Below are 113,181 nucleotides of genomic sequence, written 5' to 3'. Positions count from 1 at the left end.
GGTCTGAAGGCATCTGGGCTACAGAGGGGGCAGCGTTGTGGGCTTGCGTAGTCAGGGTGGTCTCCTGGAGACCATGCTTTTTGTGCCTTTTTAAAAGAAAATAGTTTTATTGGGATACAATTTGCATACCATACAATTTACCCACTTAGAGCATATAATTCAATGGTTTTTAGTGTAGCCACAGAGTTGTGCAACCAACACCACAATCAATTTCAGGACATTTTCATCACCTCCCCCCAAACAACCCTGTAACCATGAACAGTCATTCCTCACTTTCTCTTCTGCTCCCAGTTTCTTTGCAACCACCAGCGACTGTCTCTGTGAATCTGTCTGTTCTGAGTATTTGCTTAGTCAGTTTTCAAGGGTCATCCATGTTGTAGCATGTTATCAGTGCTTCTTTCCTTAGGGATGGCCAAATAATATCCCCTGACATAACGGCACCACCCTGTGCTCACTGCTCATCAACCAAGGGACACTGTCACTTCCAGGCTTTGACTGCTGGGAACAATGCTGATATAAACACTCATGGGCAAGTTTCTGTGTAGACGAGTTGTCATTTCTCTTGGGTATGGACCTGGAAGGGATTCACTGATCACAGGACAACTCTGTTTTGCCTTCTGAGGAACTACCAGAATGTCCCCAAACCTCAAGGGCTGCACCATGTCACACTGCCACCAGAAGGCTCCATTTAACAGAGGGGTGGTGTGTTGCTGGCATCTAGTGGGTAGAGGTGAAGGGCACTGCTAAGCATCCCACCACAGTGCATCAAGTGGCCCAACAGCAAAACATTACCCGGCCCCTGCTGTCCATAGTGCTCAGATGGAGAGAAACCCTGCTTTAGAGGGACTGATTCCCTAAGGTCTGGTGCTACCCCATCACTGGGCAAAATGCTCTGGGGGCACAGCAGGCTCAAAAGGGGGCATATTTGAGTGCTAGACACTTAAAGGGAGGTCTCTGGGGGCCACCTGGGTTGCTGACGATGTCACCTCCTGCTGGCATCTAGGTGCCCCATGGCACAGATGAGTCATTGCCAGCCTTGTTAGATAAGGAGCTCATAGAGGAGGAGGGATCCAAGACAAGACAGAGGCCACCTGTCAGAGATGCCAAGGAGGCGCCCTGCCTCCGGTCTGAGGCTGTCCTTGAATGATTTCCAAACCCTTCAGACGGGAGGCAAAGCCCGGGCTTCCCGTGGGACCAGGAACTCCCGCTCCAGGCCTCCCCACCTGCCGGCAGAGGTCGGGGCGGGTCGGAGGGGAGAGGCCTCCTTTCCCAGCCCAGTTGGGTTCATTTAGGTTTCCCTCTGGGAGCCCGCAGGCCGCCCGGGCTGCAGCCCCAGCGGGCGGAGGCGGCACCCCGAGACTGGGCGCCCGCGCTGGGCGCCTCTGCCCGGGCACCGCCCGCTGCCAGGCCCGGCCCCGGGGGCGCGGCCGCCCGGCTTCCGTGTGCCCCAGGGGGCTCCGGGCCGCGAGCCGCCGCCGAATGGCTTTTGACAAAAAACCCTTGACCACCAAGGCCAGCCTCTTCCTGAAAGCCCCGCTCGCTGCGATACAGGAAGTGGAAGGGAGCGAAAGCCCCAGAGCGCGGCGGCGGCGGCGGCTTCCCCACTCGGCGCGGGGCTGGCGGCGGCGGCGGCGGCCGGGGCCCATCCCGAGGGCCAGCGCCAGGGACATGTGGGCGCCGGGGGCACCGCGTTCCGCGCCTCGCGGCGCCTGAGCCCTTCCCAGCACCGTGCCCGAGCTGCCGGCGGCATGATCCGACGGGCCGGGGCGCCCGCGCGCGGGGACCCCCAGGGGTAAGTCGGGGCGGGCGCCGCTCTCCCGGCGGGCTGCTCGGCCTCCCCACTCCACTTCTCGGTCCCCGGGAGTCCTCGGGCTCCGAGGGACCCTGCACCGCGGCACCTCGGGCCGTGTGGGAACCCAGCCGCGGCCGAGGCCAGCCCGCGGTTCTTCGGGGAAGGGTGACTCTGCAGCAACCGACGACTTGGCCACACTTTTCAGCCCGGACACCGGGAGACCAGCACACGCTCCGCGGCCGGGCGCCGGGCTTTCTAGGGTTGAGCCTCTACCTGCCAGAGCCGCGGCGCGGGTGTAGACGCGGCTGTCCGCTCTGGCTCCTGCCTGGTCTGAACTTTGCGTGCGAGTGTGCGCGGCCAGGGCCCCGCCAGCCTGCAGCACCGCAGCTCCGCCTGAGCCCCGGGGCGCGCCCTCGATCCTGGGGTCCCTCCGAGCGCGGGATGAGGGGCCCAAGGCCCCCGCAATTTCAAGCGATCCGCAATTTCAGCTGATCCGCTTGCGGGAACAGAGGGCCCACCAGGATCCCCTCCCCCGCTGAACTGGCCGGGCCTGGGGCAGTGACCTTTGGACGGGACTTTGCCGAGCCTAGTGGCTGGGGAGGGTCCAGGGTGCACCCGGTGGGTATGATCTTGCAGGGCCCTGGAGCGGGGGACACAGTTTTGAGCGCATAAAGCTGAAAGGTTTGGGAACCGACTTCCCAGAGGGCTCCCTAGCGTCTGACTTCACCTCCCCCTCGCCTGCCCCCACCTTGCAATCTCATGCTTTAGGATTGCGCTCCACAGAGAAACCTGTCGCCCGATCCATCCCAGAGGACGCCCAGGAAGCTTCAAGTTTGTTGAGGCAGATTCCTTGGAAAGCCTTTTGGAATCTTTTTGGGTGCCATGGCCCATGAGCGCGGCTCGGGGATCCATTCCCTGCTTTGCGGTTTGAAAGTCCCGGGTCTGTTTCATGATGGACGCCTTGCCGCTGCCTCCTCTAGCCTTGTGACCTCATCTCCCAGGGCCTCAGTTCTAAGCCCAGCAGAAGAGTTGGGCGGATCTTGTGCAGGCAGAGATTGGGGGACAGCTGCAGGTGAGGACCCCTTGGGTGGGAGGGACTGGGAGTGCCTTGGAGGGGTCCTTAATCTCTTCTAAAAGCCTCCCTTCTTCTAAACTCCTTCCCTTCCTCCACCCATAGCCCATAAATTCTGGACCCTGAATGCTTGCTTTTCCTTGGAAGCCAGCCCGCAAAGACAAATACCATCTTGTGGGAAGGACTGGGGATTCCAATGGGGAAGGGGCCCCAGAGGCAAGTGTCTGCCACACCCCAGGTTGCAGGGTGGAATTGGCCAGGATCTGGGAGGAGGGAGGACAAGTGGCTGGGGCCTGACCTTACCTACTTCCCATTTTTCCCAGGGATGACCTAGCCTGACCCATTTCCTCTTACCTTTCATTGTTCTTTACCTATTCAGTTATTTAGCCTGTCTGTGCCTCAGTTTACTTCATGAGACTATGCAGTATAACTCCTCTTTGCTGTTGTTTTAAGTATTAAATCCATAGAAATGGTGTAGCACATTGGCCTATTGGGAAAACCCTCAATAGTTATTGTAATAAAAAGGTGTGATCCTCCTTTTGCTCACTTGGCCTAGAGAGCTTGCCTTTCCCTCTCTGTAAATCCAACACCACCTGCTGCGTAGGATTGTTTCCTGGACTGGATGAGTTGTATTTAAGCAGCTGCCCACAGGCAGCATGAGGTTATCGTGCCATTTCAGAATGCACCTGCTCAGAGCTCTGCCTGGTCCATCCTAAGCACTCTGAGAGTTTTGATTTGCTGCTAACCATGCAGCTCTATTGCAGAGGACCTTTTGGGTTGGAAGGGTTCATAGGTAGCATCTTCTTTAACCTTGCCCCAGGCAAAGGAATGCCCTTGACAACCTTCTTGAAATATACTTGCTTAGCTTTAGTGACAGAGGACTTGCTACCACTGGGGACAGCCTTTCCAACTGACAGAAGTCTAGGAAACTTGAGCAGTGCAATCTGTCTCGTCTGATTTCTACCCTGTTCTTCCGATAGGAGCCTGATGCTTCTTGACTATCAAGTACTACAGTGCAGTTTGGGGGTATGACTCCCACATTCATTGCTCCTTATTGGCACACCCCAGACGTTACAGTACTCAAAGATCAGGAGGCGAAGACTCAAAGGCCCTTCCCCCCCAAGCCACTCAGGGTGGTGTCCTGAGTCCTTGGTGGCATGTGTCCTTCCACCCTGCTGTTCCAGAGCCCCTCCTTCCTTCTGGGGGGAGGATGCTCGGATAACTAGGGAATGCATCCTGCCTCACCTCCACAGGGCTAGGAAGCTGCCACTTGAGTGTTGGTCCCTGGAGGATCTTTGCAAGTAAACCCTTCCTACTTCTTTTTGAAAACATTGGCTAGGCAGAGAGAAAATGCAGACAGGTTGCCTAGTGCCCTGGGTGCAGGGGCTTCCTCTCACCTTTCAGACTCTGCCATTCATTCAATATTCATTCAGCAGTCTGCACTGGGCAGGGCTGGGCCCAGGCTTCAACCATGCTGCTGCCCCTGCAAGGCTGGTGTTCTACCAAGAAGAGAGACAAAGTCAGCCTAGGAGTTGTGGGGAGCCCAGGGGGACATTCTGGACACGTGGGCACGAGCAGCCACAGCGTGGACAGGACATTTAGCACAGGCCTTAAAGCAAGAGCAATCCTGGGGGGATGTGGCTGGCTGGGGAGCAGAGAGTCAGGACAGAGGGAGGTGGGGCCCCAAAGGGCCGGAAAGGCTTTGGTGGGTTCTCTGAGTAAGCCAGGGCCACAGGACAGTTTGCACAGAGGGTGACAGACTGTAGGTGGAACGGAAGCAGAAGTGGAGAGACCTGTGACAGACCTTGAAGGTCCAGGAGAGGCCAGGACGAGGTGGGCAGTGGTGACACAAGACAACAGAGCCTCTGGATTTGCTGATGGATTCCAGGTGACATGGAGGGAAAGAAGAGCCGGGAATGACAGGCTGAGATGGCTAAGGGACCGGGGCTTCAGGGCTCAGATGCCCAGTGGAGTGGGGAAGTCACCTGAGACGGTCTTCTCTTAGAGGGCATTAGGGCCAGTGGTTTGGGGCTCAGGGGAGACCTGGCTGTCACCCCACGCTGCCCCACCATGGCAGGCACCAGGTGCGTTTCCACAGGTTTGCTGTTTGAGTGTCTGTGTGAAGTTTCATCTGCAAAAGAACCCACCTTGGGAAGAAATGTGCCTGTCACAGCCCTAATCCAAGCCCCCAGTGTAACAACCAGGGAATGGAGACCCCGCAGAGAAGAGTGGAACTCAGGTCCAGGCCTGAGATGATAGAGGGGTCCTGCCGAAGCCCTCAGGAGCCCTGACATCACTCCAGGCGCCCAGATGGGGCTCTCCCCGGGCAGGGCCAGGGATGATTCAGTCTGAGCCATTGGCTCAGCTTTGCGCCCTGACCTGGGCCTCCTTGCTTTTAAGGTCTGGTGTTCCCACGTGTCCTTCCAGACCCTGAAGGAGACTCTGGCCACAGCAGCGAAGGCTTCTCACCAGCCCTGGCCCCGAGAAGCCCCAGTACATCCCCCAAGAAGCAGCTGAGAGGACGGGCAGGTCTGCTTGTGATGAGGGGACCCAGCACCTCCCCCTGAGGCCCTCCTCCCCTGGACCCTGTCCTGGGTCTGGGCCCTATGCAGTGATCTTCACTGAAGCAACAAGTGTTAAAAGCTTAAATCCCCCCACCCCCCGCAGCCCCAGGATACCTTCCTGTTAATCCAGGAGATCCCCAAATCCATAGCGGAGGCCCCAGGACCTGGTCTCCAGGAAGCAGAAGGAGGCACCAGGAGCCCTCAACCTCCTCCCCTGGAGCTCCATGTGGCAGACAGGGTCCCAGCCCCGCTGCAGGGCCTCCCAGCCACAGGCCGGAGCAGAGAGGAGTAAGAAATGAGTGACAAATGACCATAGATTCTTCCCTCTGACACTGTCGTGGCTAGTGAGTCATCCCTCTGCGCCTGCCATCTAGACAATGACAACTGAGGTGGGCAGCCGGCAAGGAGGGAGGGGGAGGGCAGGAGAGAAAGTCCCAGCAAAGGCCCGGAGGTGGGGCAGTGGGGGACAGGGCCGGGCAGGGACTGGGTCGTGGACCCAGAGCTGGGTGACAGGTTGCTTCCCAGAGAGCCTGACACCAGTCAGCTGGGAAGGAAATGCTGGCCGGGGGAGATGGGTGGAGCGCAGCAGGGCATGTGGGGGCCGCCCACAGTGGGGTCCTGGGCACTCTAGGGATGGGGGCTATGTGCCAGACAGATCCCCAGGGAGGGAAGTGACCCAGACAACCCCTTGCCCTCTGGTTTGCCTCCTCTGCCAGCCCCCTGCCCCCTGTTGGGAGGGTCATCTTTAGAAGGGAGGGGCCACAAATCGTCTTGTTCTTGGGGAGCCACTCCGTGCTGATCTGGTGGCCAATTCTAGAATGTTTGGTGACGTCCTGTTACCCCGAGCCTGCCATTTGATCTGAGAACCAGGAAGTGGCACTGCTCCTGTCCCCAGGGGCATCTGAAACGTGGAGGGTCCCCAAGAGTGCCACTGAAGGCAAGAGGGGTAACTTCCACGCATGCGCCAAACTGCTGGTCCCCACCCGCTCCCTGCAATGAGCCCTTTTGGTGGCACGGTTCTCGCTGGTGGAGACAGAAGGTGCTCATGCCAGGCAGTGGGGGAAAGCCTGTCCCCCGAGGTCCCCTGGTCACCCTGAGGTCTTGCTGTCTTATTGAAAGGCCTTTGGGGAGCCCAGTCTAGCTCGAAGCCACACACAGCTCACCTCCTCTGTCCTCCCCAGTGTGTCACCTCACGCCTTTGCCCATGAAGGTCCTGCAGGCCAGGGTGACCTCTGCACTCCTTCTGCCCCTTTTAAAGGGCCCACCTCCTCCGGGAAGCCCTCCACCTGGGCAGGCTCATGGGATTCCTCTTTTGGAAACCTGCGTAACTTCTTTGTCATGAACCCCTTTTTTCCTAGCAAATTTAAAGAAGCCAAAACCCATTCAATATCACGTCTTCCTACTCAGATTGTAAAATTCTACACACGAGTCAGATCTCCTGTGTCCATATCCTGTGTCCTGCACACAGTCGGCACTCAGTAAGTGCCTGTGGGCTGTGGTATCCTGAGTGGAGTCTGAAAATCTCCGAGCCAGTTTCTCTTTTGTGTCCCAAGGCCCCTGAACCCTGGAGGGATTTGTAAAACTGCCCAGACCTGGGGTGGGGAGGGTCAGGCCTGGGGGTGGGGAGCCCAGCAGCTCTCCTCTCCAGAAGGTGGTGACCCTCCAAGGCCACCACACACACCCTCCCCCAACCCAGAAGGAGGAGGATGGCTGGTCACCCAGGGAATTGAGTGGGGACCTTGCTTAGCCCCTTCTCCCTCTCCCAAATGCAGGTCTCTGGGCCATTGAGAAACCAGCAATCTAAGGGCGTGTGTGTGTGTGTGTGTGTGTGTGTGTATACACATGGTGCCCACACTGTCCTTTCCTGGAACTGTCCTTTGCTGATTTGGAAGATGCTTGGGGAGCTGGGTGCTAGAGGACTGTCAGTAGGGACCGGAGGATATTCCAGGGTCCTGTGTCCTGTGGTGTTGGGGATTCTTTTTCTAGGAAGTCAGTCCCTATTCTCTCTGGCCTCAGTTTCCCATGTGAGGACTGAGCCCATGTGATCCCATGTGATCTCCGAGGTCCCTGCTCCGTCTGAAGTTCAGCAATTCCCTGCAGTACCAGCCCCCAGGCAGGCGAAGGGTTCAGGGGTTGAAGTGCCGCTGCAGATGGGCAGCCTCTTCCCACGCATGCTGGAAGGGCAGCCTGTGGAACAGTCCAGAACACCTAGGTACACTTTTCTCAGAAACAGAGACCCAGGAAGGAGACTTCTGGGTCATCTCCCTGACCAAGGACCTGGAAGGACACATCTTTTCACTGCTGTGGGTTTATTTTGAAAACTCTTTTTGGAAAGCCTGTTTGGTTTGGTTGCCCTACCTTGGGACAAGGCCCATGGCTTCCTGGGACAACCTGCTGACGGGCCGTGGGTCGGGGTGTCTCCCGGGAGGGGAGCCTTGGTCCAGCTTTGAGATGGCCTGGAGCAGTGAGTGGAGCCCCTTGGGGACATGGAGATGGGGGACATGGTGGTCGCCTGGGGGCCTCCTAAAGTCCCCCTGGAGGCTGCGCAGAGGCGAGGTACTTCCAGGCTGAGGGAATGGGCTCCCTGCAGCTGTAGCCTCCCCTCCAGCTGCCCCTGTGCAGGTGGGGCTGGTGACACTGACCTCTCCACAGTATCACCAGGTGAAACCAAGGGTGGCCCCTGAGGAGGGGAGCCTGCCCCCAGCGCAGGAATGAGGCTAGTGTTTGGTAGAGCCCCGCGTCCCACCTTGTCAGAGACTCCTGGGGGCTCACGAACCCCACTCAGCAGAATTTGAAAGAATGAACGAATCTCCTGCAGAATGTCAGCTCCTTCTAGACTAAACGGCCTGGGGAGCAGCTGTGGTGGAAGCCTGGGTACATTTGAAGCGGTGGCACACACCCTCAGGCCACATCCTATGGGGTGCCGGCCCCAGCCTCCCGTCCAGGGGCCAGGCCAGACCAGAGGTCCCCAGCGAAGGCTCCATCCACAAGCCTGGAGCCCATCAGCAAGGATTCGAGGAGAGGGTGGCAGGAGTGGGGACCCTGAACCCACCAGGAGGGGACACACCAGAGGGGCTCTTCTGCAGCACCTGCTCCCCGTCCTACCACTGATTCTGAGCAAAGCCAAGAACTTTTGATTCTGTAGTTAAGAGAGAAGACTTTAAACGCCCAGCTCCTGACCGTCGTGGACAGGCGGTGTCTGGACGGATGGAGGAGCCTGTTCCAAAAGACCAGCTGAGGAGGGGAGCCCAGGGGAAGGAGGCCGGAAACAGTGACAGAGAAGCCCTGCCCTCCTCCACAGGATTCCCAGGGCTCCATGACTGGGTCACCAAAGGTCTTCCCCATTGTTCCAAGGGACCTTGTGTCTTAATTTACAACCTGATGGCCTCTGGCTAAAGGTCAGGCTGCCAAGAAAGAATTCACTGAGGACCTCTTTCCCCAACCTCCAGGTCCCCGGTTTCCTTCCTCAGTCAGTGTCACAGGTGGATCTTGTAGATGTCTCTAGGATGTTGCAGTTCAAAGCTGGTGGCATCTGAGGGCCACATTGATTATGTTTGTATCTTTCTGATCTTGACATTTTGGACAGACCATCAATCTGAAATGTATGCAGGCATTTTTTTTCCTTGGTGAATATCTTCCTCACCTAACCTCCTACCCATCCATCCATCCATCCATCCATCCACCAATCTACCAACCCTCCACCCATCCATTCACCCATCCATCCACCCCTTTCCTGAACACTTGGACTTTCAGGAGTTGGCACTTTACAGGGAGGTAGGAGAGAGGTGCACATAATTAAAGGTGAGGGCCCCCTGCCGAGGTGCAGAGCTCTATCACACGTGGCTGTGGTGATCGGGGAGGACTCCCTGGCAGAGGTGGCATTCACAGAGACATCGGGCAGGTGCAGAGGAGGGAATTCGGGGAGGAGGAGGGCACTGAGTGGGAAAGTGGGTGGGGCCCTGCTGAGTGTGATGGGCCTGGCCACACGGGGAAGAGTGACCTACTTACCTTGGTGACGGAGCCCATAGGCCCGCTCCTCACTTGGAAGCTCAGTGACCCTGGGCAAGATGCTGCACTTGAACCTGCCGTGAACCCTTGTCCTCTGCAAGGCAGGAAGTGGCCACTGCCTCCCCAGGTGTTGTCAGGGCACCTGAGATGGTTGCTCTTAGCTCTTTAGGCTCTGAGACTGCTGAGGCCTGTGGTAATTGTGTGTGTGTGTGTGGACACTATTGATTTTTAAAATGAGGCGTCTGTTCTACACTTGAAAAGAGTTCAAACACAGAGACACAAAGTGGAATTGAAAGCACTGAGCACGTTTTATCTCTTGGGATCTGTGCCTGGTCCAGGGTGCTCTGTTCCCCTGGGCAGGCATGCTCATGGTGGTTCTCTGCAACCTTGCCCCGTGTGTGCTGTGGACATGCACTGCCCACCCCCATCGCCACGGCCATTGTGAGTGATCCCGTCAGTGGGTGGAGCTGCCTAGTCCTGTGCCTGCGTGGACTTCTTGGTTTCCTTCCAAGTCTCCTGTCTTAAATGAAGATCCTGAATACCTCTGTGGGTCTAGGGTTTGGGGACCACTTCCTTGAGATGGGTCACCATCCTGGAGTCTTTGAGCTGGAGGGTGGTGCAGAGCCTGTGCATTGGCCCCTGAATCTTAGCTAGGTGTAAGTTTTAGCCAAACATTTCCTGATTTTCTTAAAGCGAGATGTGGCCTTGTGAGCTATCAGTGGGGAGTGCAGTTTGCTTGAAGATGCCTTAAAGTGGAAGGGAATGTCCTTCTCTTTCCTGTTGACTTGAATGCAGAGATAATGGTGGGAGCTAAAGCAGCCATATTAGACTCTGAGGTAAACTTAAGAGTAGGATCTGTGCAGAGTGGGATAACAGTACAGTAAAGGTCCCAAACACGTTGGAGCATCATTTTACCAAGAATATTATATAGGAGAGGAATACATATGGATCTTGCTTAAGTCACTGTTATTTTAGATTTTCTGTCACTTCCAGACAAACTTAATTCTAACTAACAGAATGTCCTGTCTCTTGTCCAGAGCACCAGACACGGCTATCCATACGTTCTATTTCCTAGCAGAGGTGGGAAGGAGGAAGAGAACAGAGAGGTAGTTTTGCACTGACAGGCTCACGTTTCAGGGATTAGATTGCAAATCTTTTTTTCGTGTTGCATGTTTCTGAGTTTTAGATTTCACTAGAAACTTCCGCCCGTTCATTCCGTGTGTGTTTGTGACTCCCGGATCCTGTGCTTTGATGATCAAAGTAGCCCTGCTCTCGCCCAGCCTCGGCTTCCCGTTGGTGCTCTGGGTCCAGAGCTCTCCTTGTCAGACCGTCCCTGCGCGGATGTTCTGCGGCTCCTGGGAGCAGGTCTCGGACACACCCGGGGTCTGCGCTGTGGCTGTGTCCTTGCTGGCTGCCCCCTTGTGCTCAGCACCCTCTCTTCACTGAGTATTACTGGGGGCCAGGCCAGGTTTAAGCTGACCTTCAGTGGCCACCTCCCTTTTTGGCCCGGACTTGGGAGAGGCTTGTCCTGACCTGGCTGGGCCTTGATCCCCCTTTCCGGGTAGAGCATTCTCATTCTGAGCCTGGGAGAGCCGCTGAGGTCCGGGCAGGGCCGGGGCTGTGTGTGAGAGGCCCAGTGTGGCCTGGGATGAGGCAGGGTGGGCTGTCTCCGCAGGCTGGGCCAGGGCCTTCGACAGGGCTTGAAGGGCAGGTGGGGGTCTTGTTTCCGCTGGCTGAAGCAATGCCCGCCCTGGCTTGCCTCGACCAGCAAGGGTTGATGGGAAATTGAGAAAAGACAAACGGACACACAGAGAGGAAAAGCTGGGGCCAGGTGGGACCTCGTCCCCTGATGGAGGAGCAGGACCAGAGCTGGCTCAGCACGTTATTATATAGGTCTTGCCATCGAAGCTTATTTGTGACCAAATTTCAGTAAAGCAGAATTCTCTGTCTCTGGGACCTGGTGTCTGGGCTCAAGGTCCCTACTGGTACAGCTCCACACCAGGCGTCACCCTAGCAGCTGGGCCATCTTGACCTGCACCTTTGCACAGGAAGTTCCCGGCACAAACGCAGCCACGTCATGAGAAAGCACGGCTCAAGTCACGGCCCTCCACTCCTGCTCCAGCAAGAGTTCATTGTCCCAGAGACCCCCGGACCCCGGGACCCCGGGACCCCTGCTACAGATGAGTCTGTGGCTGAGAGATAGGAAGTGGTTTCCCCCAGGCAGGCCTGGGTAGGCCAGTCCTTTATGAGGCCCCAGGGATGAGAGCCTTCACTGGCTGCCACTCTCCAGCCTGTGGAAGGGGCTGAGCTCTTTCCTTTCTCAGGCCCCACCTCCGCCTCCTGCAAGAAGCCTCCCAGGCTATATGTCAGGCCTCTGGGCTGTCGTATACCATGGTTCAGGTTGCTCACTGCTCAAATGTACCTGGCTGAGAAAAAGGCAGGTGGGGGCAAAATTCCATGCTCCTCTGACATGACAGCCGTTGGGAGATGGGCAGGGGCTGACCTACACCACGGTGGAGTAAAGAGCATGTTTCTCTAATTTATGCAGAGGTGCCATTGGGTGGTCAGGGACGCTGGCCCTCGGGAGACCCACCAGCACACTCCGCCTGGCCGCTGGTCCTGCAGCAGCCAGCTCGCCCGCTGTGGCTGGTGAGACCGTGAGCCCCTTGGCAGGGCAGTGACTCCTGGTGGAGAGTGGGGTGTGGCTGCCGGATCTGCACTCTGCAGGGGCAGATGCTGACCGCGAGGACACTGTGCTGAGTGGCAGTCGCTAGGGCCAGTAAGGAACACCCAGAGCAGGGGGGCAGGTGCTCGTGGGTGAGCATGTGGCAGGTTGGCGCCCAGGAGAGGGCTGAGGAGGGGCTGCCTCAGGCCAGAGAGACCCAGGAGAAGGGCAGGGACCCACGGGTGGCCTGAGAAGCAGGGTGGGCCCCAGAGGCCTGTGAGCAGGGGCTGTGGCTGGAGAGGCCGAGGTGCACCTGGCCAGGCCCTCTGCAGGGCCAGGGTGGAGCCAAGACCACGAGGCGTGGCCGAGCCGTTCCTCCAGCCCTCGGCACCATGTCCCAGAGAGAGGCGCCCCTCTGCCTGCTGGGTGCTGCCAACGATGACCGGGGACCCTCAGTCCCCTGGATTCTCGACATTCAGAGTGGGCCTGACGAGGCACCGACTGTCTGAGGTCACTTCACTAGGAGCTCTTAGTTCACCATCCCAGGTCCCTGGGGGTGGGTGGCAGTGCCCAGCTGACAGGCAAGGAAACCGAGGTCAGCAAGTGGCTGGACGGAAGAGCTCAGGCGGAGTGGCAGAGCCAGGCCCTGAATCCAGGTCTGTCCGAGGCCAGAGCCTCTGCTTAGCCCCCTGTGGGCATCTCAGCGCTGCTCCCTGAGGCTCTGGGGCTGCTGCAGAGCCCTGAGATTTAGGGGTGCCTGGACCCTGAAAGGCCACTGCTGGGACCTCCCCAGCCTCCCCAAACTTCCCAGCCTCCCCAGCCTCCCCAAGCCTCCCCAGCCTCCCCAGCCCCCCCAGCCCCCCCCAGCCTCCCCAGCCTCCCCAGCCTCCCCAGCCTCCCCAAGCCTCCCCAGCCTCCCCAGCCTCCCCAGCCTCCCCAGCCTCCCCAGCCTCCCCAAGCCAAGCTGATGCAAACAGACACCAGGAAGAACCTGGGAGGTGCAGAAAGGTGAGGCAGGCCCGACCTTGACCTCTGCTGGCAGCCCTGCCCTTGGAGTCCCTGGAGGACATTGTAGCTGGGTGGTGTGCAGTGTGCCCTGCAGGCCCCAGGACTCCTCCTCATAGCTGGGCAGCTTTACCACCATGGACATGCCCTTCTCCCAGCCCCAGGGCAGGAAGTCCAAGATCAAGGTGAAGGTGGGTTCAGTGTCTGGAGAGGCCACTTCCTGGTTCAGGGACAGCCGTCTTCCTGCACAAGGGATGCTCTGGGCCTCTGTCCTAAGGGCACCACCCTCATGACCTGGCCCCCCGAGGGCCCCACCTCCTAACTCCGTCACGCTGGGGGACATACATGCACATTAGGGGACACAGACCTTCAGTCTGTAGCAGCCAGGGTCTTTAGTTTCTCCCGCCTCCCAAAACCCCACCGAGGTTGACGCCAGGCCTCACCATGGAGGGCCAAGCCCACTGATGGGGGCAGTGGGCCACAGGTTGATGGGGAACGGGAGCCCAACGGTGGGTTTCAGGCCAGGGGAGGCGGCAGGCCGAGGGCCTGGGCCAGGAGGCCCCCGCCGTCGGCCTGAGGCACACTGATCCCCCAGGAGAGGAAATGTGGTCACAGCAGCAGTTAGGTGGGCCGCGGGTGGCTCAGCATCACGGGGTTGGGGGGGTATCACACCTACAGGGTCAGGTCAGGGCTGTGTCCCTGCTCCTACCTCCTGACACTGGCAGTATCCCCTGGGAGGGCGGCTTTGCAGAGCCAGGCTTGCGTTCTGACTCCCCTCACCTCCTGCCCTACGCGGTCATTTTCACCCTCCTGGCAGCCCGTGAAGCAGGTGGGGCCAAGTAACCTTTCTCTTATTTTACTGCTGAGAAGATGAGGCCCAGAGAGAGAGGGAGACTTGCCCAAAGTCACACAGCAAGCCTGTGCTGTGCGTGTTCCTGGTGGGGACTGAGGACCCCCACCCAGATGTCTGAGCCCCAGAGCTTCTTGCTCCTATTTTCCCAGCCTGGTTCATCCCCGGGGAGGAGGCCACCGAAGCAAGATTGGCCTAGGATCTGGGTCTCTAGAAGCCAGGGGACTGTAGGGGACAAGCCTAGGAAGGACAGGGTCTGTGCAAAGCCAGACTGTGACATGCAGCTTGCCTGGTGGAGCCACTCCCAAGAGCAGGGGCCATCAGACACCAGGACAAATGACCCAGGGCTGGAATTTCCTTTCCAAAGAATGTTCCGAATATAGCAACGGTGATGGCAATAACACCCGGCACGCATGCAGCCTTAAAGTTATTTCTTTTCTTTCTAGTTGAAGACAAACCTTGCAAGTCACACACACACACACACACACACACACACACACACACACACACACACTGAAGAGATTGGAACAATCCAAAAGTCTAGACTTGCCACGTCCAGTGTGGAAGCCAGCAGCCAGGGGTAGCTATTTTACACATCGAATGACATCGATTACAGCAAGATAACTTTGCCGTGTTTCGAGGGCTCAGGGGCCACACGTGACCGCAGGTGACTGTTGGAGGGTGCACATACAGCACGTTTCCATCGTCGCTCAGATTCTGTTAGACGCACTGGCTAGAGTGTGAACTAGGGAAACCCACCACCCCCAGAAATGAAGTTTGGAGTCAGTCTAATTCCTTCAGTCTGCGTGGTGACCACCCGAGAGATGGCCTTCCTCTGCTTATACATCCTGTCCATGTAGAGGATCTGTCTGATCTGCGCTGCTTCTTGAGCCTGTGATCACGAGAATATTTCAGGAAACTGAGGCACAGGGAAAGCCAACAGGCCCCAGTTGGGGCGGGCGGCCGGTTTGCTCCCTGGGTGAGGCCTGCTTGTCCAGGGGGGCTGGGGTGCAGCCAGGCAGCGGGGCTCCCTCCCCATCCCTGCTCATCCCTCCGTATCGTGGGGGAGGCCCCGGCAGAGCCATGAGTCTCGCTCCTGGGTCACTGGTCTTCCATTTTTATGGTGTCCCTGAAGTTCTCACCTGTTATTTTCTGATAACAGTGATTAATGATCATAAGAACGCAGGCTGGTTGTTCAAGTTCCGTGTGTTGCGAAAAGTGTAAAAGAGGAAGGAATCTCACTCTTGGCCCTCGGAGCTGCCATCGTGCCGGCCTCTGCTGCCACGCAGAGCCACGGTGGGCACCGCGGTTCCTGCAGGTCCTCACGGTCCACGGGGTCTTCCTTCCCGTGACCCCTCTCCCGGGCTCTCACGGGAGTGTTGAGATCCCCCGATTCCCCAAGCTGCTGAGAGTCTTTCGGGGGTTTGGTGGCCTTTGGACACCCTCTGGGTGACGGGCCAGGCCACGCCGCTTGCCCACTTTCCTATTGCGGTGCTGCCTTCCCCTTAGCAATGGGCACGAGTCGCGCATGTGACCAGGTGCGGGACTGGGCTCCTGCATGGCCAGACGGCGCTCCACTGCACACCCTCCCAGGGGTCCTGCTTGACCCACTCAGGCCTTGGGTCAAGGTCGGGATATGTGGGTGTGTGAGTGTGTGCATGTATGTGAGTGTGTGCATGTGTGTGAATGAGTGTGTGCATGTGTGTGAGTGTGCGTGTGAGTGTGCATGTGTGTGCATCTGAGTGTGCATGTGTGTGCGTGTGTGTGAGTGTGCATGTGTGTGAGTGTGCATGTGTGTGTGCACTGTTACAAGTCTCTCCATCATCGGGTGGTGTTGGTGTCCCTGTGTATCTTCTGGAAGCTTCTTTGTTTGGTCTCCACCTTTCTCTGCACAGGCTGCTAGAGATGCTGTGGGTCTCGTGTTCCCCACGGGCACCCCCTGTCACCCTGGTTCACACCCAGCCCGGCCGCCTGCTACCTCTGCAGACTCAGTGCTCATGTCCCTGACTCGGTTTCCCCCTCTGTGGAATGGGGCTGATACCAGGGTTGCTCTCTGGGTTCCTCCTACAGGGTTAACTTATTCCTGTGTGCAAAGCAGTTAGAGTGATGTGTGGCCGCAGAACACAGTAAGCTATGGGAACATTACCAAGTTCTTTTTGAGTAGGTAATATGTTCATAGGATTCAGAATAAAAATATATAAAGAAAAAGAATACAGGAAAAATGTATTCCCACCTTTGCCGCCTCCCCTGCCTCACTAATGGTTTCCTGTGTCTTCATCCAGTTGTTGTTGTTTTTTTCTCAATGCAGATGCAAACAATTCTTCTTTTTATTTTTTTCCAAAAAGGGAGCATGGACTGCATACAGATCTGCACTTTGCTTTTGCCACTTACACACACATCCTGGAAGTCTTTCCATATCCATGCACAGAGCTTCCTCATTTTTTGCAGTTGCGTAATCTTCCATTTGTTTACCTGGTCCCCAGCTGATGGATATTTAGGTTGTTTCCAATCACTTCTCCTTTACGGACAATGCTCCAGTGAATCCAATGAGCACCACGTGTCGTCCTGCACACGCAGGGTTCTGTCTGTAAAGACAAGTCTCCACAATTGCAGGGTCAAAGGGCTTGTGTGTTTGCCATCCTGGTTAGAAGTTACTGATTAGCCCTCCATGAAGGCTGTGCCCTGAGCATGTGTGAGAGTGACATTATTTCCGTACTTTTTAGTCAGTTGAATATCTAAAGTTGCTTCCTCCGTAGATCAGAAGTGGATGCACATTGCAACCTCCAGTGGTACTAATATTTCCTAACCACTCAGTGGTTAAACGTCTTTCTCTTGAACTCCCGTCCTGCACCGGGCGGAGCACACGATTGCAGAGGAGCCAGGCGCTAGAACACAGAGCGCGGGGAGGCGGGCCAGCACTGGGGCGGGTTCTAGTTTTTCACAGTGTAAGTGCACTGCAGGGGACATCTCTGCCCATTAAGCTTTATTTGCATTTTTGCAATATCTCCTTGAGGCAGGGTCTAGGAGGAAATTGGCCTTCCTCATGGAGTCCTCACTGAAAGGGGCCCAGAGTCCTCTGAATCGTTCCCCACGGAGCCGGCTCAGCGGCACACTGAGATCCTGCTACGGAGAACTTTTCTTTTTCAGAGTTTTAAGTCATTTTAATTATTCTTTGCACAGGCAGCATAATTACAAGGTTCAAATTCCTACAAACAGGTATGAGGGAGGATTCTCTGTCCCACCCGTTGCCCCGTCTCCCTGCCCCCCTGGGACACCCATGGTCCTTGCCCGTCCCAACAGGCCTATGTGACAGACGTGCACAGGGCCTCTCGTTGCCCTTGGTGGTTCCTGGGCCCTGAGCCTCCAGCATCAGTTCTGGCCATGTTTGTCCCCCACATTCTGTCTTCTCTAGTAACTTCTTCATGTTCAGTGACATTTGGGGGGTCTTGGGGGAGCGTGGGGACAGGATGTGAACGGATCCCTCTCTGTGGGGCTGTTACTGTAACCGTTAGGATGATGAGTTCAACAGGCATCTGCCCCGTGGTGGGTGCCCTAATTGCACTCAAGTCGTTGAACATCGTCCAGTGTCCGAGCCCTTTACAGCAGCCACATAAGGTGGTCACGCTGATGTTCCCCACTGAAGATATATGCAAATTGAGGCTGAGAGGTAAGATCTGACACTCTCATTCAGGCTTCCTGGTTTTCAAGCCCTCACCGAAACCATTAGGCCACACAGCTGTTGTCATACTGAAGTCCTCACTGCACACAGCACTGGGGACAGAACTGATACCATCATCTGTGAGCTGGGCCCCAACATGAGTGGACTGTCTGACGGAAGCCTTGCAGGGTGGGTAGTCAGCAGGCCTGGCTGAATTAGCCAGGTGTGGGCATTTAGAGGCTGGGACCTGTGAGCCAGAGGAGGCTCCAGAGGGAGGTAGAAGGACTCAGCTCAGGTCCCCAGGATGCTACGGGTGCCCAGGCTGTCCAGCAGAGACCCAGGTGAAGACAGAGCAGCCAGGTCAGAGGCCACAAAGAGCCTGAGGCTATGCGCCCTTAGGGCATCTGAGAAACAGGTCCAGGGACAGGTGTGGCACAGTGGAGCAGCTGCCAGAGGGTTCCACGCTGAACCAGCTCTGCAGGCAGGACTCAGGGAGGAGCAGAGCACCTGGCTGGGTCAGGAAGGCCAGGCCGGGGTGGGCAGTGCCCAGCAGCCACTCCGAGCAGCAGAAGGCCTGTGGCACACAGATGTGGAAAATTTGGAAGCCTTTGACCTGCTAGGCCCCTTGATGTGGGCTGTGACGTGTGAACCCAGAGAGCCTGACCTGGCCTCAGCACTTCCGGGCCCAGAAGACCTGTTCAAAGTGATTTCCGCTGAGAGGCTGTGGGCAGGGCGCAGAGCGTCCAGGTTCCTGGGCTAACCCACCAAGGACCAGGCCTCCAGGTGCACCTGGGCCCACCTCGTCACGGAAGGCATTTTGGTTTTCTGCGTAAGGAGAAACCCCGGGAACCAATCTCAGAACAGGGTTTTCCGAGCACTGTACAAAGAGCCCAAGCGCCTGTGGAGCGGCCGAGGCCTCGTGCCGTCATTCAGCTCCTGAAACCAGGCTGCAGGCATTTGTCAGGCGTTTGTGAGGAGGTTTCTCAAGTGGCTACTTTTCCTTCACCCCCATGGACCTCTGTGGTCAGCCTGTAGCCGTGGTGTGGATCCTGTATGTACCCAAGCCTGGCCAGGGGTGGGAGGGGACAGCAGCCAGGGCTCAGCGTCACACTCGTTCAGGAAAAAGGATCTGGCAGAGAGGAAGCCACAGAGGCTGGCCTGGCCGCCCGCCCTCTCCGGCTCTGCCCTGGGGCAGGGCCAGCCTGGCTTGGAACAGGAGCCTCGGGTGGCCCCTGGCCAAGGGTCTGCTGAGTCAGAAAGTCACGGAATTTTTAGTGCTGGGGGGGCCTCAGCCCGACCCTGACGCTGCCCTCCCTGCAGAGCCCTGCGGCCATCTCTGGCAGGTCCCCACATCCTCTGTCTCCAGGGCCACCGTCTCAGCAATACCACCAAGAAACTGGGAGTTCACACGGAAATTCACCCTCCTCGCATCCTGGATCCGGTTCAACCCTCTCATCTTACAGACTAGGCTGCAGAGAGTTGCCCAGGGGCACGTGGAGAGCAAGACTGGCCTGTGGTCTCCTGACTGCAGACACAGCGCCCCTTCCTCGCAGCGCCCCTTCCTCTGCGCCACCCCTTCCTCACAGTGCCCCTTCCTCTGCGCCACCCCTTCCTCACAGCGCCCCTTCCTCTGTGCCACCCCTTCCTCACAGCGCCCCTTCCTCTGTGCCACCCCTTCCTCACAGCGCCCCTTCCTCTGTGCCACCCCTTCCTCACAGCGCCCCTGCTCTCCCAAGGCGCTCAGTGTTGGCTCTGCTCATCTCAGACACTCGCCTTACCTCCCTTTGTCTCCACAGTGTGATCCCATCCTCCAATCCAAAGCATTGTGTAGCTCGGGCTGAGGGTGTAGCTCAGTAGTAGGGGGGTGGCTTAGCATGTGAAGACCCTGGGTTCAAACCCCAACAGTGCCAAAAAAAGAAAAAGAAAAATGCCCCAAGTATTGTAGCTGTAGAAAACCCAACACTGTCGTAGCGGATGAGCGTCCAGAAGAGATGGCTACAAGCCTTTCAGTGTGACAGGTCATCGCCCTGCCGAACTTCAGAGACTCAGAGTCAGAAGGATGCTCAGCATGGTCAGAAGCACAGCACCAATCTGATAAGAGGACCCAAAACTACTCCGTAACTTGAAGTCAGTTGATATTTAAAAATCTGACAAGAAAATTCGATAGAGAAAGAATTGTCTTTTCCACACATGGAGCTGGAACTACTTGATATCCATATGCAAAAGAATGGAGTTGGACCCCTACCTCACACCACACAGAGATTAACTCAAAATGGAACACAGACCCAGATGCAAGAGCTAAAGCCGAAAAACTCTTAGTAAATTTTCATGGCCTTGGAGTAGGTGATGGATTCTTACGCGTGCACCCAAACTATAAGCAACCGAAGGAAAAAGACACAAATGGGACTTGACCAAGATTTAAAACTTCTGTGTTTCAAAGGACACTCCCAGGAAAATGAAAGGACAAACCACCACGGTGGCCCACGCCTGTAATACCAGTGACTCTGGAGGCCAAGACAGGAGGATCAGAAGATCAAGGCTAGGCTCAGTAAGTTAGTGAGACCCTGAGCAACTTTAGGAGATGGAATCTCAAAATAAAAAAATACCACTGGGGATGTGGCTCAGTGGTTCCATACTGGGTTCAATCCTCAGTACCCCCCCCCCTCAAAAATAAGAATGGAACACATATTTGTAAATTAAAGGCACTCAACATTGATAGCCATCAGGGAATTGCAAATCAAAGCTGCAAGGAGATGCTGCTTCACACCCACTGGAGTGCCTACCATAAAAAAGACAGATATAACCAGGGTTGGAACGGTATGGGGGTGTTAGAACCCTTATCTGTGGCTGGTGGCAGTGTCAGGTGGCACAGCTGCTGTGGAAAACAGGAAGTCAGTTACCATATGTCCTGGCAACTCCTTGCTGGATATATTCCCAAGGGCACTGAAGACATCTTCCATGCAGAAACTTGCACATGAATGTCACCAGCATTATTCATAAAGTCCCCAAAGTGGAAACAACCCACGCGTCCATCAACGGCTGAATGGATGACTTAAATGTAGTATGATTTGTCAACTAAACATTGATACGGAAGCCCTGATCAATTCTGCTGGCCCCTCCAACACGGATGGACCTCGAAAACACTCTGCCGAGTGAAAGAAACCACACATGAAAGACCACATATGTATGGTCCCGTGTAGAGGAAATACCCAGAGCAGGCGGATCTGTAAAGACAGACCGTAGATTCCAGGCCTGGGGTGGGATGGGGGAGTGGCCAGCAGGAGGAAATGGGGGGGCACTGCCCGAGAGTAAGGAGTTTCTTTCTGAAGTGACGAGATTGTCCTAAATTCCCTGTGGTCATGGCTGCACAACTCCACAGCTGTATTAAACATCACCGAAGAAGACATTTGCAGATTGCTGGGGACCGTGTGTCCACATCCAGTCCAGTGTCCCTCAGGAAGGCGGTTGGTGAACCTCACCTGTGTGGGAGAAGGGGCTGTTCCACCTGGATGGCCCGAGATCCCAGGGTGGGAGGTGCCCATGCCCTCTCTACCTGGGCGAGGAGCTTTGTGGGGACAGCAGATTGTCCTCAGTAACCAATAAAGTGTAGAAAAGCACCATGAAGCAAGATTTCAGGGACACTGGCTTCATCTCAGAATCAATTCTGAGAATCACTTCTCCGAGTGGTCGCCCTGGAGGCCGCAGGCTTGTGTCCCTAGAGGCCTTCAGTCATATGACGGGGCGTTTCCACCATGGGACCCGGCGAGCCTCAGCCACAGGGCTTTGGCTTTCACTCGAGGGTCCAAATGATCGGTTTTCCCGACAGGTGCCTTCGCACACCCTCATCCAAGCCAGATGCTCCATGGGTCTCTGGGAGCGTCCCCTCCACCTCCATCCCCAGGGAATTCCTGCCCTGCTCTGCCCCATGTCCCTTCAGCCTTGCCCTCCTCCTAGAGCTGTCCCCAGGCCTGCCATCCCCCTTGGCATTTGTCCCTGTGGTGAGCCAAGTTCTTCATTTGCTTTATCCCGTTTGACCCCCACACGACCCTTGAAGCAGGTGGCATGTTCCCTCCATTTCCCAGAGGACACTGAGGCTCATGGGAGAGCATAGCTCCCTGGGACCCTGGGTCCCCCAACCCAGAACTCGATGCATCATTCATTCATCACTGCGCGGCTTTGGAAGGGGGGGGGGCTGGCCCTCCCTGCGTGCTGGCAGCCCACGGGTGCCCTCCTCTGGCATCTTTGGCTGGAACCCAGAACTTCAGGGTACAGTGGCCCCTGGCATAGCTGCTGCTCTTTGGCCTGAGTGCCGCGGCTGCCACAGAGCAGAAGCCGTCCCCAGGGACCTCCCCTGGCTTCTGTCCTGAGAGCACTGTGGCAGCATCAAGATTTCCCTAAAAGTCTCTTGGAGACCAAGTGACCGGGCGGGTCTGTCACGGGGCAGGAGGTCCCAACGCAGGCCTCTGGGCTTCTGAGCTGTGAAGCTCCGGTGTGCTGGAGATGGCCCAGGAGCCTGGCATTGCCAGTGCAGGTGACGCACTCCGGGCCTTGGGAGGGTGTGCGACTGGGGCCTTCTGTTTTATTCTTTGGTTGAATATTTCCAGCGGAGAGAAGTCTAGAGGAAATGGGAGCAACGCCCTGGTCAGCTTGGTCCAGCCAATCTTGCAGAGCTGGGTGGGGCGTCCCATCCTGTGCTCCCCTCCACCCCAGGAAAGAACTGAGTGTTTTTACACATTATATAAATGCTTTCATTCCTTCTTGAACTTGCTTGTTGCACTGCACATTATGGTTTTTTTGTTTGTTTGATTTTAGGACTTTTTAACTTTCTCTTTTGACATGTTTTCAAACTCCTAAGAAAGTCACAGGAGCAGAACAAGGAATCCTCTGTGCATTTCTCACCGGCTCACACGGGGTAACATTATGTCCAGTTTGCTCCTGCCCTCGCTCTCCCTCTTCCTCTCTCTAGTTTTTTTCTGAACCGTTGGAGAGTAAGTTGCAGACATCGTGCCAGTTTGCCTGCCCCCGCCCACCCGCGCTTCTCAACCCCAAGGCCATTCTCACCTCAGCGCAATGGAAATCAGAATCCACACCATCATCAGGATTTTGAGATTTAGTCGGATAGGTTTGGTCCCCTGTCACAGCTGTGTGATGTGACCGTCCAGGGCTGACTGGTCACAACTTCCTTGTGCACTCCCTCACTGATGCACGCCGGCTCTCCCCCATCGTCTCCTTATGCACATGTGTGTCCAGCAGGAGTATCACTGGGATGTGACCCTGGCATCTCCCTCCTTTTAGATTTTTTTTTTGGTACCCCAGGGATGGAACCCAGGGGCACTTAACCGATGAGCCACATCCCCAGCCCTGTTTCTACACGTCTTTGTATAAGTTTGCATCGATTCCCAAATAGGATTTAAAAAACAAACAACAACAAAAAGTTATTGAACTTTATTTGCTGGGTACTACTAGGAAACTTTTTTTTAAAACAACTTTCTGATCTTAAAATCTTAAACCTTTTGAAACTTTTCTAGAGCCGTGGTTAGGAGCAGATTCTAGAGACAGCTTACCCAGATTTGAATCCCAGCTCTGCCCCTTACTGACTGTGTGATTTTGGATGAATTTATTCACCTCTCTGTGCCTTGCTGACCTTGACTTTACATGGGACTATGAGGTGTACTCGTTTTGTAGGGCTGCAGTAGCAAGCTACCGCCCACTTTGCAACCTAAAACACTAGGCACTTATTTTCTCACAGTTCTAAATGCCAGAAGTCCAAAATCAAGGTGTCAGCAGTGGGTTCCCCCAGAGGCTCTGGGGAGGATCCATACCATGCCTCTTTCCTGGCTCCGGGCGTCAACCCTTGGCACTCATTGGCCTAGGGGCATTCTGACTCGGCCTCCCCTGCTTCCCATGGACATGGTCTGTTTTGGTCTCTCTCCCCTCTGGAAGGACACCTCACATTGGCTTCACAGTCCACCCTAACCCCAGGATGACCTCATCTGGACATCCTTGACTTCATTACATCTGCAAAGATCCTTTTCCAAGTCGTATTCCAGGGGTAAAGATTAGTCTGCATCGTTGGGGGGACACAGTCCGACCTACTACAGATGTGGGGATGGCCAAGCTCCCAGAGTAGACCTGGGACAGACACAGGCCTCCCTCCCAGGAGCCCAGCTGGTCTCCCCACCTCAGACCTGGGGAGAAAACCCCCTAAGCTAGACACCGAGTACCAGGGGACGTGCCTCCTAGGCAGTTGTGGACCGGGAAGTCTCTGGGGATGGATCCGCTCGTGGTTCTGGGTCCCGTGTGTGGAATGGGAACCTGGTGGGAGAGTTTCTGTGTGCAGCAGTTTGCTCTGGATCTCGGGGGTTCCCAGTTTGGCACTGACAGTGCTGTTGTTGACCCAGCCTCCCTGTCACCCTTTGCCTGGGCTGGGCTGGAGCTCGGCCAGGGAGAGGAGGCCGAGGATGTCGGAGTTCCTGCTCAGCCAGTGGACTACGGACCTGATGCCTTGTGGGCTCCGTGACAGTCCCTGGCAGTTGGAGCTGATGTGACTTGGCCCGTTGACAGCAGGAATCTCAGCCACAGAGCAAAGCCTGGTGCAGGGCCTGCTCAGTGGTTCTGTCCAGCTCCCGCCTTGGTGTGTCCTCAGGCGGCTGCCCGCCTCTACCCGATTCCTGCAGCCTGCGCAGAGCACGTGTCCACCGGCTTGGTCACCGAAGGCTCTTGGAGAGCCAGGTCCTGCCCTCCCAGCCTCAGGGGCTCCTGCTCTGACTTCTGGACCTTGCTCAAGGGCAAGGGGCTGCAGCCTTTGGCCTCTTTCAGATTCCCATTGGGTGGAGATTTTTGCTCTGCAGACCCCTCCCCCAGGGGGCTCCAGCCAGCCTCCCAGAGGGCCTCCCGCACTTTGCCTGCCTGGCCTCCTGGAGGGAGAGGGGGCCCTGGCAGGGCTGGGGTGTTCCTGGAAAGTAGCATTTTAGAAGCTTCTGCAGCCGAGGTGGCCCTTTGGTGCTCATCACTGCCAGGCGTGTGGGAAGGGCCGGCTCCTATTCGTCTTTTCACCGCCACTCGCTGGGCTTGGGCATGAGGGATCCTCCCCGTGGTTTGTCACTCTGCCAAGAAAATTGGGTGTTTTTTTTTTTTGCAATCATGCCTGTGTTCATGTCAAGCCATGTGTTTCCCAAGCACTTGAACTTGTGGGTTGCTGCTGGGGACAGATGGTATCTTGGGCGCAGACCTAGACTCCAGCCACTCCATCCAGTGTGCTGGGTCCTGAGTGCACGGCTGCAGAGGGGGAGGAAGGGAAGACCGCAAGCTGGTGAGTCAGAGGGTTGGGAAAACAACAGCCAAGCTTTATTGAATTACATGCCAGGCACCAGGCTAAGCACCCCACAGGCATCTCATTGAGTTGTCACAGTAACTTACTAAATAGATTTCCCGCTATCACCGACTGTTATTTTATTGCACAGGTAACGATTTCCTGTTATCACTGACTGTTAATTTATTGCTCAGGGGTACTGCGGTCTCCCTGTCCCTGTCCCTTTGATGGACACCTGTACTGACTCTGAGCTCTTATTATAAGTAAAGCTTCTATGGTCATTTACGCACAAGTCTCTTGTGGACACCTACTTTGATTTCTCTTGGGGACACATCTAGGAGTGGGATGGCTGGGCCATACAGTAGGCACGTGTTCAGGTTTATATAGAGATTGTTTTAAATGCCATATCTTTTCCCAAAGTGATCGTAGGGTATACATTTTCCCCAGGATCAGCAAGGCTCCCAGTGGGCTCCCACCCGCTCCGACACGTGGTGGTGTCTGTCTTGGATTCTTCCTGCTCTAGTGGTCCAGCCCAGGCGTCCCCTGTCGCCTGTGGTTTTCATTTGCATGTCCCTGCTGACTGAGGGTGTGGGCACTCTGTCACCTGCTTACTGGGCCATCTGTCTTTTTCTTTGAGGAATCTGTTCGCAACCTTTGCAAACCCCTCCCCGTCTTTTTAGACCTATTTGCTGGTTCTCTGATGAGTGTCTTGCAAATATTTCCTCCCACTTTCACGGGAAGAAGCCGTGAGCGTCAGTGCAGCCTCTCACCTACTTTCCCTTCTGTGGTCATTGCTGTCTCGTGCATCCCTTTGCCTACCTGGTGGACAGGATCTAGAGGCCCTGCCGGCCCTGCACGTGGACAGAGGAGTTGGAGGAGGGGCAGGTGGGGAAGCGCAGGCTTCCTTGGGGGGATGGAGAGCAGCCCCTGGAGAAGGAGGGGTCTTAGAAAAAGAAAGCCTTAAATATTAGGGGCCTGGCCTGGATTCTTGGCAGTGGAAGCTCTTTGTGCAGGGAATGTGAAGGCCTAGCCCCCATGACTCACTTTGGAACCTGGGACAGGATTTCCATTTGGTCACCCTGAGAGCAGTGGCCTCCGGATGCAGATGGGGATCGCGGGGAGAGTGAGCAATTTCATCTCTGTGGGTCCTCCAAGACTCGCCAGGTCCCTGCACATTTCATTTCTTCTTCCCCAGGAAGCCCGAAGGCAGCCGTGACCCCAGCCCTTCCTTCCTTTGGCCCTGGGAAAATGGCTCCTGTGTGTGGACTCAGAGCCAGTGCTCCCGGTGGCCCCAGAGTCCCCATGGGCCTGGCTCTGACTCACTCCAGCCTCTAGAAGAGAAGACTTCAGCGGGAGGGTTGGGAAAATAATAGCTAAATAAAATCACACCTGCTCCTCCGGGAGCAGCTCACGGCAGGAGTAAAGAGAGGCCACCCTCATTTCTCCAGAGCCCATTTGATGGCAATGGGGCCAGGACCCACCAAAGGCGCCCAACAAATGGGGGGACCATCCAGCCCACCTACCCAGATGAGGAAACTGAGGCCGTGAGAGGGCAGGACTGGGTCAGGGGCAGAGGGAATGGGAGCAGCTCGGGCTGACTCCCAACCGCCTGGAGGGTCCTCCCTGGCCCTGGCCCCACCTGGATGTTCCAGGAGGATTGTCAAGTCTTCTGGTGCCGGAAGACATTGTCATGTTTCCAAGTGGGTTTGGAGGAACGTGTCAGCCCTGGATACTTCTTTATTGAGTAATTTTGACCCCACCATCCCAGCTTCCTTCCCAGAGAGGATGCTGGGACTGGAAAGTAACACCTCATTGTAAGTCAGCCACCCTGGCTTGAGCTCCAGATGACACAGCTGGTCCCCAATGCCACAGGCTGAGTCGTCCACAGGGCTGCCCTCCCCACCCGCTCCTGGTCCCACTTCCTGCCACTTCCCAGGACATGCGTGCCTTCCTGCAGCCTGGCCCAGCTCTGCCCGGGCTGTAGGCAGTGAGCAGAAGGTGACCCACACACGGTGGCTGCACAGCAGCCCCTCAGGTCCTGGGAGGGGAGGCCGAGGAGGGAACCTCATCACACTCTGCCGAGGCTGCTCCAGGACCTTTGCCCTGAACCTCACACGTCTCTCCTCTAGACACACCAGTCAGGTCCCGGCAAGACCTGGGTCCACAACAGAACCCAGCTCCCCGCCTCCCCCCTGTGGGCACCTCCTCCCTCATCAGCCCTTCACCCTAACCCTGCCTCCTCTGCCCCCCAGGAGGGCTTCCACCTTCCTGTGTCCTTTAAAGGGTCCATCCTGGCCTCACCCTCTCCCCCTGCCAAATGGCTCCTCCCAGCAAATGCCCTGGATGCTTCCAGAAGGAATGTCCACGCTGCTCACCGCTACCCCTGAGCAACACGTCAGAGACACGGGGCAAACTGGGAGGCACCGTCCCCTCTTCCCAACCTCCTGAATGCCCTCCTCTGTCCGAGTGGGCTTTCCATCCCGGCCAGTGCCCGAGAGACTCGGGTCCCTAGGTACAGTGTGCAGGAGCTCCCGGCCACCCGCCTTGGGGTTTGAGGCACCGATTTTTGGCTCGTCCCTCCCTGGAGTCAAAACTAGCTGCACACATTGGGTAGCGTGGGAGTGGGGTGCTGGGGCGGGTCCAGGGTCTCCTAAACCAGGCAGGATGACGGGCGTGGGCAGGGCCTGTTCCCCAGCAGGCCCTCTGTGTGGCTGGGCCATTTTAGGGTCTGTGATCCTCTTCCTTTCCTTACCCTGTGTTAACACATCCTCATCCTGGAGAGGAGGACATGCTGACTGGGAGGGGCACAAAGGAACCTTCTAGAAATGTTCTGTATTGACACTGTTCAATAGAAATATAATGCAAACCACATAATAATCTAAAATTTTCTTGTACAAAAGAAGCTGGTAAAATGAATAATGCTTTATTTAGCCTAGCATACCTAAAACATCATTTCAAGATGCAATAATATAAAATATTGTTAATGAGCTACTCTTTTCTGCACATTAAGTCTTTGAATTTGTGTGTATTTCACACTCACAGCCTGTCCCCATATGGACCAGCCACTTTCAAGAGCTCCATAACTACCTGTGGCTAGTGGCTGTGTCATTGGACAGCACGGGTCTCTCCCTGGTCTGCGGGAAGGACAGAGGTGGGGCGTGTGCCCAAAGCAGGCCAGCCATGTGCTGGAGACCTATGCATTTTACTGCCCAGAAAGTTGTTCTTGGTCACAAGCATTTGAATGGGCTGGGCTGTCGCTCAGTGGCCGAGCCTGGCACCCCAGCTCTGGGTTCTCAGACGCCCCCTGTGCTTTCCAGAGCCCACCTGGGTACAGGAGCTCCTGTCATGTTCCCCCTCCTTGTGCCGGGGCCGGCTGTCACAGGGCTGTATGTCTCACCCACTTTGACACAGCTCCTGAGGTAGAGACCATGGTCTGCTCCTTTGGTAACTCCCCAGAGGTCCCTGGCCACGGCGATGCTGAACAAGCCCGTTTGCTGTCCACCGTGTGGCTGGGCTGTGGGACCTTGACCCTTTGCTTCTCTTTCTCAGTCCTGCTGCAGAGGCTGGCAAAGGAGAGGACGAGGAGAAGGAGGACCGCGTGGGGCTCGGTCTGCCAGCCGCCCCCAAGAACTGCCTTCCGCGCCGGGGCATCAGCGTCCTGGAGAAGCTGGTCAAGACGTGCCCCGTGTGGCTGCAGCTGGGGCTGGCCAGGTCAGAGGCAGCCAGGATCCTGCACCGGGAGGTGGCGGGGGTGAGTCTGGTCCCACCTCGTGGGCTGGTGGGGGGGACACCGGTGCCAGGGCCCCGGAGGCTCCGCCTGGAAGCAGCTGGGCGAGTGGCTGCCCTCTGCTGCCCTTCAAGCTGCTGCGCCCAGACTCAGGTAGGGACTTGATTCTGCTTTGGGGAGCAGGGCCTGGTGCCCGGCCTGGCCTCTGGGCATTCAGAACCTGGGAGGCAGGGCCGGTGGGCACAGGCGGACCCCATCTGAGAGCTCACCCGGTGGCCAGGGCCCAGAACAGAGCCAGCTGCTGTAGACCCCTTTAATTTACAGGAGAAAATAAGAGGCTGTGTGTGTGTGTGGGGGGGGGGTCTGTGATTGAGCAAATGGCTAAGTGATTTTTTTTTCCCTATTCTTTTTGGATACACATGACAGTAGAGCATTTTGACACATCATACATACTCCATGTATGTATGACATCATACACATATGGAGTAGGACTTCCCATTCTTGTGGTTGTACATGATGTGGACTTCCACGGGTCGTGTTTTCATATATGATCACAGGAAAGTTTCCAGTTCGTTCTACTGTCCTCCCTGTGCCCATCCCCCTCCCTTTCCTTCATTCCCCTTTGTTTGCTCTACAGTACTTCTATTCTCCACCCCCCTTATTGGAGTCAGCATCCACATATCAGAGAGACCATTCAGCCTTTGATTTTGGGGGGCTGGCTTATTTCACTCAGCATGATATTTCACAGTTCCATCCATTTACCAGCAAGAGCCATAATCTTCTTTTTGGCTGAGCCATTCTTCTTTTTGGCTGAGTAATATTCCATTATGTATATGTGCCACATTTTCTTTATCAAATGGCTTAAGTTTCCTGAGCCCCATGTTAGTCACTTTGAAATGGGGCATGGAACTCCCACCCAGAGGTGCTATTTCTATGATCATAGGATGGGTGGATGGATGCTTTTAATTTAATTGAGTTGAAATTCTTATCATATAAAATTTTTCTAAGTTCATGAGGTGGGTGTCCAGGGTATGTGTGCAGATGGGGTGGGCCAGATGGTAAGGGACAGTCCTAGGAAAACACAAGTGTGTTTCTAGGGCACGTTGGGGCAGGCGTATATTGTGACCACTTTGTCAAAAGATGCAGGGAGTGTAGCTCAGTGGTAGAGCTTGCGCCTAACGTGTATGAGGCCCTGAGTTCAAAATCAAAAAGAACAAAAGGGGGTGGTCCTCTCTTCAGAAAGTTTGAATAAACACAGCTGAAATGACAGAGGTGGTTTTCCTTGGGATTCTTCTTAGCCTGCCCCTGTGCTCTGCTGATATCATCTTGCCATAGTCCTGCACCCACCTTACAGATAGTGAAACTGAGTCTAGGAGGGGCCTTAGTTCCAGGTCCCCAAGAAGCAGAATTCAGACAGGGATTTGAGAGCCAGAGGTCTACTGGGGAGGTGGCCCCACGAGTGGCCAAGGGGAAGAGGCCAGACCCAGAGGGCAGCGAGGGCACAGCAGTTATCCCGCCTGCTACCCAGGGCCGCTGGATGGGAGTCTTGCTGGGGAGCCCTGGGTGCCAGCGTGGGACAGGCGTCTCAGGATCCCCCGCACGAGGGGCCGGAGCTCTGGGCGTTCAACTCCTGACATCCTGGTGGAAGGCTGCCAGGTTGAGGGGTCCCGTTCAGCCCCTGCTCTGGGCCCTGAGTGTGGACTGACTCAGCCAGCAACAGCCTTGGGGCAAGGGGATGCAGACCTGGCCACTGGGCAGTGGGGGGCATGGACGGGGCACCCACTGGCCTCCAGCCGGGAGCACAGTAGCCTGCCCTGGCACCTGGCTAATGAGAGAAGACGGGCTGAGGTGTGAGCCCAGTTACAGCGAGGACGCAGCCCAGCCCTCCTCCTGGGAGCAGCAGGAAAGAGAAACACAGCGGGGCTCTGCGTCCCCGGCTCTGGGTCTGCAGATTCAGCCCAGTGTGGATGGCAAACAGGGGTGTGGGGGGCACCAGACCCTCACGTGTACAGCCGCGCTCCCCACACAGCGCGGCAGGATGAGTTGGCACGGTATTCACACCGTATCGGATGTCCTATGTGCTCTAGAAAGGACTTAAAGTGTCCAGGAGGACGTGCATATTTATGTGCAAATACAGTCGTGTGTCACCTGGTAACGGGGATATGTTTTGAGAAATGTTCTTGCACAAACCAAGAGGGCCGTTTGCAGTTTTATTTGGTCCTCACAGCAGTTTCCACCAGGCAGTGTAGTTAGTGTCCCCGTTTCCGAATGAGGAAACGGAGGCACAGAGATTTCGAGTCGCTGACCTGCGGCCACACAGCTCTTACAAGTGGAGTCCCAACAGGGGCCAGGAAAGCCTTTGCTGCATAATATGTCTCCCTCAGAGCGGGGACAGTCCATCACTGGGTGACTTCATCATTTTGAAAGGTGGTCCCCATGCCATGATAGCTCTCAGGGGCCACCTGGGTCCACCCCTTGCAGGACCAGAGAGAGGACATGCTCTGCCATGTCTGGAGCCCGTGCTCGGAGGCTGAGGAGCCAGTCCTCTTGTCCCCAGAATCTGGGGACCTTGACCGCATCCCACAGCCTTCCCCAATCCCTTTTCCTCCTTGCAGCCTGGTCTCTGATAAGGTGCAGAACATCGTTGTTTGCCTTTGTGAATTCAGCCACAAGATAATCAAAATTTGCTTGTATTTATGCTGCAGATGGTTTTTCAAATTGTGGAGTCATTTTAGAGTGACGGAGAAGTTGCAAAGATGGTACAGAGAGTTCCAGATACCTGGCACCCCTGGCATCTGCCCTTAGCCACAGCCGTCCCGCGAGCTCCGTCCATCAGTGCTAAGCCGGGCCCTCCTTCAGGTCCCCCAGCTCCCATCCAGCGTCTGTCTGTCCCAGTCCCATCCAGGACACCACACGTGCTCTCCTGTGAGAGTTTCTCAGACTTTGTTTTCCGTGGGACTGGCCGGGTATTGGCTGAGGCCCCTCGGTTAGGATTTGTCTAGAGGCTGGACCTGGCTTGGGGTTGGGGAGGAGGACCACAGAGGTCAAGGCCATTCGCATTGTCTCTTCAAGGGCACAAACTGTCAGCATGACCTCCCCTGGAGATGCCGACCCTGACCACCTGCCGAGGCCTGTGCCAGGCTCCACTCCCCTTCCCCCTCCTCTTCTGAAGAGGTCCCTGTGCTCCATCCTCTCGGAAGGACAGTTAGACTCTGCCTCCTTGACCCAGATCTGTGGGAGTCACCCTTCTGCACAGAGACCGCTGTATCCTCTGCCTCTTTATTTGTTTAATCATCACTCACATCAACACGGGGTCATGGATTCCTACTTATACTCTGGGTCTCAACATGGTTCCACTGTGGTTGATTTGTCGCTCAGGTTGTTCCAGCTCTGGCCACTGGGAATCCTTCTGTTGGTTCCCGTGTCTGCTGGACACCGCATTACTCTGTGTGTGTGTCCGGGTGTCGTCTGTCTGTCTGTTGGAGCCCTTCCTTACTGTCCAGCCATCAAAGAGTCCACAGCCTCACCTGGTACGAGCCTCACCTCAGTCCTGGGACCAGCATTTCTCTAAGAGCCCGGCTTCCCTTTATCAGAGAAGGAGCCTGGACACCAAGCCCAGGGCGCGTGTGTTCGCTGCTGCCGGAGCGTCATGGCTCCCAGGCCGGAGGGTGGCTTTAACAAGGGAAACCCCCTGTGAGCTGCCTGTGGTTCCCGGGGCTGGTTCAGGAGCGGTGGGAGCCCAGGCTGTGATACGGACGAGCACGTGGGTGGCCGGGCACCTCCCCAGGCAGGGTCCAGGGACACTCAGCCCATTCACTATTGGCTTGGCGAAAACCTGCCGATGCCCTCTTGTCCCTTCTGATGCCAGGGAACTGCTGTCCTCAGCTGTTCCGAGGCCACAACGGCAGAGGCCACTGAGCCGGGAGGAGCCTCTGTGGGCTGAGCCCGGTCTCCCAATTCTCCTAGACCCCGCAGGACGGGGCCGGACCTCCACTCCACAGTGGGAATCTCGGCTCTGCCGCCCAAGGGCCCGTCCTGAGCAGCATGGCTGATTGAATCCACCACGGATCACCTTCAAGGGCCTTAAAAACACAGCCCTGTCCCCACCAACCTGGAAATGCCAGTTTCTCTGGTTTGGAGAGGGGCCTTGGCCACCCGTGTGGTTTTGAAGCTTCCGGGGAGGTCCAAAAACACACCGATGGCTGAGCAATGCCACCTGCGCCATGTGTGGTGTGGCAAGCGTCACGGCAAAGGTGGGCCTCGGTTTCCCCAGATGTAAAACAGAGCGCCAGGCCCTGGTCCTTCCTTCCTCCCAGTCCCTGGGCCTGTACACGTCCCCCAGCTCTGTCAGGGCCAGGACCGGGGACACGAGGCCCTTTGCCTCAGGTTTGCCCACCCACGTCCCCTGTGACCAGGATGGGCTCTGGCCACTGGATCTGCCTCCTGTCATGGCAGCCTCTGCAGCTGTGGCCTCAGAAGAACCGGCCCCTTCTGTTCCTGCCCTAATGGGCATGATTGGAAAATTTCCCCTCGCAACTGGAAAATAATCCTAAAATAACAAAAATGGAAAAGCAGACAGATCCGGCCTGGCAGCCAGGAACGACAGTGAAAAGGCCACGCATGGGATCCCGCTCCGAACAGGGCTGGGAGGGCAGCGCAGTGGCTGAGCAGTTCTCTCCTATACGTGCTCCGTCCCAGCTCCAGCCACAGTACCCGAGGCACACGGGGTGGACACCCAGGGCCAGCTGTGCCAGCCTCCTGGAGTGCATGAAGGTGTCAGGAAACTAACTCTCTGGCAAGTCTTTGGATCCTGGGGAAAACCCGAGGGGCACTGAAGGCTGGTAGAGCATTTCACAGAAGGAAGGGATCCTTCACCTACCCCTAACTACAGACTGGGAAAAGCCAGCTCAGAGAGGGCAAGTGACCTGCCAAAGGCTGCAGAGCAGACTCGCACCAAAACCAGGAAGGACACAAGCGTCCCAACTCACTGATCTGGTGTCTGTGTGCTCTGCTGGGCTGTGTGGAGAGGGTTCTGATGGAATCCACGCTTTTCAAAGGAAATTGAGTCCCCAGAGTGGCACCCTGCAATCTCTTCAGTTGAAGGAAGAGGAACTTCTGCTGTCCAAGAGTTCCTAACGCAGCGCACTGGGGGAGTGAGCAAGGGAGAAAAAGGGAAGAGAGGGAACCGGCGGCTGGCTCAGACTGACGTCAGCTCAAGCCAGGCATGACCCGGAGGAGAGGTGGGTGAGGACGTGGCTGCTTGTTGGTCTCTTGGGAGCAGACGGGGTCCCGCCGTGGATGAGCTGTGGGCTGCTCCGTGCTCAGCGCCCCAGGCGGCCTAGGCCAGAGTCCACCTTGCCTGGCCCTCCCTGGCCAGCCCTGGCCAGCCCCGGGGTCCTGGCTGTCCTCCTGCTCAGGAGCTTGCTGTCTCCTGGTCCTGGTCCCCTGTGTTCAACCCTGTGCCTTTCTGATTCATGAACAGACAGGGCAGGAATGCAGGGGCTCCCTGCCCTTTGTCCTCGGGGCTGGGGGCCTGGGGAAGGAAGTCACTCTTCAGAAGTCACCTGTGCAGCTGCGTCTTGATCCCCCGAGGCCTGGGCCAGGGGTTTGCTTTCCGCTTCAAGTGACATCACACCTGCTTCAGCCATAAGGGCATGGTTATTTGCCTAGTTGAGAAGTCTGGAGGTTGGGTCCAGGGCGAGTTACCAACTCACTGATATCTTCAGGTTCCCACTTCTTTCCACCTCCTTTCTCCCATCTTCAGGGTATTGGCTTTTGGGTCTGCAGATTTGCTACCTCATGGTTGCAAAACGACAGCTACAGCTCCAGGCATCTCACCATTCAAATGCAGGAGGTTAGAGGCAAATGATTTTCTTCTCCTAGGCTCTTTTTGTTAGGGTGCATTTTTTTTTCTGTATGCCTTATTGGCCACCCCTCACTGTGAGGCAGGCTGGGGAAAAGAGTGAGCAGTATAACCATGATTAGTGCCACCCGATATGAAGGACCTCCTGAGTCAGAGCGTGTAGACCCAGATCAGAATTAGAGTCTGTGACTGTCGCAGAGAGGATCTATCATGATCCCAGCCTGCAGGGGAAGAAACAGCCTTGAGGGCACTTAAATTGGTGTGGCCCACTAAGCACCAGAGCCAGCAGGCTGAAGTCTTCCAAGAAAGGGCCCCAAGGCCTGACACTCGGGGCCTTCCCCATGGCCACCCACCCTGTCCCTGTCTCTACCCCGCAGTGGGCATGACCTTCCGTGCCTTGGGCCGGACTGGTGCCATCTGTCCAGCTCAGCCTGGAGCCTGGCGTGGAGGACACACTCACGGAACACTGGCGGGCTGGTTGGGTGGCGGGTATGTACTATGGTGTCACCACCACCCTGTCCTGCTGCTGCCACTAACAAGCCCTGTGACCTGAGGAGGTCTTTTTCCACCTCTGGCTGTAAAGAGAGGGGCTGGGCCACACTGAGCTGAGTCTCCCCAGTAGCCCCTTGCAGGAGGAAGAGAGGAGGGGGTCCCCAGAGGCTGCACCCTGTGTCCACATGCCGTGGCAGGATCGTTACTATGGCAACGTGCAGGGTCTTAAAACCCTCACATTGTGCGTGCTCACTGTTGTGTGGGTGGGCCCAGTTCCTCTGGTGTCCTGGGATCAGCTGAGTACCCTGAGTCCTCTGTCAGGTCCGCTGGAGCCAGACGGTCTCCAATGGCCTTGCTCACCGTCTTGTGGTGGCTGCCAGCTGCTGGCCGGGCTGCCTGACTGCAGCAGGACAACCCGGGCTTCTTCATATGACAGCCGCGGTCCAAAAGGCCCAGCATGGGAGTGCGTGCCCCAGGCCCGGCTCAGAACCCCTCCCTCTGCTGTGCTCTGGTCAGACTCAAGGCCACCCTCCCACGGCTGGGAAGATGCTTTCTCCCTGTTGAAGGAGCAGTGAGTTGGACTTGGGGCCGTTTTCAGTCTGCCCTCCAGGTGACTGATATCTGAGTCCTTTTTCCTCTCCTTGTGGTCCAGCTTCAAGGGCAGCAGTGATGTCACTGGTGCTGTTACTGATTCACCCAGTGGGATCTCGCATTTAGACTCTCAGCCCGTGGCTGAAGCCCAGTGACTGGCCGTGGCCTGTGATCCTGATCCTAGAGCTGTTGTATCATGGAGTGCACACAATGGCCCCGCATTTTATCTTCACGATCAGTGATCCTCTCACCCCAGATGATGGGTACTCCTATGCCCGGGTTCAAATGAGGAAAGCTGGACCCCAAGAAGTGGAAGGAACTTGCTAGTGGGGGGCGGGGCTGGAGTCCACGGGCAGGAGGAACAGTGAAGGGGGCCGGAGGATCTGCATGCGGAAGCTCCGGGTGTGGAAGGAAGAGCCCTGGGTGTCCAACCAGTTCCTGAGCACCCCGTGCACTCACCTGCAGCCACCACCATGGTGACATCTCCTCTCCTTCCAGCGTAGTGGGAGCTCACCTGTGATGGGAGGCGGGGGTGCAAGGAGCTCACAAACATGGTTTACATGGCACTGACTTTGGCTGAGCTGTGCATAATCTAGAACATTCTTCTGCTGCACAGTGATGCTATTTTTGAGGTGCTGCCGTGATGCCTTCCTGGAGGGGACAGAGCAGACCCTCGTATTCCCGTTGGCTAGGGTGCACTGTGCCCAGGTTCCGCTCACAGAGGACATCTGACAGCCTGGGCCTCGCCCCCAGCACCTGGGCAGGAAGCCTCAGAGGACACCTCCAGCCAGGCCACACGCAGACTCCCTCCCTCCCTCCCTCCCCACCAGGCTCACAGCCTCCCTGCCCCCCCATCAGCACCTTATCATGGTTTTCAGATAAGAGCACTGTGACTCAGCCTGGGTAAAGAGACAGCAGAGCAAGAGCTTTGTGGCCGTGCTGCAGGGTGGGTGATGGGTGCCCAGAACTGGGCCTGCAGAGTCCAGCTGGGGAACTTTCCAATTCTTCTGACATCCCGTCCCTCAGTGAGCAGATCCGGGCGCAGTGGCAGAGACGTGAGATGCCTCACGGCAGTGGGGATCCCAGGGCCCGAATCCTGCTTCTGCCCTTGCCCTTGGCATGACCTTGGGTTTCCACCCAGAGCCACAGACCCACCCCAAGGTGGGAGAACCCAGAGGGCACGCTGGCACAGAGCCAGGGTGATGGCTGCTGTCACAGTGGGATGCTCCTCCCCACCCCTGCTCCTTCTCTGTTGCTCCTACGGGTGGCTTGGCTGCCTCTTGCCCCAGATCTGTGAGTCTTGTCTTCCCAACTGCATCAAGGAAATCTGACTCTTTCCCCACAATGAACACATGCTGGTTCTAGATGGAGCCGAGCCTGGGGGGCAGAAGGAGCAGACGCAGGAGTGGAGGGGGCTAGTGGAGCATGTGTCCTCCAGCGTGGGGGGGGGGGTGGCGCTCTTGGCAACGTCCCCAAGCGTTTCCGGCAGGCAGGGCTTGGTTTCATTTTTTCTTTCTGCTGCGTGGCCACAGGTGTTATGCCCACTTACAGATCAGAACACTGAGGCTCAGGGAGGTCACACTGTTACCAGGGTCACAAGGTGATGCCCAGCTGCTCGGGGCTGCCTGGGAGCTAAGAAGAAATGCAGATGGCGCCCTCCCGTCGGAGGAGCTCACGACCTGTGCTGTTCCGTCCTGTCTGAGGCCCTCCGTCTTCTTTTTCTCCCTCTGCACAACCTGAGGGTGCAGAGCAGGGTCCGCGTCTGAGCAACATGGAAAAGTCGAGAATTAGTTATGTCCTGGGTGTACTGCAGAGTGCAGGGGCGAGGTCCCCGTGGAGGCTGGCCACCACGATTTGTCATGAGTCACCCTGAGGAGAGATGATAAGATGATAAGCAAGGGTCTTCTACTTAATATTCCTATTTTATTTTGGAAATCACAATTATCAGCGGCATCCCTACCGACGGTCCTGACCACCCGTTTGAGAAGCACTGGCTGGCGTCCTGCCGTTCCTCAGAAGGGCAGGGAGCTGGCCATTGCCCCTGTGTGGGGCAGGAGTCCCCCTCCACCGTGAACCTCACCACACACTCACGGGGTGCACAGTCCCAGAAAGGCAGAAACTCTGGTTTGGTTTCAGCTCAGGAAGGTGCCAGCCCCAGCTCCCACCGGCTCAAGGTCAAGGGTCAAAGTTTGTTTGCTGGCCTTCCCAGGGGCCTGACCGGCTCCTGTTCTGTCTCTTTTGGTGTCCGGCTCAGAGAGACCCTAGGGGCACCCGGAGTTCACTTACTGCACACGTACACTCACACTCATTCACACATGCACATGCACACATGCGCGCGCGCACACACACACACACACACTAATACCAGTTCTTCCACGCCCTGGATGTCCAAAAACTCAACTTGGGTCCTACCTACAATCAGCACAGACCCCATAAGTTAAAGGACAAGGCCCCGCCACACTGCCCCTCAGATGCCTGCCACAGGTGGGGTCCCTGAGCTACCCCCACTTCTGTCCAGTGTGATACAAATTTGGGGATTCAAACAACTATGTTCAGGTCTGATGGAACCCCCCAGAGCTCACTGGAATTCATAATTCAAGGACAGTCTCATCACAGAGGATAAAAGTCAGGACCCACTGGTGGAAGAGGCACATGGTCAGATCTGGGGCTGGTGGGGCACTGAGCTCCCGTGCCCACTCCCTGAGGGCCAGGCGCATGGCTCGCCTGTGTGTTTCCCAGCCCCACGCGCCTGCGCTCCCAGCCCAGAGGTCCATGAAGGCTTCTCTTCATAGGCCTGATGGGCTCCATCACTGGCCTGGGGCGGGGCACCTCCAGTCTGCTCCCCTCCCCAGACAGAGGCGGCTAGAAGAGCTGACCCTCTAGCCCAGTGCTGGGTCTTTCTGTGGTGGCCATTCCTCAAAACCAAGGCCTCTGGAGTCACCTGTGGGCTCAATCTCAGGTGTGAACAGAGGGCTCCTTAGGCGTGATGGACTCCCCTATCAAGAAATTCCGGGGTCTTCAGAGCTCTGTGCCAGGACTCAGGAACCATGATGTGTTCTCTTATGCGACCTGCTCACCCACACGCCCATTCACACTCCCGCTGCCTTGCACACTCGGGTTCCCTGGGCCTGGGGGTGGGAGACAGCTTGAACCTCTGAGGAAGAGGCACAGCAATCTCTTCTTGAAAGTCGAGTCCCGGGTCAGCTGAGTTCAGGGGAACACTCAGGGTGCCGTGGTGGGAGCCCCAGCATTGCCCCTGAGCAGAGAGCAAGGGCCGCTGAGGCACCTGGGACTGAGCCCAGCCTCTGCCAGGCCCCCTTCCACCTGGCAGCCCTCAGGAGCAACCCTCTCGCCTCCCTCCTCCCTGCGCCCGTCTCTCCTCCTGCTCTGCTTGTGGAAGGGGCTGTGGAGCCACTTCCCACCGCAGTTCAGTGACTGACAGATTCACCATGTCACCTCTCGGGAAGGGCCTTGCACACTCTTAGACAGCAAGCCTTGAGCCGATGGTGAGGCAGGGGGACATCGAGTGTCTACTTTAGAGTCCAAGGGCCTGGGCTCAAACCTCATCCTCAGCACCTCCTGCCCTGTGACCTTGAACATTACCTGCCTCTCTCTGCCTCAGTTTCCTCATCTGTGAAATGGGGACATGGCCTTCCCCATAGATTTAATAAGAAATAAGTGAGACTGGGCTTGGGGAGAGTAGGGAGGCACACAGGTCAGCTGCTACGAATCAATAGTAGTAATATTATTACTATGTTTTATTAATAATTGCAGTAGTGGTTATAATGCTAGCAATATAGTAAGATCAGTAACCAGTAACGACGGCAGATGACCTGGAGCCTCGCGGGAAGTGCTTCTCCAGAGCCTCCCAGGCTTGAGGCCACGTGCTTACCCTCTGGGGTGTCCCATGGCCCTACACCCAGCCTGACTTAGCAAGGTGGGCCACAGTCCTGGCTGGGGCCCTGGGGCCGGAGTGCAGGAGACTTAGACTCCAGGGCAGGGAGTGGGGAGGGGGCCCTCTCCTTCCCTGGAGGCTGTGCCCCAGGAGTCGGGAAGGTTCCCAAAGGTGTCACCTGGGAAGGAGGTATGAGCTTGGGCAGGGCCAGCTGAGTCTGAAATGGACATTGTAAGGCAGCAGTTTGTGACAGACAGCAGAGAGGCCTCTCCCCTTGATCGCCCCAGGGAGACCACTGCCCGTGGGGACCCCCCTGGAGTGGAACCATTGCCTGAGCCAGAGATGTCAATAAATCCACCAGCTATGTTCAGGCCTCAGCTCACAGATCCACCCCCGGGTCAAAGCAGAGGCAGGTTCCGGTCCAGGGGAGAGACTCTGTGGCAAGACAGAGTCAGGTCTGCCGGCCCTGGGGTCTGCGTGGAGAAGCCCATGTCAGGGGGTCCTGAGCACCAGTGCCTGTGTCCGGGCTGGATGCCAGTTCTGTGCCCACAGCTGGGAGGCCTTGGCAGGCTAAGCTTCCTGAGCGTCCTGTGGCTCAGTCAGCTGTCACACAGCCTGAGGGAGCAGGTCCTGGGTGAGCAGGGACAGCCGCGTCTCTTCACCTGTAAAGTGTCACCATGGAACCAGTTGAGAAGATAGAATCTGTTACTCTATGCCAAGTGTAGTGCCAGTTCCTGCCACCACGAGAGTTCCTCGTAAATACTAGCTGTCTTTGTTTGGGCATAGAAAAAGAAAAAGTGTGAATGGATGATGCCTTGACTGTCCCCCAAGCCCACCCCCCCAGATCTGCGTGCTGGGGGTGGGGATGGACATTCACCCTGACTCCCATGCTACAGGGCACATCAGAGTGGCCACAGCCCCCCTGCAGAACTGCATGGCAGGGTTCAGGGTTTCAACCCCTGGACCCCGAGACCGAGTCTCTCACACCCTGAAGGAACATCCACTTGGTGGGCAAATGAGGAACTGGGACTAAGGAGACTCCATCAGGACGTGGGCCAGAGCCCAGATCCTGGGAGGGGTGACTGACCGCCTCACCTGCCTCCTGCCCTGGGAACCTGCGGATGACTGTGGCTCCCTGATGTCCTTCTGGCCTCCCCCAACTGTGGTTCATGGAGCTGCCTCTTCTTGGTTTCAGATGTTCCTGGTCCGCAGGGACAGCAGCTTGAAGCGCCTGGTGCTCTGTGTCCACTTCCCTTCCCTGAGCGACAGCTCCTCCGAGGTGCTCGAGTACACCATCAAAGAAGAAAAGTCGCGTAAGTACCTGGCTTCTTGCTCTCCTGGGACCCCTCGGGGCTGCAGCAGCAGCAGACGTGGCACCTGCTAACCACAGCTCTCCTGTCTGCGCCCACAGGGTCTAAAATTAGAAGGGGACAAACTGTCAGCCTGCTGATGTTACCTGGCCAGGCTGCTTCTGAACTCAGCTTGTCACACACAAGTCAATGTTAGTTTCCAGTCACCCTCATCGGAGCTGTTGGCTTTGCTCTTCGTGGGCACAGAGAAGCCTCCCTGGTTCACTTAGCACAGGATGCTGGGGCTGGGGGGAAGGGGGGAAAGAAAATGCCTGGGCCCTCAGAATCAGCTGGGCACGCTCTCAAGCCATGTTCTGGGACCAGCTCTTTAACCTCTCCAAGCCTCAGAGGTCTCTTCTGTTAAATGGACATAAGAGTCATTTCCTGCTTGGATCACAGAACTTTGCGAGGGTCAAATGGGCAAGCCCTTTGAAAGTCAAAAACCCAAAGCAGGCGTGGGCCTCCTCTGAGAGCTGGTTAGGGGTCCAGTTCAGGGTAGGTTTGTACTGATAGAAAACATTTTGGGCCCCTCTTGACCTCTGGGCCCCTGAAAGGGCTTGCCCCTCATCTATGGGTCACATGCACACACTCCAGGCATTAAACTCCAAAAAATGTTTATTAAAAGAACCCGTGGAGGCTGGGATGGTGGCTCAGTGGTAGAGCACTTGCCTAGCATGTGTGAGGCACTGGGTTCGTTTCTCAGCACCACATATAAATAAATAAATAAATAATCCCATCAACAATAAATATTTTAAAATAATAAGAATATTTTAAAAAAAGAACCCATGGAATATTCCAGGCTCTGGCTTGGTTTACATCATCTCAGAAATGGGGCCTTTTTACCCTTCATTAGCCACTGAATGACTGCAAAGAAGGGCCCTTGAATATTCCCCAGTGCTTGTTTCTCAAGAAACATTTGTACGGACAGAAGGAAATGCAAAGAGGAATAAGAGGGAGTCCCAGCCGAGGGGTCCCCAGTCAGGTTGAGGGGGAGACTTCCCAGGATGGGAGGGACAGCCCTCACCTGCTGTGTGGTGAAGCAGGTGGTACTGCAAAGGAGCCCCTGGGAGGGCTGTGGCAGGGGCAGATCACTGTGGGGAGGACTCGAGAGGGTGTCTGCTAGAAGGACTGAGGTGCGTCAAGAAATCAAAGGCATGCTTGCAATGGGTTGGCAAGGCAAGGCTGTACTTCTGCAGAAAGGTGCCCCGAGCCAATCCGGCCAGCAAGCACACCTGTGCAGGCTGGCCACCTGCTTTTATCTCTAGTGTAGTATTGCCCCTTGCTCGATAGGAGGAGTTCATGGTTACAATATACGTGATTAGCTAATTAAAACTGAGGAGGGCACAGGAAACAGGCTATAGTTGTGATCAGGTACCTGTTAGGGAATTTCAAAATGACTACATTCCCCGGGACACCGTGGCGCACACCTGTAATCCCAGTGGCTCAGGAGGATGAGGCAGGAGTTCAAAGCCAGCCTCAGCAACTTAGCGAGGCCCTGACCAACTTAGTGAGACCCTGTCTCTAAATAAAATACAAAAGAGGCCTGGGGACGTGGCTCAGTGGTTAAGCATCCCTGGGTTCAATCTCTGATACAAAAAAAAAAAGGCTCATTCTCCACAAGATTTCCTAATTTAAATGGTTCCATTATACATTGTAGAATTTAAGTTACAGTAAACATGTTTGTGTGTTACATTACAGGTTTAACTTTGATAGAAAAGAAAACATTAATTTTACAGTGTCCAAGACAAGGGAGGATTCGGGCTGGGTCCCAAAGATGTATGAGTTCAATTAAAGTCTGATTTTCTAGAAAGCAAAAGAACTAGGTTGCTTTTCCTGTTGGGGAGGGTCTTTCCACAGAGACCCAGGCCACGCAGCATGGGTAAAAGCACATCTCACTCAGCGCGTTTGACACTTGGTTATGGGGGAGAGGCACTGCTCCACTGCTGGGGACACAGCAGAAACAAGAACTCCTTGCCTCTCGGCATATGGTTCACATGGAGGGAGAAGACAGTAAGCAGTAGGGACACAGGGTGACTGTCAGGTGGAGAGTCACAAGTGGACCTGGAAGGATCCCATTTCTTCACACACAAGAGTGCTTGTCCTTCAGGGACCCTAGCTGAGTGACTCTGTCACCTTTCGCATGCGGCTGAAGTTTCTCAGGGTTGGGTCCAGGGGCCCCCCACAGGCTGGAAAGGGAAGAAGCTTGTGGGAGGGTCTTACTACCAAGGCCTGGAAGTGGGTCTGCCCCTGTGACTGCATTTCATTGGCTAGAATTCAGTCACATGACTACACCTAACTGCAAGGGAGCTTGGGGGATGTAGTCCAACCATGAACCACAAAATGTAGTCCAACCATGGGGTACCCAAGAAAAAGTACCCTGGATGAAGTGCTGGAATCCTGCTCCCTGGGCCAGGGAGTAGGAGTTTGGGGCTGGGGAAAGGGCAGTTCATTTTTATAGATGACCTAAATGACGGTCCCTCCTGTGGAGTCCAGGAGGGGGGAAAGTGTGGGGTGTTATGGTCTTTCCAGACCAAGTACACACACAACCCCCCTGACTGCAGAGGGGTGGAGACACTCTCTTATTGAGAGAAACCAGGCTTTCTGGGACGAGGCTTCCAAATGTTAGGTACCTACAGTCCTTTTGGAACCCAGGAACCTCCTGGGCCTTGAACTACAGCAGCAACATTGGAAAGGTGGCTGAGAGTGGGGCGTGGTGCTGTACTCTAGGAGCCTGGTGAGAGAGAGTTGTTCAAGAGCAGGGAACAGAAGGCCTCTCTCCAGGGGAATTGAGCTGGACCCGCAGCCTGGCTGGAGTTCTGCTCATCTCTGCCCACCCAGCAGTCTAGGTCCGGTTCTCTCCAACCCAGATGCAGTAAGCTCCCTGGAAACCAGGACGTCAGATCTGATTCAATGTCTCACTTTCAGTGAGGAACCTGTCCAAGGAGAATCAGAGCTGGGCTGTTACAGGGGTCATGACAGCTTTTGTTGAGAACCATTGCAACAGGGGAGAAGAGACCTCAGTAGTGGACTGGCCCAGTTCTGAGTTCAGCATGGGCAAGTGGGCATTTATAACCAAGGAGCAGGTAGGGGTCAGTGGATGGAAAGTCACTCAGAGGACATGAAGGGCAAAGAATGATTCTGGCTAACCCCACCTACCAGGAGTCTCCATTCTTCAAGGTGTCACCTGAGGAATGGTGAAGGATGAGGAGCCTGCTCAGATATTGAGGGTTATTGGTGAGTGGGGGCGGAGGCGCTTGCTCAATTGACCTAGCAGAGTTCTTGCTAAAACTGGATTTTCCAAGGAAGTACACAGATGGGCCTAGAGAAGGCCCAGGAGCCCAATTCAAGTTTGGTGGAGTAAAGAAGTTTTGTGTCACCCCAGGGACAAACCAGGGCATTCGGGGATGGAAAGAGCTTACTTCCCAGTAAGGTAAGAACCAACCTCCTTGGTTCTTGTCTGTCTCCCAGGGCATGCGGTAGAATCTCATTTTTCATTTTAAAACTTTTAAAAATGCAGTGCACAACTTTGCTGGGAAGACAGCGCCAGAAGCCCCCCAGACTGCCTGACCCTCCCCGTCCTTCTCCTGGGTGTTCACCCCCCACACTGGGTGTGTGTTGTATTCCAGGAGCTGGCGTGTGTTGTATTCTGCTCTGTCCCTACACGGCATCTTCCCAGGCTGGCCACCAGGGCAAACCCAACAAGGGCACAAGAACAGCACCTGGGGTGTCCTTTGCTTTGATGGTTCATGTCCCCCTCTGCTCCCTCCTCCTGCTGCCCTCCTGAGCCCTGGGCTGTAGCCTGGGCCATGGAAGCCCCACAGCCTGATTGAATCCCAGCTCTGCCTCCTCCTCTCCAGGCCCTAGTGTCCTTGCTGTGACATGGGGATGATGACGGGGCCTCCTCCGCAGGGTCCTGGGAGGAGTGAGCCTGTCCAGAATGCCTTGAACTCAAGACGCTGTGGCTGTGGTGGCAGAGGAGGAAGTGGGCGAGGGAAAGACCCAGGCCTAGAACTGGCACTGGTGTTGGGGTTCCCCACCCAGAGCAGAGGCGAGGGAAGGAGACAGGGGCTGCCCCGAAAGTGAGTGGTCAGCAACCTCTGTGATCTCACTCTGTTTTCTTGGAATATCTGTTTTGGCCACTTCTGTGCTTCTGTGGGCTCAGAGTGTCCCCTAGTGTCTTGTGAAGAGTGTCTTTGAAAAACCCTGAGCCAGTCGGCTTGGGCCAGTGTTGCTGTGGTGACAGACAGACAGCCCTAAACCCTATGGCCTTGCATAAAGCAGCATAGCCGTCCAACTGTGCCTGACATGTACGTTCTTGTGCTGTCCCTCACTGGGATGGCTGCTGGGTCTTTCGGGCACATTTCCTCACTGGTGCAGCACCCATCCGGGGCAGTGGGAGGGGCAGAAGACAGAATCCCAGGATGGCTCTGGAAGCCCACAGATGACAGGCACCACTTCCTAGAATAGCTTATGCACCAGAACAGGTCACGTGGCCGGGCCAGACATCATCAGACGAGCAGAAGAATCCTCCCGTGCACGTGTGAATGGCAGGGGCAACTCTTTGGAAAAGTAATGCTTGGGGAGGGGCCAGAGAAGCAGCAGGAGAGATCAGAGCAGGAGCTGTACAGAAAGGCCTAGAAGATTCTGGGATGGGTAGGGGCTGGGCCAGCTCCTGGCTGACAACCCTGCCCTTGATGGCCGAAATGAAGCACTTAGTCAGTATCGCTACATGTTGAGTATCCCTTCTCCAAAAGGCTTGGGACCAGAAGTGTCTGAGACTTTGGATTTTTTTTTTTTTTTTTTTGCAGAGTTTGGAATATTTGCATATATGAAATGAGATGTCTTGGGGATGGGACCCAAGTCTAAATACAAAGTTTATTTGTTTCCTCTTCACCTTATGAACATAGCCTAAAGATCATTCTACTCTGTGTTTTCAGTCTCTCTCTGTTTTGGTTGCGACACATCCAAAAGGCCAAGCATGGGATTTTCCAGCTGTGGCATCAAGTCATCATTCCAAAAGTTTTGGATTTGGAGCATTTTGGATTTTTAGGTTAGGGATCCTCAACCTGGACCTACTTTTTCATTAATGGGCTTTAAAGATGGTGACAACACACGCCTACAATCCCAGCAGGTCAGGAGGCTGAGGCAGGAGGATTGCGAGTTCAAAGCCAGCCTCAGCAACCGTGAGGTGTTAGACAACTCAGCGAGACCCTGTCTCTAAATAAAATACAAAACAGGGCTGGGACGTGGCTCAGTGGTTGAGTGCCTTGGAGTTCAATCCCCAATACACCCCCGCCCCCCCCAAAAAAAAGATGGCAACAATGACAATCATGGGATGTTGATTTTCTGCTGACTGATAAAAGCAAAAAGAAAACCAATCTGCCTGTCCCTGGAAGAGGAACTGTGAGGCCGTGCGGGCGGGTGTGGTCTGGCCTGTACTGCAGGGAGCCTGAGCTGAGCCATGGCCCCTCTCACCTGCTCCCTCTTCCCTCCTGCACAGCTGACCCTGGCTTTAGAGAGGCCCGCCCGTCTAGCTCCGTAGAGCTCCCACTCAGAGGCGTGCAGTTTTAGTGGATAGATACCCGTGTCGCTGGGAAGGCACCGTGTCCCCAGCCAGTGTGGTGGTGAGGCTCGTGCTGATCATACTGGTGATCCTCACCACTGCACTAGGGCACCTTTGAAACCAAGGGAGGGAGAGAGTCTAGGTCAGTCTTCCTGGGCAGCAGAGATCTGAACACCTGGGCAGGACAGAGCCCCGACTCGGTGCCTTTGACTTCTCCCAGTGCTCTAGGATTTGACTGTGTCACCAACTGACCCTTTATCCTAGAATGAGATTCAATCTGTATTTGAGTCTAGATATGCTAAGGCCATTAAAAGAGGGAAATGATCAAGATTATTCAAGGAGAACGAGTGTGGAGAAGGCAGCCTCGTGGTATTTCCGTGGGGAGGTGGTACTGATGCATCATGGAGGGGTCTTGCTTTCTTGTCCCAGACAACCTCTTTTGAGAGCATGACATTAGAAAGGCTGTCAGTTCTAGGTTTTATGCTTGTGACATCAGGCAAGTTGAGTTACTCAACCTCCCTTGCTTCAGTTTCCCCAACGGTCAAGAGAGAACACCTCCAACGCCCCCATTGGAGGCTGGAGGAGAGATCCCATCCGTAAGCACACGCGGGGGCTTGGGACGGTGTGGCCCAGCAAGCAGGAAGCACGCAACAGCCTCATGTCCAGTAAAGACATTTGTGGGAAACAGCTGTCACGGGGGGTGATCAGCACACGTGACGAGCCCTCAGGGCCCCCGTGGCAACACTCAACGAGGCCCAGCAGACATGTCTGCTCTGGGGCTGGAGCAGCTCACACCTCAACCCTTCATTTCCTGGTGCCTGGACGCGGGAGGGCTCCTCCCAGGAGCGGGTACTTCTCACTTAAGTTAGTACCCACGGAGGTTTGGGCTAAAATAACCACAGTTTGTTTCTTTCTGTTTTCAGCTGTCCCCTTCAGCATCAAACGTGGGGTTTGACTTAAAAAAAAAAATGACAGGGCAATTTAACTCCAAGAACTTTTTGTCAACTTTGGTTTTGAATCCTGGGCTGTTTTAGGCATATTATTATAGGTTTTCTCTGTGTTAGTAAACATTTCAAAGACTTTGCAATATGTGCTGAATGGCTTCTGAGGGGAGACACTTGCCACCGGCTAAGACAGAGCCCCTGAGGTTGGACCAGCAGGGAGACAGACACACCCATGTCACCAAGTGTGCAACCAGACAGCCCCAAGAGCCAGAACATCAGTGTGCACTTTCTCAGCATCGAAGTTGATTCCTGTTGACGGAGGGGAATCAACCCAGGCCTCACTGGAGCCTTGGAGGCTGAGAAATAGTTAGGAGAAAGAGCAGCGAGGGTCCAGGCTTGGGAAGTTGCGGTCACAGTCTGCCTCGGAGCTCAGAGCGGGAAAGACACGCAGGACAAGGTGAAGCTCTGCTGGGTCAGGCGACTGGAAGGGGGCAGCAAAGGACCGTGAGGACCACACCAAGGTGTGATGGATTTGGTTCGTAGTGTTCTAAAAAGCCACACAAAGATTTTGAGCAGGAAGTGGCCCTAGGAGATGGACACTGCAGAAGTGCTTGGCTTCTGTGTGGGAGCTGGAAGGGGCGGTGACCTGGCCAGGCCAGAGGAAGATGGGGGAGGAGCGGCAGCCTTGGTGGCTCCCAGGAAAGAGGCTGGGGAGCTAAGACTAGGGGGGACCCTGAAGCAGAGAGAAGGCCCAGCTGCAGCAGTGTCTCCAGGAAATGCAACCCGGGGACTGTGCCCGAGTTGGTTTTGCACTGAGAAAATTGGGTACAGTGAGAGGTTTGGACAGAGGTGGAGAAGGATCCAGAGCACAGAGCCTCAGAGGCAAGAGAAGGCAGAAAGACAAGAGGCCTGAAGGTTGCGTGAAGTCTCTTTTATAAGGGCCGGAGGCTGGGGTGGAGCTCAGAGGTGGAGTACTGGCCCAGCATGCACAAGGCCACAAATATAAACCAATAACTCGCCTCAGTGCACAAGGAGGAGCCCATGGACGGACAGCCTCTAAAGACCCCTCCTTTCATCATGTCACATTGGTCATTAAGTTTCAAACCTGAATCTGGGAGGGGACACATTCAAACCATAGATCTTTTTTTTTAGTTGTCTGTAGACACAATACCTTTATTTATTTATTTATTTTTATGTGGTGCTGAGGATGGAACCCAGGGCCTCATGGGTGCTAGGCAGCACTCCACCGCTGAGCCACAACCCCAGCCCCATAGCACTGTTTTATAAGGACTCTGGTCCGTTCGTGGGGGCGGCCCTCATGAGTAGACCCTGCCTCCTGACACTATTGCACTGGGGCTTAGGTTCCCACATATGCCTATTGGGGTGATGCCCATATTCAGACCATAGCAATATCTGCATCTGGGCACCCCCTGCCTTTCAGGCTCCCTCTGCACCCTCCCTCCATACCCTCCCTGAAAACCTACACTGTGGAAATCCTCTACTTGGTAAACAGGTTTGTACCAACACGTGAAAGACTAACACCATCGAACAGTAGTGTCCCCTGCCAGGGGAGAGTGCCTCTCAACGGGAATGAAAGAGAGTTCCAGTGTTCAGAGCAGGAGTGTTGGGCAGGGCGGGGGCACCTGTCCTGGGTAAGGCTCAGTCTGACTGACAGCACCCTCCCCACACCACCATGCACCCACACTCCCTGCGGGGCCCTTGGAAGAGCAATAATCTTCCTCCTCATCTGGAGTCATGGGCTTTCTTTCCCCGATCCTTTGTATGAATAATTTTTTAAATATTTTTTTTTAGCTGTAGATGGACACAGTCCCTCTGTTTTATTTGTTTTTTAAGGGGTGCGGGGGATCGATACCAGGGCCTCACGCATGTTAGGCAAGCCCTCTACTGCTGAGCCCCAGCCCCGGCCCTGCGTGTGACATTGTTCCAGCCTCCGTGTCTCACAGGCCAGTTCGTCTGCGTGGCTTGCTCTCTGCACTCCTCTCGGTCTGCCTGGGCTTCCTCGCCCTTCACAGTGTGTTCCGTGTTTCCCAGGGTGGGCTGGAGGTTTCTGGGTGGGTTTGTGTCTGACAACACCTGTGGCCCCCACAGCCCAGGGAGAGTGAGGCATGTTGTGGGCATTCAGCAAGCACTGGGTCTTTGATCATCTGGTTAATGACACCTCACTCCTGTGCAGAGACAGCCTGGAAGGAATGAGAGGGTAGATGTCAGTACCCAGTGGACCCAATTCGAATCCTACCCCTTTGTTTTCATCCATTGGGATATGTTGGTAGTTAATGCTCAGTCCTCTGTCTTCAGCCTTGCCTTTCCCACCTGTGAAATGGACTTAAAATCAGAGTAATAATTAAGCGGACCTATATTCCATAGTACCTGGCACATAATAGGTGCTCAGATAACATTTGTATGGACTGGGGTGGAGCTCAGTGGTGGAATATGTGTTTAGCATGTGTAAGACTCTGGGTTCTGTCCCCAGCATGTGATCCCCCCACAAGTTACTTGTCTCTCCTCTATCCCTAACCTCCCTCTTCCCATGTGGCATGAGTCTGTGGCCTGTGTGGCATACATGAGGCGGAAAGTAGCCATTCTATCCTAACAAGAAGTAAAAATCTGAACATGCAGAAAAACCAACAATTCTAGATTCCTCGGGGCTGGGATCACAGGGTGGGACCACTGCCCCCAAGACGGACAGACAACAAGCAGATGCAGAGTCACCACTTCCCAGAGCAGAAACCAGCAAGCACACACTGGCTCTGGAATCCAAGCCAGGGAAACACACGGTCCCTGCCAGGTCACAGGAGGCTCTGAGAGGTGGACCTGTCCTCAGGGGGCCCTCGCCTTTGAGAGTTTTATCACCTGAACTTGACCAGAGTCTCACTGTGAATATCAGAGAAAGATGCCCCTGTGCTTGCAGCAGGGGGTGGGGAACTGTTTTTAAGTGAACCAGAGCATTCTGTTCCTTAAAAGAGACAGTTTTTAAATAGAGCCTGACCTCCCTGTTTTATCAGAGAGCAACCTATCTGAGGATGAAAGGTACCCGTCCTGGCCATCCTGGCCCACAGAAAGGAGGAAGGCACTGGGCAGCACTTTGGTGCTCACCGTCCAGGGGCGCAGGCTCACTGAAGGATGGATACTCCCAGGACACAGAACTCTCCCGCCCCCACAGCAGAGCAGGTCTGTCCACAGCTCCGTCCACAGTTCCTTTATCCTGTTATCTAGTGCAGCATGTTGGCCATCAGGAAAAAATCACAACAGTTTGAAGAGACAGAGTAAGACTTGGAATACACTCAAATATGGCAAAGAGGCAGGAATTATCAGAACTAGAATTTAAAACAAGAAGATTAAGATGCTCAGGGCTCTGGTGGATGAAGCAGGCAACTGTAGAACAAATGGGCAGCGTCAGTGGAGAAATGAGGCTCTAAGAGAGAACCAAAAGGAGATGCTAGAGGTCAAAACAGCCAGGCAGGTGAAGGACGTCTTGGACCGGCTTAGACGCAGCGAGGAAAGAGTCAGAGTTTGAGAATGTCACATTAGAAGCCACCTGCATTGAAAAGCAGAGAGAACAAGACCGAAAAACTATAACAGCGTACCTAAGACCTGAGGACAGTCATAACACACACCTGGGAATACCAGGAGAAGACAGTGAGAAAGGGCAGAGGAGCTACCTAATGACTGGGAATTCACTCAAGTTAATATCAGACACCAAACCACAAATCCTAAGAATGCTCAGCAGGACAACCCCCCCTGCCCTGCCCCCCCCAAAAAAAAACCCAAACGGACCTTGCCTTATCATCTTCAAACTGTGGAAAATCAAATAAAGAAAAAATCCTGAAAGAAGCCAGATAGGAAAAAAAAAAAAAATATATATATATATATATATATATATATATATATATATATATATATATATATATATTAAAACTAACTTCTCAGAAACACTGCAATAAATAACAAAGCAGAAAGAAAAAGAAATATTTATATTGGTGGGTGGGGGGACACCGAATGAGAATTCTGAACCCTGTGAAATCATCCTTCAAAAGTAAAGAAGAAATACTTGCTCAGACAAAAGAGAGGGGGGGGGGATTTGTTGCCAGAAGATGTGACTTGCAAATGTTAGGATTTCTCTAGGGAGAGGAAAATGATAAAGGTTGGAAACTCAGATCTACGTGAAAAAAGAAAAGTCATCAGAGAAGGAATAAATAAAGATGAGGTTAAAATTTCTATTTTTTTTTACTTTTAATTGATCTAACAGTTTATCCAAAATAATATCAGCAACAATGTACATGACTGTATGTGCATGTGTGTTTATGTATAAGCAAAATGAATGGCAGCAATAAGGGGTGGCAAGGAGGAACTAGGATTATTTTATTTATACCTGTGAAGCAGCATAGTTATTTCAAAGTGGACTTGGCTTACTTGTAAATTGCAAGCTCTACGGTGAAAACTAAAAAATAAATAAATTTTATTGCTGATACCAATAAAGGAGATAAGATGGAATCATATGAAATGCTCAGTTAAAATTACAAAGGCAGAAAAGGAGTGGAAGACAAAAATTGGACCAAAAACAAGGACAATAAATAGAAAACAGTTGCAGATAGGGTAGATGTTAATCCAACTCTATCAATGATGACTTTGAATGTCAATGGTCCAAATTACCAATAAAAGATTGTCAGAATGGATCAAGAAACAAGGCCCGACTGTATGTTGTCTACAAGAAAACCACTTCGATTATAAAGATGCCTAAACATTAAAAGTAAATGCCTGGAGGGGCTGGGGTTGTGGCTCAGTGGTAGAACGCTCGCCTAGCACATGAAGGGCCCTGGGTTCCACCCTCAGCACCACATAAAAATAAACAAATAAAATAAAGGTATTGTGTCCAACTACAACTAAAAAAAAAATTTTTTTTTTTAAAGTAAATGGCTGGAGAAAGGTATACCACACTAACACCAATCAAAAGAAAGCAGGAGTAGCTCTATCAATTTTGGACAGAGCAGATTTCAGACCAAGGAATGTTATTCCAGACCAAGGGATACAGAGGGATATTTTATAATGATAAAGGTCAGTTCTCCAAGAAGACACAACAATCCTTAATGTGCATGTGACCAACAACAGAATATCTCTCAAGGCAAAACTGATGACCCGCAAAGAGAAATCAATCCACTTTCACAATTGGAAACCCCAACACCCTGTATCAGATGTGGGCGGATCCAGAAGGCTGACAGTCAGTAGGGACATAGATGAACTCAACACCACCATTTATCCACCCGATATGATTGACATCTATGGACCACTTCACTCAGTGAGAGCAGAGTGCACATCCTCCTCAAGTTCACGTGGAACATTCACGAAAAGAGGCCACTTTCTGGGTTGTAAGAAGTGCCTTAACCAATTTGAAAGACAGAAATCATACCATGTGTGCTCTCAGGCTACAGCGGAATTTAACTAGAAATCAATAGCAGAAATGTTGTTGGCAGATCCCAAAGTGCTTGGAGATTAAGCAACAGGTTTCCAAATCACTTGTGGATCAAAGAAGAAATCTAAAGGGAAATTAAAATCACTTCCAAGTAAATGAAAATGAAGACACAGTTGATCAAAATGTGTAGGATAGAGAGAAAGCAGCACCCAGAGGGAAATTTACAGCATCGAGTTCGTGTGTTAGAAAAGAATAAAACCTGGCGTCATAGTCACTCTTCTCCCTTAACTAGCTCTGGGAACTAAAGCAAGTGAATTGACTTCTGATCCTCATTCCATCACCACGCTGTGGGGTTCAGGGTACCTCCAGGGAAGTTATTATGAAGGACAGGAAAGAAAAATATGTGCACATATTTTTGCATGCAGAAATGCAAGAGTGCGCCGAACAGCGCCCGGGGCGCGTGTGTGCATTCATTTGTGAATCTGCGCGCCCAGGGTCCACCAAGCCCTGTATTAAGATGCTCAAGTCTGGCCAGCGAGGCAGAGCAGACCCTCACAGCACAATGTGATCGGGGTCTTGTGATCAAGATGGATAAGAGAGGACTGTAGGGGTGGCTCCACAGGCAGAGGTCCCTGCCTGGGCACACGTGGGGCGCTGGGCCTGAGTCTGCTCATAGGAGGTTCTCCTGGGCATCTGAGTGGATGGGCTAAGAGTGGAAGAAGGAGGTAAAGTGCCTCTGTGAGCCTCACAGCATCCCGGTGTGGGGGCTCAGCGTGCACTGGAGATCACCCTACATGGAGAACCCAGGAGATGTTCCTGGGTGACTCAGCTCTGGGGAAGTTGTCCCGAAAGGGAAGTGGATTGGTTACCTCTGAGCACTTGCTGGCCCACTTCCCAGATTTGCTTTGCTCTGGGAATTCCCAGGCAGCTTCACCCTAGGAAGTAGGGACTGGGGGGTTAGAGCCAGTGTGTTCTTCAGCCAAGCCCTGGGTGGGTGTCAGGGAACTGGGTTTTCATGGTAACTTGCTGTGTGACCTGAGCAAGTCACTCCATGTCTCTGGACCTCCTGAGAGAAGGCGGCACCCCTGACCTTACCTGGCAAGAGATAGATACAAAACACCCTGGAAGGATAATGCCCACACATTGGCGTGACCCCCCAGTGTCCCGTGCACTTAGATCAGAAAGTCTCCCCACAGCCTAGGAGAATCTATGTCGCTCCGTGTCCAGGCAGCCCAGCTGAGCTCATGGGAAGCTGTCAAGTTGCCGAGCCTGTTCTATCAGCTTCTCCTTTCTGCCCAAACTTTAATAAAGGAGTTGGAGCTGAAACCTTCTGGAAAGTTCCACAGAATCAGACTGTTGTGTCCCTGGACCCTCTGTGTCTCTCCCCCACGGCCGTCCCAGCTTGTTGAGCAGTTGGCACTGATTTAGCAGCAGGCCCCATCCCCCTGCGTGTGCTCAGGGTGCTCTTGTGGTCTTCTCTCGGATTTCACAGAAGAAGCTTTTAGAGAACTTGCCCCAGAGAGATTTCCCCTTCTGGAATTTTCCTTTAATGGAGTTCCCTGTCTGAGGCTGCCCTCGGCTCACAGAGGTGGGTCTTCAGGTGAAACCCGGCTCTGCCATTGCCGGGCCGTGACCTCTCGGGGACCTGCTGCCTGGCAGGGACAGGGTGGCCTCGGCCCTCTGTCTTCACCACCTGGGAGCAGGTCCTATTTTGCAGCTGAGAAAAACTACACCCAAGGAACAGCAGGGATTCAGCGCAGGTCTGTGGATGCCACAGGCAAAGCTCTTTCACTTGAACCAGGTGTTTGGGGTCTTAGCGTCCACATTCCTCATCCAGGGCCTCTCCAGGGTGGGGGGCGAGAGGGGAAGGACAACAGGAGAGAAGAGCAGATAATGATCAAGTCATTAAACTTGTTGCATGGTTTTGTCTTATCCTTGTCTTGTTTTTTTTTTTTGTTTTGTTTTGTTTTGGTACCAGGGATGGAACCCAGGGGTGCTTAACCATTGAGCCGCATCCCCAGCTCTTTTTTATTTTTATTTTTCGAGACAGGATCTCACTGAGTTGCTTAGGACTTTGCTAAGTTACTGAAGCTGGCCTCCCCAACTTGTGATCCTCCTGCCTCGGCCTCCCAAGGATGCCCCGTCTCTTTTAGCAGGGGGTTTATTTAACAGAAACTTTGAATCAGAGCCTGGAGCTGAAGCTTTGAGGGTATTCGTTGCAGAGAACAGGTGACGGTCAGAAAAGGGGGCAGGTGGGACTAGATGGCTTCAACAAGGACAGCTTAGTGGGGAAGAGTTTGCCCCGGTTCCCTGGCTCTGCCTCTTGATGGCTGAGTGAAGGTGACTTTGTCTTTGGGCTGTGGTCTTGGTGGGCCCTGGAGTCAACTCCAACCCAGCAGTGAGAGCCGCCTGCAGTCTCTTCTGGCTTGGGAGTGAATGCCCTAGGGAATGGGCAGGGCTGTGAGTCAGGGCTGGTTCCCTGGGGAGCTGCTTGTAAGCTTTGCCGGCACACTGTGCCCAGATGCCTCGTCTGTAACCAGGGGTGGAAATACCCACCTGATAGAACCCATGGGAGGTGACATGGGTGAGCATTTTGTAAACCAAAGCATGACATGTGTGTGCATGTGAGATATGAGGGGTGCCTGTAACTTTTTACATATCTTACATGAAGAAACGAAGTTGGGATCTGAGTACGATACAGTAGAATCATGGGTCCCCAGGCCACCGGACGGATAATGTGAGAGCGCAGGCTGACCGTGGGCAACACTTGGGATTGCTCACTGCTTCCTAGTGGAAGTCCCCGGGATTCTCCCTGGCTTCAGCACCCTGAGGACCAGGGAGCCCTGTCACTCGTTGAGAGGACGCTGTGGGGCATTGGCCATGGTTTTCTGTGGGAAGCAGCATGGCAGGGCTCTGGTGGGAAGAACCAGCAGACAAGCTGACTTAGAGTTGAAGTCCCATGTGTCCCTTCCCACCTGGTTGAACGTGGGCGGTCTCCTGAGCTTTTCCAGGCCCCGTGTCCTCATCTGTAAAATATGGGACCTCCCTAGGGGGGCTTGAGGGAGACCTCCTCCAAGGGTAGACTGCCTGTTAGGTGAGCATGAACTCTGCACGCACTTGCTCTCTCTCTCTCCCCCCCCCCCGCCTCTCAGAACTCCATGTTTATACCAGGGACTTAGGACCCCAGCTGGACCCCTAGTCTGCCGCATCTGGCTCAGGGGGATACCAGAAACTCCCTCTATGAACCCAACCTAGAACATTCTCCCTCTGCTCTTCCTTCTCTGAGTTATGACACAGCCTCTTTATGGAGGCTCCTGGGTGCCAGGCTTTTGCTGGGCACAGTAAGAGAGACCAAGGACCTGGAATAATAATAGGTAAGCATTGTGTATGAATTAACCTGATCTGCATGGCGACCCTCGGGTATGAACACCACAGGGTTAAAGGTGACTGCCTTCTTCCAGACGTCCCCCTCGGGAGGTGGAGTCTGTGGCAGCCCCCTGAATCTGAGCTAGTCTGCGACCTCTTTGACCAACAGAATAAGGCACAAGTGACACTCTGCCAGTTCCATATGTAGCTTGGAGGATCTCCTGCTGGGACTCTGGAAACTGAGACCCCCTGTCTTGGTCCCGGAGAGAGAGGCCTGGAGACCCTCAGGAAGGGGAGAAAGACCCAAGAGGGAGTCAGGCCTGGCTGAATCCAGCCTTCCAGCTGTCCTGCCAGACACCAGGCACGAGCAAAGGCATCTCGGACTCTCCAGACCAGACCAAGTGACACGGCTGGTGCCATATGGAGTGGAACAGCAGAGCTCTGCCCAAATTCCTGACCCACAGATCAAGAGCTGTGGAATGGCTGTTATTTTAGGGAACTGAATTTTTCAAGTAAATTATGCAGCCATAGATATCCAGAACAATCATGACCCCATTTTACAGAAACTCAGGCACAGAGAGGCCCCGTGGCTGGCTCAGAGTCCCATGGCAGACAGCAGCCAGGCCAGGATTGACCCCAGCCACCTGGCCCCCACCAGCTCATGTGCTGAGCTCTGTGTGGCACTGATCATGAGTTGAAAACATGCTTCTGCTCTCAGGGAAACCTCTGTCCGATTTAGAGATGCAAGAATCATGCATCCTGTGTAACTAAAGAATCAAATAAGATGTTCATTTATTGACTTAGTTGATTTCAGGCCACCAGGGATACAGAGATGATTACACTAGAACAATGTTAGCACTTAGCGCACTCAGAGAAAGACCCCCCCAAACACTGGCAGGGGTGAAACTCAGGAGAGCAGCTCTCATGGGTGAGGAGGCTTTGGGGCTGCATCCTGAAGGATGGGGAGACACGTCCTGTTGGTGCAGAAGGAAGAGCACGCGAGGCTGCATGGCCGCTCAGCTGAGGTGCAGAGGGCAGGAAGCAGGTGTATCCAGGTGGAGTTGGGGTGACTGGAGTAGAGGATGCACAGAAGGGGGGGTCTAGCGGAGAATGGGGGGACAGCCCAGCTGTCCCTGGGCCTTTTCCCCCAGGCCTTGAGGGTCAGCCCTTATCTAAAGGCCACGGGGAACCCGGCAAAGGACGTTACCAGGGAACCTGATCCAATGCGCCATCTCGATGGCACTTTCGCAGTGCAGGGAGGGTGTGAGGCTGGACACAGGGGAGGCCCCGGGGATGAAGACCCGAGGGACTCCATGACAGCCACTGGGGTACCCTGGAGGAGATGGACCTAGTAATTATGGTGAGCGCTGGAAAGAGGGGAATTCTCCAGAAATTCTTAGGAGGAGAACTAACAACTAGCATTGCTGCTCTGGAGGATGGAGTGTGCTCCCTCTGAGGCTGAGGTCCTGGTTTGGGGCCGGGTGGGCTTTGCCGTCTTCCACTGAATCGAGTTCCCAGCCTGATGTTGGCAGCCGGCGAGGCGCTGCATCCACGGCACTCCAGGCTCTGCCCGTGTCTCCAGGCACAGACTGCTTCCTCCTCCGGAGAAGCCCTGTGCACTTGGAGCTGGAAATCCTTGACCGCCCTGGCACTGTAGAATGTGGACAGCCACCCTGGCCCCCGCCCACGAGGTGCCAGGAGCACCATCTCCTGGGTTGCGACAACCAAAATTGTCTGCAACACCTAAGTGTCCCTTGGGGGATCAGTTTGCTCCTGATTGAGAGCTGTGGCTTTAGGGCTACCCTTCCAAAGTGCTGGCCATGAGCACGCAGCCACCAAGCGCTTGAAATGCGGCTTGTCTGTTTGAGGTGGATTGTGGTCAAATACACCCCAGGCTCTGAGCACTTGGATGAAGAAAAGAATGCAAAATATCTCAAGAGCAACTTCTTGGCATATTTATGGTATTTGCCACACGGCTATCTGGGATAGGTAGATATGTGCATTGGGGTATACACATGCAGTGTTTTGGTCAGTGACATCCACCCCCTGGATGGTACACACATAGAGCCCAGGTGTGCAGCTGGCTACCCCGTTAGATTTGCTGTGGCATTTACACGAAAGAATCAACTAAGGACACATCTCTCAGAATGTACTCATTGTTAAGCACAACACAACCGCATTGGTAGAATATATTATTAGGATTAATTTTACCTGCTTTCCCTTACTATTCCTAATGATGTTATGAGATTTTTTTTTTTTCTGGGCTGGACGTGGAACCCAGGGTCTCATGTGTGTTAGGCAAGTGCTCTGATTTTACAGCCACGGCCTGAGAAATGGTCCTACTGTGCGTGCGCCTCACATTCTATTCCTCTTGGATGGCGGCTCCAGCCCAGGGCACATGCTGGCTGGGGAGTTGGTCTTGGCTCCAGGCCACATCCTGGCACTCTTACTTCCTAGCTCGGTGACCCTTAGCAAGCCACAGAACCTCTCTGGGTCTCACAGTTCTTCCTAGGGGTCAGTTCTTCTAGACCTTGGATCTGAGTTCCCCAATCCTGGGCCGGGATGAACTTTGTAAGATCCTGAAGTTGAAGGTGGTGTTTTATGGGTGTTCTTGATGTGTCCTTCTGTGGCACGCAGTTCTGTTCTTCCTGTTAGGGTTATGCCCAGGGCCACCTCCCTGCCCTCTTTACAGGTTCATATATGAACCTCCTTACAGGTTCATATAAGAGGGAGCAATGTGTTCTTTCTTAATGGGTCCACATCCCCGCGTCCCTGCAGCTTGGGCGGGGAGCAGGGGGGACTGCTTTCCCAGGTTTGCAGTTCACCTGGGACAGCTGCTTCTGCTCAGCATCTCCCCTCTGCCCTCCACCTCCCTCCTCTCAAAGACCTCCCTGTCTCTCCTCTTGGTTTACTCTTCCCTGACACTTGGCAACTTGCAAATCTATCCAATGTCCCTCTTTGGTTTGGCATCTGAACTTATAAATAGAGCCCAGATGAAGTCCCGCCTGCCCTGTGCAGCTTCCAAGAGGAGGGATCTTTTATTTTGGCATGAACAGCGTAGTGAGGGTCACCACAGTGCAGCTGCCCACGGGGGCTCGGCGAAAGTGCTTTCAGTAAACACAAACCCTGGGAATCGTGAGATATGGTACAAAACTGCCCTGGACCCAGGACGATAAAAAGAAATAAGTTCTGGGCCAGAGCCAGGCCTGTGAGCTCACCATGGTGTGGTGGCATCGAGCTCTGGGTGCAGGGTGTACCCAGCCAGAGGGAGGGGCTGGCAGCGCTGCCCAGATAGTCTTCACCAGGGATAGCTGGAAGTCTATCAGGTGACGGGGAGGAGATCTGGCCCACAGGACAGTGTCTCACTGACAGTGAGGCTGGGACAGTGGATTGCATTCCAGCGGGGACTCTGGACACCCTCCCCCAGCTCCACACCACTCCTGAACAACATCACCTGCTGTGATGGCTGATGGCACCTGGTCACGACTGGGGCACACGGTTGGGCCAGAGACAACCTCTGGGAGCCTCAGTTTCATCACCTATAAAATGTAGATAATGGAGTCGCGATGATGATAAGAATACGGAGGCTGACCCAGCAGGAACCTAATAAGTGGCAGATGGAGTCATCAGCATCAACCTGGAACACATAACCCTCCATCGCGACCCAGGAGGCACAGATCTGCACTACCCAGGGCTGGGAAGTTGGGAGAAGAGGTCAAATAGTAGCAGACTGTGGAATTAGAATCCAGACTCCAGAAAGGACCAGAATTGAACCGGAAAGCCCAGGCTAACCCCCTCCTCACTAGCCAAGGCTGTATCTTCTCTGGACCTCAGTTTCCCCCTCAGTGCAGGGGTGGAAGGGCTGGACCAGAGCTGCCTCTAAGGGCTCTTCCTTTCTGACTTTCAGTGCTTCCCTGTCCTTTGGTGACGTGGGGCATTTGGAAGGGCCCTACTTGGACCCCTGGCCAGTGCTGGGTTCTCCCTGTCCCTTTCTCACCAGCCAATACATTCTTGAACCAGCGTCCTCTCCCAGCTGCCTGAGCCCTCACCACCTCCCACCCTCACCCCAAGTGTCCTGTGTGGGGTACAGCTACCCACGGGGGCTCGGTAACTGTGCTCCCCCCAGAGCCCCTGTTGGGACCACTCGGGCCTTTGCACCATGACAAACTGGGCCCAGGTGAGCCTCCTTTGCTCCTCCCCTCACCTGGCAGGTAGAGAAAGTAGGTCTTAGAGAGTCAAGTCTCTGGTCTCATGGTGGGTGGTTGGTGGAATCAGGAACCCACACCTGGTCAGTACTGTCCAGATTTGGGCTCCCCCATGCTCCAGTCCTCACCTGGTCCTAAGTTTTCCCAAAGGACAGAGTTGAGGCACTGGGCAGCCCGGGAGTAAGTGTCCTGCTGATGGCCCTGGCAGCCTCTGCCTTCTGCTGGCTCCAGCAACACCCACAGCTTGGCCATCTTCTCTCAGGTAGAGAGAGGGCTGTCCTCCCAGCTCACAGGTAAGGTGGCTGCCCGAGCTGGACCTGACCACTCCTGGGGAAGCGGTCTCCATTTGTTTCAGAAAACTGGGCCCGTGGGTGGACCTGGTGACAGCAGCACAGTCCTTTCTCCACCTCAGCTGCAAGCTGTCCAAGCGGTGGTTCCCATGGCAACTGCAGTACTACTGGGCACAGCGGCCCCCGCCAAAAGGCAACTGTGACCTTCAAAATGAGGAAGGAGTCTGCGCCTTGCAGTGGCCTGTAGGGGCCCCATGCTGGCCAGGGGTGGGAACAGTCCCTGGAAGAGCGCACTTCCTCCTTCCCCACCGCAGGCCGCTGACCGCAGCCTCCCTGGCGATTCAAGCCACGGTGACTTTATCCCCAGGGTTTGCTCTGGGCCTTTCCTGTCAGGACCCAGCGCAGTGATCCAGGGCCCCTTTTAGGAAAGTGGGGGGTGGGGATGTGGCTCAAGCGGTAGCGCGCTCGCCTGGCATGCGTGCGGCCCGGGTTCGAGACTCAGCACCACATACAAACAAAGATGTTGTGTCCACCGAAAACTAAAAAATAAATATTAAAAAAAAAAAAAAGGAAATGGGTCGGCAGCCATCAGGACAGAGAGCTGGGAGGATTCAGGGGAGGTTGGTGCAGTGATGTCACATAAGGACCATTGGGTAAGGCACGTCTTAGGCCCACCCCAAGCTCCCTGACCCCGATGTGATGGGGTCTTTTTCTCCAGCCTGAAAGCCCTCTGAGAGGTCAGCGGCACCACTTGCCCTGCAGGAGTGGCACCAGCCCTTCCCTGAGGCCCTCTGGTGACAGTTTCCTCCTGGGGCAGTTGTCATCCATCCCGGGCTCATCCCATAGACGGGCACGATGAGGCTGGTGACAGGCAGCAAACATCCCCCCTCCCCACCCAAAAGAGTCTTCGACTTTCCAGAGAGAATGAGTGGATTGTTTTGAATCTCTACCCCTAGGAAGCAGTTTCAGATAGGTCCCCTGGACCAAGCCATTAGCAAAGTCCCTGCCACCCTTCTAACTATGAGACCTCTTAAAGGGCCAGGGCGGATGATTCCATTTACATGAGATGCCCAGAAGAGATAAACGCAGAAAGACCAAACAGAAGATAAGAGGAAGGGGAAACGGGGTGACGACTAATGGGTCCAGGGTTTCTTTGGGGGATGATGAAAACTGATGGTGGAGATGGTTCACACGGCTGTGAATTAGACTAAAAAAACCTCTAAACCATTCGCTGTAGGTTGGAACAGTGTGTGGTATGTGGATTATATCTTACTAGTAACTGAAAAAAAAAGAGAAAAACCCTCAACATTAAAAACAAAGAACAATCCAATTCATAAATGAGCAAAGGATAGGAAAGACAGTAGAATGAATTGGACGTGACTTTCCTAGCTTCGTGAATGAAGGCACAACCAGTGAAACTCCCCATCATGTTCAACCACAAGAATGGGACATTCTACTCCATGCAAGTAGACTCCCTCAAAATGCACTCTACTGTCATGTGTAACTAAACAGAACAACACTCCAAAAAATTAATGACAATATATGTCCTCATACATTAAAAAATAAAAAGATCAGACATTTCACCAAAGAGGATATACAGGTGGCAAGTTGCCATATCAAAAGAGGTTCACTATCATCCGCCACCAGAGAGTGCAGATTAAAACCACAATGAGCTCCCACTCATACCTACAGGATTGGCTAAAACAAAACAGGAACACAGGAGAGACGACCACCCACACACACTGGTGGGATGTGAATGGTCTGGACCCTCCAGAGAGCAGACTGGGGGCTCAGACCAAAGATGAGCTCACCTTCTACCCAGCAGCCCCACTTTGGGACACATATCCCAGGGAAATGGGACACACTGTCACACACAACACTACACACACGTGTCATGGCAGCTTTACTATAGGGACTAAAAACCAGAAATGACCCAAACGTTCTTCAGCTGAGGGAGACTAACCAAGCCAGGACGTGTGCACTGTGGAATATTCAGCAAGGACTGGATCTGGCTGCCTGACACAGCAACTCAGAGGAAACTTAAGGAAATTATTCTGAGAGGGAAAAAAATCTCAAATGATATATACTTTGAGATTCCATTTAGCTGACGTTCATAAAATGACACAGCTCCATAGATGGGGAACACAGGAGAGGTGGCCTGGTGCTATGATTTGAATATGGCTCGTCCCCTTGAAGCTCAAGTCTGAATTTGGTCCCCACGGGCAGTTATGAAGAAGGTGGGAACTTCTGACGCATGGGGGAGTGGGGCGCTGCGGGAGGCGATGGATTAGAGGAGGTCATCAGGTGGAGCCCGTGATTGAATCCTGGGTGGCCTATGAGGAGACACATGCGTGTGCTCCCTGTCTCTCACCAGGGGAGACGGTGCACCGGCTGGGACCCTTCCAGCAGGAAGGCGCTCACCAGGTGCCACCCCTTGCCCTTGACCTCCAGAACCACCCGCCACAATAAGCCTCTTTATAACGTACCCAGTCTGAGGTGTTGTGTTATTAGCTGAAAATGAATCAGGATACTGGGGCTGGCAGTGGCAGGAGGGCAGACGTGGCTACAGAGGGGTGGCATGCCGGAGCCTTGTGGTGATGGTACTGGTAGATGTGTTGGTTGTGGTGGTTCATGTGATAAAACTGCATAGGAGTACACGCATGCACACACACGTGTGCAATTGTGTGCATGCTAAATTGGTGATGTCTGAATAAACTCTGTGGATTGTACCAAGGCCGGTTTCCTGGTTGGTACTCTCAATTATACACAATTACTCACCACTGGGAGGAACCCGGGGACAGCGCACAGGACTTCCCTGTACACTGAGGATCCATAAGCATTTCAAAGTGAAGCATTTTATTTATAAAGAACTGTGTAAGGATTTGAGAACTGGCGATGGGCCGGCACCATGCTAGGTGTTGGAGATTCCCTGGAGAAAGAAAGAGACACAGGCTGTATCTGTCCTGGTCAGGATGTTTGTATTACTGAGTGACAAACCAATTTCTAAAAAGCAAAACAAAAAAAACAACTACTCATAGCCGTCAGTTTTTCAGGAATGTTTCATTTTGATGTTGAGGTTGTAAGTCCCAGGAGCCAGCCTGCTTCTCTCCCATCCCCAACTCAGCCTCGATGGTGAGCCCCAGGGTGACAGGTCAGGGTCACCTTCCCTGTGGTGGAGCTAGGGTCTCAGTGTGATCCCCTCTGAGTGCACCAGCCTCGGCTGGATGGTGCCCACGCTTGAGCCTTGCCCTTGGAAATGGATTAGATGGTGTCTGGCGTGTTCCCACTCAGGCTCTTGCTGCGACCCCAGGGATTATACACAGTGTGGCCATCAAGGAGACTTGCTGCGACCACTGGCACCTTGGTTGGGAGGGACAGCTGGCTGCCTCTGCCGCAGGCTGTTGGCAAGGGCACAAGTGGGTACTGGCCATCCCTCAGACATGGCCAAAAGGCAATCTGGAAAGACAAGGGGTGACATGGTCCCCTTAGCGACAGGTAGCACAGGGAGCTTGTGAGGCTGAGCTCCTCCAGAGAGGACACTGGAAACATTCAGCTCTAGATAAATCTTTACCAAATCTCTGCAGACAGTGCATGCACATTATAAAAATCCCAGAAAAACCTAATGCAGGAAGTAAAATTGGTCCAATCTTTGCAGGTGTGTATGTGTGTTCTCTTTTTAAATAATAGCTTTTTTTCAGAAGTGTTTACTGAATGTGTTTAATACCATGCATTTTGCTTATTTGAAGTATGCAGTTTGGTGGCTTTTAGTGTATTCACAGAGTTATGTGACCAGCGCCAGCCAATTTAAGAACATTTTTATCACCCCAAAGAAGGAGACCGAGTGCCACACAACTGCATGAGTACACCTAATGCCACTGAACTGCACGCTTAAATTTGGCCCAAATGCTAAACGTCATTCATAGTTTACCATGATTTTAAAAACCCTTTAGCTCTCACCCCTTATCACCCCAAACCTAAGCAACGCCCAACGTCCCTTCTGTGCCTTAGATGGGGTCCACCCTTGGCTTCAACACCAGAGGCCCATTCACCCCTCTGTCCTTTGCAGGCCCTTGCTGAGCTCTGCTCAGGGGATGGGAAAAGTGAGACCCTGTCCCATCCTCTGCCGGTCCCCAGCCTCGTGGTCTGAGGAGCCATGCCCCTCCCTCTTGAGGTACACACGCACTGCAGGACGCGCTATGGGGACAACGCCCTGTGGGTGGCGTTCCAGAGATGGCGGGATCAGAAACAGGTCTTTGGGACAGAAGGTGGGCCTGGAACTGAGCCCCAACACAGAGAAGGGCAGGGAAACGGCGGGAGTAAAGGCCAAGGAGGCAGCGTCCAGAGGGAGGGGGAGGTCCAGCCCAGGGACAAGGTGCTGAGCCAGAGCCAGATGTGAGGCCACCTGCGGCAACGACGCCCACCTCCAACCTGCTGTCGCCACCGTGTCCTACTGGCTGCCATTTCCCCTGATGGAAGTGCGGGTGCCATTCGCAGAAGCTCCGGGGATGCTGTGTTTCGTGCTGACGAGTGGCCTGTTAGTTTCCCATGACCGCTGTGACAAAGACCACAAGCTGGATGACTTAAAACAGGGGACATATATGGTTTGGTTTTGCAGCTCTGGAAGCCAGAAATCTGAAATCAAGGTGCGAACAGTGTTGCTTCCCTCCGGACCCAGAGGGAAGGGCCACGGGCCACATGGTGGGAGGGCTAAGACCCTGGCCAAGGCCCCTGTGCCCCTCTGGGGTCTCCCTCCCAGACACTCTTATTGTAAGCGTCCTCCAATCTCCCAGACGATGCCCCATGTACACTCTGCTGGGTGCCTAGTGAGACCCCAAGGTGCACGAGGCCCACCCCAGTGTGCAGGTGCTGCCATGGCGTGGCCTGCTGTGAAGGACACTGTCAGCGTGGTCAGGCAGGGGGTGGGGGGCGGAGGGACAGGGGCGTGGCCTGGGAGAGGGGTAGGGGGTTTGGGCCGGGAGCGGGGGCAGAGGACAGGGACTTGGGGTAGGGACAGGGGCAGGGGCTGGGGGTAAGAGCAGGGCAGGGGGTGGGGGTCTGGGGCAGAGGCAGGGGACAGGGGTAGGGGACTGGGGCAAAGGGCAGGGGCAGGGGCTGGGGACTGGGGCAGGGACTGGGGAAAAGGAAGTCCAGCTGACAGAGAGGAGCAGGAGGCACGCCCACTGCTGTGGATCTACAGTCTACAGTTTTCACAGTGACACTGCGACGCCGGCCTCTGTGCCCAGGACCGTGCCGGGCTACAGAACCCAGGGAGGCCTGGTCTCTGCGTGAGAGCAGAGGCTGGGAAACCAAGTCTAAAGCCACGGGCACTGCTGGTGGGGACAGGGGGCAGGCTCTGTGTGAAGTGCCAGGGGTCCCAGCAGGGGGTGGCTACCCTGGTCCTGGAGGAATCCGTCCTGTAAGGTCAGCCCTTGGCTCCTGGCCAGGGAGAGCTGCTAACTGTGGGGCACCCAGGCACGTGAGGCGGGGCTCTGTGTCCCCTCGAGGGGTCCGTGAGGAGGGACCGTCTCATCCGTTTTCCAGATGCAGCAGCCTCTCTACCTCCTGCTGCCACAGGGATCTTTTGGGCCCTGCCTCCCTTGACCACTCTGGAGAGGGTTGGTGATATACCAGATGCAGGCACTAGGTGGTGCTGGGCGCCCTGGGGCCACCCCCACATCCCCACCAGTGAGAATCCACCAAACGTGGAAACACCATGAGCTGGGGTTTCTCAGACTTGGGTCATTTATAAACATTCTCCAAATCCTTTCTGTACTGACAGCTCTTGAAACTGTCTTGTCGAATGTTTTTATCTGATCTAATGGAAAAAATATGGTCTCTTCACCATAAATAGATAAGTGTACATTTTTTTTAAATTATGTGAACTTACATACCTGTAAGCTCAGCAGCTTGGGAAGCTGAGGCAGTAAGATAGCAAATTTGAGGCCAGTCTCAGCAACTGAGGCCCTAAGCAACTTAGTGAGACCCCAACTCAATAAAAAGGGCTAAAGATGTGGCACCCCTAGGTTCTATCCCCAGTACCCCCCACCAAAGTCATGTGAACTGTTGAGAACAGTGTTTAGTAGATAGCAGGAGAGCAAATACAGAAGTGAAGCCATTCAAACAGAATACGTTGGTGTGTACAGCCCGCCCCATCTCCAGACCTCCAGCATAGGACAGTGCTGCCCCAGGCTTTGAGAACTGGCATCACCTAGATGTGTGTGTCTTTGGAAGGGCTCTGTCCCTTTAAAAGAGGAGGAACTGAGGCACTGAGAGGTAAAGGGACATGCTTGGAGTCACGTTGCCAGGCCCAGAAGCTGGCTCCTGCCTTCCCACTGCCTCTCACGGAAGCTGGAAGGATCTCGGAATTGCAACTCGCCTGTGACATTCACGTGTTCCTTCAACCCCACGATTGTCCAGAGAAGTTCAAATCACCCATGGAGCCTGTGGGACACAGGTGTGAGAGTTAGGAGTCACAGGGTGGCCCACCAGTGGCCCAGGAGAACTCCGACAATCCACTGAGCTTCTCTGGGTCCCTTGGCCTGTGGCTCAGAAGCATAGCACAACAGGGTCCCTTGTTCTCCACCGGTCAGTCCATCCCCAGCCTCAGGCACCCTCTGCCATACCCTAGCACCTTGCCCCTGCTCAGATGGGATCCCAGGCCAAGCGTTTCCAGCCCTCTTGCCAGTCAGGGCTGTAAAATACCAGGGCCAATCAGGTTTGGTGGTAATAAGTCCTCAGGACTTTGGCCCCACCTCAGCACCCCTGGATCACAGCATCTCCTGGGGGCAGAACTGGGCAGCATCCCTTCCCCCATAGTCCTCAGAGTTGCCAACTCTAGGCTGTTCCTGGGGAATTAATTACATGCTTCATTCTGCTTTTGCAATCTAGGATCTTCTGTGTTATTTTGCCAAAAATGATGTGTGTGTGTTAGTCAACACCAGCTACGATAATAGGTATCTCCTGAACCCTTGAATCCCATTTCTCACTTAAGGTTCCGTGAGCAGCGCTGTGTGTGGGGCTGTCAGGGACAGGCACGTGGGAGGTGCCAGGGCCCACCATGAACATGGCAGGCGTGCGCCATCCGTGTCCACCTTCGAGAAGTCGCCACTTCCTGCCCCCGGGTCTTTGGTGGACACTCACCCGGACCTTTCTCATCTCTCCCCAGTATTATACCTGGAAGGCTCCGTTCTTGTGTTTGAGGACATCTTCAGACTGGTCGCATTCTACTGTGTCAGTAGGTGAGTAGACCCCGCCCCACAAGAGGTCCTGAGGAAGGTCTTTCCCTCCTCGTTTTAAGGGTGGACTGTCGCAGATGTCCACCTGCCGCAACCCCCATCTGGTTGCTGGAGACAGCCCAGGCAGCCTTGGTGTCCACATCAAGCAGAAGGGAGATCACAGAGAAGCCCCAGAGGCAAGGGTGTGGCCCAGAGGATGCAGAGAGAGGGGACAGTCCCTTGGCTTTGCCCGGATAAACACAAGGCAGAGGTGTTAGCTCTGGTGCTCTTGGACCAGCTGCTAAGAGTGCCCCTTACCACCCCTGCCCTCGGGCCCCCAACTCCCAGTGTCACCAGCATCAGGGCAGCATGGAGTCCTTCGTGGCCCTCATCTAGTGAGAGGGACTGCAGCCTCTTCACGGAGGCCGTTTTAGTTACTACGCAGCTGCTGGGTGGAGCAGGTGTCACTACCCTCAGTACAGCGCCATTCATTCAGAACTGGTTTCAGACCAACAAGATTTAAAAATACATTTGGGTGCAGAGGTGGGGCTGATGTTTTGGTGTCCAAAAGCAGCCCAGGACTCCAAGCTGCCTCCCGTGAAACCTGTGCTCCACCTGCAACCTTCCCCACCCACCTGTCAGGACCCCTGGGCCCCATGCGCAGGCCCTGCCATAACAGCCGATGTCAACAGCTGCCACATGGGGGCGCCCGCCAGGCCACCAGCCCTGGGCCGAGCTCATTCTAAACTCATCTTTGACATCCTGCCAGCAGTCCCCGAGGTTCCCCACGGTGCTCCCCATATCCCCATTTCACAGCAAGGCAAACCCCAGCCTCAGCCTGACCCCGTGGGCAGCTCCACAGTAGACCTTGGGACGGTCCCACCTGAGGACAACAGGACTGAGTGTCCTACTCCCCGGCCACCCTGCCGGCTCCTGGAGCTGTGGCTGCTGCTGTTCCCAGGCAATCGTGAGCTCCAGGATGCCAAAATGAGCCCCCAGGGTCCAGGTGCCGGCTCTCAGGAGAAGCCCCACGGTGGCTGGGCAGCAGGTGTGCAGAGGTAGTGAAAAGACCCAGGGCTGGGGTGGGGGATGCTAGCAGGACCCCACAACCAGCCCCCAGGGATTGGGCATCTGCATCGCACCTGGCTCTGTGCCCACAGAGGTCTTCTAAGCCCTGCAACAGCAGTGTCCACACAGGGACTCCTGCCCCTAGGATCTCTGGGAGGGGCAGCAGAGCAACTGGCACCAAGGACCCAGGAAGTTCTCAATGCTGTCGTAGGTGAGGAAACTGAGGCCCTGGGTGGCACAGAGAGTTCCGAGCTGGGTGTGAACTGAATCTGTGTGACTCCTGCGCCCGACTGCTTCTGTGTTACCAAGGTCACGGCCGAAAGGATGTGTGTGCTCCCCCCTGCAGCCCCTCCCTCCATAGCTGGAGACACGAGGTCCTTCTGTGGAGGAGGGGACGTGGGAGGCCAGCCAAGGATGGCAGGAACAGGATTCCGGGCAGGGGAAACGGTGTGGCCCAGGCCTGGCTGTGGGCAGCTCAGGAGGGGCTCCACGGGGAGGGAGGGATATGTGGAGACCAGCTAAGGGCCACTGCAGCCATCCAGGCCCTACAGGGAGGCACTGCCCAAGAGGGGTGGGGGCAGCCACTGCAGAGCAGAGAGGAGGCGTGGGGGAGACCGGGAGATGTGGGGGTTCTGTCCTGATGACACCTTTGGCGAACACTACTGTCACTGCGCCTGGAAACCTCTGCTTGAAGACCAGTTGCTCAGAAGTCTTGGTGGCCCAGGATTTGAGAATGGCATCAGAAATTGGGGCTGGGTCTTAACAGGACCAAACCCCGAAATCTGCAGAGTCTGACTTTAGCCCAGGTACTTAGCATCAGAATCAAACATACTGCCAGGCGCTCAGGTGGATGGTGCTGTAAACCCCTCTAAGGGGTTAGGAAGCCAGCCTGGTGGGTCTGCTCAGCTGTTTTTCTTTTAAGGAGAAAGGAAACTGGGCTAGAACACAGAGTATGTCTCACAGGGTTGAAACAGGTCTGTGTTGCTAGACTTTTAGTTGTGAGAGTGTGCATGGGTGGGGGGCACGCTGCTCTGGGATGTCAGAGGCACCCCTAACACAGTCCTGGTCGAAAGTGAGAGGCACCAGCTGCAACAGGGGTCTCCACAGCCAGGTATTGGCACCTGGAGGGTCCCCAGCCGACCCTCCACGGTATGAGAGAAATGTTAGAGCGTTCATTCTGAAAATCCCATTTTTAATTTCTATTTTCATGAGTGCTTTTTAATAAACTTGATAGTTTAGGAGGAAACACACACACACACCTGGAAGTTTGCTTAGTGTTGATATTTCTTGATACCTTTGCTTTAAGGTCCCTGATTCCCACCCATATCTTCCCCACCCAAGGCAGTGCCCCTTAGGACCCCCTTGTGAGCTGTTTAAAAACATGGATTCAGTGGCTGATCAGTGGCCATGTGCTCACCTAGCATGTACCAGGTCCTGGGTTCGAACCCTAACACCACACACACACACACACACACACACACACACACCCGTGGCTTTGCCCCCAGACCTGACGCTGGGCACCCTCAGGCTCGGGTATGGGAATCCATAGTTCCCATAGCTCCCTGGGGAATTCCAATGCTGGCCATCTGCAGAGTGTGGACAGGTGTCTAGGACACAGTGGGGTCCCTCCAAAGTGTCTAGGCCTTTGAGGTTTTTGCTGGTCGATGAGGGTTTAGCAGCTGCCCACTGCCCCTGCAGGGCTGTCCTGGCACTGTCCAAGGCCTGAGGACTTGGATTTGGGGTGACCGAGCCGGGCATCTCATCCAGTTCCGAGCCTGCCTCCCCCTCACACCCTCCAACCTGGGCAATGTGATGCCACTGAGCAGAAGACACCACTAAGGCCCCCCGAGGGCAAGGTAGAGGAGTGGGTTTGGTCAGAACTGGGGAGGGTGGAGCCAGCTGCCCTGTTAGCCTGGGACAGTTTTTGTTGAAGTATAAATTGGCACAGTCTTGAGGAACGGGGTCCATTTGGCAAACTCTGTCATTTCTTAAATGCATACGTGTGGCCAGCAGGCCTACCCCCAGGGATCTACCCCATAGAAGCACTCACCTGGGCAGAAGGGTCACGTGTGGGGCTTGCTCTTCCCAGGGTTGTGTGATGCCGTAAAAATTTGGAAATCACTTCTGTGCTAAAAGCCAGTGGAGTCTGGGGGCTGAGACCCTGGACCCTGGAGCCAGTCTGCCTGCGTTCAAGTTCAGGTACTGACACTAACAGCTGTGGGATGGGGGCAAGGACTAAGCCCTTCTGTGCCCCAGTCTTCTTAGCTATGAGATGGGTATAGGAGCTACTTTGTGGAGCTGTTGAAAACATTTGAAAAGCTTGTCTATGTAAAGTGCTTAGAAGAGTACCAGGGTGCAGAGCAAGTGCTGTGTTAGCATTAATGAAAGAGAGATTTAAAAAAAAAAAAAAAAGCTTAAATGTCCATCAAAAGAAGAAAATAGCAGTGACCATATTGGAATACTCCACAGCACAGAAAAAAAAAGGGTCAGTATACATGTATGGACTTGTGAAATGTTCTCTTGCTACAGCTTTACCATTGTGCAAGAGAGCTGCAGAGAAATATGTATAACGTAATGCCATTTTGTGTGTGTGTAAATGCACAGAGAAGGACAAAGGAGGACACACATGTACACCAAGGGTTGATATTGAGACTCTGACGAGGGGAGGACCTGCTCATTTTATTTGAAGCACTTTTGTGTCGTTTAACTCTATTACAGTGAATATGTTTCTTTCCTAATTTAAAAAAAATGAAATCTAGGTCTGAGGGTGTAGCTCAGTGATAGAGCATATGCTCGGCATGAGCAGGGCTCTGGGTACTGTCCCCAGTGCTGCAAAGAAAAACAGAAATCTAATAGTTTAAAAATTGGAGATGAGCCAGGCATGGCACACACACCTGTAATCTCAGCAACGTGGGGGCTGAGGCAGGAGGACTGCAAGTTAGAAGCCAGCCTCAGCAACTTAACAAGATCCTGTCTCAAAAGAATAAAAAGGACTGGGGATGTAGCTCAGTGACAGAGCACCCCTGGGCTCCATCCCCAGTACTGACAAAAAAAAAAAATGATAATAGTTCTACCTCATGGATTGTTGAAAGGATGAAGTGGGATAACATATGTTATAAGCTCCATTAATGATAGTTCCTTTTCTCTTAAAAAAAAATGTAATAAGTGGCTTGTGAATTGGCTGGGTGGGCTTGGGCAAGTCTCTTGACCTCTCGGAACCGCTGCATCCTCAGCTGCAGCACAGGTGTTCCCGCCTTCCCATCCGGTCGCTGTGACATAGTAGAATGGTATCCTGGGGCATGAGGCTGGAAAGCGCCTGCCCACAGAGGCGCTCAGCAGACACCCACGCCTTGCACGTGCCCTTCCTGGATGGGAGGCGGTGGCGGGTGGAGTGCTGAGCTGGGTGGTGGAGGGGAAGCAGATGGATGAAACCCTCAGCAGCCGCCGTGGGGGGAGGAAGAGGTCCTGGGTGGCCTTGAGGGACGCGTAGAATCTAAGTACCTGTGGTGGAGGCTGCTGTCCCCACTCCTTGCCAGCTCAGAAGTGGGAAGCGGGCCAGTTGCGCTCGCTGTGGGACATTGAGCATGACCTCCTGGGAGGCAGCGGGAGGCCCTTGCAGATGTGGGGGGGGGGGCGAGCTGGAGAGATGGCACAGGGACCAGACCGGGGGGCCCTGGATGTGGGGTTTGAGGCACCCCTGAGGACAGAGAGAAGTGAAAAATGCCCTGGTGTCCGGCGGACAGCACCGAGCTGGGTGACCTCTGTGGACCGTTGTACATACACTGCAGGCGATAGAGACGGGACGCCAGCATCGGGAACCCTGCAGGATCCAGAATGGGGCCCTCAGACAGGGGGCCCGGGTGACCTCGGGCTCCCGAGAGGGTCACACCACAATGACAGTGAAGGAGCTGCAAGGATCAGCTGGCGGCCTGTTCATGGGACACACCATGACCCTGAGAGCAGGCCCGCGACCTCTCGCCATGCTCCGCTCCTCATTTCCATCCGCAGAATGGACTCCCAGTGCAGCACTTCCAGCCCCCCACCCCCATCCGGAAGCCACATCCACACCACAGGCTCAGGAGTGTCTGGGGACCTGCCAGCCCATCCCCCAGTCTCTGTGCCGCTCTCTCCCGTTCAGTACCTGTCTTTGCATGAGACCAATGACAAACAGCCTGCCAGGAGCCACCAGGGGAGGCTCTCCTTGGAGAAGGGTGGACGGGATTTCAGTGTTGGAGGACAGGGCTTGATCAAGCAAGGGCTTGATCCTCATGGCAGCTGCTGGGTCTCGAGGTCCTGTCCTGCGTCCTCTCCTTCCTGTATGATTCCTATCCTCACGGGGCAGGAAGTGGCCTTAGGGCAGCCGGAGAGCAGGACGAGCTGGAAAGGGGGCTGACAGCCCTGAGCCATGGAGTGGGGCGTAAAGGTGGGACCACCCAGCCAGGCCCCAGCAGTGCCACAGCCCCCCCCCCACAGAGGGACAGCCTTGGGCTGGAAGTCAGCAGTGTGCGATCCTCCATGCGACCTTGACATATCCTTTTCCCTCTCTGGGCCTCAGTTTCCCATCTGTCTGAATCTCCTCTGCAGATCTCAGGAGGGAGCCCTGACACCCCCGTTCAGACCACGGGCCTGGGTAGAGCCAGCTGCCGCGTGCTGAGCGGGCTCCTGGCTGCTCCTGCAGCGTGACCCCATGTGGAGCAGAGGGTCCGAGGGCAGCATGGGGGGGGATCAGCCCTTTCCCCTGGGGGGCGCCTTTAGAGAAAACCTAGACCAGGGACAGCAGGGAGGAGCCAGCCCCGCCCCACCTGGGCTCTCCCACATCTCCAGTCCTGGGCTGGCAGGACCTGGATTGCCCGAATGCCCCTTGGCCTCAGCCTCGGCTCAGGGGAGTTTCGGGTCTGCATGGAGAACCCAGCAGCTGAGATGCAAGGCTCCTCCCACGTGGGCTGCATCTTTGGCTGAGAAATCGGGGGGAGGGACACAAAGACCCCTCCCCAGACGTGACCTGTGGCCCCTCATGTCTTCACAGAGATTTACTGCCCTTCACGCTGCGGCTGCCCCAGGCCATCCTTGAGGCCAGCAGCTTCACGGACCTCGAAACCATCTCCAACCTGGGCCTGGGTAAGTCCTCCCCATGGAACCAGGGAAGCAGGTGGCAGGTGAGGAAACGGGGCCCTAGGATTTCCCTCAGGGCCCCTCGGTGAGACCAAACTGGACCTGGAGTTCCAGCTCATGAGACCACCCCATCCTGGACAGCTGACCAGGAGGACCCAGGGCACAGCCTCTCGTGTCAGGCCATGGCCCTGGGAGAGCTGGGCCAACACCAAGGCCTTTCTGGGTGGTGGCCAGATAGTTGGCCACCAGACTCTGGCCTCTGACCACAGCGTGTGCTGGCATCTCTTGTACTGCTGTCCAGAGGCGTGGACAGTGGTTGGCTGAGTGGTGGACAGCAACCTGTCCTGGGAACCCAGGGAGGGTCTTGTCTGACCCCAGGTCTGGCCCCTCCTCCTGGATCTGCCCTCTCATTGGCTGTCTAACCTGGAATTGACAGCCAATCAGCATCAACCGTGTCCTCACCTCTTTAGCTGCAGTGACTCATCCCAGTTCCAAATAGCCTGGTAAAGACTGTTGTCATCATCCCCGTTTTGTGGCAGAGGAAACTAAGGCTCAAGAGGTCAAATAGCACATCCAATGTCACAGCACCTGGCGGAACAGAACTTGAACCCAGGCAGCTGAACGCAGGCACCTCCCTCCATCTCACACTGCCTGTGACCACCCAGAACCTGCTGCTGGGCAGAGTCACCCCGTGTGTGAACTCTGGGGCCAGCTTTCAGTTGACATTGGAAGTCAACCCTGACCTCCACGCCTTCCCTGCCCCCACAGATATCTCAGTTGTTGGGCTTTTGCCCTCCCGGGAGCTTGGGTGTAGGACAGATGACAATTTTGCAGTTAGCACAATCCAAATCACCTACCCCGAGGTCTAGAACGACATTATTGATATTTTCTAACCACTTCCAAGCACTGGTTTGTGTGATCCTTGTGTATTTTAAAGACATAAAATACAATTTAAAAGTAGAAGGGCAAGTTTTAGCCCAGCTGAGGGGCTTGCTCCGGGTGGCCTGGAAAGGACAGGGCAGAGCTGGGTGGGACTGGCACTGAGAGCTCCTTCCCGCAGTTCACTGCACACGTCGCGACCCCCTCTGTGGCTGTTGGAAGGAGCAGTCGGTGGCCACATTGCAGTGGCATGACCTCCGTCAGGGTAGGTTTGCTGTACCCCTGACCCCACTTGTGGGTCCAGGCAAGCGTCCCTGGGCCTGCGTGTCTGGAGACCCCTGCAGGTTCCTCTCTGCCGGCAAGAGCCTGGTTGCCCCAAGACTTCAGAACACTCTGGATTTGAAGCAAGCTGCTCTTCTTTGGAGGACCACATTCCTGTGGTACAGAAGAGCATCTCCTGAGAGAACCTGTCCCCGGACACCATGTGGGAGTGGAGAAAGGAGGCCCCGGTGGAGGCCCAGGGCAGCCCAGATGCACCCCCGGCTCTTTCTTCCTGGAGAATGGGAGTTACATGAAACCCCAATGTGTTGCAGCTTAGGATCTGGAGGGCTCTGTTCAGACTGAGTGTCCCCAAGTGCTGAAGGTCAGAGTGTCCCCAGGTGCTGAAAGCTGGCCCAGATTCAGAGCCAAGGAAAGGCTAATATTCCAGTCTGTGCCCTGAGTGGAAGGGGACCTAGAACTGAAGGGGTCCTTTGTGTCAGGACTGGCCCTGGCCCTGGCCTTCACAGGCTTGAGCCTCAGCAGCCCTCGAATGTGGCCCAGGTGTTAAATAAGCAGAGCATGCCATCTGCCAAGGGCCAGGCACCCCAGGGTTGTGCTAAGCATGTCACGTGCTGCTGTTCTAGGCAAGGAACTCTTGCAGCAGAGAACCAAACCCCCTCAAAGTAGCATGGATAAAAAGAGAGAAGGGTACCAAGGAATCTCCCAGAAGGGAAGGTGGAGAGTCTCTGGGCTTGGGGGCAACAGCCACTGCCCTTGCTGTCTGTCTGTGGCCCCCTGGCCTGCTCAAGTCCTGCTCCCTCTCTCCTCTGACTGGGCAGGCCCTGACCCCAGCCCCTCTGGCCATTGCTGTTCATGCAGGTTCTCCAGGGAATATTCAGATGACCAGTGGCCAGCCACATAATGTGGAGGGGGAGAGGGGGACAGTTCCCCGGTATAGTCAGCGTTTCAGGGGAAACCAAGAGGACTGTGGGAGGACGACTCCTGGACACAGGTGCGCACATTCGTTATTTCATTTATCCACATAAAACCCATTTTACTGATGAGGCAAATGGAAACCCAGAGAGTCTAAAGGGCTTATTCATCTGGAAAAAGAAGCAAAACCCTGACGCAGGACGGACGCAGCATGGATGAACCTTGGCGACACATGCTGGGTGAAGGGAGCGGACATGGGTGGCCCGGGTCTGTCCTCGTGAAGTGTTCAGAACCAGCAGATCCACAGGGACAGGAGCAGGTCAATGGCTGCGGGGGGAGGGGGTCCGTATGGAGGCTCCCTGGGGGATGGTTAAGATGCTCTAAAATGGATTGTGGTGACAATGCGTGGCCCTGTGGATATACTAAAAGCCACTGGAGTGTTTTTTTAAGTGGGTAGTTATGTGAGTGACACTTCAGGAAAGCTCTTAAGGAGACACAAAAATCCACAAAAGCTTTCCTTCCACACTAGGGCGAGGCAGGGGCTGGACTCACCCTCTGGCTTTCTGAGCAGGAACTCAGCTGTGTCTGACCCCTGCCACCGGTCTTCGGCCAGGCCTGGTCACCCTCAGCCCCTCAGCACTGCCCTCCCTGGCCTTTCCCCAGTGGAAATCAACGTGGTGGCCTTTGGCTGTAGGGCCAGGATGTGGCATCAGGAGAGGGATGACAGACAGCCCTGCCCTCTGCGTCAGACCCTGTCCACACCACTGTTTTCCCCCATAGCTTTCCCATAAATGTCTAGCATGCCGCTGGGCGCGGTGGCGCATGCCTATAATCCCAGCAGCTCGGGAGGCTGAGGCAGGAGGATCGAGAGTTCAAAGCCAGCCTCAGCAAAAGCAAGGTGCTAAGCAACTCAGTGAGACCCTGTCTCTAAATAAAATATAAAAAAGGGCTAGGGATGTGGCTCAGTGGTTGAGGGCCTCTGAGTTCAATCCCTGGTACCAAAAAAAAAAAAAAAAAAGCCTAGCTTGCTGTGTTTGCTTTTAACTGGCAACCCCAGATAAACATGAAAATGAAAACCATACATAACCCATCAACCGTTGCAGAAAGTACGGTTTTGTGACTTGCCTTTTGATTTTGTTCTGTTTGAAAGTACTTTGTGATTTTCGGGTTTGTTTTGCCCTAGACCCAGTGTGAAGGGGTGTTTAGTTCAGCATAAAGATCTGTCAGACTTTCAGCCCATCTGACGATCTTGGGATCATAAGTGTTTTGAGGCACATGTCTTCCTTATCTTTAGTATCAGTTATTTTCTTTCTCTGACGTTCAACTCATTTTCTTTAGACGGGTAGAATAAGCCCTGCTATTTAGACAGGGACGATGTTGCTGAAACGGAGCTATTTGCTTGCAGGTTCAGCTTCATGTGACGGCTCAGAATGTTCGTTCCTGAGCTGACGTCAGGAAGTCCAAGTTTGGACTGGGAAAAGCCAGCGTTCAACAGTGCAGGCTATATAAGGTGTAATCTTGGACTTCAAGGGTTTCAGGTTAGCTGAGGCTACAAAACCCGCCTAGGGAGTAATTCAGCTCTGAACTGCACACAGTCGATTCAAAGTGCAGAAGGAACTCAGGGAATAAGGGTTTCAGACAGTGGTTCTCAAACATATTTGCAATACACATGTTTAATATTTTAAAAGTGCATTCAGGAAAAGCATTATGTTCTCTAGCTCACCCATGTTTGCTTGTAACTTGCTTTTTCCTTATGATACAGTGAGAATTTTCCTAGTTATTAAATATTCTTTGGAAACTTGAACGACTAGCCAACAACCCACCTTTGGGAGGCCCCCAAAATATATGTTCCCTGAACTCCCTGAATTCAGGGCTGTTTTGACGGCATTTGAGGCACATTGCTGCGTTCATTCATCTCCTTCTGTCTTGCTGCTGGCTCAGGTATCCCCAAGGGTGGAGCCTTATTTTGCTGTCAGGACCTCAGCCTGGCCCTCTGAGGACTGTAGGAACGGACACTTCACAAGAGACGTCCCCCACTGAGGCTCAGGAGGCTCAGGCCAGCAAAATGGTGGCCTTGGCTGGAGGGATGAAGAGAGGCAGCAAAGGGATGGGCCCTTTCTGGGAACTTCCACAGCTTGGCACGGTGCCCAGGGCACTGGCGCACACAGTGCTGCCAACCACTAGGATTGCATGACACTATGTTCCTCTTCTCTGGCCTTGGCATTTTGCAGGTTGCAGAGAAAGTTACTACTCCTTTTTTTTGAGCATAAACTCCCGTGCTGCGTCTGAGCTTCCCTCACGGGGCCCAGACCCTACAGTGCAGCTCCCAACTTCCCCTCTCCCCTGGAGCGGCAATGGCTTGGAGGTCTGTGCCTTGCCACTTGCAACCACCAGGGACAGGACAGCAGCATCCTGGGCCCTAAGACCCTCCCCTAAAACCCAGCGTCTGCTCTGCTCCTCGGGAATCCAGATGAACCGAGGGAAGCGTGTTCTTATTCTGCATAGGGCAGCCCGCCCTGCTCTCCTGGGCAGGCCATGCTGCGGACGGTCCACCCACGTACAACTCCGATGCCCTCCTTTTGGCCCCCCTCGCCCACTGTCTCATCTCCTCATCCCCTGTGCCTCAGGCTGTCCCACCTTGCCATCAGAGCTGACCCTTCCTATGTCTCCTCCCCTGGACCCTGCCTCCACACTGGCTGAGCTAATAAGCCAAGCCCTGCCCTGGCCACTAAAGATGTGCTGATGGGGCGTCAGACAAGAGCAGAACTGTAGCTCAGTGGTCACTGCAGAGCACACTCAGAGCTGGGGGACACGGGAGCCAGGTGAATGCATCCAGAAGCCTCCACCAGATAGGTGCCATGTGACCTGAACCATAAAGGAGGAGCAAGAGCTTATCAGGTGGAAAGTGTGGCCAAAGAATCCCAAGCAGCACAGGAACAGAGTCGGGCAGCACGTGGCCTGTCCATGACAGCCCAGCACAAGGAGCTGGGTGTAGACTCAGCAGATGATTTCAGAAAGGAGATACAGGGGCCAGAACCGCAACCCAACACAGGCTTGAAGGATGTAGGAAGCAATGATGGGAGGGTCCTGGTCCTGGCCAGCAGTTCTGGACATTTTCTAGCCAACATCCACCCTCACCAAAGGAAGGGTCTTGGGGGAACTTGGGCTGCTGCCCCAGGTACCTTTGAGTCAGGCTGGCCACCTGCTGCTTGGTGCTCTGGAAAGTTCCAAGGAGACACCTGTGTTGAGCTTGTGCAGAAGTGCTCACCTCATAGGGTCAGAGCATCTGAGTCTCAACACAAAGCACCCAGGGAGTGAGTCCTCCCTGGAGGGGCCAGCAGCTGCCCAGGAAAGCAGAGCAAGGACTGGCAATCATGGAGAGTAGCTGGCCCCGACACAGGGCAGCCTGCCTTGGACAGACGTATCCTGTGGCTGTGATGTACAGAGCTTTGCATGCTGGAGGGACGATGGACGTCTGTCATTTTGTTATGGTGGTGACTGCTGGCCTTCTTGGCTGGTGGCCAGACACAGGGTCTCTGCCCAGGGCAGGGCTGAGCAGTGAATCCCACTCCCCTCCAGTAAGGGGTACCCACGCCTGGCGGAGGCAGCTGACTTTGTGTCCTGGAGTGCACGCTGCTCACCTTGACTCTGCCCAGCAAGATTGTCAATGACCATGTCCCTGAACGTGCCCATGTCTTAGAGTGGGCACACACTGTTGCCCCGACCCCACCCACCATCCAGCGATATGTCCTTACTATCAATGCCAAGAGGCCGTTGTGTTCTTACCACATCCCCAGCTCTGGGGTGCAAGCCACCTGCCACTCACCAGCACTCGGAGAGCAACCGAGAGGGGAAGTGTCGCAAGTTCCTATGAAGAAAGGCTGCGTGACATGGTGGCTAAACAGACGCTTCAGAGCTGGTCTGCCCCTTCCAATCCCAGCTCCCTCACTCACCAACCCTGTGGCCTCCAGCAAGAGCTTTGGTCCGAGTTTCTTATCTTCAACTGTAAAATGGGAACCAGGCCTACCGTCAGGGTGTGGAGATAATCCAGGGAAAGCCAGCCTCCCACCCGCTGGCGCACGCCAACAACTCCCTGGGGTGTTGTGATGCGAGGTTTTCTTTTTCCTTTTTTAACATGAAGTTTATTTAACTGATACATAAAAGCACAAAATTGTACATATCGATGGGTCACCGAGTGAGGCTTCGGTTACACAGTGATATACTGTAAGGTTTAAGTCGGACCAAACACGCCAGTTTCCTTACTTATCATTCCTTTATGGTGAAAACTCAGATTCCTTGTTAGCTTTGTGAGATTCACGGCACCTTGTCGGTATCTGCGACCACCCTGTTCTACAGTCGCACACCAACCTCCGTGTGTGGCTTTCTTATGAATGAATCTCACCCAGGTGGCAGAAGCCCAGGGCCAGGCCGGGCCAGCTCCCGCTTTCACGGGAACCCTGGTCTGCCTGGCCAGCGCCCTCCCTGCTCCTACAATCTGCGGGTTGAGCAGGACCTGGGTCCATGTTCCTCTGAAGGAGGATCTGCTTGAGTGAGCTCAGGGTGGCTTGTCTGCCAACTGGAATTGTTTTCAAGAGTGTCCCCATGCCCTTCTGGGGAGAGTCCTGAGCATTCCTGGAAGCTTGAAGGTGTGGCCCCCAGAGGTCAGGGACTCCCGGGCCAGGCCTGCCTAGTTGGCTGCAGGCACTTGCGGAACCCGCGGGGCCCATCCTGTCGGCAGTGCTGGGCCCCACTCAGCACCAGAGCCGCTGCTGGCCGAGCTGCTCCCCACGGGGCCTGGTCCCAGCTTCTCAGTCAACTTCAAGAGGCCCGAGTGTGGTGGGTTTGCAGCATCAGGTACTCTCCATGGGCTGGCTCTGATTCCCTGGGCCACAATCCCTGGGTTCCTTCTTCCCGTATCAACTACGGTGGCCAAAACAGGCCGAGTCCCCTCCCAGGACCTATAGTGTCCTCTCTTGCATCCCAGTGATGTGGGCACTGCTGAGATCCTCTTAGAGGTGACCGGGATGAGGCCCAGGAGAGCCAAGTGACCTGCCCCAGAGCACCCAACTGGGCAGCTGCAGGACTCCAGCCTCTGTCCCCCCACCCCGTCTGCGCCATGCCTTCCCCACGGGAGCCTTCTGCTGGCCTGGCTCTGGAGCGTGGCCGTTGTCACCCCCACCCTGGGTCCCGCTGCCCCCCGTGTGGGCTGTCACATCGGGGGACGGAACTGAAGCTGGGCCTGTCACATCGCCCCAGCCCCACCCAGCTCTGCGGGGGAGGGTGGCCGGGGCTTCCCCTCGAGGCAGGAAGTGGGGAGAAGTTTAAGAGTCCAAGGTGGGAAACAGCCAGAACAGTGAAGCAGCCGCCTTGATGGGCCTCGGGGCCCTGTCCCCCGTGCCCGCAAAGGCCACCCGCCCCAGCACTCACGGCCTCCCCGTCTCTGCTTCCCACAGGCTTCTGGGACTCCTCGCTGAACCCCCCGCGAGGCCGCAGAAACTCAGCAGAGCCCCCAAGAGACCCCGCGCCCGGGGCCCCCGCAGCCTGCAGCCCCCGGCCCCCCGCTCGCTATGAGAACTGCTCCTGCGAGATCGAGCTGTCCACGGGGAGCGACCGGCTCTGGCTGGTGAATCCCATGTTCATCGAGGACTGCGGCAGCACCCTGCCCGGCGACCTGCCACCTCTGGGCAGCTGCCCCTCGCGGGCTTTGCCAGCCGCCTCGGACACCGCCTCGCCCACCTCCAAGTGGGCCCCCTGCCGCCCGCCGCCGCCACCCCCAGCGCATGCCCCGCACCCCGCTGGCCCAGCCCGGCCCTTTACAGTGGCGGGCCCGGCTTGTCCACTGCCCGGTTCTCCGGCAGCATCAGCCCCCCAGACCCCAGGGACCCCAGGGACCCCCGACCATCCGAGCCAGCCACCCATGACAGCCTGTGAGAGGCTCTCACGACCTGCCACTGGGCTGGGCCCCCTCAGGGAGGAGGAGCCGACGCCAAGGACCAGCCCCAGCCCCTCGCAGCCGCAGCCGGCCCAGGCCCCTCCGCTGCCCCTGAAGAAGAATCTTCCAGCTGCTCCTCCCAGACGGCGCGTCTCCGACAGGGTGTCCCTGGAAGACCACGGTGCAGGGATGGTGGCAGAGGGGGACCCACCCGTGCTTTCCAGGGCAGCCCCACTCAGCCCACCTCCCCAGGGGACATCAGGCAGCCCTGGAGACAGACTTCCAAGGACCACAGAGCAAGGCCAAGAGGCAGAGGCCAAAGCCAGTGATCCGGGCAGCAAGCCAGAACCTCCCAGGAAGGCCAGGCAACCCCCGGTCCCGCCCCCCAGGAAGAAGCGCGTCTCCAGGCAGCTGGCCCAAGGCCTGCCAAGTCCCTCGGAGAGCGCGGAGCACCCCCCGCAGGAGGTGGCCTCAGAGAAACCCACGCCCAGTGCCCCCAGAGAAGGCCAGAGTCCTGCTCCCCAGGCCGGGACTCAGCTCCTCTATGCTCCGGCCAGCGCCTGTCCCCAGAGCTCCGCGGGGTTCAAGGGCTCCCTGGCCTCGCTCTCAGAGAACCTGGGGCTGCCTGCTTCAGCCACGGACCAGGACTCCTACTCTACCAGCAGCGCCGAGGAGGAGCTGGAGTTCGGCAGCCCCAGCGTGAAGAAGAAGCCCTCCATGATCCTGGACAAGGCGCGGCACCGGCTGAGCTTCGTCAGCTTCACCAGCGTCTTCCACGCCTTCCTCTCCAGCGACCGCAAGCTGTACAAGAAGGTGGTGGAGCTGGCGCAGGACAAGGGCTCCTACTTTGGCAGCTTGGTGCAGGACTACAGGGTGTACAGCACGGAGATGATGGCGCGCCAGACGTCCAGCACCGAGATGCTGCAGGAGATCCGCACCATGATGACGCAGCTCAAGAGCTACCTGCTGCAGAGCACCGAGCTCAAGGCCCTAGTGGACCCCAGTCTGCACTCGGAGGAGCAGCTTGGTCAGTGCCTGGGCAGGGGCTGGCAGCTGGTGGGAGGAAGGGAAGGATGGCGTGGCACAGAGACCCCACAGCCCCTTAGGACAGAGGAGGCTTGTGCGGTGGGCACACTTGGTGTCCCCCACCCCCTTTCCTGGGTGCATGTCCCTGTCTGCAGTCACTGCAAGAGGTGGTTCCTAGTGGTGTATGCCCACCCTTTTCTAGAGCAGTGACTGCAGTTACGTAGGGGCCACCCTCCCTGTACCCCCTTCTGCCACCAACAGCCACCGGTCCACCATGGGAGGCACACTGGGCCCTTCCCTCGGGCGGGACCACCATGTGGTGCTGTTGATGCTCCCGGGCACCCTGTGGGACCAGACTAGGGCTGAGACCTTGTCCTCACTGCCTCCCTTCCCTGGCCACTTTCCCTCTGTCCACAGAACCTCTGGGGTGCCCAGACCCCTCTCCTGGGCTCTGTTTCTGGGGCACCAGCCCGAGGCGGCTCACTCCTCTGACCCCCCTGGCCTTCCTGGCCCCACCAGCCTCTAGTCCAGTAGCTGCCAAACCCTCTGTCAATTGTGACTCACACTGAGAAACAGAGGGGTCGTTGCGATCACCCTCGCGGCCACATCAACATGGGAACTATTCGGTCAGGTCACACTGCTGGGGCCAAAGCAGCTGCCCAGACATCAAGTTGCTGATAAGCTACCTGGCAGCGGTCACTTCCCCAGCCGTCCAGGGTCCCCTCCCCCGGGCTCCCCAGCCCTCGCAGCCCCCTCCCGTAATGAGAGGGTCAGAACTGGGCACAGGAAGGGGCACGGGGCACTCCGCGTCACAGGCGGTTCATTGTGAGTGTTTCCTGATAACAAAGGGCCAAGCTGGAGGCCGCCCTGAGGAGGCTGGCCTTGCTGCCCAACTCCTGGGAATGGACACAGTCACCAGGCCACGGACTGGGGCGCCGCCAGCGTGGGGGGTGCAAGTCTGAGGCTGGTGCCGTGTCTGCACTTGTGCGGGGGCCTGGGGAGCGGGGTCCCCCTGGGCAGGAAGCTCTGGGCAGTCTGGGCGAGGCCCACCCCTGCAGCCTCAGTGCAGGAGAGTGGAAAAGCCAGGAGCCCCTCCTACCCTCAAGGAGCTTGCTGGCCAGCAGGGTGGCCGGCCACCAGTGGGAAACCTGAGCAATGGATAGAGGAAGGGGTAGGGGACTGGGCAGGCAGGAGGCACCAGGAAGGCAGGTCACACAGGACCTGGGCGCCTCCCCGAGGACTCGGCTTCCCCTGCAGCAGGTCAAGCCTAGGGTAGGGGGGTGCGGGGGTGATGTGGCCTCAAATAAGCACTGGGGCCATAGTGCCCAGTGGGAGCCGAGGTCGGCTCCGAGGCTACTGTCACTGTCCAGGCGCACGTTGAGGGTGGCCAGGAGTGGGCAGCGCCTGGGCAGGTGGAGCCGGGACCTGGATTTGGGTCTGCTGGGGAAGCCAAGCAGGACAGGCTGACGTGGGATGTTGGGGAGAGAGGAGGTAGGCCAAGGACCGGCCCTGGTGTCCCTGGGAGGCCACTTCCTGACAGGCACCAGGGAGAAGTCCAGGAGATCAGTGTTGGACATGTGACCTCGGAGACACTTATTGTCCTAGGGGGCCGTCGGGTAGGCCCCGGGGACCTGAGTCTGCAGTTCTGGGGAAGAGTGTGGACTGGAGGTGGATGTTTAGGAACCGTCAGCATAAAAAGAGCCGCGAGGCTGTGAGATCATCCCAGGCCGGGGAACGGGGTTGACCTGGGGGACGTGGAAGGGCATGGCAGGCTCCAGGTGGCCCGGAGGAAGCTGTGATCAGCCCTGCCTTCCAAAATAGGGGAGGAGGAGCTGGGCCCAAGGGAGGAGCAGGAGAGGGTGCCCAGCCGTGGAGAGAGTGGTGGGCCTCCATGCAGGGAGAAGGCAGTGTGGACACAGGTGGAGAGCTGAGGCAGGCGGACCAGGGCTGCTCGGGCAAGGCTGCTCCTTTGGCCAAGGGTCCAGCCGAGATGAAGTGGGGAGATGAGTCAGGGCTGACCCAGAGGCTGGGACAGGGCCAGCAACCTGGTGCCAGGCTCTGAGGGAACCGCTAGGATGTGATGACCCTGGGACACTATTCCCCGGGGGCTCCTGAGCCACGGTGTCTGCAGTGTGGCTTTTGGCTGGATGCACTACACGTCCCCCCTGTCAGGACCATGGGGTCTACCTGCTGGGCTGAGAGGTGTCCCTCCAGGGACCTGGACATGGAGGGCTGCAGGGCGGTGGCAGGGTCCCTGCAGCCAGTGCCCTCACCCTCGCCCCCTGGCCACCCGCAGAGGCCATCGTGGAGTCTGCCTTGTACAAGTGCGTGCTGAAGCCCCTGAAGGAGGCCATCGACGCCAGCCTGCACGAGATCCACACCAGGGACGGCTCGCTGCAGCAGCTCAAGGACAACCAGCTGGTGATCCTGTCCACCACCACCACGGACCTGGGCGTGACCACCAGCGTGCCCGAGGTGCCTGTCATGGAGAAGATCCTGCAGAAGCTCTGCAGCATGCACAAGGCCTACTCGCCCGAGAAGAAGATCTCCACCCTGCTCAAGACCTGCAAGCTCATCTACGACTCCATGGCCCTCGGCAGCCCAGGTAGGCCCGGCCAGGCCACGGTCACAGGCCCCGGTGAGGGGAGGGCTGGGCGTCCGGCACCTCCCAGGGGTGACAGGGACAGGGAAGGGTGATGGGCTGCTGCCCTGGAGCGGGTGAGAGAGCCACCCTGGATGGGGCCTTCGCGGGCACTGGGGCTGCTGGAGCACGGCCACAGCAGGGATGCGCTGTCCCCCCCAGCGCTGGGGCCGGGAGTCGAAGGTCACGGTTCCTGAGGCCAGGGAGCCTCGGCACCCACCTGCCTCCTGCTTGCTCTGCCTTCTGCACTCGGTGTCGCCTGTGTGCGTGTCTGTGCCCAGGTTTCTCCTCTCTACCTGGACACGGGTCGTGTTGAATGAGCGGCTGTCCCTGCTCCAGGTGACCTCATTTAGCTAATCATATCTGCGACCAACAACCCCACGTCCAAGTAAGGTCCGGCTCTCGGTACCGAGTTAGTTCCTCGTGAGTTTGGAAGGGACACTATTCCTCCTAACAGTGATGCTGGCCACGCTCAGCTGGGCTGCCAGGTGGCCAGTCGAAGGCCTGCTGGTTGGGGACAGCAGTGCCCCTCTGGCGGTGGGCTGGTCTAGGATGGCCAACAGGTTACCCAGGCTTGCACCTGTGGCCGTGGCCAGGGTCCAAGCGAGGCCCGTGGAGAGCCAGCCCGCACAGGCGCACTGACACATTTCTCCAGCTTGTTTACTCACAAGATGAGCCAGACTCAAGGGGTGAGGCACTTCCCCTCTCGATGACGAGATCTGCAAAACCACAGCGCCGGGGGTGCAGAGGGGGAGGGGGATCACTGGGATGGGACCTAATGCCGTTGCCACAGCGCTCCTCCAGGCAGACCAGAGCAGGCGCCCATGGTGTGCACCTCAGTGAACCGAGCACTGGGGGGAATCATCCCCCAGTCACCCCTTGTGCAGTAAGCAACATGTCTAACTATACATGGCAGCCATGGTAATGGAGAATGCAAAAATTGTCACCTCTACAGCCATGTAGAACTGGGTTCAAATTCCTGGTCCCGAGCTGGGAAGTAGCTAGGAGGCAGAATGCTTGCTCAGTGTGCATCAGGCACTGGGTTCCATCCTTAGTACCAAAAAAAAAAAAAAAAAAAATCTGGTCTTCATCTGCTACCTGTGTGAATGATCACCTTACCCCTTTGGGCCTGATTTCCTCCCCCTTCACGGACATAGCTTTCCTGGGAGGGGAATGAGCCCTAATGGTTCAGAAGCCACCTCAGTCACTTGGGAATACTGGAAACAAGCCCTGTCAGACATCGGCCTCGGTGTGGGCAGCTGCTGGCTGTTAGAGGACAGGGATGCGCTCTGTCTCCCGGGAGAGGGGCAGGCCAGCTTGGCCACGGGCCAACAGAGAGCAGTTGTTGGTAAAGGAATGGGGACGGGGGGGTCAAGGGCCCTTCACCCCAGGAAAGCTCCCAGGGGCCTGGCACAAGCTGGAGTCACTCTTGAGTTGTGCTTATCTGTGTCCCTTGCCCACTTGTGAGACGGATTAGTTTCCCCAAGGGTGGACACCACACTGAGCGGGAGCTATACAGACACTTCACTGTGACCTTGGGAATGTGATAGAAAGAGAGGACCGTGGTAGAGACAGAGTGTGGCCTAGAGTTTCGGGAAGTGGACGTTGGACTTGGCAGTCCAGGGTCTTGTGCAGTCTTCAGGCCAGAGAACAGGCCCAGCATGCCAGCACAACTGAGGACCCTCCTAAAAACTGTACCAAAGAAGTAAGGCGGGGTCAGCGGGGAGCCTGCAGACCCCGAGCCCTCAGCGAGCTCCACGTGGCCAACCCTGGAGGCACAGACCCCAGGAAAACATCGTGCCCGGGAAGGGCTGGCTGGAATGGACCAGGGGCTTGGCAGACCTCTACAGGGCGGCAGTCCGGCTCTGCAGCTCCTGGGCCGGTGGGCTCGGGGTGCCCAGCGTGGCCTGTAGGGACAGCCTCAGCAAGGGCCAAGCCAGGAAGGAGACAGACCCTGAGGTCCCTCTGCTGGGGTCAGCATCAGAGAGACCATAAGCTGCCCTGGGGCTGGGGGACGTGGCACAGGTGCCCACCTCACGTCCTCCTGTGGGGGGCACAGCCACACCTACCAGCAGGTTCCCGCACTCAGCACTTAGAGAGCTACAGGTGTCACCTTCCCTGACTGGTGTCTCATGAGGGACATTGTCCACCCCTGGGCCTGGCAGCGTGAGGGGGGGAGTCAAGGCCAAGGTACTGCGGAGCCTCAGAGGCGGTCAGGGGCCAGCTGCAGCTGAGAGGGGGCTGTTCCATGCCCAGCGGGTCCTGGTTGATGGGAAGCCTCGGGCTTCCTGGGATTCCTTTTAAAACCCTGTCACATGGTGTGACCTTCAAATGCCTCAGGTTTCTAACCCGGGAGAGCAGGCGCTGGGGGGGAAGTGGGATGAGGAGAAAGGGGACTGGTGGGGGGCGGGAGCTGGGGGTGGTCGGGAGCTGGGGTTCGGGAGCTGGGGGTCTGAAGCTGTGGGGGGCGGGAGCTGTGGGGGGCGGGAGCTGTGGGGGGCGGAGCTCTGGGGGACCGGAGCTCTGGGGGTCTCCGGAGCTGGGGGGGGCGGGAGCTGGGGCAGCAGGTGGAGCAGCAGCCTGGTGGGGAGGGAAGGCTGATTCGGGAGGCCCAGGACAGGACAGAGGCAGTGAGCCAGCAGGTGAGGCCAGGATCAGGGCTGGTGTGAAGAGCCCCCACCATGGGTTCCCTGTTGGGGGACACTGGGCTCCCCGCCCGCCACTGGCTGAGTGCTGGACAGGGAATCCAGTGGTTCCCAATTTCATCTCCGCCCAGCTGGCCAGGGCCGCGCCCCCAGGCCTCAGCGCCTTTGCCTGGGAGGAGGCCCCCCAACAAGGACAGGGCTTTGGGGTTTATCCGCAGGCCTGGGCTTAAGCCCCCACTGCCATGCTCAGCCTTGGTGGCATCTCCCGGGTGGGACGAGACTCCTCAGGTGCTGCTTCAGGGCGGAGGGTGGGCAGCCAGGGGAGCACCTGGGCACCAGGGCGCTCAGGACTGACCTCCCAGGCCTCAGTCTGCCCACCCACAAAATGGGCTCAGATCCCCTCTCGGGCATGTGTGTGAGCATTCAGATGCTAGGATGCAGGGACACTGCTCCCCCACATTCCCAGACCATGGAGGGGAACCGCTTCGTGGTTTCCAAGCCAGGCCCCACAAGGCACCCCAGGGAGGCCACCTAAGGGACACAGACAGCTGGGCCCCAGGCCGGCCTCACCGCAGACAGCTCTGCTGGGGCCTGTTTTACACGCGTGGGGTTTTGTCTGAAATGAATAGTTCTGAGGCTTTTTTTTTTTTTTTAACCTTTCATTTGGAAATATTTTCAAACTTCAAGCTCTGCAAGAATGTAAATAACTCATGGAAAGAGGAACACCTTCCGTCCCTGGGAATCACCTCCTCACCCACAGCTTCCCCCGCCCCTGCCCACCTCTGTGCAAACCTGACCTTTCCTGAATCACAGGGGGAAGTGACACCGCCTGGGGCCATACCCCTGGGTGCTCTGCTGGGTGTCATGGAACGTCTGTCTCAGAGGCGGCGAGACCCCCGCGGGTGACCACTGTGGCGTTTTCCACTTCAGTAGTTTTCATCCACGGTGCTTTATCTGAAGCACCAAGTTGTCACCTGGCTCTGCGAGGTCCTTTCTGGCCTTTCCGGTTCGGGACGCAGTGACAGACCAGCCAGGTGCTGCGTTTGCTGGGTGCCTGTGTCTGGCCTCCTTTGATGCCGGCTATTTCCACGGCCTGTTCTTGGTGTTTTAGGACCTTGGCGTTTTTTGAGATTGAAATGCAGGCTTCCTTCCCTGCCCCCACCTCTGTCCTTGAGGCAGAGCCCAGGCGCCTGCAGATGTTTCCCGCGATTGGGTTGAGGTCCTGCGCCCTCCGCCACATAGAGCTGACTCCTCCTGAGACTTTGACATTTGGATATCTTAAGTCCAGGCCCCGGGCACTCCACTCACACCCCTCTGCCGGCCCTGTCCCCACCCGCCCCAGCACGGCCTCCCGGAGGGTGCCCTCCCTCCCGCCTGCCCCACTTCCCTGGAGGCTGGATGCCACTTGCCAAGAATCAAACAGGGCCTGGCTGCTGGTGGGACCTGCTGGGACAGTGGGCGGAGGGGAACTTGGGGCCTGGAGCTCTGAGTTAAGTGGCCACCCTGTCCTCCTGGAAGGTGGCTGCTGTCACGCCCTTAATGCTGGTGGGCCAGGATCCACACCTAGAGTCACCTCCCTTCAAGCCAGCCTGGAACCGAACCCCAAGTTTGAGAATCAAAACCAAGTCCCTTTTCCACTGCAGCGGGATTAGGGCCTGGGCCCAGCAGGGTGGGAAGCCACCAGGGCAATGACTCTGGGTCCTCTCAGCCCACCCTCCGGCCCACCCTCCCACCCAGGAGCACACCCCGTTCCTGGGGGCCTCATGAGCGTGGAGAGAGTGGTAGGTCTCCATGCCGAGCACTTGCCTCTCTGCCACCTCGTGGGGGGAGACCCTATTATCACCCCCAGTTTAGAGTCAAGAAAACTGAGGCTCAGGGAGGCAGAGTGGCACGCTTAGGGTCACAGCTGAGTGGTGGACAAGGGACTTGGACCGTGGTGGTCCTAAGCTCAGCCACTGCCTCCCTGGCTGGTCTCCTCAGGGTGCCCAAGAGTCAGAGATGACCTCTGAAAAGGCAGACCCACACCGCAGACCGAGTTTGGCTGCCCGGCTGGCGGACTGGTCTCTCCAGAGAAGGGTCCGGTGACGGCCTCAGGGATGCCGCGTGCACAGAGCAGAACATAGACTGAACCAGCGTCTGAGCAGCCGTCGGGCAGGCAGGGCGCTGAGCAGGAGGGAGGGGCTGCAGGCACTTTGGCACTGTGGGTTCAGACCAGACCCACAGCTTTCACACTGGCTCTGGAAGACTGTCTGGAGGTCACAGACATAGTTGGGAGTCAAGAGGAAGCAAGCAGATCAGCCCTGCTGCCTCCACCCTGGGCCCACCAGAGAAGCCGAGCTGTGCACAAGGTGGCCGCTAACACAGGCCCTACAGGGCAGGAGTGAGTTTAAAACCCCCTGTGCCAGACACTGTGTTTTACCATCGATGTTTTCATCAGATAAATTCATTCTCCACAGTTCAACAAGCAATGGTTGATACAGATGCTAACAGCAAAACCCAGGAAGACCTAGACCCGTCTTGAGGACGGTCCCAATTTATGCAAAAAACAGAGCAGTAAACAATCAGCGATCGTGTGGGGTGATAACTTATGTTCATTCATTCATTTAGCAAACACACATATTAAATACCCGCCGTGGGGCACCAGGCCAGGCACGGCCAAGGCATTGGTTATAAACTCTGAGCAAGGCACTGTCCCACTGAGTAATGATGACATTCTGCAGGGGACACAAGGAGTCAACAGGTAATGAAAACTCAAAGCATCATCAGATGAGAAACCACGAGGAACAAAACAGGGCGAGGGCTCTGGGCTCCTGGAGTTGCTCTCTGGGCACGAGGAGGCCTCTCAGAGTCAATGTCTGCTAATTATTTTTCCACTCCACACTGACAGGACTCAGGAAACCCACCCTAAGGGCATGAAGCCTCACGGGTGGGGGTCTTAGGGAAGACTTCTGGGAGGAAGGGAATTGCTTTAAGCTGGAAGCATGGTGCAGGGCAAAGGTCAAAGCAGCTCAGTCCTGCACCTGGTGCAGCCCCAGGACTGTTGCATCAGCCACCTGCGTTCAGTGGGAGCCTTCAGCAAAACCAGGGGCGGAGCTGGTTAGCCCAAGCCGATACACCCTCTCCTCTAGAGCAGGGGTCTGCTCACTCTGTCCCGCCTCTGACTTTATAAACACATTTTTATTGAAAAACAGCCACATGTGTTCATTTACACAGTTTCTAGGGCTGTTCATGTGACATCAGCTCCATTTTAACAATTGGGACAGAGACTGTGTGCTGGGCAAAACTAAAAATATTTATCTGGCCCTTTACAGAAAGCATTTGCTAACACTTCTTTAGATAATGCTTCCCAAGAGACCAGACCTTATTTCATCCTCTCAGCTGATGCTCTAAGGCTCTATATGATGCCCTGAGTGTATTATTATGTGCCAGTTTTCAGATGGGGAAACTGAGGCTCCAGGTGGCTTGGTGAGAGACCCTCGGTCACCTACCACATCCGCTGGCACAGTCAGGGCCTCTAATCCTCACGGTCTGCGTGACCCAGGTGAGCGCTCTCCACCTCAAACTTATCTGCAAGAGCGCTTTCCAATATCTCCCAGCCCGTGAGACCTGCAGAGGGGCCAGACAGCTCTTCCCAGCGTGATCCCCAGGCCTACAGCTGGCGACCAGATGGAATATGGCAAAAAAGAAAGCAGAAACACCAGGAAATGCAGACTGCAGCCGGCAGGGTTTCAGATGCACAGCCAGGCAGGCGTGAGCCCAGATCCACAGACGCAGATGTTCAGGTCACAGGAGAATTTTCCCTCAACCTGCCCCAGCATCCCGGGGTGCTGGCTGAGGACCCGCTGTGCACGGGGCTCAGGCTTCCTAGGAGAAGCCCCGGCTGCTCCCTGGGGGTGGGCTCGAGCCAGTGCGCTTCAACTGTGCTTGAAGCTTGTGTTGGTCCAGAGTCTACAAGGTCCTAGGGGCCATGTGGACGTCACCCGCCTACATCAGAGGGGGAGACCCAGATTCTAGTCCAGCTCCACCAGGGACCAGCTTGGGGCTCTGAGCAAACCTGGCCAGCTCTGAGCCTCAGCTCTCTGGTGGGGAGGTTGGCCCTGTGACCCTGAGGCCACTGGTAGGCAGGAATGGACCGTACCAATTTATGGGAGCTAACTGTGTGCTTCTCCTTCATCCATGTTCAAGGTGGTACCTTGAAACTGGCCATTGTGGAAACAGTTACATGATGGACATTGGCAAACACGGCTGGCCAGGGGTTGTTTTTTCTTCTAAAAGCCAACTGTGAAGGTCTCCCAGCACAGCACTGTGGAAGGTCCACAGCAGACCCCAGTGTCTGTGACGGTGACCCTAACCTTGGGCAGGACGAGTAGGGACAGAGGACCCCCGAGGAAGAGGCAGGCCACCCAGCTTTGCGTCTGGGGACTGAGAGGGAAGCAGGCTCCTTGATGGGCATGGGAGGTCCAGGAAGGGCTGCTCTTGGAGAGCACAAGGTGGTGCACACCTTGGCATGGCCGCTGGTGAGGGAGGGACCCCCGGGCCCTACAGAGGCCTGTCCAAGTCGGCTCTGGGGTCCTGCTGGGAGCTCGGCATTCATTCACACACTGACCCTCTGCTATTCCTGTGCCCCTTCACGTGCTGGGCAGGCTGTGGGCATGGGGGAGATGGGGTGCAGTGCTCGTGGGTAACTGGAGGGACAGATGTGGGATGGGGGTGTCCCCCACAGTGGGCAGCCGAACACCCTGGGCAGAAACAAGGACACCGGCCCAAGGCCCTGCAGGAGTTGAGCAGGAGTCCTCAAGGACTATGTGGAGAGCAGGTGAGGGCCAAGGACTTTCTGTCTCCGGAGGCACAAAGCCAGTCTTGAGAGACTCCCTCCCCACCTGTCTCCATGGTACCACATGGCCCAGCCGCTCTGTCCCCAGCCCTGGGACCTCAAGTGCCTAGTCCTGGGGCCTCTCTGTCCCTAGGCCTCTCTGTCCCTGGGCCTTAGTTGGACCATCCTGGGGCTGAAAGTCCCACCCCCGGGCAGGGCTTCTCACCCCGGACACTGTGAGACTTGGGGCGGGGTAACTCTCTGTTACGTGGCTGTCCTGTGTGTTGGAGGACGTTTCTCAACATCCCTGACCTGGAAGCCAAGAGGTGGCTTGCCAGGTGTCCCCTAGAGGGCAAAATCACCTGGCTGAGAACCAGCAAAGTCACTTGCCTGGTCATGGAAAGTTCTTGAAGGCTCAGGACTGTCACGGCTGCAACATCGCACCCGCCTCATCCCCCAACTCGTAACTCAAAACAGAAACAAGATCTGCACACGGCTAGCGACCAAATAAACCCAGGCACAAAACTGTCTTTCCCCAGGAGCTCCTCAGTCATGCCTCAGGCTCATAAAGGAGACAGGAAGTCTCCCCAAAACTGACTCTGCGGGTTGGGAGGCCACAGAGGCCTGGAAGAAGCCAGGGCTGGAACGCAGAGCTAGAGGAACCAATGTTCCCCTCTAGCAGACGTTTCCATGGGAGCAGGGCGGGAACACCCCATGAACAGCCTGCTGTAGAATCCTCACCAAAACCCCACAGGATGGTCGTGTTCTCTGTGTCAGTTCACCTAGGACTAGAAATGCAGGCTCAGAGAGGTAAAGCAATTAGGCCAAGGCCACACAGCTGGAAGCTGGAAGCTGTGTCCTGGGACTTGTGCCCCAGGTCTGTCTGGCTGCTTTCCAGTGCTGCGCACAGCCAACACCTTCAGCCTGTGCATCTTACAGGTGAGAAAACCGAGCCCACTGAGGGAGCAGATCACGGACGTCCCCTTTGGGCAGCACGTCACGGGTTCTGACGCACTTTCCCATTCTTTTTCTGATTGTATTCAACCTAAGCGCCACCAGGGCCCGTGATGCTGGCTCCATTTTGCAGATGTAGGAAAAGCGTGGTCAGGAAGGCTGCGGCAGCACACTGTCCTCTGGAAAACCAGACTGGGTCCGTGGCGAGCACGGCCACGCTCGCTGGGCAGGCCGTCCGCGGCTCCTGGCCGGCACTGCATGGTGTGCTCTGGAGGACCTGGCAGTGGGTGTGCTGGCCGGGCCCTGCCTGCCGAGGGGAGGCGTGGAGATGCTCCTGTCCACCCTGAACCCGCTGAGCAGTGCGGTGGGCTCCTGGGGTGTGACCCAGCCCCGGGGGACACTGTCCACGGATGTTTGCAGCTCACATCCTGTAGAAGCTGGGCTGAAGCTTGGGCCACTGGCTACACAGACACACCCCCAGGATTTAAACAGACCTTCACTCCCTCTCAAGCACCCATGCAGGTGTTCAGGTCCCCTACACCATCCCCAGGGACCCAGGCTCCTTCTACCTTGCTACTCCACCATCCTCCCGGCTTCTCTCCATCCACAGGCTCCTCCCACTTAAGGACATGACCTGGAAGTTGAATGCGCCACCTCCCTCACGACCCCTTTAGCTAGAACCTAGGTGTACGGTTGCACCTAGCTGCAAGGGAAGCTGGGAAATGTAGTCTTTATTTCGGGGTCGACCTGTCCCATTTAAGCCTGGATGGTCCAGGAGGAAGGGAACAGCTGAATCACCAGCTCTCCGGCCAGCCTGAGCAGGACTGAGCGGCGAGGAGCACAAAGCCCTCCTTGGTCAGTCGTCCATGACCCCGATGTCACAGTCCCTGGCTTGAGACTTAGAAAGGCCTTGAAGGCAGGACCACAGGGCCCCACACCAGCACCCCTCATAATGGCTGCCAGGCACCAAGTGCTGGTCCTGCCAGCTTCTGCCCTGGGGCCCTCCCACTAGGCCAGGATTCCGGTGAAGGGGCTGAGATTCTCCCCTTAGGTACAGACTGTAAAGGTCCCCCAAAAGCTCAGCAGTCAGGATGCACTTTATGTGTGTGTGCGTATACACAGGTGTTTTAAAACAGGGCAGTGGTTTTTGGTGTCTGCCTGAGGTCATGTGACCAAGACCACTGACGTGTACCCATCAGTGGTCACTCTCCCTTCCGGCCTCCCCCAGCCCGGCCCCCTGGAAACCACAAATCTACTTTCTGTCTCTGTCGATCTGTCGAGGTCTTCCAATCCTAGCATGGACCATTATTTGGTTCCTTTCTATTTCCAAGTGGTGTCCACTGGACAGCTGCACCACATGAGATCAGTTCATCAACCAGCACTGAACGTCTGGGCCATCTGCCCTTTGGGGCTATTATAAATAATGCTGCTGTGGGATTTTGTGTACAAGTCATTGGGTGGAAAAATAATGTTTTCATTTCTGTCAGGTATGTAACTAAGAATGGAATTTTGGGGTCATATGGCAAGATAAGTCATATTTCAATGCAATATTTTACCCTTTTTGTGTATGAGTGTGGGTGCTGGAAGGGAACCCGGGGCCTTATGCGTGCTAGGCAAGTGCCCTACCACTGACTGCGCCCCCGACCCTTAATGCAATTATTTTAAAACATAAAACTTAATGCAAAAAAAAAAAATCCACAATGAACAACAACATATCAACTTTTAAATAAACACGGGCAGTTGTACGTGTTGTGCCACAGGAACAGTCATTTCTAGTCAGCCAGTGGCTTCCAGGGCACGCACGTGACTTTATGGGGGCGGGTGACAGTGTGCGGACGAGTCGGAGACACAGGATTTTGCACTCAGTGTTTTGTTTTGTTCTGTTTTGTTAAATTGTAGATCATTCATTAACTTTTTCTACTTGGTTCAAATTATGAGAGGCCACTTTGGCCCAGGCCACCAAGTCAACTTGGACCATGGTACTCTCTGGGCACCGAATCCCAACCTCTCTGCCAAGGAACTTTCCCTGGCCCACCACTAGTGAGTGGTACAGGTGGGATTCGAACCCAGACCCAAGGCCAGAGGCCAGCCCTTTACACTCAGAACTCTAGGGAGGGCCAAGGGACAGTCACTGGAGCTCTCTGAAGTCTTCTCCTTAAGGAGGCAAACAACGCCTACTTTATATCATTGTTGTGAGGAACAGATATGAACAAGCATCAGCAACTGTGAAATTTACTCCGCTTCCCAGAAGTGCTTGCTCTGAACATGAGATCCCCGTGAAATGTCCCCTTGTGTGCTGCAGGGACTTGCCAATCACGGCTCATGTCCCCCAAATGAAGCCCCATGTGAAATTTTTATTTTAGAGCTAAAGGTTAGAACAATAATTGGGTTCCCGCGAGTCTCAGCTCTATCTCCTCTTGAGCAATGAGAAAAACAGAACAGATGAGGTTTCCCTCCTCACTCTGGCCACTAGGAAACTCAAAGCCAGGTTTGGAATTCTAAAGAAGCCACTGCACAGGTTCTTGTTTATTTGGGTTTTGATTTTTCCTGGGATTCCTTTCATAATTTATATTAGTCTTGATGTTTACATTTTTATTTTAATTTTCATGTCATAAGTTGTATTTCCCCAATGGTCACCTAAATCCTTTGCAAAACGTGTCAAGTGGAAATAAATCTTTTGAAAGAACTAGAAATTGTTTAGAAAGTGTTCAGGCTGTTTATTAGTCTCCCCAAAACACAGGAGGCACAGCGCCGCCGAAGACCTTTCTGGGGTCACACACCACCCTGTGGCCTCTGGCTGAGCCCAGGCCTGGGCCTTGACCTCCTTTTGTTGGAGGAAGTGGGAAGCGGGACGGGGGACCAGCACGGCTGTGTCCACAGTGAGTGCAGAGCCTCGCTGCCAAGCATCAATCCCCAGGTGCGCTCCAGGGGCAGGCTGGACGCCAGGGGCATCCTGTCCCCGGGTGAATTCACGTCCAAACTCCAGTTTGGGGTTGCCAAAGGAGGGTCTCAGAGCCAGCCCGGGGGCAAATTGGGGCGACCCCTTTTGGTCCCAGCTTACACCCTCCTTTCTGCCTCTGTCCCTTACTGGGGACCTTCCACCTGCCTTGCGAGGGATCCCTTGCTATTGGGATTCTCTGAGCCCCAGGGACCCAAAGGCAACAGGGGCGCTTCGTTGCTGTCCGGGTTTGCAGGAACACCCCGCCTCAGGAAAGGCGGAAGCTCGGTGTGATGGTGAAGGTGAGATCCTGGCTGAGGCCTCTGGCTGAGGGAGGTTCCTGGTTTGCTGATCGGGAGGGAGATGCATGGTTAGCGGGGACAGGGACCTTCCCAGAAGTCTTCGGTGTGAGGCAGACAGCTGCCCTTGGGTGGGTCTGTGAATAAGTGTGATGTGATTTTGGTGGCCAAGCAAGGACGTGGTGGCCATGCGGGGGAGCTGAGAAAGGGGAAGGGGCTGGGTTCTTTCTCACCCCTGACAAGAGCACTTTCTCACTTCCCTATTCCCAGACCTGCCCTGGGCCTCAGGACCTCCCGAGGAGGCTGATCCCAGGGACAAAGAGTGGGCATGTTCCTCTGCAGGGGTGACCACCCCGCCAGCAAACCACAACCCCCCACCCCAGCAGGGAGCAGCTCCCAGGGGCGCCTGGGTCTCACAGATTCCTTCTTGCCCCCCCAGGGAAGCCCTACGGGGCCGACGACTTCCTCCCAGTGCTCATGTACGTGCTGGCCCGCAGCAACCTGACCGAGATGCTGCTCAGCGTGGAGTACATGATGGAGCTCATGGACCCCGCCCTGCAGCTGGGGGAGGGTGAGTCGACCCCCGGCCCCCCACACCCCAGGCCAGATGGCACAGCAGTCAGGGAGCGCTTCCCGGAGGAGGTGATGCCTGAGCCAAGCACTGGAGGAGAACAGGGCTCAGCAGATAAAGATGGGAAGGCGTTCCTCCCAGAGGGAAGAGCCGTGGCAGTGTAGGAGATGAGACGTGATGGACAGTGTCCACGTGAGGAGTCTGACAGGGAGTGGTCAGTTCCTCGAGTGCCCCAGGGACCCCCGGCCCTGCTCACCCAGCCCTGCTCAGGACCTCTGTTGGTGGGGGAGGTTGCTGAGGTGGCAAGGCCCCTCTCCCCAGTAGGACGAGGGGGGGTGTGGTTAGCTGCACCCACCCCCAGCCTCCCTTCCCCTCGCCTCCTTCCCTCCACTTCCTCCCGCCCACAGCCTCAGCCACCCTGCCACCAAGAATCCCTTGAAGGGCAGATGGCCCCATACCAGCTCTGAGGGAGCCCCGACCTGTCCTCTGAGACATGAGCCACAAAGAATTGAGCAAGACTCCCAGGCCCCCAGTGTCCCCTTTGGGCTTTGTGGTTCTTGAGATTAGCTGACTCTCTTTTGCATCTATTTGCATTTTTAGCATGTTTCTGGGGTGACAGTTTCATGTGAGTGGTTCTGTGAGTTCTATTTTAAGTGTTTTTATTATAATCATGCATAATAGTGGGGTTCATTTTGACATCATCATACATGCATGGAACATTATTTGCTCCATCTCAGTCTCCAGTAATTCCCTTTTCCCCAAGTCTGTGAGTTCTTGAAAGATCAGGGGAGCTGTGAGCTTTACTGTCATATGTAACTGTGGCTCATGGCTCTGGTGTCTCTGCAGCTAATTTCCTCTTTAGTTAAATGTTTTCTGCAGGTGGGGCAACTTGTCATACATACATACATGAGGTCTAGCAGCTCAGAAGAAGCCAAATTCTCTTTAGTTCATCCATCCACCCACCATCCATCCATCCATCAGTTCATCCATCCATCCAGTCTTCCATCCATCCATCCATTCATCCAATCTTCCATCTATCCATTCATCCATCCATTCAACTCATCCACCACACATCCACCCATCCAATCACCCATTCATCCATCTATCCATCAACTCATCCATGTATCAGCTCATCCATCCATCCACCCACCCATCCATCTACCCATCCATCCATCCATCCATCCAATCATCCATCCATCCATCCATCTACCCATCCATCCATCCATCCATCCAATCATCCATCCATCCATCCATCTGTCCATCCATCCACCCATCCATTTATCTACCCATCCAATCACTCATCCATCCATTCACCCATCTATCAGCTTATCCATCCATCAACTCATCCATCCTCCAATCCATTCATCTACCCATCCAATCACCCACCCATCCATCCATCCATCCATCAACTCATCCATCCATCCCCCCATCCATCCATCAACTCATCCATTCACGCAGCCATTTGCCCATCCAGTCATCCATGCCAGGCTGGACTTCAGTGCCGGGCAGGACAGGCTGATGATTCCATGTGCTTGCACCCCCAAGCAAGCACATGGAAGCACTACAGGCTGAGGAGATGGGAGGGGGCTCCAGGCAACACTGACCTGTCCCCACAGGCCCCACAACTTGAGGGAAAGAATGGCAGGGTGGGGGAGGCAGAAGGGTCAGGGACCGTGAGCCCAGGCGGCCTTCTTCCTCAAACCCGGAGCACCCCATTCCTAGGACTTGCCCCTACGAGGAACAGCAGCCTGCGTGGGGCTTTCAGCAGGAACCTTCACCATGGTCTTGGGGCTGCCCTACATGTAAGCCCTAGAGGTCAAAACTCTTACATGTCAAAAATGACCCTAAGTAGAAGATAACAATAAACCAGGAGAAAGTGTCCCTACAAATCAGTAAACCAAGACTTAACAGCCTCTATATGTAAAAGACTCTTATACATCAACAAGAAAAGTGCTAAGACTCTTACTAAGGTCCCTGGGCTGGAGCCAGTGACTCATTCACTCAGCAGGTGGTGCCAGGCTTCTGCCTCTGTGTGGGGTTTCTCACAGTTTCCTTCCAGGGGAGGAATCAAACCTCAAGCAGGTTAAACCAATGAGCAAACAAGATGACTTCACACCCAATCCCACGTGACAAACGCTGAGGAGAGGCTGATGGAGTGGCGGGGGGACAGAGGGGCTGGGGGGAGGGACACGGTGACCCAGGAAAGCCCTGAGTGCAGAGCCCGTGGCAGCTCCTCTTCACATTTTTTTCCGTTCTCTAAATCTCCCACAGCAGCCACGTGCTGCTGACCGCCTCAGGAGAAATCATAAAGTCCTGTGGAAGGAAGGGCCCAGACCCTGCGGGGGTGGGACGTCTGAGACAATGTCCCTGGAGGTCACTGCAGGGTGAAGGTAGAGGGGGCCCTGGGGCTCCGGGCAGATGTCTGGGTGGCTGGCTCTTTGGCAGTGGTGGCCACCATGACTCCTGCTCTGTCCTCATCCTGAATCCTTGTGGCCAAACAGGGCTCCAGGCCAGGCGTCATGCTGAGCAGGGACAGCAGGAAGCCCCTTGGCTAGCAGCCCTCGCTGTGGACCTGCATCTCCCTCCCCAGTCCTGCTGAGGCCTCCAGGGCTCCTTGTCCCTGTTCCCAGGAGCCCAGCGGGTTGGTGGGGAGCCCGAGGCAGCTCAGGCAGGAGGTCTGGTCTGTTCTGGGCACTTTGGGCACTTCTGAGGCCCAGCAGAGTCCACACCCTCCATGAAGGTCTGAAACCGTCCACAGGTTCTGACCCGAGGCTCCTGAGGACCTGCAGCCTGCCTTTGCCAGACCTGGGTAGTCAGAGTCTCTGCCCACCTCGGGCCCTGCAGGCGGGTCTCCAGGGCACCTGCAAGGTGTCTGCGAAGATGACGGTGCAGCCCTGGCGCGGCCCCTCCCTCCTAGCAACCCTCGTCACCTCGTCACCCACAGCAGTAGCAGACCCACCATGGCAGCTCCAAGGGCCAGAGGACAGAGTTCACGAGCACCTGGAGGAGCCGCGGTGGCAGAGACGCCTCCCTGGCCCTCCTTTGCCCCGTTCAAAAAACCAGGGTGTGGGAGGTCACATCACCTAGGACAGGCCCAGCCTCACAGCTGTTGGCCTTGGGGTCTCCAGCGAGGGCAGGGCCTTCCCTCATTCAGCAGCCTCAACCCTCCATCTGGACGTGTCTGGGCCCAAGGACAGGAGGGCAGTGTGAGGCGGGAGGCACTTCTGAGTCCCCCTGCCCAGCCCCCATCTCGGCTGGGTGGCGGTGCCCAGGACCCCCATCACCTCAGCCCCGAGAAGCAGGAGAGACGACGGGTCCCACCTGTGAGCACTAGAAGAGGGCGAGGAGAGGGGACAGACCGAGCCCCCCACTGGCGCAGGTTCCGGTGCTGCTTGCTCCACGGAGGTCAGAGACGCTTGGGCGGGGGCAGGCCCCCCAGGCCCCAGGCTCGGGAATTAAGTGGCTTGAACCTAAAAGAACTAAGAGGGTGACGTCCAAAGAGCAGTCTGGGCCCGTTCTGCCTCGGACTGCAGGACAACCTGGGCAGGTCACCTAAGCCCTCTGGCCGGCACAGTGAAGGTGTTGGCCAGACTGGGTGCTGCAGCATTCTCCGGGGTACCTGAGCGTCAGTGGCTTTGGGCTGCCATGACCAAAGCCACTAACTGGGCAACCTGTGAACCACAGAGATTGCTTCTTACAGTTCTGGAGGCTGACGTCCAAGATCAAGGGACAGGCAGATTTCGTGTCTGGTGAGGGCCCTTCCTCATAGATGGCCCTCCTTGCTGTGTCCGTGCATGGTGAAAGGGACAGGGCAGCTCTCAGGGCCTCTTTTATAAGGGCACTAATCTGATTCAGGAGGACTCCCCCTGGTGACCAAGTCACCTCTGAAAGGCCCCACCTCCTAATGCCACCCACTGCAGCTGGGTGTCCACATGTGGGTTGCCAATCCAGACCAGAGGCCCAAGGCAGGCTGAGGCTGGAGCCGGCTCCGCCGTCCTGCAAACAGTCTGCATCCCAGAGAGCCTGCCAGCCGACCCACGTGCTCTGGAGGTTCCTCCAGGCCTGTTCCAGGTGATGTAATTTATTTGGCAAAGGCTAGCCACTGGGCCCCACCATCTGCAGTAGGCCTTCAGGGCAGAAGAGCTCAGAGGCTTCCTGGAAGCATGAGGGAGGGAGGGTGGGACCCGGTCCCCTTCCACATCTCCCCAATGCTCCCACCACTCTGACTGACAAGAGACCCAGGCACTGGCTGGAGCCCACCCAGAATTCAAGCCTTTCCATAAATGCCCTCAGGGACTCCTTTGACCAGGTCCCCTCTCCACCCTGAGTTTTTCCAACCAAGGGATGTTACATCCCAGAGTCCCCAAACCTCACATTGGTGTCAGCCACCACCTGGTGGTCACAGCAGGTACTGCATGGCTCACCGCCCAGGGAAGGGAGCGCTCCAGCAGGAGGCCTGGAGGGGCTTGGAGTTCCTCCCCGACCGCTAAAGGGCAAGGAGTCTCTGAACACTCCGAGGTCATGGAGCCACATGCATTGCCCGCAGGTCACTAAATCTGTGCCTGACAGGGCTCCTCTCATTGACTCTTCACAATGTTATGGGATTTGCAGAGGAGGAAACCGTGGCAGAGAGCTCGCCCAGGACCACAGGACGGCTGCTGCACGCCCTGTTTCCTGACTCCCGGACTGGACAGAGTGTCCCCAAGGGAAGCGGGCTGTACTACCTAGGGACATGGACTCAGGACAGCAAGGGCTGGAGTATCTCTTGTCACTCAGGCTTGGCATTCACCTAGGAAGGGAGACACACGAGTGGCTTCGTGGCTCTTCTCTGATCAGGGTCACCAAAGGGTGGGTGATCCTGTGGCCATAGACCCCTTTAGCGCCCCCACCCTCCCTGGCCCAGGGGTGGACCTGGCCCGCACTGGTTGTGGGACTCCTCCATCCAGCGTGGCCGTTGGGAGGCTTGGGGTTTCAAGTAACTCACAGTGTGACTCATAATGGCTTGATCAGGGCTAGGGATTGGTCTGTGACCTTGATCAAGAAGTGCAGGCTCCACAGCTGATGAGGATGGAATCTGGGCCAGCTCTTTCCAGCTCTCCTTAGCAAGTGGGCCTTTGTCTTTGTGCCTACCACCTCTGATCACAAGACAGCTGCTGGGCCTCCAGGCTCATCTCTGTATTCCAGGAAGGAGGAGTGGGGATAGGCAAAAACCCAAAGGGATAAGTCAAATGAAGTCTGTCCCTTTCAAAGGCCCCCTGGAAGCCTCACTCACATCCAAGAAACCAGAACAGGGCTCCTGCCCGTGCCACTCTGGGAGTCAGGAAATGAATATTTTCATTCCAGTGATAATTCCCCAAATAACAGTGGGACTCAGTTCATTAGGGAAGATGGGATTTGGGTCATTGGCACAATCAAAAATCATTGTCTTGGCACTAAAAGGGGCCAGGGAGAGAAGTCTGATGAAGGGCAGGGAAGCCAGCTCCTGGAAGTGACAACACTGAAGATCCAAAGAGAACAGGTTCTGAGAACCTCCTTCCTCTCCAGGGCCCTGACCACTGCGTGACCTTGGCTAAGTCACCCCCCACCCTTCTGGGGCTCAACAAGGTTAATAGTTCTAGACTTTTTTTTTTTTCAACCAAAAGCCCCTAATAAGCTAAGAACAATGAACCAAGCATCCATGCACAATATTGTCTTTTATCTTAAAATCGTATGTAAATTTTGAGGTCTGAAGTATCTCAAAGCTTTACTTCAGGAAAAGTTAGGGATTAAGAATGCACATGAGGGCTGAGGTTGTGGCTCAGCGGTTGAGCGCTCGCCTCGCATGTGCAAGGCCCTGGGTTCGATCCTCAGCACCACATACAAATAAATAAAATGAGTGTATTGTGTCCAACTACAACTAAAAAATAAATATTAAAAAAAAAACAAGAATGCACATGAAGTGAATTAAGAAGGTGGGAAGAAATGGGCAACTGGCTCATTCAAAATGCTTACTTATTTTAAATCATTAAAAACTACACAGGATGATTAAAGTGTCCCCCACGCCGGATGGCGTTGGTGGTATAGTGGTGAGTAAAGTGTCCCCCACATCTTTTAAAGCTATTTTTAGAATAATAAGACATCCCCTGGCTCAGAAGGTGTGTGATCCAGGAGAAGCTCCCAGCCACTCCCAGCCCACTTTAAAGGCATCCACGTTTCCGTGTCTTGCGCATCCTTTACATTGTAATATACCGCTTTAAAAATAAGCAAGCGTTTCATTCCGAAGGGAAATGATGACCCGTTTTGAGCAGGGCTGGGCTTTGGGCCCTTGCCCGGCTGCGCGGTGGGCGTGGCCAGGAGCTCAGTCTTGGAAGCTGGGGACCAGGAGGCAGGCGCCCCCTGGCGGCGGCGGGGCGGAGCCTGAGGAGTGGGCGGGGCCCGGCAAACTTGGACCACCTTCCCTGTGTCCTAGCTCAACCTCCGCACCCTCGACCCCGCAGGCTCCTACTATCTGACCACCACCTACGGGGCCCTGGAGCACATCAAGAACTACGACAAGATCACGGTGACCCGGCAGCTGAGTGTGGAGGTGCAGGACTCCATCCACCGCTGGGAGCGGAGGCGCACGCTCAACAAGGCCCGGGCCTCGCGCTCCTCGGTGCAGGTGAGCCTGGGCGAGTGATGGGAGCGGGCGGGAGGACCCTGCCCAGACGCCAGTCTCGCCGCCCAGCTGGCTCAATGGCTGTGACAGCGACTGCCTGCTCCGTCTGGCCAGCCCTGCCCTCAGGGGATAGCGGGGCTCCCGCCAGGGAACGGACCCCAGCCCTGGCCTGCTAGGTATGTCCACCTCCGGGCCAGGGACATGGGTGGGCCTAGAGAAGTCCTACCAGCCATGGGAGTTCTGATGGGGCAGATGAGATGACTCTAGCCCCTGTTGTGCACTTAGTGCCCCACTAAGGCTGGAGATGGGGACACAAGCTGACTTACCGCCTTGCCCCTGGGTCCCTGGACAAATGCAGAAGCTGCCAAACTTCCCGTTTCCCCGATTCTGTCCCCACCGACCAGCCGCCCACCCCTCCATCTCTCCATCTATGCAGACAACATTCAGGCAGCATCCTCCCCCGTCACACCCAGGCTGCCATAAACCCAGTCACCCACAGCTCCCCAACAGCTCCTGGCTGACCAGCCTCTGCCCAGGCTGCTGCCTCCCTCTCCAGCTGTCACGCCAGCCTTCAAGACAACACAGGGTCTCTAACAGCCAGAGACTTTCCCGATGCCCCCTCTTGCCCCTCTTCTGTGCTTCCCACTGCCACCCCCATTACAGTGCATATCCCACCATGTTGTAACCCTCTGTGTATGAAGCCATTACCTCTAGGAGGGCAGCACCCATAGTTCACATGTCTCAGGGGTCCCAAGCCCAGGACCTAGGACAGAACAGACTGTAGTATGTGGAAAATGGAGAGAGTTATAACAAGCTATCGCTATGCAGACACCACCACCCCAGCTCCCAGAGCTCACAGGTCCTGAATCCCACTCCTGGATTTCCAGAGGGCCCATCTATAACAGATACAGCCCAGGCCTGGGAGGCAGGAAGCTCAATCTGGACCCAGCTCTGAGCTGGCTCTCTGCATGACCCTGAGCAATCCCTGCCTCTCTGGGACTGTTTCTCTATTCACACAAGCTGACTGTGAGCAGATGAGCTCCCCCAACCCAGCACCTGTGTAGGCTGCCAAGCTAATGTCCCTACCCCTTCCTCTAATCAACAGCACCTTGTAATGGCTCTCTATGAAGAAGGAGAAGGAGAAAGAAAGAAAAAAAAAAACTCTGAATTTAGCTTCTGTCAATTTCCGTGGTGTAAACTCCCAGTTTCAGCTCGTATCCCTGATCTTAGAGTTGGAAAGAGGCGTGCTCTCCCAGGCTGGTGGGAGCTCCAGCCCACCACTATCCCCATGCCCTCTGGCATGCCTACACCCACCAGCTTGGGGATATGGATGCTCTTGGTCCAAGCCTGGCCCAGCCCTTCCTTCCTTCTTATTTGCAGCCGGTGGGTTCCTGATGCTGATCCAGAGGATTAGACAGACCCCCCCCACCACTGAGAAGAGGGAAGCTTGGGAGAGAGGCCAGGAGCCCTAGTTTCTGGAACCTAGGCAGCGCACACTCTCTGCCCCCTCCCAGCACTTTGTTGACACCCAACTCCTTAAATCCTTTCCCTGGGGGATGAACACCCAGAGCCCCAAGGTCAACAGTAGGAGGCAAGGGCCCTTAGGAGGCCTAACTGGGCAATGCAAGGACAGCCCTGTGACACCAAGAGAGGGGGCGTGGCAGCAGCAGTGAAGCCCTTGACCCAGCCTGGGGCCTCATAAGCATTCACTACTGTGGTGGTCATTGTCATCTCCATGGCATGGCTGCTGTGGAGCCATCTGGGCCTGCTGTTACCACTTTGTCCAGCAGAGGGCAGTCATGGCCTCACGCTTCACACCTGCTTGGTCCTGGGTGAAGGAGAGGCTGACTTGATGTAGTACTCACAGCTGTGTCATGACTGATGTACTCAGTGGACAGTTGAGGAAACAGGCTTAAGTAGGTCAAGGTTACACAGTAAATGGGAGAAGATTCAGAACCAGGCATGGGACTCAGGGGCCACACTGTCCTCTTTCTGGGGGCTGGTGGAGGGTGGTGTGTGCTGGCCAGGTACTTGGAAACCTTGCTCACACAGTGCCCTTTCCACACGTCCTAACCCCTGTGTTCTTCCCCCAGCTCCCCTCCCTCTTTCCCCAGGCCTTCTCCCCCCACCCTCCTGTCCCCACCTGGCCTCTGAGCCCCAGAGGCAATTCCAGCCTTAAGGGCCTGAACTGTTCCGTCTGTCTGAGTTGTGGGATGTTGGGAGTAAGGTCAGCACCCCTAGTTTTATTTACGCTGATCTCCAGCATTGTTCCTGGGCACAGGGGAACTCTGGGAAAGATAAGCCATGGAATGATGAGTGGATGGAGGAAGGAGGGCGAGCCTCTAGACTGGCCACCGGGGGGCGCACTGGCTCCTCAATGCCAGGACTGAAAAATGACTCAATGATCCAGAATAGTCAGCCCAGTGACAGAGAGCGAAGGGTCACCCAGCAGGCTCAGTCGCAGGGTAAGGGAGGGCTTCACAACTGCTCCTGCGAGCCTGGGGACCAGAGAAGGCAATGATAGGTCCACAGTCGTCCAGCTCCTCGCTGCTGGCCCCAGTTCCCAGCACCAGGGTGGGGGCCACACGCGATGCCCACTTGCCCTGCAGGTGACTGGCGTGCCCTCTGTCTCACTCCGCAGGACTTCATCTGTGTGTCATATCTGGAGCCTGAGCAGCAGTCGCGGACGCTGGCGTCACGGGCAGACACGATGGCCCAGGCACTGTGTGCACAGTGCGCTGAGAAGTTCGAGGTGACCCAGCCCCAGGAGCACCGGCTCTTCGTGCTGGTGGACGGGCGCTGCTTCCAGCTGGCCGACGAGGCACTGCCACATCGCATCAAGGGCTATCTGCTGCGAAGTGAGCCCAAGCGCGACTTCCACTTCGTGTACCGGCCCCTGGATGGTGGTGGGGACAGCGGGAACCCGCCCTTCCTGGTGGTGCGGGAGCCCAACTTCCTGTGAGGCCCGTGCTACCAGGGTCCTTGCCATGGCAGTATTTCCTGAGACTGGTGGGACAGGAGAACAGGGACTGGGGCCTCACTCACTCACCCCACCACACTCAGCTGCACCCACTCATCCAGAAACGTGCCCCCACGTCTGAGCACACACGGAGACTCCTGGCGGGTGCCCACCTGTGCACATGCGTACCACCCACTGAACATGGTAACCCAAGAGCACAAAATAATTGTGAGAATAACATGAAGCAGTGGCCAAGGGCACTTTCTGAGGTGGAGTCATAGCACTGAGAGGCCATGTTCTTCATTAGACAGAAAGGGAAACTGAGGCTCAGAGAGGGAAGAGGTTCTCCAGCCAGCTGCAGCTAATAAGCCACCCCTGCTCATGCACAGCCCTCAGGCCGTCACCTCTGCCTCCTGCGGCCCTCCCCATCCTTGCTGTTTCTAGGGCTCATTTTTCCAGGGCTGACTGAAGAGGGAGCGCCTGGCCCCCAGTTGCTCCTCTGCCACTCAGGATGGAGCTGGGAAGTTCCGGAAACACGCAGCATCTCAGGAGCATCTCTCAGGGTGTGTGTTGAAGGGACAGGCCCCCTGCCCCTGCCAGAGAGCCTGCCCTCAACCCCCAGTGCCCACAGCCCCCTATAGCACCTGCACCCCTCCAGAGGCAGCCAGACACCAGGACCACCAAGCCAGGCCACGGATACATGGACAAGCCCCACCTCCACCAGGGGAAAACTGACAGGGCCCGTTCCCTGGTGGACACACAGGGCTGTGGCAATTGTTGAAAGAGGCACTGGGGGGAGTTTAATAAAAGCCCTTATGAAAGTGGCATTTCCTTCTCTGGAGAAGCGGGAGCTCTGTGGCCATCCCAGGCCATGGCCTGACTCTCCCAGTTGGGGCTCAGAAGGCCCTGCCCTCTGCCAGAACCTGCAGTGTTCTCAGAGCCTGCAGCCCTCGGGGCCCTGGCCCCGTCTGACCCTCAGCCTGGTCATCTTCTACACCCCCACCACCCTCGGTTCTTTCCATCCCAGCTCTAGATGACTTCCAGAACCATCTCTCGCCCCCCGCTGCTGCTGCCCCCCCCCCGCCCCCCGGGAACACCATTCCCTGTGTCTCACCTGATCAGCTCCTCTAGAGCCTTCAAAGCCCTTCTCCACAGGAGGCCTTTCTTGACACCCGGGTTGAGCCAGACAGTGCCTACCATGGTCCTCAGCCCTGGCCAGTCCCGTGACAGTCCGCCCATCCACTGGCAGCTGTCTGTTATCCTCCTCTTCCTCCAGCGGATCTGTACTGTCCCTGTCTGTCCTTGGCACTGATTAAAGATGGGTGTTCACTGGGGACCTGCTTAACGTCGGCACTCTTCTAGGTCCTGGGAACAGCAGAGGAAGCAGAGCTCGTGGGGACCCCAGTGTGAATGGGGGCATCAGGGAACAGCAGCCTGGGCTTAGCCTTATTAAACCCAGGCGCCAACCGTCTCATCGAGGCAGGGGGTGCCCCAGCATGAGCCCTGCCTGGAGGTCAGTGTACCAGACACCAACCTCCATCCCAGATTGCCTGTCCCCCGCCCCCCTGCCAGGTGCAGACACCGTCCTCATCCTCGGCTCCCGGCACTGCCCCTGGACTCAGGCCAGGCGGGGCTCTGCGACTTCATGCCCAGCTGGGAGGGCACAGTGCCCACCGCCTGCCACCCGGCCTGAACCAGCTGGGGAGGTCAGAGGCTGCCATTCGCCTGAGCAGTAGATGGAGTTCAGGGGTGAATTGGGCACCAGGTCTGCCCTCAGGTCTCTTTACCCTGAGGCCATGAGTCCCAGAGAGCAGGAGGGACAGTCACCCAGAGCTTTGGTCATTGGGAGCCTCAGGGAGCTGTGACGGGTCCCAGCCAGGAGACAGCATCGCTCCAGCCGAGCTCTGGGTGCCTGGCACCCGCTTGTGACTCCCCTGCATTATTTTATGTTCTCCACGCAGCCGCCCCAGTGGGAGGAATTCATGGAGGAGACCACAGAGAAAGGGGACGTCCAGGTGGCCTGGGGTGGCAGAACAAAGCACCACGGCCTGGGGCCGATCAGTGGGCTCCGAGCTGGGTGTCCATGGTGGGGATGGTGGCTCCTGAGGCCCCTGTCCTCAGCTTGGCCTGGCTGGAGTCCCTCCATCACAGAAAGCCCTAACCTGGCCCCAAAGGTGCCTGGACTGGGTGGCCCCACCACACCTTGATGGAGTGTGTGGAATCTGCTGCTCCCTGGGGCCAGGACAAGAGGAGCAGAAGCCCCGGGAGGGTCCTCTGGGTGCAGCGAGGACTCCATACACAGGAGGCTGCCCTCCCACGGGGCAGCCCCAGGCCAGTCTGGAGAGCTGACACCGGTTCCCTGATGCCCTTGCCGTGTGCACTCAATGGCCGGAGCCCAGCACCAGGGTGCCAGCTGCTGGACAGGGTCATCTTAGGTGGGGAAGAGGGAACAGCAGGGACAGGAAGCAGCCCCTGCCTTCACATGGGGCAGCGCTTGGGGGAGAAAAGTGTCAACTCAGCGGTGGCTTCCCCTCATCCCTGTTGCCACACTATTTGCTGGAAAATGTTGAGTCCTGAGGAAGCTCTCAGGAAGTGCCTCTGCAGCCCACGCAGCCGGCCACAGGGAGCTAGGCGTCTGGCTTCCATGCCACAAACCTACTCAGCAGTCCCACGGTGGGCGGGGCCTGGGAGCAGGAGACCTGAGCTCCAGGCTGGCGGTGGGGACGCAGCACCTACCTTAGCAGCTCTGTGCCTTGGTGCCCCCATTCTTATTACACCCCGATTTCCCAGGCTTGGTGCTGGGATCACCCCGTTTCCTGGGTGGGGGCAGGCAGGAGACACCCCCAGTCTTTTTATAAGGGTAAATAGACGCGGGGCTAGCACCGTCAGTCACAGGGTTGTTCACTGCCAAAGTCGCACAGCTGGAAGGACGTGTGGGAAATGTGTGCTACACCTGTCCGGGCCGGCCTGTGTCAGCCCGGGGGAGGGGACAGCTCGCCAAAATCTATTCAGGAAGTATATGTCTCCCGTGAGCACGGGGCACACACTCTGGAGCTGGCTAAGCCTTGGGGATATTTTCAGTTTAAAGTGACCTGGGTGGGGACAGCGGTAGGCACAGCATGCTATGGGGGCCTGCAGCATGAAGGGTGCAGAGAGCTTCCTGGAGCCAGGGGTGCCTGAGCTGTTCTTGAAGGACAAGGACCTGGCCAGGGACAGACGGGCCTATCAGTCCCATGAGGCTGCTGGGAGCCCACTCTCCGTGAAGCGCTTGCATTTCTGCATCCTGGGGCAGAGTCCTTGATGGCTTTTCTCTCTCTCTCTCTCCCCACCCCCCCTCATTTTTTGTGTTTGGTATCAGGGATTGAACCCAGGGGCACTTAACTACTGAGTCACATCCCCAGCCCTTTTCTTTATTTTCCAATTTTGAGACAGTTGCTTAGGGCCTTGTCAAGTTGCTGAGGCTGGCTTTGAACTTGTGATCCTCCTGCATCAGCCTCTGGAGTCACTGGGGATTACAAGTATGTACCTCCAGGCCCGGCCACCAGACTCTCTCTCTCTCTCTCTTTTTTTTTTTAGTTACAAATGGACACAATATCTTTATTTCATTTATTTATTTTTTAATGTGGTACCAAGGATCAAATCCAGTGCCTCACATGTTCCAGGCAAGCGCTGTCCACTGAACTACAGTCCCATCCCCAGACTCCCTTTTTAAAGAGCGTTTGAGTAACCTTGGAAGAGACAGGTCATTTCTTCCTTTTGGAAAAGGGTAGATTTCACACCCCCCCCCCCCATTCTCTCACCTTGGAGGATATTGTTTCCCTCCAGGGGTCAAATTTGCTAGTCATTTTCTTGAAAGGATGGATCTTCCTAAGTTGAGGTTCCGTGGCGTATCCACTGTGTGCTCGGCATTCCCCTGGGCCCAGCTCGGCAGCACACTCAGGGCACATGACAGAAGAGAAGCGGCAGCAAACTTGAACTCCTTGCCACCTGCCCTGCTGTGAATAAGTCCTTTGTCTCTGACCCAGGAGTCTCGTGTGTGCCGGCTCCTGCCAACCTGTGACAGGCCGTGGCAGCCTGAAGTGGGGTCAGACCTCAGCCTCTTGACAGTTCTGGTCAAGGAAGAGGGAAGACAAGGGAAAAGCTCGTAGAAAAAAATTGATAAGAAGCTTCTGTTAGGGGAAGAGACCTTTTCAAGATGACTTGAATGTGAATGGAGATGAGGCAAAACTGGAGATTCTCCACCCATGTGGAACCGGATTGCACGGGCCACCTGGAGTGGGGAGTTCTGCTGTCCCACTGTGACAACCCAGATGGGAGGAGGGGAGGTCTGAGCTGGGGCAGGTGCAGGGATGAGAGGAAAAGCTACTGATGGGAAAAGCTGGATGTAGAAGGAGCAGAACGTGGTGGGTGACTGGAAGGCAGGTCGGAGAGGACAGGTCCTAGGACCTGCAGTTCCCAACATGATGCTGTGGTGAAGGGCCTGGCCTCAGCTGAGGCTGGACATAGCTGCAGGCTTAAGAGGAAGCAGGTGACACCAGCTCTGTGTGTGTGTGTGGAGCGGGAGGTACATGCAGGACACTGAGCAGTAGTGGAGGCACAGACTTGGGGGCCACCAGCACCCCACCCCGGCTGAGCCTGGCATGGCCTCAGTCCCTCCCAAGGACCGCAGAGGGAAGGAGTTCCACCCCTGGGAGGTCCTGGCCTGCCTGTGGTGAGCACCCAGGCCCATTTCCTGCCCCGCAGCTGGCCTGGAGACCTAGGCCGCAGCCACATCAGCTGACTTAATTACTCCTCAGAGCTGAAATGGGGTAACCGGTTCTCCTGGGGACGATGAAAACACACAGGAAAAATGTGTCCCAGAACAGCTTTAGAAAATGTAATGCACTGTTTCAAAAAGAACTAATAAACATGGAAAAAAAAGTACCAGACTTGAAAAGATGACCTAAGCCAGGATTCGAAGAACTCAGAAGTGAGAGAACAGATGTGTTAGCTGGCTCTCCACCACTGTAACCAGCGCCTGAGATAATCAACTTAGAAGAAGAAACGTTTACTTTGGCTCACAGTTTTGGAGGGTTCAGTTCATTGACTGATGGGCACAGGACATCATGGCAGGAGTGTGGTGGAGGAAGCCGGCGAGCTCCGTGGCCAGGTGGAAGAGAGAGAAGGATGAAGGGTTCCATTGTCCCTTCAAGGGCGTGCCCCCCACAGTGACCTCAGATCCCCGTAGGTCTCACCTCTTAAATCCACCACCTCCTGAGAGGGCCCCTGGGGACCAAGCCTCTAACTCGTGGGCACATGGGGACACTCACAAATTCAAGTGATAGCCGCACACCTATCGAAATGGCTAAAATCCAGGGCTGGGGATATAGCTCAGTTGGCCGAGTGCTTGCCTTACAGGCACAAAGACAAAGCCCTGGGTTCAATCCCCAGCACCGCAAAAAAAAAAAAAAAAAAAAAAAAAAAAAAAAAAAAAGATTTAAAAAGGCTAAAATCCAAACTGCCAAATGTTGGTGAGAAGGTGAAGCAAGAAAAACCCCTGTGGTGGCTGGGAGAGCACAGAACAAGGCAGGTGCTTCCGAAGACGTTCCGTGTCTGCAAAGCTAAACGGCCTTATCACATGATCCTAAATTATGTCCCTATAATCAACACAACTAGATTTA

General features: G+C 55.8%; 1 protein-coding gene across 2 annotated transcripts; it reads left to right on the top strand.

Moving 5' to 3' along the window:
• The first annotated feature begins 1,687 nt into the window (after nt 1–1,687).
• On the top strand, nt 1,688–108,855 carry Rin3 (Ras and Rab interactor 3). Of its 2 annotated transcripts, XM_027931640.2 has the most exons (10): nt 1,688–1,792; nt 28,476–28,677; nt 40,690–40,807; nt 67,805–67,877; nt 73,948–74,039; nt 81,560–83,065; nt 85,361–85,669; nt 97,794–97,925; nt 104,402–104,565; nt 107,204–108,855. In XM_027931640.2, the coding sequence occupies exons 1-10, from the start codon at nt 1,749–1,751 to the stop codon at nt 107,522–107,524; spliced, it is 2,961 nt and encodes a 986-aa protein (XP_027787441.1). In that variant the 5' UTR covers nt 1,688–1,748; the 3' UTR covers nt 107,525–108,855. The 2 variants fall into 2 exon arrangements, with proteins under 2 accessions (XP_027787441.1, XP_027787442.1); XM_027931641.3 differs by lacking the exons at nt 1,688–1,792; nt 28,476–28,677; nt 40,690–40,807; nt 67,805–67,877; nt 73,948–74,039 and adding an exon at nt 75,952–76,185.
• The last annotated feature ends 4,326 nt before the right edge of the window (nt 108,856–113,181 follow it).

This window comes from Marmota flaviventris, chromosome 2, assembly GCF_047511675.1.
Source record: "Marmota flaviventris isolate mMarFla1 chromosome 2, mMarFla1.hap1, whole genome shotgun sequence".
NCBI lineage: Eukaryota > Metazoa > Chordata > Mammalia > Rodentia > Sciuridae > Marmota > Marmota flaviventris.
This window is presented reverse-complemented; position numbering and strand designations above follow the sequence as displayed.

What these genes read in the sequence shown, in the direction of transcription:
- Rin3 (XM_027931640.2), top strand. Translation starts at nt 1,749, where the DNA reads ATGATCCGACGGGCCGGGGCGCCCGCGCGCGGGGACCCCCAGGG. An exon ending in CATCAAAGAAGAAAAGTCGC is followed by an intron (nt 40,808 to 67,804) that starts GTAAGTACCTGG and finishes ATCTCTCCCCAG; the next exon opens with TATTATACCTGGAAGGCTCC. An exon ending in CCTCGCGCTCCTCGGTGCAG is followed by an intron (nt 104,566 to 107,203) that starts GTGAGCCTGGGC and finishes CTCACTCCGCAG; the next exon opens with GACTTCATCTGTGTGTCATA.